The sequence below is a fragment of the Oreochromis niloticus genome, linkage group LG3 (genome assembly GCF_001858045.2).
Source record: "Oreochromis niloticus isolate F11D_XX linkage group LG3, O_niloticus_UMD_NMBU, whole genome shotgun sequence".
NCBI lineage: Eukaryota > Metazoa > Chordata > Actinopteri > Cichliformes > Cichlidae > Oreochromis > Oreochromis niloticus.
In genome coordinates this window covers 17,401,385-17,505,107 of record NC_031967.2, presented here as the reverse complement: position 1 = coordinate 17,505,107, position 103,723 = coordinate 17,401,385, and the positions used below count along the sequence as shown (strand labels likewise).

Below are 103,723 nucleotides of genomic sequence, written 5' to 3'. Positions count from 1 at the left end.
CGGTTTGGTGGGGCCAGGCAGGCGGACATGATGGGTCGTGGCGTGTTGAGCTGCAAGCAATCAAATACCTGAGAGAAATAAGATGGAAAGAAAGAACAGCTGTGTGTCGCTCCAAAAACATGAAACCTTTTTGCAGTGTCTGACTGTGTGGGGATGTGTATTTTTAAAACATGTATACGCTGATGTGTTTGACTCATTTTCACTCCAGTCCTTGTACCTGACCTACAAATCATTCAAGCATGAAAAAAACGACCCAACTCAAAGGATGAACCAGTGTTGTGTTTACACATAACAGACAACTTAGCAGAGTACCAATTTTCAAGTGTATCTTTTGCACTTTGGTACTAGCAGCCTGTCACAAAAACACATCATTTCTTCTGCACCTTTCACTGAATCAAGTAGCGATAACTCAGACAGGCATCAAATAGTATTTTGGCACCAGGGTGTCCTTAAAAGACATTAAGGAAAATGAGCAAGTGGAGGACAAAATAGCAAGAGTCAGGCCCGAAAAAACTATCTACAGCAGATGAACAATATCTGAACCTCATATCTTTAAGAATCGGGCGAAAAACATCCAACAAAGACCTAACATAGATCTACTGTTCACTGAAGCCTCATCAGAAATGGCCTCAGTGGACAGCTGGCTGTCAAGAAGCCATTCATACTCAAGGGAAACGGGGACCATCGTGAAGCGTTTGATGTGTGCGTTTTTCTATGTGGCCTAAATTTACACTGTTATTAAAACGCTGACACACTGGACTCTGCGCCTCCACCTCTGTTTACCCTTCATCCTCTACTCAATACACCCATAAACTGAAGTACCATCCTGTGGAAATGAACTTGTCATATACATCAGATTTAATAATCGCTGTGGCTGCACAAAAATATAGTTTACAAAAGACCAACAATATTATTTAAAGTTATTTGAAAGTGAAGTCTTGATGTCAGACTCTGGCACAGCATTTAGTTATACTGATGCTGTGTACTGTGTGGGACTCTGTCTTCTAAACGGCTCCTGGAAAGCCATATAACTGTTTATTTGGGCATGCAGGAACTAATCCTTAGAAAATGAGTATGAAAGATGGAGCTTCTCCACAACAGTGAGTTTTGTTGGTGGAGTTATGAAATCTCTCTCGCTCACCTTTAACCCACTGAGTCTATTAGGGATTCTCCTGCCACAGCACATGGTGGGGTCAGTGTAGAAGAACTCTGCAGGCGTGGTGGGGTGAGCTGGGGAGAAATCAGGGAGTCCTCACAGAGGTTGAACAGCTGGATGAAGCTCCCCTTGACCCCGGTTTAGGTAAAAGTGACTCACCTCCTGTTTGAGCGTTTTCTTGACTGTGGCGTGGGAGACCTGCGGCCCTGTACAGGGGCAGGAAGGAGGGGTGGTACAGGGTCCTGTTGGAGAGAGGGGGCAGGACCGTCTTCCTGGGCCTCTGATGGAGGACAGATGATGAAATTACCACCGCTGACCCGCAGGACCTGCGCATGCAGTCCGAGTGAGCTAAAGAGTGACGTCACAGAACACTCACCGATAAATGCTCCTCGCTGTTCATGGTGGTTCAGCTGTGTTGCTCGAGAAGTAAGGTAGTATCTAACTACTAACTACTCAAACTGAACTTGTTAATGTGGCGTTAAAGAAGAAAAAACCAAACTTAAACACGCGCTCACGCTTCCGCTCGCAGCGGTGTAAACAGCGACACCTGCTGACTGACTTATGAAACGCCGTGTGACTGCATGTATTATATTTATTTCCAGTCATGCTCTATTTTAAAAATATTTTTAAAAATAAATAAAATAAAGGATCGGGGGGGGGGGGCGGGGGCGGTTGAATGTGTCTAATAAAATGTTTAAATTCACATTTTTAATCAAATGGTATAAGAAACTGCAGTACATGACTTAATCAGACCAGCATCCTCCGAATATTTTACAGAGTACCAAAGAATTTCGTTATCTTTTTCAATATAAACGTATGAGTCACTTTATTAGGTTCACAAATGAACTGCCCCATGTTGTGTAGCTTCCTGGATTTCATACCTATTGGGCTACATACTCATTATATAGGCTATACAGTACATAAAATCAAAATTCACTTGTTTTATGTAATGGAAATGTTTAATTATCTGGGCTAAAGAAAAAGTTAGACTATATTTAAATGAAACGTGTATACTTACTGCATTTTAACCATATATAATGCATATTACAGGATGTAATGTGCAGCCCATCTGCTCCCAGGATGGACTTGTGCATTTAGAGATGCTCCTCTACATACCATGCTTGTAACTTAGTTACGAGTTATTGATGCTTCTTAACTTGAAGCAGTCTGGCCTTCTCCTTTGACATTTTCAGCCAGAGAACTGCTTCTCAGTGGATTGCTTTCAGGCCAGTCTCTAAACCCTACAGATAGTCGTGTGTGACAATCCCAATAGATCAGCAGTTTCTGAAACAGACCAGCATGGCATGGTTCAAATGAACTTAAATCACCTCACTCATTCTGTTGCTCAGTTCGTACTTCAGCAGGTCATGCTGGCTTGTCAACATGTCCAAATGCTTTCATGTGACTGGCTGATTGAGGTACACTCTTGCTGTAGTGCGCTACTCTGTATTCACTGCCTGTGCATTCCACTCCTCCCCACTTAGTAAGCTTCTCACTCTTTAAAGTAATATATTTAGACCAAGACTGAAGTTTCCTGAATATTTAGAAAAAAAAATTAACGTTGCAGTTGGTGAGCCATAATTTTTTATTTTTTTATGTTTTTATTTTATTTATTTATTTTTTAAACTAGCCAATGCAAATTTCGGTGGAGTAGAAATACACGAGTTCCTTACAATGAAGTCTCCAACATCCTGTGTCAGAAACAGTCAAAATGATGCCAACACACAGTAGTGTAAGGCTCTACAAGACAAATTAGTTTCAAAGACAGCTTTAATACAGTTTTGTCCCATTTAAAATATAACTTTATTGTGACTTTTCAGCTCCTGCAAGGGGATCACAAAAAAGTGACATTTTATCACAGTTAGCCACCTGCAAGATTGTGAACCTAGAAACTCTGAAGTATCGAGTAGATGGACGAACACCAGGTACAAACGCAATAGGTTGTGCGTGTCTTGCTATAGCAGGGGTGCTTTGAAGTCCTGCAGTGGGCTTTCTGCTGGGATGTTGCAGCCTAGAAAAAGATTAATTTTTTTTAGATTTTGAACAAGCAGCATAATTTCCATCAGGTGAATAAGTTACTGTACCTGCTGTGGGCTGCACTGTGCGGATGATTTTACCAACACCAACCGTGTCAGACACAAATCTGTACATTGTGAAGAGCTGACGGAGACTAGATAGAGGATATGTACACTGCACGATCACCCTGTGAAATAGGACAACCTTCATGTCATGTATCAATGCAGGTGGAAAAATATATTAAGGAAGTTTGGAGATTCATACCTCTCAGTCACATCATTAGAAACCATATTCTGGTAATTCTTGTTGTAGAAGATCTCATTTTGGTAAGTCACATAATCCTTTCCAAGCTGAAGAAAAAATACACAGTGAGGACAAGGCAGCACAGGGAGGGGATGCCACAACTCCGTAAACTCAGCTTTTACCTCAATATGAATCCACAGCTGTTGACTGGAAAAGAAAAGAGGGCCCTGGTGCCATTCATATCTTTAGGCCCACAGGAGTTGTCCATGAGGCTCATTCTTAATGTTCTCCCTCCACTTGAGACTACCAGAGGCAGGTTTGCCACCACAGTCATCATCCCATCAGTCGAACACACTGCATAGACAGAAGGGTTTTAGCATGAGTGGCGACTCTGAAACCGTCTGCAATAATAAAGCTTGGATTCACTTACTAATGAATTCTGGGGGATTGAACAGACAGGTCTTAACTGTGGACGTCTGGACTTCTGATGTTTCACGAACTCTCACAAGAATCTCAAAAGTTCCTGAGAATCCCTTCAAAGTGACGTCCTGCCAAACACATGCAGTAGTTCTACATTTAAACACAATTCAAGCCTATTAAGAACAAACTGATGATGCCAATAGCATTTCCCTCATCTACCTGGTATTTATACCCATGAGTGGCAAGTGGCACATCAAGCCTCAGACTCTGGCTGTCGTTACTCAAGATGTAGCCGCGCCGGTCTGCCAGGTCTGAGGTTAGCACGTCTAAGCCGATGGTAAACTCCCACAAGTAGTCAAAAGGCTGATGGTCCAGCTTGAAGCGTATCCCAGACTCAGAGCAGACAGCATCAAAGGCTGGAGGTGCTGTCGGATACAGGCTCGTTAACGACTCTTAAAGCTGTTACCAATATAGAGTACATAATCAAATAACTTACAGACATCTGTGAGCAGTGCCACAATAGATGCTGAGTGGTAATAAGACTCGTTTCCAGGTAGCACAGCCAGCGTGTAGTTAATATCCAGCATAAACGAAGAACTGCATCTTCTATAAAGAACTAAGAAAGAAAAACTCCCTAAGACGAGCAGGATTAAGCCAACGTGTTGTGAATAAGCTTCATTTTGAACATAGGTAACAAGTGTTTCTATCAAAACAAAATCACTGAGAGTCATCTATTCACAAGGGCGTGGTGGTGGTAGACCTACCTTCTGTTTGACAACAGGGTCGTGGAACGGCACCTTCAGTGTGTAGCCATGGGTGCCGTTGGGGTAAAGAACTTCAGCGATGTTGTAGGTGCTTGTATTTGCAAATGGCAATGTAAAGTCTTGTTCATTCAGCTGGATAGAAACTAACACCACATCTTCAGGAACATCGCCGAGATAGATTGTGAACATCTGTTCTTTAAGGACTGTTTGATTATGAGTGAAAATCGTGCAGGGCAACAGGGGAGTAACCAGAGTCCTGCGAAACTGGAGCATGGTCTCCACATAGTCACGATCTAATGAGATCTGCTCCACGGAGAGGTCGAAGACATAAAACTCATAGAGACTCCCAATGACAAAGCTCTGAAAGACAAACATGCAGTTTGTATGACTTCAATCTTTATCATTAGATAAACTGCTAGTCTGACTAAAATGTTTCACAAAGGACGTAATACAAGATTAAATTAGTCACATGGACACAAAGACAAACATCTCAATCACTCTAGAGTTTAAAAAAAAAGGATGACAATCTCCTTGCAACTAAGAGGGAAGGGGAAAAGAAAAAAAAAGTTGCCTGATGATTGACTGCAAAAAAATTCGACTAAGACAGAGTGCAAGTAGTTGCAGCAACCTCCAGGCGACCACTTTCAAATTGCAAGGCAATTCCACAGGTCACCTGAAGGCAACGTGTCTAAACAACTGTGCTCTGGCTTGGATTGCAGTCACTCTCAGAAACGTTGCAATGAATCTGATTCAGTCTCCACCGATGAGTGCAGCTAATCTGATGAAATGGGGAACACTATTCAGGAATATACCCTGTTGGCAATCTGCTTTCTAAAGCGAGAGTCATCGCTGGCCTACTTCCTGTCTTTCAAAAGGCAACAAGATTACAGAATGCACACAGTTACAACAAATGTGGTTGTGCCGAGCTCTCCAGTTTTCCCCAGTTTGGAGAATTATTTAAGCCATTAAAAGCTTAAACAAGCCATCCATGTGCATCATCCAATTCAACATTTTAACAAGCAGCCTCAGAGCAATCCAAAAGCTACACTTAACACACACTGCAAAGAAATTTTCAAGTTTGTAGGATCCTCAGCTGACCTTCCTGTGTCCTCCTTCAGCATTATAAGGGATGCCTATATGGACTGTGCCTTTGTGCTTCTCAACAATGTAACCCCTCTTCTCTGCAATAAGCTGCTCCATGGGATCCCCGTTGAGTCCAATCCTGATCTGTGTGCCACCAACACTCGGGTACAGCGCCTCTGGAGTCTTCCACATCATATAGCCTGCGTCATCAAAGTATCCTTCATCTGTTAAGAAGAGGAACAACATTACAAGTCCACCTGATCATAAGCAGAAAGTCACTAAAATGACATCAAGGCTGATACTGACACATGGAGCAAGCTGCCAAGAGGTCAACCATGAGGACAACCCAGTTTTGTCTGGAGAACACAGTTGCATAGACTGCCTCCACTGGAACATTCTCCACCTGCAGCGAAATGCAGCGTAAGCCTCGCTTTGCATCAATGGTTCAAATGCAGATTCTGAATCTGCGGTTTACCTCAGTGCTCAGTGAGTCAGGTTGTCCATAGGGCGTTCGAACAGAAGTCTTCCATCCCTCGAGTCAAACGTATAGCCCCGCTTCCGTGCTTGAGAGACGTTCATGGACGGCATCTGCTCCTCCGGTCTTTGAAAAGTCACCTGCCAGTCTGAAGTGGTGGCGCTGCGTACCTGAAGGAAATGTATAAGTCCTAAGACTGTTTACTTCCTGAGTGAGAAATGTACCTGAGTGTAAGACTTACAGCTTTGGATGCATTCCTGTTGTGTCCGTTTGTCCCAAAAGGACAGGTAACATCACTCCTCACAGACACCTGCAGAGAATTCACCAAATTACAGGGTGTAAAATTTTCACCACTAGATTATGAGTAGATTGCAGACTGCAGTCAACAAAATTCTGTTTCTTACCCTTCCTATTCAAGTGTATAATCCTAGCTACGGTGGCTGCTATAGAACAAACATGTTTTTGATCTCTTGGCTGACTAAAACATTACATGGACCGTAATCCATAAAGGCCACTGTCAGCCGGGATGCAGATCCAGCTCCACACATCCAGTTTTCCACTTTCTCTGGAACGCCATTAGTCCACCGTTTACCTCAACAATCAATGCCAAGTGAGAAGCATCCAACATTACTCACAGACTGCAAAACTAAACTAGTCTGATACAAGTCAACGAGTCACTGAAGCGCTTCTCTTGCAGGCGGCTGAAGTTCTGACTTCAGTTCAGAAGGTGAGGAAGATGATGACATGGTGTGGTTCATTTTTATTTCTTTAGTGACTGCAACCCATTCTCAGAGGAACAAAATATGTACAAACACACACGGCCAAGTCTGAAGGTGCAGATGTGAATTTAAATGTGTTTTTACAACAGCTCCGACTTCTCTTCGAGCTTTGATGTGCGACTGGTCTCTAGCCACATACATAAAATGCAATTAGTTAGAAGAGAGGTCCTTGGTGGCCCCACAAATGCAAACCTGCTCCTGTGTATTTTTAATGCATTAATTATAATACTACACACGTTTTTTGGAGACATGCAACTATAGATTAATGTATAGTAACAGTACAGTATTCATTTTTTCTTCTATTAAAACAGCCTAGAAAAATTACTGTTTGCACATTTTAAAAAAAAAAGAAAAATCTGCTTCTTAAGCAAATAAAAAAAAAAAAATTTAAAAAAAATTCCAAATTTACCTCCATGTAGTTCATCTCACAGGTAACCTCTCTGTGAGACCATTGGAGAGATAATGTGCAGGTCTTGTTCAGTGCATAGCTGGCTTCCTTTCCCTTATGTGTAGCAATCAAGTTAAAATTAAAGGAGAACATGTCATCCTGAAATACCCAGAAGAGAAAATTTATCAAAGCCTTGTCTCTTTAGGCAGCAGCAAGCATGTTTGTGCTTATTTGACTGCTTGCACATACTTTGTTGTCAGTGTGGCAGCTGAAATAAGAAGCTCTGAGCTCCACGTGGCCCAGGAGAGAGAGAGCACTCACGGTATAGCCGCACTTTGCAGCATACTGTTCAGTGATGGCATACGCTCCTGTCCTGTCTTTACAAAAAGAACAATACCTCAGCAGTCATGCAGCTCAGTACTGGACAGAATTATCAGACGAAAGAAGCATTTAAATAAAAAAATAAAAAATGCTCCAATGCAGAGGAGAAGCTTTGCAGGAGGCCTTACCCACAGCCTCAAAGCGAGGTTCCTTTCCAGTGAAGGAGAGATCAACAGCTATCATGAAGTAACGCTCGCGACACTCCATATGAACTCCTGCATGAACAAGCAAGTTTTAAGTACAGATTACCAGTATTTTGAAATCACAACTACTAATCACATGCATTTTACCATCCGTAATGAGATCACAAATTGCAGCTGAGCACACGGACAGGAGAAAGGCCACACTGGAACACAAAGGCACATGTGACAGAAAACTAACTGGAAATTAACTTCATAAATAAACTTGATGATTTCCCACTAAGGCAGCTTACCTAAACAAAAATGCCATACCCACTGATGTTGGCAGGGTCTAAAGCTAGCCTGGGTGCTAGCAAACTACACTTCTAACCAACACAAGCTCAAGCAAATCACATCAGCAGTACTCTGTGTGAGCTCAGCTGCTTTTGTTAGTTCGTTTCTTGACCCCTGAAGTTATAAGCAGCGTTTACTTTCAGCATCAGCTGCAAGTGATTTAAAGATGAGTTGATTACCCAAAGGCTGCACCTGTGAGTGTAACTCTGAGAGCCTCTGATTGGCCAGTGAATACATGACACTGATAGAATATAAGAACTAATCTGATGGCTTCAGGCTTCTTCCCGAGCCTGATGGAGGGTTTTCAGTGCACTTTAGGTGCTACTGATAAAGTTGCAAAGTTTCTTGAGCTTAATGTTTGGCCCTTCTGTCTATGTGTGCAATTTCAAATTGTGATATTCCCATTGATAAACTTTTTAAAGTGCACTGAAGCATAAATCTGCAGTCATTTGTGCATGTATTTGGATCTTATATTTCTTTTTTGGGATTTCATTTTCAAATCTTGTTGAAATCCTCAGTGGATCACAAGTTGAAGTTCAATCACAGGTTTGGAGTAAGGCTCTTGCAGCACCCTCTGGTGGACATTTTTCACACTGTAATGTAATTAATATCCAACGAAGTGTTTCAGAACTAGATCATATGGTTGTTTGGTTCCACGCCACTCTCAATGACAGTCTAGTCTACTAAATATGTGCATTAAAAATAACATGGATGGTATATATGCAAAAATTGGAATTTCTTTATGATCCGTGAAAGAGCAAAAACCTGATGAATCATCAAAATTAACAGCAGCACCTGTAATATACATGACAGCTGCTTTTTTTTTTTTTCCATCAATGAAGAAAAAAACTTTTTACCATCCATCAACTCAAATTTTCAGGTCACCTCAAATTTTCTACTTAGCAACTCGAAATGCTGAAAATGTTCTCCAGATTTTCAGATAACCTGAAATTTTGCCTTATGAATGGCATTTTTTTTTTTTTGAACACATGGCAGAAACAAGCTTCTGTGGATATAACATTACAAACATTTGAATTGAAGGTTGATTTTGGAGCTAAAATTCAGTTAAGTAAAGTTTAACATGCTCTGCCAACATATAGAATCGCCACAGTTCATGATCCAATATAATTAAATGTAATATATTTATTTTGCCCCAAATCACAACAAGTCACCTCAAGCTTGTTTATATTGGAAGATAGAGACCCTACAATAATACAGAGAAAAGCCCAACAATTAAACAACCCCATGTGAGAAGCACTTGGCTATAGTGGTAAGGAAAAACTCCCTTTTAACAGGAAGAACCCTCAGGTAGAACCAGATACAGGGAGGGCGGCCATTTGTCGCAACCAATGGAATTTTTAAAAAAGAAAAAAAAAAGTGAAGAACAAACATTTAGTGCATCATGGGAAACCCTCAGCAGCCTAGGCCTATTGCAGTGTAACTAAGGGGGGGGGGGGGGGGGGGGGGGGGGGGGGGGAGATTCTGAGTCACCTGATCCAGCCCTAAGTATAAGCTTTACAGAAAAGAAAGTTTCAGTCTGCAAATACCAGGAGCCATATGTAAAGCAGCAGTCAGAGCAAAGTGCTTTATTGGGGTGAAATGCTACGATGAGGTGTTTAAGATGTGATGGGCCTGATCTTTAGATTTTAAATTAAATTCTGGATTCAACAAGGTAATACAGAAACCTTTTATCTGAATTTAGATGCAGGAAATTTAGGTCATCCAAGTCTGTCTTAAAAGACATTCCTCCAGTTTAATTGGTGTGTGTCATCTGGCTTCAATGCCCTTTCTTGTTGCAGTTACTTTAATAAAACTGGTCATAAATAAGAGTACCTCAACTTGTCAACTGAGTGGATCATTAAAACCAGAGTTTGCATTTCCAGTACTGGTTTTGGTTAATATCCCAGCTGGCCATCAGTTCAGTGAACTTCTAGATAAGCAGCATTTGTGACCTAAAGATGACAACACCAAGCTACCGTGTTTAAGCAAAAGTCCAATATATATTTTGTCATGATTACAGTAAACTGATGTCATTGATATGGAACTAGTTAAAGCCAATGATGTCTGGTCAGCAAACCAAGTGTGAAGTGTTTCAGGGAGCAAGACAAGTTCCAGTTTGTTCCAGCTTTGCAAGGAGCCATTTGAACACCGCTTTAAAGTTCACAGAATGAAATGCTGTAAGGTTGGATGTTAGTAGCAAAGAACCTTAAATAGTCAGCAAGACCAGGAAACTGCTACATAGATACCAGGCCATTTCCTATGAATTTCACCAGTCATACAAAGACTTCATAAAATCCTGAGGACCACGTTACAGTAATTCAGGCAGCGACCCCCAGTCTTGTGTCAAGGCAAATCCTACCGACTTAAGTTACTGTGGTCTTGAAAGAGCCTTTACCATTTATGAAAGCCATTCCATCTGATGAGACAAAGCACCGTCTGCACATGTGACACACTAAGTGACAAACTGACAAGAATGGATCACATGATTCATTTAAGTCTTTATTACATAAAAAAACCCATTGAAATCTGTTCTTTAAATGACAGTAAATACATTAACTTGTGAAGTTTCCTTTAATCCTGTGGAGAGAAATACAATTTAGACACTTCTAACGCTGGCAAATTCTACCTGGTTTAAAAGTAGTGCAGACCTTTGTTTGAGAGATTCTTTAGGAAACTCGATACTTTGATGTACTTTGCAGAAGGCTGATAACGAGGTCGTATTGTCACCGATCTTGCAGTATGCCCGGGGATGCACTAGTGGGCTCCACTGCAGGACCTAGAGTAACAGAATTTAACTTAACATTTTCAGTGACACCAACAAGCTGTTTAATTGTTAACCCACCCACCTTCAATGATGCGGTTAGAACGCACGATACGACCAACGCCGACTGTTTCAGACTCAAACTTGTATGCCGAGAAGAGGGCATGTAATCCAGCCACAGTATATGTGCACTGCAGCATGACCCTGGAATACAAGTTACACATTTTAGTAGCTGAAGGGTGAAAACCCAAATAGTGAGGGATGCATACCTGTTCCTACTGCTCAGATTTTCTGGATTTCTCACAGAGCTGAAGATGATCTCATTTCTATAGGTCACAGAGTCCCTGCCCAGCTGGAGAAAAATATAAAGTCTTAATATATGGTAAAAATGATATATCAAAGAAAACATTTGTTCACTACCATGATTATAGCTCCACAGTCATTAACAGCAAAAGAAAAAAGAGCCCTGGTGCCAGCTGCATCTTTAGGCCGACAGGATTTGTCCTTGAGGCTGGTTTCAGCTGGACTCCCTCCACTTGGGATTGGCAGAGACAAGTTAGCCACCACGGTCACCCTCCCATCAGTCGAACACACTGCATAAACACAAGGGTTTTAGCATGAGTGGCAACGCTGAGACCTTTAATAATAAAGCTTGGATGCACTTACTAATGAATTCTGGGGGACTGAACAGACAGGTCTTAACTGTGGACGTTTGGACTTCTGACGTTTCACGAACTCTCACAAGGATCTCAAAAGTTCCTGAGAATCCCTTCAAAGTGACGTTCTACCAAAACACATGCAGTTGTACATTTAAAGAGAATTCGAGTTTAAGGACAAACGGATGATGCCAATAGCATTTCCCTCATCTACCTGGTATTTATACCCATTAGTGAATAGCGGCACATCAAGCTGCAGACTCTGGCTGTCATTACTCATGATGTAGCCACGCCGGTTTGCCAGGTCTGAGGTTAGCACGTCCGAGCCGATGGCAATCTCCCAGAAGTAATCAAAAGGGCGATGGTCCAGCTTAAAGTGTATGCTGGACTCCGAACAGTTGGCATCAAAGGCTGGAGGCGCTGTGGGATACAGGATTATTTAATACCACTTCATGCTTGAGCCGAAGACTAAACACAGGTTCGAGACTTACAGACACGAGTTAGAGCCGTGACTGCTGTTTGATGGTAATAAGGCTCATTTCCAGGCTGAACAGCTAGTGTATAGTTGACATTCAGGATGTGCTGCAGTGCCAAGGCTTTTCTGGAGAACTAGGAGGAAACATTTTAAGAACCCGCATGAAATATGAAGATGCCACGGGGTGGTGGTGAGGGGATCCCGGAGATTACCTGCAGTTTGACAACAGGATCATCAAAAAGCACCGTCAGTGTGTATCCATGGGTGCCGTTGGGGTGGAGAACTTCAGTGAGGTTGTAGGTGCTCATATTTGAGAGTGGCAATGTAAATTCTTGTCCATTCAGCTGAATAGAAACTAACACCACATCTTCAGGGACACCACCGAGATAGATGGTGAATGCGCGCTCTCTTAGAAGAGTTTCTGAAACAAAAAGCCCGTCAGAATCTGACCAAAGCGATCTGATGCAGTGCTTTAGATACACTTACGGTTTTCAGTGAAAATGTGGCATGGCAGCAGGGGAGTGACTATAATCCTGTGAAAACGAAGCCTGGCAGCAATCTCAGCCTCGTCAACTGAGATCTGCTCCAAGTAGAGACGAAAAACGTAGTATTCGTAGAGGTCTCGAGACACAAAGCTCTGCAAAGAGAGTCAGGCTACGTCACTAATATTTCATCTTAACCTGATAGCAATGCTGTGATTTGAAGACCTGCTGATTCCAAGTCTACAGCTCTACTGTCTTCTCACCTTCCTGTATCCTCCTTCAGCTTTGTAAGGGATACTGACTTGCAATGTGGTGTTAATCTTCTCCACGGTGTAGCCCTCTCCTCTGCAACTTTTTTCTCCACAAGTTTCCCATTGACTCCAATACTGACCTCAGTCTCATTTAAGGGAGACACCAGACTGTGGAGCAGCTCAGAAGTCTCCCACATCATATAGCCGCCGTCATATGACCCATTATCTGTGGACACACCATTTGTGTTTCCTTATGAGTATTTGGGTAAAAAAAAAAAAAAAAAAAAAAAACCCACACACACCCACACACACACACCCACACACACACCCACACCCACACCCACACCCACACCCACACACACACCCACACCCACACCCACACCCACACCCACACCCACCCCAAAACACCAGGATTAATACTGACGCATGGAGCAAGCAGCCAACAGATCGACCACGAGGACAACCCAGCTTTGCCTCGAGAACAAGACTGCATGGACCACCTCTACTGGAACGCCATTCACCTGGAAAAGGAAACTTTTTTGTTTGTTTTTTTTTAAACATAAGCCGTGAATAAGATTAATAACCTTTACAGTTTCTCATCCCTTTACCTCAGTGCTGAAAGAATGGGGTTGCTCATACGGTGTCCGAAACACAAGCCTCTCATCTGTGAGAGCAAACACATAACCCAGCTTCCGAGCTTCAGAGAGGTTCATGGGCAGAAACTGATCCTCTGCTCTTTGAAACATCACCTTCCAATCTGAGTAAAGGACCTAAGGGGAACAATATTTCAATTCTGTCATTTTAGCTATGCATAAAAATTTAGTTTGGCAGCTGTATTTAAGGCGAAACATACAGGTTTGAAAGCAGAATCTCCATTTTCCTCATACGGACATGTTGCTTCACTCCTCACCGACACCTGCAGAAAATCCAGGATTAATCTCAATGAAATCCCTGGATAAACTGCTACAGGGTGAATCCAAGCTTACTTCCATGTAGTTGACCTCACAGGTAACCTCTCGGGGAGACCACGGGAGCGACAGAGTGCAGGTCTTGTTCAGCGCATATGTGGCCTGCTTCCCGCCACGTGTTACAATCAGGTTGAAGTTGAACGTGAACACTTCATCATCCTATGTAAGTGCATGGGAACACCAGGTTGCCATCATAGAGAACAGACAACACTTAACGTGCAGTAATTAAGTCTGGATAAATTGTGTTGGGGCATACCGCATCATTAGTGTGGCAGCTGAAGTAAGAGGCTCTGAGCTCCACGTGGCCGAGAACTGGGAGAAGACTGATGGTGTATCCACACTCTGCCGCGTACTCCTCGGTGATGGCGTGTACGCCTGTGCTGTCTGGGCGACAATCCAGAGATTAGTGAGATTTAACATGCACCAGGAAGGAGTTACAGCCAGTCAGAGACTCACCGACAGCCTCAAAGCGAGGTTTATCCCCAGCAAAGGAGAGACCAACAGCTATCATGAAGTAACGCTCACGACACTCCATTTGAAGAACTCCTGCATGATTAAAGATTTTAGAGATTGCTTTTGTAACACAGCTGCTCTTATAAGAAGCAAACATTTAAAGCTCACCAGTGGGAACATCAAGTGTTGAAGCTGTCCGCAGAGACAGGAGAAAGAGCACTCTGTAAGATAAAAGAGATTTAAGTCTCAGGGAAGGAAGCTGCTTCAGGAGCAACCCATAAACTGGTGTGGAAAACAGCTTACCCAAAGCGAAAACAAAAGGCCATAGCCACTGATGTGTTGGTAGTGTCTAAAACTAGCCCGGCTGCTAGCAAACTACACCTGCTAACCAACACAAGCTCAACTGTTGCTTTGCATACCCTGGCCACACTGGCACCATGCAGCACTGAAACCTAAACCAGCTTTTATTACCACGCCAGCAGGGCAGCCGCTACACCACCATGTGTAGCCTGTTAGAAATCAAGCCATCTTTCAATCAGCGGACCAGTTTCATGGCAGCACAGGTGTTGCCAATAACAATACCAACAGTCCTCCACTTGTGACCATAGTGATGCAAAGCTACATGGTATGGGAGCTTTTTTTTTTTATCATCCATAAATCAGCGTTTCAGGTTGTCATCTTATTTTCTCAGATGTTTGAGTTAGTAAGTCAAATTTTTGATTCATGGTTGATTTTTAGTGGGAGAAACATTCATGTGTCATTTATGCTTAAAAAGAAGAATTAAACTACGTTTTCATTTCACCACTTCATTTTATTTTAAGAACAGACTTTAGGAACATATTGATATTGATATGATTGATGTAAGTGAGAACTGATATCCTTGGATGGTCATCTTAACCACATAGGTCTGGCTGTGAGTACTGAAGCTCCACCCACAAACATTCTGTTTGTGAGTTGGAGCCAATCCAAAGAACGCTGGCTTGAGGGGGGAGGAGTTAAATGGGTTGTTTCAAACAGAAGATGAACAACAGCTTTTATTTTAATGCTTTATGAATAAACTGACACTGCCCTTCTTCAATAAAATGTAAGCTTCCATCAACAAAGTTTATTCATTTAGTCTTTAATATTTGGATTTTTCATGGTTTGCAAAGAAAAAAAAAGTAGTAGTAGTAGAATGTAGTAGATATGTCTCTGCCAGACACATACATTGTATTTATACACAGTGGTATAAAGGATTTTGTGTATCTGTCCTTTTAGCAGTTGAGCTCAATCAGTCTGTTAGAGAAGACGCTCTGCTGCCTGACCAGTAAGTGGTTTGATCAGTTACTTCCTCTCCACAATAACTTCAAAAGTCTTCAGCTTGCAGCCAATCACAGAGCCAGCCTTCCTGATCAGTCCGTTGGTGTCATCAGCTCTGATGCTGCATCCCTCCTCAGACCACAGCAAAGTACACAGCACCCACCACAGCTAACAGACAGAAAACTCAATAAACACTGAAGGATCTCAGCTTTCTCAGCTCTGTATACAGCCCGGTCTATACAGGTCTACCAGTTCAGCCTGTGATCAATGTGGACGCCCCGATGCTTGTACTCCTCCACCACCAGGATAAACACAGGTCGTGTAGCCGTCCTCACAATCGTCTCTGGTCGTATTCTCATTCAGAGAGCAGATATCCCACTCCCAGACCACTCCACAAAATCATTCAGTCATCAAATTCTGCAGAATCACAGTATTTCTGTTGGTGGCATGCGCTGGAGATGTACTCAAAATCTTCCCTGTATGAGGTGAACATGAATGGAGACAGTGTAGTCCACGCTTGAGCTCCTACTGCACATAATTGAGATGTTTTAGCCTATATAATCAACATATAGTGCTAAAAGTGACAATTAACAGCAGTCTATTGGATAAAAACAGTTTCTAGGGAAGAACTGACAGAAATACAATTAATTAGTTGGCACAACATAATGTAACCTAATTGGTCTTACCTGTTGACACTCAAATGTGATAAGGCAAAGAGCAGCAGCACACTGGAACAAATTCATGGCACTAGTAAGTGCATTAAGCCACCCAACACTGCGGACTTGTAGTGTGACTCTCACCCACGCAAAGTATGCTAACGTGACGCTATGAAGAGTACAGTCAGACCGAGTCGACCTGAAAGGTGTCAGTCGTGTTCAGACTCACCTGTCCAGCAAGAAGCCGTGTGGCGCCCACATTGGCGTGGACGTCTGCGTTGAAAACACGCGTGATGATTCACTTCAAAGTAAATTTTAAAAAGAGAAAAAGAGGCAAAAGACAAATTTTAGGCCTTAATGTAAACTTCGAACCGTGTTTGACGTGAAAACTCGCTGAAGTGAGAAGCTGTATGAAAACACGATGCTACAGCGACACCTAGTGCTGAAAGCGGGGCGTGTCACTGACTGCCAGCTTTGATGAAGACGTGAAAACATGGCACACAGGAAGCGCTTGGATAAACAGATTCCTCTACATATTAACGAAATTTATCATAAATGTCACAAAGCGTAATAACTGAAGGTTTTCTGGAGGCTCTGTGAGTGCATGTAAAAATGGATCTGCATGCAGAGTAGCAAGAAAGAGGATGAAAACTGCCAACTCAAGCAGCTAAATAGTAAATGTGCATCAGTATTAGATCATTTAATGTCAGCTGGTTGAGTGTCACTTTAAAAACTGACATCAGTGAGTTAAAAATATCAGAATTTCCAGCATGAGTGGTGATTCTGTCTGCACCTGTATTACTATTATTATTATTATTATTATTATTATTATAGGTGATGTTATGTCACGAATCTCTCTGACAGTCATTTAGGTTAAAACACCTGCTGTGGTAAGACTCTCAGTAAATATGACTCTAGGTAACGATGGATATTTGGCTCTAATGTCATACATGTCTAGATTTTTGTGAGCCACGTTAGTATTCACTGTGGTGTTGACCCAGGGTGAGTCAATGTTTTATAAATCGCCAAATCACAAAAACAGTCACCTCAAGATGCTTTATATTGTAAGGTAAAGACCCTACAATAATACAGAGAAATCCCAAAAAATCAGTGGAGCCCATTTAAACAAGCACTAGGCAAAAGTAGGAAGGAAAAACTCCCTTTTAACAGGAAGAAACCTCCAGCAGAACAAGTGGCAGCCATGTGCTGTGACCAGTTGGGGGTGAGAGGAAGGAGACGAGACAAAAGACACACTGTGGAAGAAAGCCAGAGATTAATAATATGTAATGATTAAATGCATAATGGTGTATAAACATATGGTGAGTGACAAAGAAGAACTCAGTGCATCATGGGAAGGCCCCAGCAGCCTAAAAATATCGTGGCGTAACTAAGGGAGGATTCAGGGTCACCTGATGAGAACAGGTCCAGATGTGACATTTGGGTCAGATGTCTCACAAAGGCATCCTTATTCATTATCTCAGACTTCTCTATTTAATCCCAGGCAGCACAGCTGGATGCCCGCTCTGACTCAACACCTTCCAGAAAATGTTACTTTAAGTCAAGTCCCGTCATGATTAGAGACTGAGTAATCAGACAGAGTCCCGTGGAGAGGACAGTCACAGAAAAGGTCACTCTCTTTTTACAAAATGAGATGTGAAAATGATTTTTTCTTCATTAGTTGGCACGGTGTTTGAGCACTCCTTGACTCCAGCTGGTTGCTGAGAAGTTCTTTAAGAAATGTGATGGCTTCTTTTAAATGGCAGGAACAGTGAATCAAGAGAACATGTCAGTCACAGTCAATAAAGCTGATTTGATAGTTGGTTCGCTGTGAATCAGTATTTAAGCATTTTTGTTAAACGTTTCTTAAAAGCATATCTTGACCAAGGTCTTGATGTTTTTCTGACTTCCTGTCCTGCTGAAAGAGTAGAAAACTGAATGAGCGCAGTATTTATACCTCCACGCAGGCGTCAGAATCGATCCAGCAGTACCAGAAATATTGCCTTTTGCATTTTTCACACTCCGCTTCCTTTTCAAAATCATTTGCCTACATTACCCACAATGCAACCACTGACTATTCTTTCAAAGAGTGAGGATGTCAAGCCTGAGATCGTCATAGCCCTGGGTCAGCTGGCCCAGTGTTTAGTGGTTTTCAGACTTTTTAGTTTTGTTTATTTAATTCTGTGAATTCCCAGGGTTGTGTTATGTTTACATGATTTCTTGTATTCATTCTCTTAGTGTATTTAATCGATGTTCGTGCCAGAATGACCAGCAAAACTTCACTGGCTGACTGGTGACAAATATTGGGTGAAGAATGGGACACCATCCCACAGCAGTGTGTGACCAAGCAGGTGGCCAGCAGGAGGAGGTGGTGCTGCTCAACCCACAAGTGGATTTTCATTACAAATGTGGCACCATTTAAGGTGGAATAAACAGGCTTTTCAACAGTGTAAGATTTATTGCCAAGAAGAACTGTTAGAACAAAGAAATAGTTAACCAGACACAAATTTCCTTAGTTTATTCATGAAATTAGGTAACCTATTATGAATCAATCACCAGTTTGCAACACGAGCTTCACATAAACATTACTCGACAGCATTTACATCCTCAGTGATTGTACTCCATCCGTCCTTCGAGCAAGCAAAGCAAAGCAGCCTAAATCATGACGCTCCCTCCGCCGTGCCTTTCCTCCTTCATTGTGGAGCATCATGGGGACTTTCCAACGTTGAACATTTCACTGTGTTTTTGCAGCACTGGTTTCCTCTGTGGCGTCCTTTCACTGACACCATCTTAATTCAGTCTTTTTCTGACAGTGGGTTAAAAAATGATGAGCAGCATTTGTTTAAACAAAGATCGAGATCTCAAACTGTGGGCGGATCCCTGCTGCTACTGAGAAGAGGAGGTGAAAAAATGAGTAAGCAGGATGGAAACTCAATCACAGAGGGCACGAAAGCATTTGAAGACACACAAAACAGAGGAGGAGTGCATTTCTTTTAGGGGCAACCCTGAAATTTCTCTTTGAGTTAGTCTTCAATGTTACTTAAATAGCAACTTTCTACTCAGTTGAGAGCTCAAAGCACTTTCTACTGTAAGTGCCATTCACCAGACACTCCAGTGGATGTGTCAGGCTCAGCATCTTCCCGATTTAACCCGCTCTACCACCCGACCCACCTGTCTAAGTCTTGAAATAACTTTTTGTGGCCTTTTCCAGCTTTGTGCGCCTCTATAATGTTGTGATTGCACTAAACGTCTGGACTTTCTACAACCTTCACATCTAATCTCCTTCACCGGACCACCTGACTCTGAGTAAGTTCTGTAGAAGTCATCTCAGAGGTTAATTTACTTTTTCCTGCCTGCACTGTGAAGGATCGCCCAGTATCTTCAGTTTAGACACAAAACCGTTTGAGTGTTATCAGTTTAGCCCGTTGTGTTTTGTTACTGTGATGTCAGTGACGACCGGGTCACATTTCATGAGTAATGGATGCAAATTCCCGCTGTTTGGAAACGCTTCTCTTGCAGCCGTAAATGCCGGCTAATCCCTTCCCAGACTAAAGGCGACAGCACGCAAACGAGGAAAACTCACTTTGTCTCCTTGTTGAACGAAGCACTTATGTTCTTATTTATGCGCAAAACAAAACACTTACATCAAGTGTTTTGCTTGCGAGTTGACATTTAGATGCAACTCCTTTCCTTTATTTCCCCATTGACTCAAAGTGACGATGGCGTGAAGGGTGGGGGAGTGTTGGACGGGTTAGCTGTGTCCAGGCAGCCTCGTTAACATTTGAGTCACACTGTGTTATTAGCAGCACTGAACGGTGTCCGGACCTCATGTTGCGCTCCAGATCCCTGCAAAGCTGCTGTGGTTAATTACAAGTGGCAGAAGTTACCTCAAAAATCACAGTTTTTTGGATTTAACGTATCTCATTTAAAGTTAATGCGGCATGAGTGCAGATCGGCCTGAAAACCACCTCTGTGACTGCCCAGTGATGACCTTATCCTGTCCGGTGACACGTCTGTTCACAGCCTCTGCCACACACACACACACACACCTCCTCACTGCCTCACAGCCAATCCTCTCCACCAATCACATCCTTTTGTTGGCTTGAGGATGAGGAGGATTTGAAGATGAAGGTGACTATTTATCAGCCCAGCTCATCATGATACCCTTCAGCTCCTGCACCTCCTACATCCCGATTGGTTAGGGTTTCTTATAGTTTGGGGACTTTTGCAGCACTGCACATCTCCAGCGTTGAAAGCAGAGTCAGGGAACGTAAGAGCGGAGTTGTTTTGTCTGCAGTTTGAGGCGGAGATGCTTCGCTCTCAGGTGCTTCTCGTGGCTCTGGGTTTGTCTGTGCTGCTGGTGCGGGTGAGCACGGCTCCATACAGCGACATGCTGACAGAAACACTGAGAGCAGACCTCACAAATGACAAGGTGAGTAAATACTGCATCAGGAGCTAAAATATATAAACAATTTTGTACTGGAGCAGGTGTTTGAACTTCCACGCAGTGCCTGAGGAACCCCCCACTCCCTCTATTTCTGTCCTCCTTTAGGATCTGACTCACTGGCTCTTGCTGAAGTTCATGGCTGAACTGATGGCGGCGAGAGGAGACGAGACGCGGCGAGGCAGGGAGGAGGTGACGAGGCGACACCTCTCTCTGTCCCAAAGAGAGCGCAAAGCAGGCTGTCGCAACTTCTTCTGGAAGACTTTCACCTCCTGTTAACAGCAGGAGTATCTTTTGTTTTTAAAAACGGATCAGCCAACGCATGTTTGCTTACTTTGTAGTAACCAGATTATTTACAGTAAGATAACAAATGTACAGATACTTTAAAAGTTGTAAAGACTAATAAGATTATATGTTTCATGACCGGCAGGTACAAACTTCTGAAATAAATTTTCTGATTTTAAATCCTGAATTCTCGCTTTTCTGTGAGGCTGGTACCGATGAGATATCCTGATTCTGTCTACATCAAACCCCAGCTTTCCTGGATCCTACATTTCCCACAATGCAAGTCGACATCATCTTTTGGTAATGTGTTTTTTTTTTCTTACTTTTGAACACAGTGCAGCAGACAGCATTAGAGGGAAATCGTTCACAGATAGATACAAGTTTTGTTTTGTTTTTAAAAGCCATTTAAAAACTTGAGTGACCGCCTCAGCTTGCAATGTAAAAAGCATTATATAAATCACAGATAACACTGATTAACCTGGGGAATATAACAAATACCCGGGCAGCACCGTGATGCATTAGTCTCCCCACAGGAAGAAAAAGATTCTGGGTCTGAAACCTGTGCAGAGACTTTCAGGGTAACATGTGATTTAAATACATGAATTTCACTGAACTGCACGTTAAATGTGCAGCCCTAGTTGTATATAGCTAGAAAAAAAAAAAAAACAACCACCAAAAAGGCACTGCCTGCACATGCAGAGCCCTGTGCAGTTGCATTAGGAGCAACGTGTAATACTACGATTATTTAGTTTTACCTGAAATGAAGACGTTTTAAATTTGACTTCCATATATGCAAAAGCACATAAATCCAGAGTAAAATCTCTATAATTTATTCAGCGACTGAAAATCTGCTGCAGCCGTCTCCTCAAATGCAAATGATAACCAAATCAGGTAACTCTGAAAATTCAAGTTCCTATTTGCTTGGAACAAATACACAAATTTTGTTGCCTGTGCCCACTTTTTAGTCCTCAGCCAAGTTTGTGAATGCGATAATTGGAGAATTAGGAGATGGGGGTGCTTCAAACTGATACCAAAGGTGCGTCTACTGGAAATTTCAGATGAGTCTGAATCTCTGTGACCTCAAACTCAAGGTCAAGGTCAAAGGTCAAGTTGTCTGAAAATTTTCTGAATGTGATAACTTGAGAAGTCACTGAGGCTGAGGTGTAGTACTGATGGTGTTTGTTAAAAAGCCAGAATCACCTCTTTGCTAATGTTTTAACCACTGAGCTCCAACTCAGCACTTTAAACTGAATCCACAACAAGGATCGTAATCTGCGACTGAAAAGGAGAGAAAACTCCAAGATCCGAGGAGCGTGACGCATGTTGGCGTGATTCAGTGTGTTGAGTGAATTGCGAGCACTGTGAAATGTTTAAAAAAAAGCAGATTAGCGCATCAGGAGATAAATGAAGAGATGGCGACGACTGGAGCGTTTTAAAGTGATCGTGTTGTGTCACCGAAACAAAAGCAGAATTCACAGAAACACAAAAACAAAAACAGTTTCAAATCAGGACAGTTATGGAGCTGAATGACATCCTTGAGGTAAGGCTTTCACATTTCTAGCCCTTTAAGTTAAACACGTACAAAATGCGGACGGAGAGACAAGAGGTTAAACACAATTATAACAAATACTGTAGCTCCAAAGGCTCAGAGTATGACTACTTTGCCTCCATAAGTGAAGACTTGTAATCGAAAACAAAAAAACTCCATTTAAGGGGGCTAAACAAAGTCATCACCTTAAAAGGAAGGTGAACCTATCATACCTTTCTTTACTTCTTTGTTTCCACTTACTGTGCTAAACTGTAGGTGATGTCATAGAGAAGGCTTAATCATAGGCACATAAGCCACCTGCTGGTCTAACCATTTGTTTGTGAGGGGCAGCCAATCAGAACAGAGCTGGTTTTAAAAGAAGGGGAGGAGCAAAAACAGCTCAGACAGAGAAAGTAACTTTTTGATTATTTCAGACTGAATCATGCAAAGCTGCTCAACTTGAGTTCAAAATTACAGCACAATAGGTCCCCTTTAAATTCACCACTCATTACCCCCTAACGGTGCCTTCACACCAAACAAGAAACACAAGTTTTGCTTCATATCGCTTGCGTGAATGTAGCCGCATTAAAAACCTGTGAATCAACAAGACGAGGAGGAGCAGAGTTTCATGAAAAACCACCAAGTCCTACGATATCGCTCCCTTTTCTGTGTGAAGCAAAGATCTCTGTAAGATTGTCCTGACTGTAGGCCGGACTGTGAGAGAACATGCAGTCACCAGGAGAGCGTGGCTTGATTTGCTTCTGCAGCACAGCGTGAAAGCTCAAATATTTTACCTCATTTAAGTCTTTTCACGCCGTCCGGTACAAATCCGCCTCATTTTGTAGACTCTGTTTGCAAGCGTGCTGAGCGAAACCTCTGCTTGGCGTCTGGTGTGAACGCACCGTCGCAACGATAGTCCATAAGTCATCTGCTCCTTTAAACAGATTATCACTTTGAAATGCTTTTTTCCTTTTTAACGTTTCCCCAAATGGCACATTAAACAAACTCTTTACAAGAGGCTTCGAGCTTTTGCACACCAGGATGCCTCGTAAGTGAGCCACACCCTGTTTTCCATTAGACAAAGTGAGTTTGACTTCATTGCACCGTCATTTTAAATGTAACATGTCAAGTATCAAACAAACAAGCATCAAACAAAGATTGTGTTTCGTAGACATTCACAAATAGCAAAAAAAAAAAAAGAGAGAAAAGAGTCCTATTACAAGTTATGAGTAAGCGACTAGTAACATGATGCCGTAATGCTGAGAAGCGTGACAAAGAACCCGTCCTAACAAATCTCGTTCTAAAGAAAAATAAGCTATTGGCTGTCAAACTGCTACACATTCTTTTCGTCTACATTTCCTGCTCTATCAGGCTACGCCACCGCACTGCACTACAGGCTACACGCGTTCCAAAACAACCCGCAGCAGATTCACTCAAACCCACCTGTTATGTACAGTCACAGTTGTTTTTGTGTGCTTTTAATATGCATTTCGATGTAAAACGCTGCCTACTCTCTAGCCTGGTTCATTCAAACCACAATCCTGATTATCACGTGTGTCCCTTATGTGGAAAAAAATCATTATTTTCAGATTGAAATCTGTAACATCCATGTGTGCTTTCATTGTCTTTGAAAGTGTTAAAAATAAAATAAAATGACATGTGCAAGGAATATGTGGGCAGTACCAGAGTGGATGATTGATAAAGTGGAGCCCAAGCTGCCTGCAGGTCAGGCCACTGTCGTACAAACGCTGAGCTAAACATTACAAACGATGTACCCAAATAGTAAAGGAAATGAAGCGGGAGAAGCCGAACACTAGTGAGGAGGAAATTAAAGTAACGATTTTCTACTGACACTGTGAGTGAACAAGCTGCTATCAATAATGCGCCGGCTGTCTGTGGATCTGTGAGGCCGGGAGCGAGGAGGTTCAGGTAGAGATTCGTTAGCAGTCGGTGGAGATTTTGGCCGAGAGGTCCTGGATGCGGCGTGCGCTGCAGCTCTTGCACAGGATGTGGCCGTCCAGCGGGTAACAGCCTCGACCGTCGCCTTCAGACGACAGCAGGAGACCACATTCCTGACGAAAAGAGGCACTTTGGTCACTTCAGATAAACGCTCACAAGGACCTCCTAGTTTTGTGTTTTGAACTCTTCGTCGACTATGCTGCACTTCACACTTTGATCAGCAAGTCCACATTTAAATACAAATTTAGATTCCCTAGATTACTGTGATTGATTTAAGTCAACACACTGAACTGTTTCCACCTAAACCTGCAGTTTAGAGATTAGAAACGCCGTGCTGATGTTTATTAACTACTTTATTCTCACAAGAGAGTTCATTGTGTTAATTATATGTAATGTTTAATGTAACCAGGCTTTCTTCTGCCTTGGAAAGGCGCAGGCATTGAGTCTGTTACTCTATTTCCCTGAAACTGATGCCTTTTCCTGTTATTTTTAAATATTTGCTAAACAAATATGCCTGTTATTCTCAGAAAAAAGAGAAACCCTAATTCATAAAGCTTTTCCTCGATATATGCCAAGAGATCTGCTTGATTGGGAAAGCTCACCTCACAAATGTAACAATTAACATGGAAGCTGCGGTCCAGGGCTACAATCCTGACGGTCTCCTCCTGCCCCGGCTCGGGCATGATGGGCTCCCCACACACCGAGCAGCGCGGCGCGTACTTCCTGTCAGAAACAACAAGCATCAAACCTCAAGTTAGTTTAAGCACTTCTGTCTCGGCCTCAGTGCAGAGTCGCAGCCTGCAAACATCGTTTAGCTCGCACAGTTCAGCGATTACCTGTGAAAGTCCTCTATGCAGTGTATCTGAGACGTGGCGTCCACTGTGAAGGGCACGCCGTCCAAACAGCAGTTACAAATGACACACGTGAAGCAGCGAGGGTGGTAGGCTTTCCCCATGGCTCGCAGGATGCGGTCCAGAATGGGTTTGGAGCACTTTGAGCAGCGCTCTAGTGTGCTCTTAAGAAAAACAGATGGAAATAAGAGCAGGCGTGAGAGTGGACCACTGAAAGACGAGGGAGAGCAAATCTCTCTGGTTTCAGGAAATACGAAAACATACGATGTAACAGCTCTCGCAGTAACTCTTCTTGTCGAGAGCGTAGAAGGGTTGCCCTCGCAGACGTGCGTGGCAGGTGATACACGTGAAACACTCCACGTGGAAAACCTGCTCCATGGCGATGCAGCCGCTGCCATCGCCGACCACGTTGTCGCCGCAGCGGGCGCAGCGACCTGAAGGTCGGCACGGAAACAGACAAGAAAAAAGGCATTAAGATGAGCTTTCCTCTTAAACTATTTTTAGATTTATTCCTGTGATGTGCCACTAGTAACAACTGGTACCAAAATAGTCCTCAGCAGGCGGGTGGTTCATATCATACACCAGCTTCTTGGTGAGCCGATCCAGCTCTTCCTCAGGCCTGGTCGTTGCTGCCCCCTGCTGGAGGAAAGAGGACACATAAATTAAACAAAGTTTATTTGATTTTTCAGAAAACCTGGACTACAAATCAATTTGTGTTTGTTGTATGAAAAAAATAGAAGTTTTATTTTATCTGAGTGTGTAAGACAAAGTCAGTTTTCCACAACTTCTCCATTTCCAAAGCTCACTTTTAAGTCTTAAAACGGCTTATTTGCGTTCCTACCTTGCTCGACTGATAACCTGGACCCTGTGCGGCTCCCGACCCACTCTGATTATTTTCCATCGCTCTCTTAGATACTGGAAGCTGGTTAACTCTTCCTCCAAACCCTGAGCCGTTCCCCTTATACCCCCCCTCAGAGTGCATCTCCTGAACCTGTGAGCCGGGATGTGGAGGGTACCAGCCCTGGGGAGCGGTTTGAGTCTGGGGCAGGGGTCGTGACACGTGCTGGCGAGGAGGAGGCGGAGTGTATGCCTGTTCAGCCTGCCTCCCCGTCTGAGAGTAGGTGACTGGCTGCGCTGTCTTGACCTGGACGCTGAACCTGGGCCCCGTAGGAGTGGACGCTGTGGTGTAGGAGGCTGGGACGGGCTGAGGGTAAGGTTTAGGGGTAGAAGTGGTGTAGTAGTCCTGCTGGTGGGAGGTGGAGTACTGAGGTGTCTGATGCTCATTGGGGTAGGGAGGTGCTGGGTGGTATTGGCTCTGGGGATGAGGGTTGTAGCTCATGGATGGGCGACCCTGAGGAGGGGCAGCGCTCTGGTGTGCAGGCTTGTAGTGATCCGCTGAGAGGTATTTGTTGTAAGGCACGTTGTCATAGAGCTGTGGGGAGGCAGAGAATTAATAAACAGGCAAATCAAGAGAGATATCAACATTATTCATTGTTTAATTGATCAATTAAGCACACGTAAATCATTTTGAGCTAATCAAGCTTGCCATACTTGAGTGCTGGAGTCCTGCGGGTGGCTGTCCAGATCAGCCAACATACTGGTGAGGGAGTCAATTTCGGCATCGATTTTGGAGTGATAGTTTGCTGGCTTCTCTGGGCCACGATGCTAACACCAGAACAGCATAAGAAACATGTCAGCTGGTTCTGAAACCCTTCAAATCTTTAGTTTCTTGTAAGAAAAGCTACTGATATGTCCACTCACCATCATCTCATAGCTGTCCATGTGAGGGCTCCAACTGCGGTCTTCTTTAGGACCGTGCGGAGAAGGGTAATAGTGATCACCAGATGAATGATGCATGGGTCCACCTAATGTTTTAGAGAACAGATATTGGAAATTAATCCAAAACCGTCTTTGACAACAATTTTTTTTAAAGCACAACAACACAAAGCAGATCTTCACTAAAAAGATTCGCTCTGACATTCATGCAATGCATTGCTGGTTTCTTAAACACTCGTTCTACCCACATTAACCACGAGAGATCTTTCAGTCATGATTCTAATATGAGTAAGAAACGCTACAGTCCTGAATCTGTTTCCAATTAAACAAAAAACAAAGAAGTGAAGCGTCAGCATTCCAGCATAGCCACATCAGATTTGTTTCTATCAGACTTTTAGTCACTTACTTCTAAATATTCTCATTGTTTTACCCCTGACATACACCAGTGTTTCAGGAGTGTCCCCAAAGTGGATCTCTGATCTGTGTCACTTACAAATACCACTTCCTTTTTTACAGGGAGGAGTCACCTCAAGGCACTTCATTCTTTAAGGTAGAGACCCTACAATGTTAGAGGCAAAACCCCAACAATGAAACCCCTAATGAGCAAGCAACCGTTGACCTTTGGAAGGGAAAAACTCCCTTTTAACAGGAAGAAACCTCCATCAGAACCAGGCTCAGGGAGGGACAGCCATCAAATTTAAAAAGCAAGCTTTTGACATTTAATACTAAAAAGAGTTCGGCAAACACAGACTTTATTTGTGAATCTCAGACTGCTAGAGGCTTCCTAAATATAACTGCTACAGGAAGGGATCATTATTCAGCCTAACATCTTCACATCAGTAGCAGAGGATGGATATCATGCAGTTTATAGTGTTTTATGATTTTACAGCTCCTTTCTTTTGGTTGTAACATAAAAACATCAGTGAGTTGAGTTTCAGATGCTCACAGCGATGTTTTCAGGACGATACAGCGTGTGCGGAGTAGCCTTCTTACCTGTGGGCCCAGTTGCCATGTACCTGTTGGCCATCCCTCCTCCTCCTCCTCCTCCTCCATTCTGATCGTGAGAACCATATTTTGGTCTGAAATCGGGCGTGCCCTTCTTCATAGGGGCTCGATAGATTGCTCCACCAGCAGAGTGGGACATCTGGGGGGCGGCTCGCTCTGGGCTGTCCAGAGTCCTCGGTGGCAGCCAGGTGGGACCGGACATGGCAGGTGTCTGAGGTGATGCAAACATTTATGTCACATTTTTCTGTACATAAAAGTTCATTAATACAATATAACTGATACATGCTTTTAATCTGTAACAATAATTAGAAAATTGACTTTAACCTCCTGATATATTTTTTATGCTTTTAGGCTTAATTTGTGTATTTGAGCTCAGCTGTGGCCGTTTTGCGCATTTATGCCGGAGGTAACCAATGGAAACTAAGGGATGCTTCAGACTTTGTTTCCTATGGCAACGGGCACACACGGATTGAACAATGGGCTTCTGGTTGAAGAGCAGGAAGAGAGAAGCTGGACTGCAGGGCTCGGGAATTTCCAGCAGGATCGCACACGCCTGAAAACATGTGCGAGTGTGTTTTTGTGCGTTTCACGACACAAACGGTGACGGAAAAGATCACCAGCACACCCGTTCACACACACAGATGTACAGTGACATAAACAGGTGCAAATCTGCAGCTACCCCTCGTCTGTTTATCCGCCACAATAGTTATTGTCTTTTCATGTTTACACACCAGTATCATTTATTTCCAAATGAAGCCGGGACAAAAACGTGGCAGGAAATGTTGTACCGTGATATGTATCTGTATACACATAAACACCTGGCTCATAACAATATACTATGTATTCTCAGGACAAGCTCACAGCTGAGCTGAAAAAGTGCTGACTTGCACGTGAGGGGCGTAAAGCTGCTCCTGTTACATAAGGAAAAAAACATCGGACATGTTTTACTGTTATCGGTATTGTGTATTTTTGAGCAAATATGACTGTAATAACACTGAGGTCAGACAGATTTCAGGCCATCACTTTGGTGTGTGCGCTGTCATCATTTTACAGAATACAAATATAGCTGACTCATCAAACTCCACAGACAACATAAACCAAGAGCCAGCACATATGAATGCAAGCTATAGACACAAAGCTAAAATGGACTGAGAGGCACAGAGTCTCTACGTACTGTCAGAGTGGAGAAATTAATAGCCCACTCAGACTGATTGTATGTGGGTCGTGTGGCCATCATAAGAGGATTATACTGACGGATGAGAAGATGAGGTAGTCACACAGAAAAACAATTCCCAAACACTAGATTTAAGCTTTTTTCCCCTCCCTTTCACCTTCATTAATTAAGATTTGGAGTCATTTATCAATAAACCACACAATGTCAGGATGGACTTTATATGATAATACACACTGACCACGTGGAAGAAAGAGTGACCCAACACCTCCACTGACGACCCGTTTTAACACCCCCTGTCTGAATCCGGATGAGCACACACTCAAATCCCAGGATCCAGAACAGGAAATTAATCTCATCTGTTATATCACTCTGAGTTTAGACCCTCGTTACCTCTTGATGTGGAGTGAAACACAAAGCTAAGTGTGTGAGCTGAGCTGGACTGTACGGGAGGCGCAGCAACCCGTGAAATGTCAAAGTTGATGCTGACTGCAGCAAGAAGCGTGAAGGAAACGGGAACAGAGGCACAGGACATCCGGGATTTTTGGAAAATCGAAATGAAAAGCACTGGAAGCACTTCAGTAACACACAATATTAAAAGAATAACAGACTAAATTATAGAAAAGACAGCTTATTTGTATATTCAGCTTTTATTCCCAGTCTAATTTTAATCACAGGTCGTTATTTTGTAACATTTACGCTTTTATTCTGAAGCTCGCTGCTCTGTTTGCGTTAACTCATCTGACACAGTGTCGCCTGAAAAGGTGGCGATCTGTGCTGCTTAAACGGAGTAAGAGGAAGACAAAATGACTGAAGTCATACCGGGAAACATTTTTTTTATATATATATATATGTATATATTTTATTTTTTAAAAACACAACCCATACCGTGCTATATAACACGAACAGCATCAGATCGTCTCCTACCTTTCACAGTACCGTTACAGAGAGCCTCCTCTCTCCCTCGTTGTCATCTAAAAATCCAGAAACACAGCAGGTTAGTGAGGAAACAAGCAGGCACATCACAGACACACGAGCGACATGTTTGTTCTGCTTTTTTGCCCTCACTAACATTTTTCTTTTCTCGTGAAAGACAAACTGCTTAGCTGCTCGTTCAAACCTGTCCTCCGTACCCCACACATGTAAAAACACACACCATTTTAAGTGCTCCAAACCGGGGCTAACCGGCCGTGATTAACTTTAGTAACAGCCTTGTTTACTTGTTTGCTAGCCTGTTTTGAACTCGAGCAAAGCTCGTGCCTCTCCCTCGGGCTAACTTCAGCCGAACAGGAAACAAAGCAGCCAGCCAAAACGCACCACGACACATACCGTGTGAAATGAGCCACACCAACACGACCTACGCCTCCATCCAAACGCTCCCAGGCCGGGGAAAGTTGTCCCGGAGAAACTTTCTTTCTGCTTCGACGTCGCTAACCTACTTTATCCCGGATCCAGAGGCCTTTAGCAGCAGCAGCGGCGGCCGCAGATCCTCACTGCATTCCCACCGTGTGACGTCGTTGCTGCGCGCGTGTACGTGCGCGCGCACGGAGACGTGGGGGGTCCGTCACATCTACAGGCTGCCCCCCCCCCCGCTCCAACTCCAACATAACATAGATACCAGACTGCTGAGTTTTAACAGAATAACCCCACATGTGTAATTACACCAGTATATAGATTCTATTAAGTCTGAGACCGCCGCTGAGCTCTGCTTCCCTTTGGACTTCATACAGTATCATACAAGGTGGGAAAGTCATGTGTTTCAGCACCCGAAACATTACCACCAGCTATAACAGGCCAGCTTTAGTAAAACAGAGAAGCTCAGTGGATTACAATAACATAATATGACCAGAACTCCCCAAAAAGGTGACTATGGTAAAAAATTATACAAATGAAAATGTCTTGAGGCATGCTCAATCATCCAGCTAAAGAAAACCAGAAAGTTGGGGAAAGTGGGTTCAAAAATGGCACAATTAAGCAGATATTGTATTATCATTTAGGGTAGTTTTTCCTGTGCACAACAAAGTTTCTTTGTCCCTCATAAACATGAAACAAGCACTTTGAGTAGAATTGAGACAAATTATATAAAATTAGAGGTTTATTAGATCATATAATTAGCCATTAAGGAAAACATGCTTCTTATATTGTTATAAATTGAATGTTTACCAATCAAAGTTCATCTGACCAGATTCCATTCCATTTTAAATTTTAATTCTGTACTTATGTGACAGTTAGTTAAAGTCAGAATTTGGAGCTTTCAGTGCATCTACCCATTTCATACCCATCTTTTTTCTCTTGCTTTTATGGTTTAATAACAGCGCTTGTGCTGACAGGTTTGGGCAAAACCTGATACCCGATGTTGTTATCTCAACATGATCGTGTGTGTGGACCACAGACCATGACGTTCAGCACTCATTTGCCTTTGTGTTGCGTGTGGGCTCGTTATCGTGCTGCAGCACGAGAACTGTCAACATAGAGTTGGGTGAAGAGAGTAGGGCAGGGTGAAGGTGATTCAGTACTGGTGTCCAGCTCCAGACTTGAGTAGTGCCAGCGCTATGTTTCATTTTGGGTTTAATACATTACAGTTTCATTCTGTCTCGTGTTTATCTGCACACTTCTGTCACTGTCACAAATGACAAACCTGGATTAATCAGTAAACAGGAACTTTTTTCCCAGGTGGCTGCTGTAAATCATAGCTACTGCATGACCTTGTTCGACAACTCTTGCTTTTCCTCATTTGATTTCACTCGTAGGCAACCTCCTTCTAGAGCAACTTTTTCTGGCTTGAACCTTGCACTTTTTAAAAATCTTTTTTGAAAAAATCACTTGCACCGAGCCTGCTTCTTCATCTCTCACTGAAAAAACCTTGATCTTGTTATCGATCTTCTGATGGTGGTGTGCACAATAACACTTTGGAAACAAATGATCCAGCCTCAAAGTGTTTTAGAGTGTCAGTCTAGCCAATAGTTCACTCTGAGGAAGCACCTCTTTGACTTATGACCCTTTCACTTAGCTCTGATTACATATTTGCCAACTTACCACTGATACTAAGCCCTTGGATTGGTTCCATCTGGAGCAGGGGTCCCCAATCCCAGTCCACGAGGGCCGGTGGCCTGCAGGATTTAGATGTGTCCTTGATCCATCACAGCTGATTTAAATGGATAAATGACCTCCTCAACATGTCTTGAAGTTCTCCAGGGGCCTGGTAATGAACTAATCATGTGATTCAGGTGTGTTGACCCAGGGTGAGAGCTAAAACCTGCAGGGACACCGGCCCTCGTGGACTGGGATTGGGGACCCCTGATCTAGAGGATACCACTCATGCAGATTGGACCTTGAAAATTGAACTGAATTGAAAAGACAATTACACTATTTATTCCAATGTATTCTATTTATTCTACATATTCACTTGCTTTAATCATAACTGTATTTACGTTTCTTAGATGGATATTTGAGGATATTCCAGGTTTCTATGTATACTCAGTGTTTTCCACTACACACGCACACAGCTTTTAATAAGGAGGTCAAGTACTAGCTCTATCAAGCTTCATCAAATCATGAGATTTGGGTCAGCTGCCCTTCTCCCTTCGCTCCCCCTCTTCCTCCTCACACTCCACCCAGCACAGTGTTGGAGGCACATGGCTCTTTCCTTAAGGCACTGCTTCAAAGGAAGGGTTTCATATCATCTATTTTTCATTTCCCACTCTATCTCTGCCAATAAGCGGACAAACAACCAGAGCTGCTCCCTGGGATCTCCCTGCTTCCTCGTCCTGCTCCTCCTCCTCCAGCTCTGTGCTGTTTGCCCTTATATGGCCATAGAGCTCAGTAATCACAGGAAGAGGCAGTTTGGGTTGATCTGTGTTATTGTTACAGGAGCTATCAACACTTTGGCACCAACAAGTGGATTTGAAGTCAAAGCATGGCTTCAGTCCATACATTATCAGATAAACAATATGGTGCTGTCCAGGCAACCAGGAAGTCACAAAACAAGGGGAAGCTGTTCATTTGAGAAGCGCAGAAGGTCCATTAGGGACTTTATTTTGATGTTAAATATTAACAACTCTGCATTTTATCAAAACAGGGCAAGTGGGTCGCTGATGGGCATTGACAGATGGGGCAAGATGCAGGAAGTCACAATGAGCTTTGCCCAGTCTTGCCAGCGGGACAGACTCAATGGCTTCCGGCCATTGGTGAACCCGTTTAGTAATGTTCTCACTTTTCCTCAACCGCCCCCCTCATCCGTTCTTCTCACAATGCCTGGAAGTAGCCTAGACCTACATCTCCCTCTCTGTTTTCTTAACCGTTGTTTTCCTTTATGGTTTTTCCTTTTTTTTTTTTCAAAGCACACAATTGATCTGAGCTCCATCCAAACAAATAAAAGCACAAGGGCACACACAAACACTCAATGTCCCATGCAAACATCTTACTTCCGATTCACCTTTTCAAAGGATTCATATGAAAATGCATTTGCGTTTGATTTTGAAATCATTTTTAGACACTGAATTGTGGGGAAAATATTTTATTAAAGGCTTATCAAACCTGAAAAAGCTAATTATTTGAACTATATCATTTGAAATACTAATGCATTTGTTCAGTCGTTCTCACAGTGGGAATCCCAGTGATTTCAGACTTATATCCAAAAGATTTGCAAAGTGACTTGTAATAAATTGTAAAACAGCATGCCAAAAAAGTACAAAATAAAATGTCAATACTTATCTGTGTCCTTTTATTGCCATCTACATTATCACTGGGACAATAGAAACTCTCACATAATATGCAGTAAAGTCATCTCTGGAAATACAAAACTAAATTTTTACTTAATGTAAATTTGTGCATTCGACTTAATCTTCTTTAGTTGGCTTACTTATATTGAGTTAAACGGGTATTGAGGATCACAGCTGTATAAATTTGTTTTATTTAATAATTTGCACTTCAGTAAGGAAAACGTCTGCAATTTCTATCACAAGGAGTGTGGTCATTTCAGTGCAGTGCATGGGCCATAGTGTGTTATATGGGGCACAATGCGGTGTATGGGACACATTACAACATATAGGGCATTAAGTGGTCTGTGTGGTACAGTGTGACATATATGTATGCAATATATAGAGCATGTGGTGTTTAGAGTACACTGTGGTGTATCAAACTGTGTAACAGTGTAACAAAAACTCTATAAACTCTATGCCTAATAATCTTTATTACTATTAAATAAATTCTTGTTAAATGTTTTCCCCTTTAAGGCATATCAAGCCCGCAAAACTCTGAGAACATGTAGTCTGGTTAACCGTTAGTCCCTTTAAATTCATCAAAAGTAATCATTTAAGTTCGAGCAGTACTTTGTTTCTCTTGCAGATCTCATCCTGCACTGAATCCTGCATCTGTTTTTCATTCCCAAGCATCACCTCAACATTTCACAGTATAGCTGAATTAGAGCACTTCTAAGAAGTGAACCTTGATTATTTTTTTCTTGACCTTCCTCATGGTCTCCTGTAAAATGCTCTGATGTGGAGGAAACACAGTTCATAGTTCACGTTTGCTGTGACTCAGTTAACTGTACTGTGTGTGATTCTCTGTGAACCTGAGGCTGTGCTAAAGATGGGGCAGCTTTCTGCTAATCTTTTTTTTTTTTTTTTTTTTTAAATATATTCATAACCTCTAAAGCCTTTGTCCCCTCACTTCATTAACACCTCCCAGCCCCCAACCCAGGTCTCCATATCTCTTCCCTTATCTCCTGCTTGCTTTATTATTGACGGATGTCCTGCACGGGCGTTTTTTTTATCCACGTCTCTGAGCAGCTTTGCAGGATGCATAATAAGTTTGTGCATGTTTGTGTGTGTATTTGTGTGTATGTGTAGGGAAGTTCCTGCACATCTGTCGGCTGCATTTCTCTCAGTCAGGGTTGGGTAGGGGTTGTTTTTCAGTGTGGAGAACGTGTCTCCCATTTATAATGATCAATTTTGTCTCGCTTCCTTCCTTTGGTCCTCATAACATGTAGCCTTTGCTCTGAGGCATCAAGCCAGAAGCTTCCGGATAGTGTTGTGAAGTACTTAGAAATGCCCATTATACTGACCTGGTTGACTCAACAATGACAGTTTGTATTTGAATGGGAGTAATTATTATAAATGATGGATATGATCATAGGTTATGAGAGCTTGCACATAAAAAAATCAGCAAAATTTGTAAAAATGCTTAAAAAAATCATCTTTTAAAAAGGTGAAAGCATAACTTGTTTATCCAACAATAAGTTGGTGCTCCAGCTTCCTGTCAAGCAGTTTCCTCTGTCCAGGAGAGAGATGAAGGGCAGGAAAGCGTTGGTGGGGGATGTTCTCTGGCTTACCCCTGGATAGCCAGACACGTACCGCATGTCCCCAAAGGTCCTTACATATATTTTTTCAACGTGGCACAAAAACACACGATGCTTTTCCTGCTATTAGTTTGTACAGACCTAGGGGGGAGTTTAGAAAAACTAATAGACCACTAAAAATACTTAGAGCCTGGAGTCTGAGCCATGCAGGGCTTTTTCCTGCGTTGCTTCCAGTGTGCGCGTGGGCCCATTGAGGAAAGAGGAAATGAGCTGCTCTGGTTGTAAGGGGGCTTCCTGAATGATATTATAAAGAGCACCCTCCCTTCAACCTCTCCTCACAGTGTTGCTCAGAGCAAGCGGAGGCTGTGGGTGATCCCTTTGCACCACATCTTTGACCGTGGACTGAACACTGAGCCAAAGGGGTTTGACGTCAGTGCAGTGCACGCTAATTCTCGTCCCTGCTGGTCGGGGTAAGGTGGAAATACTGATTGTTTCGCTTTAAAAAAAATGATTTGCTTAACTGTCACTTTCTTAGATTAACTTCTTTATTTTTATGTAGAACTGTTAATAATCTTAATCTTCTTTAAACAACCCTTGAAGTACACTAAATAGGTGGTTAATCTACAGAATAATCGGGTAAACTCTTAGTTTGTTACAGATAAATTAAATTTTTCCCCTAAAAGTACACACTGCTGCTGTTTGATTCATACTGATGTCGATTTAAAAACTTAACACTGTAAAGTTGAATATGCAAATGGGATTAAATTAGTATTTCTTTTTCCCCCACTCAAAGGTACGAGTAGGGAGCTGGTCTCACCTAACGGATGTGTCTGGGACACTCCAGTATATTTATTCTTTCAGTTACACACAGGTAAGTGTCCGTTATCCAGCTTACATAGAAAGGATATTGGTGCAATCATTAAAAAAAATTCATGAAAATTATGTACAGTTCCTCATTGTTTTACTTATAATGCCTTTCCTAAAGATTCAGATGAGCACGATGGAAGCTCTGGAGGGATACAGGGCCAACAGAGGGCAGAGTATGAGGGCTGCGGCCCCAGCTGAAGGATATGTGAAGGAGTTCACTCGCCACTCCAATGATGTGCTGCTGAACCTGAATGAACTCCGGCATCGGGGCATCCTGACTGACACCACCCTGATCGTTGGCAACGTGCACCTGCAGGCACACTGTGCTGTGCTCGTGGCCTGCAGGTTGGTGGACAAACTAGTCCTTTTGTGGTCAGAATTTAGGAGCAATATCTTCTTTAATCTTCTTCTACAGCAAAATAATCTGAGTGGTACATCTTGCACATCCTTCTCCTTCTGTGCCTGACTCATAGTTGTTTTTGTCTTTCTAATTTCGTTGTGTTCATCATAAGCTCCTGTTTCCTTCCACTTAGTACATCCATTGTTTTCTTCTTCCCACCCCCTCTCTCCCCATTTCTTCCCTTAAAAGCACTGCAGATATTTTTTTATACGAGAACTGCATGTCTTACTTTAAGATTTTTTGCTTTCTCCTCTCTTCTCAGTGGTTTCTTCTACTCGCTGTATTCACGCCGTGCATTGCTACAGGGGCGTGGTGGGAGCGGGGAGCAGCTCATGACCGTGTCTCTCCCCACCACGCTGGACCCCTCCAGTGTCTCCCTGCTGCTAGACTTCATGTACACCTCCCGCCTCCCTCTGACACCGAGCATTGTCTCCGGGGTGTTGGCTGTGGCTGTCTACCTGCAGATGGACCACGTGGCTGAGACCTGCCGGGATTTCATGCAGCTGCACTGGTAAGGGCCATAAAAGAACACGTGCTGTTCACAGCTTGGAAGAGATAGTGTATTAAACTGGATCGAATTGCATGTGCAATCTTTTGCAGCATGGAGAATAGGACAGTCAGACACCTCCACTTGGAGCTGGACTCCAGGGTTTCCGTACCCTCTGTATCTCCCAAAGGAGGGGACTTGCCTACTCCAGGACCCCTGCGATTACTGCCAACAGCAGCAGCAACCCGGTAAGAAAGTCTAGTGGGAAACTGAATAATTAAATGTATAGTTGATGTGCAGGATGACATTTTTTTTGTGCGGCATCTACTTTTCAAACTTGTTTATCACTTTGAGCCGTTGTTTGCACAATGCCAGACGTGCTTTGGTGTGTGCGCCTTTGTCCTTTGACGGGTTTAGCTCATTACAGCACTTCCTTTGTTTTTCCTGCAGGGTCCCTGTGGTGACTGGGGGCTCTCTCAAGCCAGGGGCTTTCCCCAGCTGTCAGCCCAGGTCAACAGAGCTGAAAGGAGACCCTGAGTCACCTCTCATGGCCAGCCCGACTTTGTCTCCAAGCAGCCCCACCCGCTCCAGCTGCCAACCGAGCTCTCCTGCTGCATCTGAGACCTGCAACAAAAACCTTGTGGTATGTCACGGGGAAAGTATTTGATTTGTAGGATTTGGGGGAGCTGGTGCAGCATTTGTATAACTGATGTTCTGTCTGTTCTTCCAGAGTGATGCCAAAGCCACACCAGACCCGAAGGCCTGTAACTGGAAGAAGTACAAGTACATTGTCCTCAATCCTCTCTGTGCTGCCAGTGCAGTGAAAGTCGAGGAGATGGAGGAACCCCAAAATCGAGCATCACCCATTGATGACTCGACACCAAAAGCACCAACAGAGGCGTGGTCTGGAGAAGTGCCCGGTCAGATTGATAGGTAAACTGGAGAGATAGCAATAATGAAAAGACAGAGAAAACAGAAAGTTTGTAAGGGTTTCTAAAATCTTTGACCCTTTCTTCCTCAGACAGGGGCAGGCCTCCTGCTACGAGGGTTCTGGCCGAGCCCCTCCCCTCGGGCCATCACCCTCTGTGGACCACCCAACTGTGTCCACCTCTAACAAGGAGGGACATGGTAGGTATAAACAGCACTTGTAAAACCTTCTTCCTCTGGTGCTATTATACAATTATATTTTTAACCATTTTCCTGAAATCGCACTCTTCTCACCCAGAAGCCGCCCATCACAACCATCACCAAGTTAAGCGTGAAAGCTACTACACGCCCTATTCCTACTCTGGCAGCCTTCAAGGACCCAAACCTGCCTGCTCAGGTGAGACTTAAAAAAAGTTTAAATTTACTTTCCTGTTCTGCATGCAGTTCAGAAGTGAACAACAAACATGTAACAATGACCTTTGGGTCTGCAGGTGACAAGCCATACCGCTGTAATGTGTGTGGAGCTCAGTTCAACCGACCGGCCAACCTTAAGACTCACTCCCGGATTCACTCCGGAGAGAAGCCTTACCGCTGTGACACCTGTGGGGCGCGGTTTGTTCAGGTGAGGGTCAAATGACTGCGTGAAAAGACTTCAATGAGTTCGCAGTAATAACACAGATGTTAGCCACGCTACATACTGGTGTGTCTTCTTTATCTCCAGCACTATCAGACTGGTTCATGTTGACTAGTTGAGTTCCAGTTTCTTGTTAACTCTTCTAGATGGTCGCACAATTTGAAAATGTGGAGTGAGTGTAGACAGCTACAGCTCTTTCCTCAAGGCCTGCCTTGTTTGATGTTTGCATGCTTTATTTTGCACCTCTCAACCTGTTTGTGTGGTCTGCCCCGGTGTTAGGTTGCCCACCTCAGGGCCCACGTGTTGATTCACACTGGGGAGAAACCCTACCCCTGCAACACCTGCGGCACCCGCTTCCGCCACCTGCAGACGCTGAAGAGTCACCTGCGCATCCACACAGGAGAGAAGCCTTACAGCGTAAGCTACCTGCAGCACATGTAATCGCAGCACAAAGAGCATCGTCCCGTCATGTTCATGACGGCTAATGAATGAACGCCCTGTTTTTTTCTAGTGCGAGAAGTGTGACCTGCACTTCCGACACAAGAGCCAGCTGCGCCTGCACCTGCGCCAGAAGCACGGGGCCGTCACCAACACCAAGATCCGCTACAAAGTGCTGACTGAGCCCTACCAGCCTATCCTGCAGGCCTGCTGAGGAGGATCACTAATCACGGATGTTACCTAATAATCTGAATCTGTCAGAATGTGAAATTTGGCTCATTAACTCGTCAGTTGCAAAACTGTTAGCATCTAGTCTTGAGTAGAGGCAACAACAAACAATAAATGAATGAAAAAATACAAATAGGTTACACTTGGAATAAGAGACAGTCATTTCTACAAAGCTGTTGGTTGAGGTTTGGTGAGGTTGTGCTTTAATAATACACGATTGAGATGATTAAAGAATGTTTTGCTTGAGGGTTTGCGAAGAAGTGTAAAGAAGGGGACAGAGTATGGAGCGAAAGGTAAAGTCGTGCAAGTGTTGTGCATTTGTGTGCATATTGAATTGTAAAGAAATGTGTGTGTGTGAGCAGATTGAAGGAAAGATGAAGCAAGTTTTGTGAAGGAGACGTGATCAGATTTGGTGTAAATTAGAACAGACATGGGTTTTATGATCAGTGAAGCACTTAGTCAATGTTAAGTTACCGAAGCTTCTTTGTCTGATGTGTATTTAACTTTGATTTATCTTAACCCGATGGCCCGGCGCCTGTGTAATTTTAAAGAAAAAAGTTAAACTATGTGCTTTTCCAGTCCAAGCAGGCAAAGGACTTTTGTATTGTACTGAACAAAAAGTGAAGAAATCAAATGATGTTTGCTAAGCTTTTGAACAAGACAGCTGAACTCAAATAAAAATGTAATATTATTAAATCTGTATTTGTGAGAGGTAACTTGCTGGACAAAGATGGTTTTGTACAATTTAAATTAAATCATTTTTATATTAATTGGAAACGTGGTCTTTGGTGTGTCATTTGTGTATCACAGTATAGTGTATATATTGTATTTTAAAGAACTCAAGGTCAAGTGACTTTATTGTCATTCCAACCATGTGCAGTGGTGCAGTACACAGTGAAACGAGACAACGTTCCTCCAAGACCATGTTGCTACATATGACTCATCCCCAGAATGACTAAAACTACTTTTGTCATAATGGCTCGCCCAGGGGGCAGCGCCACATGTTTGATGTGGTAGCGTTTATATTCTGAGTGCCCTTCCTGACACAATCCCAGAGGGATCTATATCTCATCCCGGGATCAAACTGGGAATCTTTTGCTTGTTAGGCGAATGTGTAAACAACTAGATAACTAAAACGACTTATTTTCAGGCTCTCTCCGCCTTCAGCCTTTCACCTCCTTTGATTTCCTTCCTCCCATTAGGAAACTCTTTTTACCCATGAATCACATCTTCTACTCAGTAAAATTATCCCGCCATTTTTATTTTTTTTTTAGTATTTGTTTAGTTTTTTCTTGGTTGCTGGTGAGGAAACAATGAAGCCGAGGGCACCTGTTTCCTCCTGGGTCTTAATAGTCCACTCTACCAGCCAATAACACGTGTGCGAGCCCGCTGGTGCTTCCTGGAGGGGCTGCAGATTCCTGCTGAACTCTCCCACCCTCTGTCATCCCTGCTTCCTGCTCCCTGATGAGTTGTGGCTAGCTGGCCTTATTGTCCACGCTCAACAGACAAACGTTGGAAGCTTGAAGGGACTTTCCAACCTTCAACCCTCTCCTCCCCTATGACATGCAGCTTTTTCCCTTCATTCATACCTTTGCAGGGTTCTCCTTCTCATATGACTTCATCTGAAGGCTGTCAGATAAAGAGGATTGAACAAATGTGAGGAAGTGAATATGAAATAGGAAATATGTGAAGATTATTTCATGAAGTGTGCATTACTGCATACATTATAGTGACTTGGCAGTTCGAAAATTTAAGGAAGCTACCGCAGTCATGAGTATGATGCTGCCCCAATTTGGAGAAGCATTTCCTTCCCCGAGGAACATGAAGCGCAAACCAACTACGATCGACACCAAAGGTTTCTACTGTGTTTGGAAAGAAATTTACTCCTGCAAGCAGTAGATGGAGATAGATAGAATGAGAATGCCTCATTAATCCCTGAGGAAATTATGTGAGCTCTAATTGTAAATACATTTAAATATATAAAAAGTGTACATTTATTCAACAAAATAAAAACTTCAGCTATGACTAATTCCCAGATATCTTGACAAATTATAGACGTATGAGGTTGCAGGGAAAACTGGTGTATCAGTAAGAGTCAGAGAGTGTTTATCATAGTCAATGTTACACAACTTGTCCTGCTATTGTGAAATACAATCCTGCAAAAGGCCTGTTGAGCAAGTTTGTGACGAACCGCATAGATTTATTGGGAAATACATCAGCGTTACTAACAGAGACAATAAACGATGTAGAGCTCAGAAAGTTCACTGTACTCAAGACACTGGAGCAAAGACCATGGGAGATTAGTAGAAACTGTAACGTTTGGGTGCTACTTCTCATTTCTGTTGTAACTCCTTAGAGATTAAGTAAAAACTAAACTCTCCTGTTTGGGTTTCTATAATGCACAGTTTTTCTGACTTACACAAAACTGACAATAATTGAAGTAGCTTAAATTCTTTATTATCATTTTATTAACCTGTGATGCTTTAAATATCTTATGCACCCCAACCCCAGATATCAAATCACATGGCAGCAACTAAGTGCATGTAGACTTGATCAGAATGACCTGCTGAAGCTGAAACTGTGGATCAGAATGAGGAAGAAAGATGATTTAAGCTGCTTTGAATGGGGCGTGGTTTTTGGTGCCAGACAGGTTGGTATTTCAGTAACTGCCGAGCTGCTGGGATTTTCCCACAGAGAATGGTCTGAAAAAGAGAAAATATCAGGTTAGCAGCAGGGTTGTGGTGAAGAATGTGTGAAGATATGCAGAATGGCTCTGAATGCACAACATTGCTGTCATATCAACATGGACCAAAATCTCTGAGGAATGTTTCCAGCACCTTGTTGAATCTGTGGGTTCAGCCCAGGATTAACACGGTGTAGTTATTAGAGTGAATATTGTGTTTTATTTTGAATTTTATAGTTTCTGTTGTGTGTTGCTCTATAAATTTATGCTTCATAAATCAAGATTGACTGATTATTGATCTGTATTAATCAGATAGACCAAAACATGTGTAAAACATAACATCCACCAACACTTTAAAATAAATTTGGTAAAGAACAAAAGTCCCCTTAAAGACATAATACGTAAATCAGTTCTGACAACATCATAATAGTTTCTATTCTGGCTACATTTGGCACAGTTATAATGTTAATGATGACTACTCAGCTGTTCCAGGAAAATGCAACAGACATAAATATATTTTGTGACCCAGAATTTAAACCCAGCATTAATCATTGTCATTAATCATCATAGACTGGTGTCTGGTGCATTTACACAGGAAAAGACTGATCAGGAATAATATTGGTACCCAGAACTGGATGTTTACTGGTAGAGCTGGTCAGTGACTTGAAGCCTTTTCTGAGCCCTTGATTTTTAAACTTGGCTTTACCTCCCTCTACTGTCTGCACACCTGAACACTCACAGGGCAGACACTACACTAACATTTTAATGCAAATCAAACTGGAAATATTGAGTACACAAGGCACATTGTATTTTTTTTCCTTTCATATTCTGCACACTGGTCCTCAGGATCTTTACCCGAGGATTGCTCTACAAAGGCGCAGTCTCTATTTTTCTGTCATTTTTTTTATGAATTTTCATCTTTATTTTAATCTTTATTTCTGATAATAAAGAAAAAAGATTAAACATTCATTCTCATCTCTCCTTTTTACTTTCTCATATTACCACCTTCATTATATTTATAATGAGTTAATGAAAAAACCCTAATTTATTTAATCGAGCCAAAAAAATATCAAAATTATCACTCATCGTGGCAGCTGACACCCACAATAATAGATATTTTAAAGCAAATAATATATAAATGCTCATGATGACATTTTTAAAAAGAAACCAAAGAACAAAGAAAACAAACAAACAAGGTCAGAATATTTTGGGAATCAAATAAGATTCAAATATGATCCACAGCGGGATGATTTACAATGTGTTCATGTGTCCTGGTATGACTCTGGTTACATTCAGTGTGCTGCAACCTTAAAATTAACATAATCTATTAATTCAGATAGTTACTGAAAAACAATTATATTCTTCAACATCTGTGGGAAATTTCCAAGACATTGGACTGTAGGTGAGGATATCCAATAATAACAGAAGTCGTTTTAAATGAAAAACAGGTAATAAAAACAAATTATTATTATTATATTCATAATGAGGAGTCCGTTCAAAAACAATAGACAACAATTTAATAATAGAGTCTTACAATTATTGGGGAAAATTATTATATTTTATATGTTTGTGAGTGAAGAAAGGGCGAGACAGAATGATCATAACAGCCATCAGTGATGATCTGTTATGATACTTCCTCTGATTTGATTAGGACTACACTATTTTAATATTTAAATCCAGACCTCTCCATAAAGCCTTCTCTTTGTTTGTTAGTACTTCCCGATTTACTTGAACACTTCCACGACAGACATCAACCAAGGATAGAACCACTAACCAGATGTAAGTTTAAAATTTGTAATTCATTACATTGAATGGGGTGTGCTTATTATTTGGTGACCAATGGATTTTCCAGTTTAGCTTGGTTTTAGTCAAAGTCCGAGTCTCCTTTTGCCTTTGTTATGTATTTTTTATGATTGCAGCCTTAATAAACAGCTTGCTTTTGTTAAGTTTAGTCTCCCAGTGTCTGCATTTGGGTCCTCTCTTCAAAATGTGATCTGTGTCCCACAGAACAGCCAGGTCTTTTGGTGTTTTTTATTTTTTATTTTTTTTATAGGAACAGATGCATTCTGTAGAAAACACACAAATGTGTCAGCATACAACACACACACACACACACACACACCTATCCTTGTCTTTGTGACACTGATAATCAGACAAATTTAAAGTAGAGCATCCAGACCACACTAGGAACGGCCTTTTGGGGACTTGTCAGGTATTTAGTAATAATTGGGTCATTTTTTACATACTGTCTGGTTTTTTGTGCTTCCTGGGTACCACTTAATACACTTCTAGGTTAAACTTTATACAGTATAGGCTCAACTGATGAGGGTTTCATTCATGATTAGATTTTGCTATTTCTTAAAAACCTTGTATTTGTTGGATAAATGTGACAAGCTAGTGGCAAAAGCAACAACAGACTGATAAAAGCTTCATGAATTAACAATGTGAGACCAGCATCACTCAATATTATAATCTTAATAATTATAATCTCAATATTTCCACTACGTTGCTCTTTCATGATTGTCCTTTTGATGATCTCTGTTGCTGGGGTTTTTTGGTGTGTTTTTTCTCTCCTCTTATTCATTTTCTGTAGTATCTCGTTAATTTTGCCTGTCGTAGATTTCACTCCTCTCTTCCTGGTGTGTATTTTATTACAAACTTATGATTCTTTTTTTGACAATATGTTTTTTAATCTCTGTTTCTGTATTATCTTTGCATTTTCATTTGATCTCCATCCATTCAATCGTTTCTTTTTGTTTTGAATTATCCTTTTTATTTCAATCTCATGTCTTTGTTGTTCTGTTTACTGTGAACATTATCTTTATTGTATCCAAACATTATAGTCTTATAGTCGCACACATTTGTCTTTCATTGAGAAGATCACTGATCTCAGAGTAATACCTGTGCATATTTTATACATCTTTGTTATCTTTTATCTTTGATGTACAGAGCTCTGTCATGGTGCTGGGTCAGCTGACTCCATATTTGGATTTTCTGTAATTTAATTGTTGGTTTTGTGAAGTGGGTTTGGCTTTTAGACTCTGTAAATTATGCTTTTGTTTCCTTGTGTTCATGAGTTTTTCTGATCCCTTCTAATTCCCTACTGATTTAGTTTTACATCTCCAGTTTAACTAAATGACTAAACTGGTAAATGACTTTAGGTTTGTTAGTTCCCTCTCTGCTCCTTTAGTCATCGCTCTGTATCTCCGTATAGTCTATAACGTCTCTGTGTGTGTTTATGCTTCCTGTTTTATTTTGGTGAGCCCGTGTTCCTTGTGCGCCGTCTTGAGTGTTGCTTTCTTTGTCTCGTCCGTTGTGATTCAGCCGTCTCTGCTTCTCCTAATATATATTGTGCCAGTGTGTCTTTGTCAGAGTATCCAATGTAGTTCTTCTTTCCTGTGTCATTAGTGTTTCTAAGTTCCCGTGTGGTTCCTGGAGGTTTACAGTTTGATTTCACCCTTTGGATGTTTGCTGCATTTGTTCTTTTGTTGCCATCAGTTGAATAAACGGTTCACTTCCTGTTAAACTCTGCTGCCTGCTCGTGTCTGCATTTGGGTCCAACTGAACTTCCAGTCTGTACACCCAGATTATAATGATGATTATAACCAGACCATCTATGAAATGAAACATGATTTCATTATCTAATAAAATATTTATTTAATCCGGCAGATTAAAGATGCAGTGGAGTCTCTTTCTGCTGATTCTGATGGGTAAGTGGAAAATCTCCCCACCACGTCTTCAGTTCTGTTTTATTCATTTCTTAATATATTTTATTTTAGTTTATTGCTGTAATTCTTTCCTGTTGATATTTCCATTATGTTCCTTTTTGATGATGTGTTTTATTTTAGTCTCTCCTGATTGATTTTACCTATAGAGATGATATTTGTCTTCCTGGTGTGTATTTTGTTGATTCCTACAAACTTACCTTGTGTTTTTTGTAATGTCTTGTCTCCTTGCTTCTGTATTATCTGTGTTTTTCCATTTGATTTTCATCTATTTGTTTTATCTGCACACATTTGTCTTTCTCTCATTGACAAGATCACTGAGCTCAGAGTCACACTTCTGTTGTAGACTGTGTATTTGTGAACCAGGGAGTTTGATTTGATAATGCAGCTTTTACTGCTTTTAGGGCAGTGTTTCTTCTCCACCTGTTACCTGTATGAGTACCACTTCATTAGAGAAAACAAAACCTGGGAAGAAGCACAGAAATACTGCAGAGAGAATTATGCAGACCTGGCCAGCGTGTTTGACAAGGCAGACATGGCGAGACTGCGTGAATCCACAGAGTATGAAGGTAAAGCCTGGATTGGACTGTTCAGCAACCCAGGAAAAGAAAACAGGATGTGGCATTGGTCTCTGCCAGGGGTGGAATACACTGAACGTGAAACCAGATGGGGAGGTTCTGAACCAGATGACAGAATTCAAAATGAGAACTGTGTGAAGACAAGAGAAAACTGGGCAGATGTCACATGTGGCCAAACTATGTGGTTCATCTGCTACGATGGTGAGAATATGTGGATAATAGTCTGACTTTATAATATAACTGAACTGAAAGCGAAATGGAGAGAAAGCATGTTTGTGGACTCGTATAAATTATGTGTCTTTGTCTATTTCTTCAAAATGTTTGTGGCGATGGAAATTTTGTTTTGTTTTGATGTTTTGCTTAACAGGAAAGAAGAGAGAAGGTAAATGGATCCATTTGATGAAAGACCCCAAGAACTGGACACAGGCTCAGAACTACTGCAGAGATCACTACACTGACCTGGCCAGTGGACTCGATCAGGCGGATGGGGAAGAGTTTAAGACCCTGAAGCAGTCTCAGGGCTCTCCGATGGATGTGTGGATCGGCCTGTTCAGAGACACCTGGAGGTGGTCAGATGGAAGTAATTTCTCTTTCAGGCACTGGAATATGGAGTCATTTTATGACGGACAAAACAACAAGAAATGTGCTGTGACTCTGTTAAACACATCAGGAAAATGGAGCTCTGATGAATGCAACAAGAAAAATCCTTTCTTCTGTTATGATGGTGAGTTTCTACTAAGATTAATCTGATTTATTTTTCCCTGTAATAGGACCATCACTAGACTTAGAAGATCCAAGGAATTGTCTGTAGAGCTCTGAGACAGGCTTGTGTTGAGGCACAGAAACATTTCTACAGCATTGAAGGTCCCAATAAGCACAGGGTTCTGTAAATGGAAGACATTTGAAACCACCAGGACTTTCCTACAGGTGGCCACCTGACCAGTTAGAGAGTTTGAGGTAGAAAAGCCTTAGTCAAGGAGGTGATGGTCACTCTGACAGAGCTCCAGCATTGCTCTGTGGAGAGAAGAGAATCTTCCAGAAGGACAAGCATTTCTGAAGCACTCCAACAATCAGGCCTGTTTACTAGCGTGAGCAGACTGAAGCCACTCCTCAGTAACAGACATGTGACACCATGATTGGAGTTTACCAAAAGACACCCAAGGATGCTCAGACCATGAGAAATAAAATTCTCTGGTCTGATGAAACAAAGATTGAACTCTTAACTCTGAATGCCAAGCATCACGTCTGGAGGAAACCAGGTACCACTCATCACCGGACCAATACCATCCCTACAGTGAAGCATGGTGGTGGCAGCATCACGCTCTGGGGATGTTTATCAGCAGCAGTGACCAGGAGACAAGTCAGAGTCGAGGGAAAGATGAATGCAATGTACAGAGACATCCTTGATGATAAGCTGCTCCAGAGTGCACCGGACATTAGATTCACATTAGGTTCATTTTATACAGGACAAGCCCCCAAGCACACGGCCAAGATAAAAACAAGTGGCTGCAGAACCACTGTAAAGGTCCTCAAGTGACCAGATCTCTGCAGAGATCTGAAAATGGCTGTGCACCATCCAACCTGATGGAGTTTCAGAGGTTGTGCAAAGATGAATGGGAGAAACTGCCCTAAAATAGATATGCCAAGCTTGTAGCATCATACTCAGGAAGGCTTGAAGCTTCAAGTGTTGACAAAGATACTTCAACAAATTGTAAATACTTACATACTGTACATGCCATATTTTTGTTTTTGATTTGCAGGAATTTCAAACAATCTTTTTTCCCCCCACTTTTTCATTTTGGGGTATTGTGTGCAGAACTTTGAAGTGAACAAGCAATTTAATCTATTTAGGAATAAGACTGTAACAGGACAAAATGTGGAACTGTGAATGCTTTCCAAATGCACTGTATACACTTAAACTAATTAAGTATACAGCAAAAGGAAGTGAAAAACTACAATGTTTTATTGTGTACTGTCTGTATTTAAGGTAAAGTGGAACATAAGCTGCTGTTAACCAGACTTAACTGAAGTTTGATTGTTTCTGACAGATAAATTGATTCTGATCAATGAAAACAAGACCTGGGAGGAAGCCTTAGATTACTGCAGACTGAACCACACTGACCTGGTCTCCATCACTAACCCTCACCAACAGAGATGGGTGGAGAAGAGAGCCAAGAATGCCAGCAGTCCCTACGTATGGGTGGGACTGCGCTACGCCTGCGTGATGGATCTGTGGTTCTGGATCAATGACAAACTAGTCTGTTACGAGAACTGGGCTGATAACGGAAAGATTGAGGAGTGTCATAGGTGTGCAGCTGTGGAAAGAGGAGGACGGTATCAGTGGGTCAGTAAAAGTGAATATGAGAAATATAATTTTATTTGTTCTAAACAATAAGCTTTAAACCTCTCTGACTCACTGCAGGTTAATTATTGCAGCAGAAATAATTGATTTTTATCAAGCACTGAATGTAGAAAGATGAAAAAACAATAATAATATTGCAGTGAGTCACCTCTATGTTTTATATTAAGAACCAAAATATGGATTAAGGTAGAAGAAAGAGAGACTGTATCCAAGATTATAAAAGCTATATGAAAAGAGTGATTACAGTTTTTGTTTTAGGGTCTCGTATGTGTTATTTACACAAAACATTATAGCATGTTGTGTTAGCATATTAGCAATGAAAGCAAAGAGGAGGAACTGACATCATATCCAGTTTCAACCAACATGATTAACATCTATGAAAAATGTTTAACCAGCTGTTTAATACCGTTTAATTTAAGTTATATCCAAGTGTGTTTGTATGATGATTAAAAGACGCTTTTTAGAGATAAGTGGTCCTCGTAGCCATATTATAATCATGTGTTTAAAGTAAACCTCAGTCTTAACCATCTGCAGCAGTAATATTGATCCATATAACACTGATGGGGAACATGTTAATGCAGAATAAATACTTTTACTTTTAAGCATTTTTTGTATACCTTGCCAATAATAAAGTTTTATGTGTATTGAGCTGTTTTCATTGGGTTTTATTGCTTCTATTGCTAAAGGAATGGTTGTTAAAATAAATTCTCCAACATGTGTCATTGTCAGCTAATAATAAATATTTAACTAGACGTGTAATACAGTTTTATTATTCTTTAACCCTGGAAGGAGTTAGTCAGTACACTGTGTTTTAATGCGGTCCAGTTTGTCTCATTAAAGAGTGCAGGAAGAGTTTTTTTCCTTGCTGAAAAGTCACGTCACACCCCTGAAGTAAAGCATAATATTCATATAAATTGGGTAAAGAACAAAGAAATGTCTCTCAAAGAGATGATGTCATTCAGTTTCAATAACAGCTAAATAACTTCTATAACCTCATGGCTACATTCAGCGTTTCAGAGCAATGTTTTTAATGCTTTTACTTTTCATTGGAGGAAAAGCACAGCCAGACTGATGCATTCATGCAAGAATAGACTGCTCAGGAATAACATTGATGCCAAAAACAGGATGTTAAGGCCATTACTGGCAGAGCTGGTGGGTGAGCAAAATAAGAAACAAACCTGAAGTCTTTTTCTGAGCCCTGATAAGTTTTCACTTGGCTTTGCCTCCCTCTACTGTCTGCACACCTGAACACTCACAGGACTTTCACTGTTTGTTTTTTTTAACCGCAAACAGAAAGAGACATTTTTAAAATCAAATGACTGACAAAGTGCTGATAGCAGTGGAATTACATTAAATAAGAGAAACAACAAAATTTATGACACCCTTGATGCTAAAAAACACTGTAGGACACTGTTAGATAACCTCTTCCCTTTATAGATGAAACCATAATTTTAAAAATCAGGTTATCTTTGTCTAATATTAACATTTGGTTGATGATCTGAAACATGTAACAAATATGCACAAAACTAAGAAATCATTAAAGGAGAAAACACTTTTTAACAGCACTGTATTTCCTCCAGTAACAGTCTGAGAGAGCAGCATGCACAGCATACAGCTCCTCTTCTTATGTGACTACATGCTTTAAAATCCAATTCACTTCACAACATGTCGTAACAAGTTACGTTGTATCTTTTCCCTTTCATATACTGCACCTTGATCCTCAGGATGTTTACCTGAGGATTGCACTACAAATGGGCAGTCTGTATTTCTGTATTTCTGTCATTTTAGATATTTTAGTCTGTGTTTCTGAATATAAAGCAAAAAGACTAAAAATACATTCTCTTTTATCCTTTTACTGTCTCATATTTCCACCTTCATAACATTTATTGTCAGTTTATTACAAACCTCTAATGGTTTTTATCCTTAATTCTTTCATTTAATGACAAAAATGACCACTCATATGTGAGCTGACAGAGATGTTTAAGGCATAGCTCCCCTAGATACGTTACAACCTGCTGAACAAGTATTATTAAAGAACAGGATGAAATAATAAGAAAATGCTTGTGATCACATTTAAAAAAATATATATTCGAGGTCATTTTGCAGACGACTGGAGTTTGTGGGAAGTTTTCTGAGCTTATGGCTCATTTGCTCACATGTTTGTCTTGTAATCATTTCAGAGAAATTTGCATTAAAAATTTAAATATGATCCACACTGGGAGGATTTATAACTTTACACGTACAGTGAAAAATGTGTTCATGTGAAAATTAAGATAATCTCTTAATGATGATAGTTACTGAAAAACAGTCATATTCTCCAACATGTGTGGGAAGGTTCAGAGACATTAGACTGTAAGTGACGACATCCAATAATAACAAAAGTCATTTAAAATGAAAAATAAGAAATAAAACGCAAATTATCCACAGATTCAGGTCTTATTTTATCAGCAGTGTTTCAGTGTTTACATGCAAAAGTAAGAAGATTGTAAAGTGGTACAAAGTGACATCAAGATAAAACACTCAGGTAAAGAACAAGCTCACAATAAAAATATACTTATTTTCATAATTTCTAATATTTCTGCATGTAAACGATCTAAACCATCATCAGATTTTTCATTCGTGAAAGTATATGATGAGAAGTCAGTTCAAAAACAAGAAACAACAATAAAATTATACAGTCTTACAATTATTGAGGAAAAAGCTATTTTCCTGTTTCCTGTTTGCTCTAAAATAAATAATATGCAACAGAATACAGCTTTCATATGTGTAAAAAACTCCCTCCGTCTTGATCTTTCTGAAAGCAGCAGCAGTATTTTAATAGTTAAATCCCAATCTTTGCATAATGAGCTCTCTGTGTTTGCTTTTATTTCAGTATTTACTTGAACACTTCGAGGAAAGAGGCCAAATTAGACGAAGGACCGAACGACTAACCAGATGTAAGTTTGAAATCTGTAATTCATTACATGTTTTGGGCTATGCAGACAGAGCTGCTGTGTTTACTGCTCTTTATTTCTTTCATGCTTCTGTTTGTTTATGTTTATATATATTTATATATTTTCAAAATCCATTTCTAAGATGTGCAGCAGACTGGATTTAAAAGAAAAGCACCTTTAAACCGAAGAATCAGCCTTAATATAATATCAGTTATGTTAAGCAGAGACTCTTTCATGCATGCAGACTAGCAGAGAACACAAATGTAGCAGCTCCTGACCTCAACAACAAGACACCTCTGTGTTAGTACAGCGTGGAGTATTTTTACAACAGTGGTAACAGTGACAAAGGCTAATTCTATGTTTTGATGTATACATGAGTGATGTAAAACATTTACAATATTTACTTCTACACACACACACACACACACACACACACACACTCTATCTGTGGATGGATATGCAAACTTCCTGGACTTCCTGTGACACAAGTTACATAAACAGGTTGTTTTATTGCTCTATTTTGAGTATGCTTTTGCATATTTTATACATCTTGCATTCATCTTTGTTATCTTTTATCTTTGATATACAGAGCTCTGTCATGGTGTTGGGTCAGCTGACTCCATATTTGGATTTTCTGTAATTCAATTGTTGGTTTTGAGAAGTGAGTTTGGTTCTTAGACTCTGTAAATTATGCTTTTATTCCCTCTCTGCTCCTTTAGTCATCGCTCTGTATCTCCTTATAGTCTATAACGTCTCTGTCTGTGTTTATGCTTCCTGTTTTATTGAGTGTCGCTTTCTTTGTCTCGTCCGTTGTGATTCAGCCGTCTCTGCTTCTCCTAATATATATTGTGCCAGTGTGTCTTTGTCAGAGTATCCAGTGTAGTTCTTCTTTCCTGTGTCGTTAGTGTTTCTAAGTTCCCGTGTGGTTCCTGGAGGTTTACAGTTTGATTTCACCCTTTGGATGTTTGCTGCGTTTGTTCTTCTGTTGCCATCAGTTGAATAAATGGTTCACTTCCTGTTAAACTCTGCTGCCTGCTCGTGTCTGCATTTGGGTCCAACTGAACTTCCAGTCTGTACACCCAGATTATAATGATGATTATAACCAGACCATCTATGAAATGAAACATGATTTCATTATCTAATGAAATATTTATTTAATCCGGCAGATTAAACATGCAGTGGAGTCTCTTTCTTCTGATTCTGATGGGTAAGTGGAAAATCTCCCCACCATGTCTTCAGTTCTATTTTATTCATTTCTTAATATATTTTATTTTAGTTTATTGCTGTAATTCTTTCCTGTTGATATTTCCATTATGTTCCTTTTTGATGATGTCTTTCATTTTAGTCTCTCCTGATTGAGTTTCCCTATAGAGATGATGTTTGTCTTCCTGGTGTGTATTTTGTTGATTCCTACAAACTTACCTTGTGTTTTTTGTAATGTCTTGTCTCCTTGCTTCTGTATTATCTTTGTTTTTCCAGTTGATTTTCATCTATTTGTTTTATCTGCACACATTTGTCTTTCTCTCATTGACAAGATCACTGAGCTCAGAGTCACACTTGTGTTGTAGACTGTTTATCTGTGAACCAGTGAGTTTGATTTGATAATGCAGCATTATTGCTAATATTTTACTGCTTTTAGGGCAGTGTTTCTTCGCCACCTGTTACCCGTATAAGTACCACTTTATTAGAGAAAACAAAACCTGGGAAGAAGCACAGAAATACTGCAGAGAGAATTATGCAGACCTGGCCAGCGTGTTCGACATGGCAGACATGGTGAGACTGCGTGAATCTACAGAGTATGAAGGTAAAGCCTGGATTGGACTGTTCAGCAACCCAGGAAAAGAAAACAGGATGTGGCATTGGTCTCTGCCAGGGGTGAAATACACTGAACGTGAAACCGGATGGGGACGTTCTGAACCAGGTGATCTACATGAGAACTGTGTGAAGACAAGAGGAAACTGGACACATGCCATATGTGAGAACACTTTGTGGTTCATCTGCTACGATGGTGAGAATATGTGGATAATAGTCTGACTTTCTAATATAACTGATCTGAAAGAGAAATTGAGAAAAAGTATGTTTGAGGACTCGTACAAATTATGTTTCTTTGTGTATTTCTTCAGATGTTTGTGGTGATGCAAATTTTGTTTTGTTTTGATGTTTTTGCTTAACAGGAAAGAAGAGAGACGGTAAATCGATCCATTTGATTAAGAAGATGATGACCTGGACAAAGGCTCAGAACTACTGCAGAGATCACTACACTGACCTGGCCAGTGGACTCGATCAGGCGGATGGGGAAGAATTTAAGATCCTCAATAAGTCTCAGGGCTCTCTGATGAATGTGTGGATCGGCCTGTTCAGAGACACCTGGAGGTGGTCAGATGGAAGTAATTTCTCTTTCAGGCACTGGAATATGGAGTCATTTTATGACGGACAAAACAACAAGAAATGTGCTGTGACTCTGTTAAACAGATCAGGAAAATGGAGCTCTGATGAATGCAACAAGAAAAATCCTTTCTTCTGTTATGATGGTGAGTTTCTACTAAGATTAATCTGATTTATTTTTCCCTGTAATAGGAGCATCACTAGACTTAGAAGATCCAAGGAATTGTCTGTAGAGCTCTGAGACAGGCTTGTGTTGAGGCACAGAAACATTTCTGCAGCATTGAAGGTCCCAATAAGCACAGGGTTCTGTAAATGGAAGAAGTTTGAAACCACCAAGACTTTCCTACAGGTGGCCACCTGACCAATTAGAGAGTTTGAGGTAGAAAGGCCTTAGTCAAGGAGGTGATGGTCTCTCTGACAGAGCTCCAGCATTGCTCTGTGGAGAGAGGAGGATCTTCCAGAAGGACAAGCATTTCTGAAGCACTCCAACAATCAGGCCTGTTTAGTAGAGTGAGCAGACTGAAGCCACTCCTCAGTTTACCAAAATGCACCTGAAGGATGCTCAGACCACGAGAAATAAAATTCTCTGGTCTGATGAAACACAGATTGAACTCTTCACTCTGAATGCCAAGCATCACGTCTGGAAGAAACCAGGTACCACTCATCACCTGACCAATACCATCCCTACAGTGAAGCATGGTGGTGGCAGCATCATGCTCTGGGGATGTTTATCAGCAGCAGTGACCGGGAGACAAGTCAGAGTCGAGGGAAAGATGAATGCAATGTACAGAGACATCCTTGATGATAAGCTGCTCCAGAGTGCACCGGACATTAGATTCACATTAGGTTCATTTTATACAGGACAAGCCCCCAAGCACACGGCCAAGATAAAAACAAGTGGCTGCAGAACCACTGTAAAGGTCCTCAAGTGACCAGATCTCTGCAGAGATCTGAAAATGGCTGTGCACCATCCAACCTGATGGAGTTTCAGAGGTTGTGCAAAGATGAATGGGAGAAACTGCCCTAAAATAGATATGCCAAGCATGTAGCATCATACTCAGGAAGGCCTGAAGCTTCAAGTATTGACAAAGATGCTTCAACAAATTGTAAATACTTACATACTGTACATGCCATATTTTTGTTTTTGATTTGCAGGAATTTCAAACAAATTTTCCCCCCACTTTTTCATTTTGGGGTATTGTGTGCAGAACTTTGAAGTGAACAAGCAATTTAATCTATTTAGGAATAAGACTGTAACAGGACAAAATGTGGAACTGTGAATGCTTTCCAAATGCACTGTATACACTTAAACTAATTAAGTATACAGCAAAAGGAAGTGAAAAACTACAATGTTTTATTGTGTACTGTCTGTATTTAAGGTAAAGTGGAACATAAGCTGCTGTTAACAAGACTTAACTGAAGTTTGATGGTTTCTGACAGATAAATTGATTCTGATCAATGAAAACAAGACCTGGGAGGAAGCCTTAGATTACTGCAGACTGAACCACACTGACCTGGTCTCCATCACTAACCCTCACCAACAGAGAGTGGTTGAGAGGAGAACCAAGAATGCCAGCAGTCCCTACGTATGGGTGGGACTGCGCTACACCTGCGTGATGAATCTGTGGTTGTGGATCAGTGACAGAGTAGTCTGCTACGAGAACTGGGCTGATAAAGGAAAGATTGATGAGTGTCATAGGTGTGCAGCTATGGAAAGAGGAGGACGGTATCAGTGGGTCAGTAAAAGTGAATATGAGAAATATAATTTTATTTGTTCTAAACAATAAGCTTTAAACCTCTCTGACTCACTGCAGGTTAATTATTGCAGCAGAAATAATTGATTTTTATCAAGCACTGAATGTAGAAAGATGAAAAAACAATAATAATATTGCAGTGAGTCACCTCTATGTTTTATATTAAGAACCAAAATATGGATTAAGGGAGAAGAAAGAGAGACTGTATCCAAGATTATAAAAGCTATATGAAAAGAGTGGCTACACAGTTTTTGTTTTAGGGTCTTGTATGTGTTATTTACACAAAACATTATAGCATGTTGTGTTAGCATATTAGCAATGAAAGCAAAGAGGAGGAACTGACATCATGTCCAGTTTCAACCAACACGATTAACATCTATGAAAAATGTTTAACCAGCTGTTTAATACTGTTTAATTTAAGTTATATCCAAGTGTGTTTGTATGATGATTAAAAGACGCTTTTTAGAGATAAGTGGTCCTCGTAGCCATATTATAATCATGTGTTTAAAGTAAACCTCAGTCTTAACCATCTGCAGCAGTAATATTGATCCATATAACACTGATGGGGAACATGTTAATGCAGAATAAATACTTTTACTTTTAATCATTTTTTGTATACCTTGCCAATAATAAAGTTTTATGTGTATTGAGCTGTTTTCATTGGGTTTTATTGCTTCTATTGCTAAAGGAATGGTTGTTAAAATAAATTCTCCAACATGTGTCATTGTCAGCTAATAATAAATATTTAACTACACATGTAATACAGTTTTATTATTCTTTAACCCTGGAAGGAGTTAGTCAGTACACTGTGTTTTAATGCGGTCCAGTTTGTCTCGTTAAAGAGTGCAGGAAGAGTTTTTTTCCTTGCTGAAAAGTCACGTCACACCCCTGAAGTAAAGCATAATATTCATATAAATTGGGTAAAGAACAAAGAAATGTCTCTCAAAGAGATGATGTCATTCAGTTTCAATAACAGCTAAATAACTTCTATAACCTCATGGCTACATTCAGCGTTTCAGAGCAATGTTTTTAATGCTTTTACTTTTCATTGGAGGAAAAGCACAGCCAGACTGATGCATTCATGCAAGAATAGACTGCTCAGGAATAACATTGATGCCAAAAACAGGATGTTAAGGCCATTACTGGCAGAGCTGGTGGGTGAGCAAAATAAGAAACAAACCTGAAGTCTTTTTCTGAGCCCTGATAAGTTTTCACTTGGCTTTGCCTCCCTCTACTGTCTGCACACCTGAACACTCACAGGGCTCTTACTGTTTGTTTTTTTTTAACCGCAAACAGAAAGAGAAATATTTTTTAAATCAAATGACTGACAAAGTGCTGATAGCAGTGGAGTTACGTTAAATAAGAGAAACAACAAACTTTATGACACCCTTGATGCTAAAAAACACTGTAGGACACTGTTAGATAACCTCTTCCCTTTATAGATGAAACCATAATTTTAAAAATCAGGTTATCTTTGTCTAATATTAACATTTGGTTGATGATCTGAAACATGTAACAAATATGCACAAAATTAAGAAATCATTAAAGGAGAAAACACTTTTTAACAGCACTGTATTTCCTCCAGTAACAGTCTGAGAGAGCAGCATGCACAGCATACAGCTCCTGTTCTTATGTGACTACATGCTTTAAAATCTAATTCACTTCACAACATGTCGTAACAAGTTACACTGTATCTTTTCCCTTTCATATACTGCACCTTGATCCTCAGGATGTTTACCTGAGGATTGCACTACAAATGGGCAGTCTGTATTTCTGTATTTCTGTCATTTTAGATATTTTAGTCTGTGTTTCTGAATATAAAGCAAAAAGACTAAAAATACATTCTCTTTTATCCTTTTACTGTCTCATATTTCCACCTTCATTACATTTATTGTCAGTTTATTACGAACCTCTAATGGTTTTTATCCTTAATTCATTCATTTAATGACAAAAATGACCACTCATATGTGAGCTGACAGAGATGTTTAAGGCATAGCTCCCCTAGATACGTTACAACCTGCTGAACAAGTATTATTAAAGAACAGGATGAAATAATAAGAAAATGCTCGTGATCACATTTAAAAAAATATATATTCGAGGTCATTTTGCAGACGACTGGAGTTTGTGGGAAGTTTTCTGAGCTTATGGCTCATTTGCTCACATGTTTGTCTTGTAATCATTTCAGAGAAATTTGCATTAAAAATTTAAATATGATCCACACTGGGAGGATTTATAACTTTACACGTACAGTGAAAAATGTGTTCATGTGAAAATTAAGATAATCTCTTAATGATGATAGTTACTGAAAAACAGTCATATTCTCCAACATGTGTGGGAAGGTTCAGAGACATTAGACTGTAAGTGACGACATCCAATAATAACAAAAGTCATTTAAAATGAAAAATAAGAAATAAAACGCAAATTATCCACAGATTCAGGTCTTATTTTATCAGCAGTGTTTCAGTGTTTACATGCAAAAGTAAGAAGATTGTAAAGTGGTACAAAGTGACATCAAGATAAAACACTCAGGTAAAGAACAAGCTCACAATAAAAATATACTTATTTTCATAATTTCTAATATTTCTGCATGTAAACGATCTAAACCATCATCAGATTTTTCATTCGTGAAAGTATATGATGAGAAGTCAGTTCAAAAACAAGAAACAACAATAAAATTATACAGTCTTACAATTATTGAGGAAAAAGCTATTTTCCTGTTTCCTGTTTGCTCTAAAATAAATAATATGCAACAGAATACAGCTTTCATACTTGTAAAAAACTCCCTCCGTCTTGATCTTTCTGAAAGCAGCAGCAGTATTTTAATAGTTAAATCCCAATCTTTGCATAATGAGCTCTCTGTGTTTGCTTTTATTTCAGTATTTACTTGAACACTTCGAGGAAAGAGGCCAAATTAGACGAAGGACCGAACGACTAACCAGATGTAAGTTTGAAATCTGTAATTCATTACATGTTTTGGGCTATGCAGACAGAGCTGCTGTGTTTACTGCTCTTTATTTCTTTCATGCTTCTGTTTGTTTATGTTTATATATATTTATATATTTTCAAAATCCATTTCTAAGATGTGCAGCAGACTGGATTTAAAAGAAAAGCACCTTTAAACCGAAGAATCAGCCTTAATATAATATCAGTTATGTTAAGCAGAGACTCTTTCATGCATGCAGACTAGCAGAGAACACAAATGTAGCAGCTCCTGACCTCAACAACAAGACACCTCTGTGTTAGTACAGCGTGGAGTATTTTTACAACAGTGGTAACAGTGACAAAGGCTAATTCTATGTTTTGATGTATACATGAGTGATGTAAAACATTTACAATATTTACTTCTACACACACACACACACACACACACACACACACACTCTATCTGTGGATGGATATGCAAACTTCCTGGACTTCCTGTGACACAAGTTACATAAACAGGTTGTTTTATTGCTCTATTTTGAGTATGCTTTTGCATATTTTATACATCTTGCATTCATCTTTGTTATCTTTTATCTTTGATATACAGAGCTCTGTCATGGTGTTGGGTCAGCTGACTCCATATTTGGATTTTCTGTAATTCAATTGTTGGTTTTGAGAAGTGAGTTTGGTTCTTAGACTCTGTAAATTATGCTTTTATTCCCTCTCTGCTCCTTTAGTCATCGCTCTGTATCTCCTTATAGTCTATAACGTCTCTGTCTGTGTTTATGCTTCCTGTTTTATTGAGTGTCGCTTTCTTTGTCTCGTCCGTTGTGATTCAGCCGTCTCTGCTTCTCCTAATATATATTGTGCCAGTGTGTCTTTGTCAGAGTATCCAGTGTAGTTCTTCTTTCCTGTGTCGTTAGTGTTTCTAAGTTCCCGTGTGGTTCCTGGAGGTTTACAGTTTGATTTCACCCTTTGGATGTTTGCTGCGTTTGTTCTTCTGTTGCCATCAGTTGAATAAACGGTTCACTTCCTGTTAAACTCTGCTGCCTGCTCGTGTCTGCATTTGGGTCCAACTGAACTTCCAGTCTGTACACCCAGATTATAATGATGATTATAACCAGACCATCTATGAAATGAAACATGATTTCATTATCTAATGAAATATTTATTTAATCCGGCAGATTAAAGGTGCAGTGGAGTCTCTTTCTGCTGATTCTGATGGGTAAGTGGAAAATCTCCCCACCACATCTTCAGTTCTATTTTATTCATTTCTTAATATATTTTATTTTAGTTTATTGCTGTAATTCTTTTCTGTTGATATTTCCATTATGTTCCTTTTTGATGATGTCTTTCATTTTAGTCTCTCCTGATTGAGTTTCCCTATAGAGATGATATTTGTCTTCCTGGTGTGTATTTTGTTGATTCCGACAAACTTACCTTGTGTTTTTTGTAATGTCTTGTCTCCTTGCTTGTTCTGTATTATCTTTGTTTTTCCAGTTGATTTTCATCTATTTGTTTTATCTGCACACATTTGTCTTTCTCTCATTGACAAGATCACTGAGCTCAGAGTCACACTTGTGTTGTAGACTGTTTATCTGTAAACCAGTGAGTTTGATTTGATAATGCAGCATTATTGCTAATATTTTACTGCTTTTAGGACAGTGTTTCTTCTCCACCTGTTACCCGTATAAGTACCACTTTATTAGAGAAAACAAAACCTGGGAAGAAGCACAGAAATACTGCAGAGAGAATTATACAGACCTGGCCAGCGTGTTTGACATGGCAGACATGGTGAGACTGCGTGAATCCACAGAGTATGAAGGTAAAGCCTGGATTGGACTGTTCAGCAACCCAGGAAAAGAAAACAGGATGTGGCATTGGTCTCTGCCAGGGGTGGAATACACTGAACGTGAAACCAGATGGGGACGTTCTGAACCAGATGATCTAAAGGAGAACTGTGTGAAGACAAGAGGAAACTGGACACATGCCAACTGTGACAAAACTATGTGGTTCATCTGCTACGATGGTGAGAATATGTGGATAATAGTCTGACTTTATAATATAACTGAACTGAAAGAGAAATTGAGAAAAAGCATGTTTGAGGACTCGTATAAATTATGTGTCTTTGTCTATTTCTTCAAAATGTTTGTGGTGATCCAAATTTTGTTTTGTTTTGATGTTTTGCTTAACAGGAAAGAAGAGAGACGGTAAATCGATCCATTTGATTGAGAAGAAGATGACCTGGACAAAGGCTCAGAAATACTGCAGAGCTCACTACACTGACCTGGCCAGTGGACTCGATCAGGCGGATGGGGAAGAATTTAAGACCCTGAAGCAGCCTAAGGACTCTCCGATGAATGTGTGGATTGGCCTGTTCAGAGACACCTGGAGGTGGTCAGATGGAAGTAATTTCTCTTTCAGGCACTGGAATATGGAGTCATTTTATGACGGACAAAACAACAGGAAATGTGCTGTGACTCTGTTAAACACATCAGGAAAATGGAGCTCTGATGAATGCAACAAGAAAAATCCTTTCTTCTGTTATGATGGTGAGTTTTTACTAAGATTAATCTGATTTATTTTTCCCCGTAATAGGAGCATCACTAGACTTAGAAGATCTAAGGAATTGTCTGTAGAGCTCTGAGACAGGCTTGTGTTGAGGCACAGAAACATTTCTGCAGCATTGAAGGTCCCAATAAGCACAGGGTTCTGTAAATGGAAGAAGTTTGAAACCACCAGGACTTTCCTACAGCTGGCCACCTGACCAATTAGAGAGTTTGAGGTAGAAAAGCCTTAGTCAAGGAGGTGATGGTCACTCTGACAGAGCTCCAGCATTGCTCTGTGGAGAGAGGAGGATCTTCCAGAAGGACAAGCATTTCTGAAGCACTCCAACAATCAGGCCTGTTTACTAGAGTGAGCAGACTGAAGCCACTCCTCAGTTTACCAAAATGCACCTGAAGGATGCTCAGACCATGAGAAATAAAATTCTCTGGTCTGATGAAACAAAGATTGAAGTCTTAACTCTGAATGCCAAGCATCACGTCTGGAGGAAACCAGGTACCACTCATCACCGGACCAATACCATCCCTACAGTGAAGCATGGTGGTGGCAGCATCATGCTCTGGGGATGTTTATCAGCAGCAGTGACCGGGAGACAAGTCAGAGTCGAGGGAAAGATGAATGCAATGTACAGAGACATCCTTGATGATAAGCTGCTCCAGACCGGACATTAGATTCACATTAGGTTCATTTTATACAGGACAAGCCCCCAAGCACACGGCCAAGATAAAAACAAGTGGCTGCAGAACCACTGTAAAGGTCCTCAAGTGACCAGATCTCTGCAGAGATCTGAAAATGGCTGTGCACCATCCAACCTGATGGAGTTTCAGAGGTTGTGCAAAGATGAATGGGAGAAACTGCCCTAAAATAGATATGCCAAGCATGTAGCATCATACTCAGGAAGGCTTGAAGCTTCAAGTATTGACAACAAACTGTAAATACTTACATGCTGTACATGTCATATTTTTGTTTTTGATTTGCAGGAATTTCAAACAATCTTTTTTCCCCCACTTTTTCATTTTGGGGTATTGTGTGCAGAACTTTGAAGTGAACAAGCAATTTAATCTATTTAGGAATAAGACTGTAACAGGACAAAATGTGGAACTGTGAATGCTTTCCAAATGCACTGTATACACTTAAACTAATTAAGTATACAGCAAAAGGAAGTGAAAAACTACAATGTTTTATTGTGTACTGTCTGTGTTCAAGGTAAAGTGGAACATAAGCTGCTGTTAACCAGACTTAACTGAAGTTTGATTGTTTCTGACAGATAAATTGATTCTGATCAATAAAAACAAGACCTGGGAGGAAGCCTTGGATTACTGCAGACTGCACCACACTGACCTGGTCTCCATCACTAACCCTCACCAACAGAGATGGGTGGAGAAGAGAGCCAAGAATGCCAGCAGTCCCTACGTATGGGTGGGACTGCGCTACGCCTGCGTGATGGATCTGTGGTTCTGGATCAATGACAAACTAGTCTGTTACGAGAACTGGGCTGATAACGGAAAGATTGAGGAGTGTCATAGGTGTGCAGCTGTGGAAAGAGGAGGACGGTATCAGTGGGTCAGTAAAAGTGAATATGAGAAATATAATTTTATTTGTTCTAAACAATAAGCTTTAAACCTCTCTGACTCACTGCAGGTTAATTATTGCAGCAGAAATAATTGATTTTTATCAAGCACTGAATGTAGAAAGATGAAAAAACAATAATAATATTGCAGTGAGTCACCTCTATGTTTTATATTAAGAACCAAAATATGGATTAAGGGAGAAGAAAGAGGGACTGTATCCAAGATTATAAAAGCTATATGAAAAGAGTGATTACAGTTTTTGTTTTAGGGTCTCGTATGTGTTATTTACACAAAACATTATAGCATGTTGTGTTAGCATATTAGCAATGAAAGCAAAGAGGAGGAACTGACATCATGTCCAGTTTCAACCAACACGATTAACATCTATGATAAATGTTTAACCTGCTGTTTAATTTAAGTTATATCCAAGTGTGTTTGTATGATGATTAAAAGACGCTTTTTAGAGATAAGTGGTCCTCGTAGCCATATTATAATCATGTGTTTAAAGTAAACCTCAGTCTTAACCATCTGCAGCAGTAATATTGATCCATATAACACTGATGGGGAACATGTTAATGCAGAATAAATACTTTTACTTTTAATCATTTTTTGTATACCTTGCCAATAATAAAGTTTTATGTGTATTGAGCTGTTTTCATTGGGTTTTATTGCTTCTATTGCTAAAGGAATGGTTGTTAAAATAAATTCTCCAACATGTGTCATTGTCAGCTAATAATAAATATTTAACTACACATGTAATACAGTTTTATTATACTTTAACCCTGGAAGGAGTTAGTCAGTACACTGTGTTTTAATGCGGTCCAGTTTGTCTCCTTAAAGAGTGCAGGAAGAGTTTTTTTCCTTGCTGAAAAGTCATGTCACACCCCTGAAGTAAAAGATAATATTCATATAAATTGGGTAAAGAACAAAGAAATGTCTCTCAAAGAGATGATGTCATTCAGTTTCAATAACAGCTAAATAACTTCTATAACCTCATGGCTACATTCAGCGTTTCAGAGCAATGTTTTTAATGCTTTTACTTTTCATTGGAGGAAAAGCACAGCCAGACTGATGCATTCATGCAAGAATAGACTGCTCAGGAATAACATTGATGCCAAAAACAGGATGTTAAGGCCATTACTGGCAGAGCTGGTGGGTGAGCAAAATAAGAAACAAACCTGAAGTCTTTTTCTGAGCCCTGATAAGTTTTCACTTGGCTTTGCCTCCCTCTACTGTCTGCACACCTGAACACTCACAGGACTTTCACTGTTTGTTTTTTTTAACCGCAAACAGAAAGAGACATTTTTAAAATCAAATGGCTGACAAAGTGCTGATAGCAGTGGAATTACATTAAATAAGAGAAACAACAAAATTTATGACACCCTTGATGCTAAAAAACACTGTAGGACACTGTTAGATAACCTCTTCCCTTTATAGATGAAACCATAATTTTAAAAATCAGGTTATCTTTGTCTAATATTAACATTTGGTTGATGATCTGAAACATGTAACAAATATGCACAAAACTAAGAAATCAGCAAAGGAGAAAACACTTTTTAACAGCACTGTATTTCCTCCAGTAACAGTCTGAGAGAGCAGCATGCACAGCATACAGCTCCTGTTCGTGACTACATGCTTTAAAATCCAATTCACTTCACAACATGTTGTAACAAGTTACACTGTATCTTTTCCCTTTCATATACTGCACCTTGATCCTCAGGATGTTTACCTGAGGATTGCACTACAAATGGGCAGTCTGTATTTCTGTATTTCTGTCATTTTAGATATTTTAGTCTGTGTTTCTGAATATAAAGCAAAAAGACTAAAAATACATTCTCTTTTATCCTTTTACTGTCTCATATTTCCACCTTCATTACATTTATTGTCAGTTTATTACGAACCTCTAATGGTTTTTATCCTTAACTCATTCATTTAATGACAAAAATGACCACTCATATGTGAGCTGACAGAGATGTTTAAGGCATAGCTCCCCTAGATACGTTACAACCTGCTGAACAAGTATTATTAAAGAACAGGATGAAATAATAAGAAAATGCTCGTGATCACATTTAAAAAAATATATATTCGAGGTCATTTTGCAGACGACTGGAGTTTGTGGGAAGTTTTCTGAGCTTATGGCTCATTTGCTCACATGTTTGTCTTGTAATCATTTCAGAGAAATTTGCATTGAAAATTTAAATATGATCCACACTGGGAGGATTTATAACTTTACACGTACAGTGAAAAATGTGTTCATGTGAAAATTAAGATAATCTCTTAATGATGATAGTTATTGAACACTTTCCCACACATGTTGGAAAGTTCAGAGACATTAGACTGTAAGTGACGACATCCAATAATAACAAAAGTCATTTAAAATGAAAAATAAGTAATAAAAAGCAAATTATCCACAGATTCAGGTCTTATTTTATCAGCAGTGTTTCAGTGTTTACATGCAAAAGTAAGAAGATTGTAAAGTGGTACAAAGTGACATCAAGATAAAACACTCAGGTAAAGAACAAGCTCACAATAAAAACATACATATTTCCATAATTTCTAATATTTCTGCATGTAAACGATCTAAACCATCATCAGATTTTTCATTCGTGAAAGTATATGATGAGAAGTCAGTTCAAAAACAAGAGACAACAATAAAATTATACAGTCTTACAATTATTGAGGAAAAAGCTATTTTCCTGTTTCCTGTTTGCTCTTAAATAAATAATACGCAACAGAATACAGCTTTCATATGTGTAAAAAACTCCCTCCGTCTTGATCTTTCTGAAAGCAGCAGCAGTATTTTAATATTTAAATCCCAATCTTTGCATAATGAGCTCTCTGTATTTGCTTTTATTTCAGTATTTATTTGAACCCTTCGAGGAAAGAGGCCAAATTAGACGAAGGACCGAACAATTAACCAGATGTAAGTTTGAAATCTGTAATTCATGCTCTATTTTGAGTGTGCGTCCTCTAGACCTGGGAGGAAGCCTTGGATTACTGCAGACTGCACCACACAGTGGAGACCATCACTAACCCTCACCAACAGAGATGGGTGGAGAAGAGAGCCAAGAATGCCAGCAGTCCCTACGTATGGGTGGGACTGTGCTACGCCTGCGTGATGGATCTGTGGTTCTGGATCCATGACAAACGAGTCTGCTACGAGAACTGGGCTGATAACGGAAAGATTGAGGAGTGCGGTGTGCAGCTATGGAAAGAGGAGGACGGTATCAGTGGGTCAGTAAAAGTGAATATGAGAAATATAATTTTATTTGTTCTAAACAATAAGCTTTAAACCTCTCTGACTCACTGCAGGTTAATTATTGCAGCAGAAATAAGTATGATTAAAAATTATTATTTAAAGCTTACCATGTTATAAACATTTTTTTTCTGGATGTGATCTATTATTCTAGACAGCTCAGTCTTAACCATCTGCAGGAGTTAAATTGATCCATATAACAGAAGAAATACTTTCACTTTTAGTCATTTCATGAATTACTTTCTAATAATAAAGTATTATGTGTATTGAGGTGTTTTCATCTTGTTGTTTCTTTTGCTAAAGGGAATGGTTCTCAAATAATGTCCTCCAACACTCATCATTGTCAGGTAATAGTAAATATTTAACGACAGAACTAAATAAATTAAAAAAATTAACAGTTATTTAATCAGGAAGGAATGCGGAAAGGTGAGTGACGAAACGTTTCTCCCACTGAAAAAGCTACATGCAGATGCAGATGAACAGAATCAACATTTTGGATTTAAGGTCATTTTTGTGAGAGTTTGCCTGTGAGTCAGAAATAAATCAAATCTGGTCAGTTGTAATTTTTGAACCTTGTTGTTGCCTCCCTCTAGTGTCTGTATCCTGAACACCTACAGGGCAGATAACCGTTAAACCTGTTTCACTCTCCACTGTCTACATACTTTTAGCGGCTCATCTGATTGGCTGATAACACACTATAGAGAATCTGTGGTCCTTAACAGCCCATGGTTTTAAGTCTAAGCCACCGGATTACCTATTTTGTTTGGGTTTTTTTTTTTTTTTTTGCTTCTTTCTTGAAGTTGGGCATCAGGATCCTTTCTCTTCCAAGTTCTTAAAATCTCATCATCAACAAACACCCCTGAAGGGATATTAATCTATTCATATGAAAATCAATATAATTCAAGCCAAAACAGCTTCTTGTTTTGTTTTGTTTTTTATTCAGTTGTACTGCTCGGTTAAAACTGTGTAAAGACAAAGCAGCCAGCAGATGATTAAAAAAAACAATGTTTGTGGTGGATTGTTCAGCAATAGAACTAGTGGTCAACAACATTTCTGCTCATGATCTTTGACCCTTATCTGTGTGGCGACAACTAAACACCCTTAATGTAACACACACACACAGCAAAATCACATTACCTGTGTGTTCTCTAAATCTTTCATTCTCCAGCAATGCATGGACGAGTGTGATAATGACAGGAGAATAAAATTAGTCTTTAGAGCCCTACTGGGAAGTTTATTTAACTATTGTAGGACATTACTGAAGTCTGATTTCAGCTCAAAAACTTTTTGAGTTTTATAAAATCTGAAGTGGTCTGAAATTCCACTTCACTTAAAAAGAAACAACGCATCTTATATTTATATAAACCTAGTGATAAGACTTATGTTTTTTCAGATAAGATTCATCTTGTTTTCATGGCAGTATGCGCGCCTCGTGAGGACTGCGCACGCGCACCGGTTGTAAGTTTCCTGGGTGTACTCTCGGGTGGACTACAGAGCCTTATTATGTAATTTAGCTGTTTACAAAAGTGAAAATCGGAGACCGTGGACCACGAGGTGCTCCGGGGAAAAGAAGGCACACCGGGGGTGAGTTGTGTCGCCGTGAGCAGCGCAGTGAGGCTTTACTCAGGCAGGAGCTGTTTACAGTTAATCTACTTCAGTATCTGCAGCGGTCAGCCGGCTTTTTCACTCTCACTCCGCTAGAAAAGGTAAAGTTCTCACAGTGAACGCTGTCATACCTCTGCTCACGCGCACACGTTATTAATGACCTCACTTGAGACCTCTGACATGCGCTTGAAACACATTTTCAAATAGTTTAGCTGGAAAACATGAAAAACTAGTATTTTTGTGTCGCCTCGGACAACCAGTGCGCACGCGCCGAATGCGTCGACGTCAAGTGCATGTGATAATGATTGGGGAGAAGGCACGTGCACAGTATCTACCGCGCGGTCGTCCACCTGTTCGAGCGTAGCTGACAAAACATTTAGCTTCATACGTTTGAAGTTTGCGTGAAATTTATTTCCGAGTCTGTGAATCAGCCTTTAAAATAACCAGTTAGTGTTAGTCACCACAGGCAACTCGGACAGACATGGACTTTTTTCTCTTTCCTTATAGGAAATAAAACCAGCTTCATTACAGCGAGCTGGTGGGGTTATCTGCGTTAACAGAACCCTCTTATAAGCTGCTGACAACTTTGTAGGCTGTAGGAAACAAATGGTGGACACAGCAGCTGGTCCTGTTTATGGTCTGCTGTCCTCCTGGTATCTAACCCTGCCGGACTGCTTCTTCTTCTGCAGGTAAATCTCAAAATCTTATTATTATGATACATGGTGAAGCAGATAAACAGTGGGTAAAAGTTGTATTTGTTGAGAATGACACAGTTAGTTTTATGATGGCTTTAAGTCTTTGAGTTCATGTGTGTTAGCAGCAAATTCCTGTGATTCCTTCTGCTGAGCAGTGAGTAACATTAGGTTATGGGTGGATTTGGTGGTGTAACTTTCGGATGCTTTGACTCATTTGCAACTTATTGCTCGGCCGGACAGTCTGCATTATTATTGTCTGACTCCAGTGTGGTGTGTTATAATTGCATGCATGCAAGGAAAACCAAACTGTTAACATCAGTTAAAAATATTTACCTTATGTATAGGCTTATAAGGTAAGATTCGAGCACCTGTGTTATCTGGGGCAGTCAAGGGAAGGTATTCGGTGAGCACCAGCCAAATACTTCAAAGAGATAAGACAGGTGGTGAGAAGCCAGCTCAGTGATATGAATGAGCTCGAAGCCATTGGTACAAATTACAGCACGATAAATCTACGAGCAAGAAGAGGGGATTGCAGTCAAGGATGAAACGCTGGATGAAACTCAAAATCTTCTCTCTAATGTTTTTCTTTCTTTTTCTTTGTCTCTCATTTTCTTTTATTGTTATAGCTTGTTTTTCTTTCTTAATCACATTAAATTGATGGATATACACATCAAAACCTTAAATTTAATTAACATAGACATATTTACTCATCGACATACACCACCAAAAATATTCACAATATAACATATACCCTCTCAAACATTTATGGACCCAACAATGATGACCTATCCTTGTTTCATAGCTTTTTCTCTTTTATAAATGAGTCAAGAATTATTACAATAGATGGAGATCTTAATACACTTTTCACCCCCAAAATATACCGTTCATATTCCAACAGCAACTCAACATATATGATAAACATATATAATAAACCATTATATGAACTCTTACGGACGGATGATAGTTGGAGAATAAATAATCCCACATCTACACAGTACACATTACTCCCCCACCCATCAATCCAGGAACGTGATCATTGTGTGGAAGGTATTATCCACAAAAAAACACAATTTATCATTCAACAACTTAAATACGACAGCTTCCAATATAGCAGTAAGTAGGTCAATACCTAGGAGTCAGCATAAATGTGAAAATTAAACCGGAGAACCAGTTAGAATCCCCAAGACATCAACAATGTTTTCAAATCCTGCTATAATCAGTTATATAAACTAGATCATAATCCAAACCAAAATTATATAGAACACTTCTCAAAAGAAAAGGATCATTCTAATTTCTCCACTGAACAAGCTAATATAACAAGCTTTTATTATGACAACAAAAGAACAGGGCAGACATGTCAGCGATGGCTGATATGGGTGCGTCTGAGTTGGGGGGTGATTTGGATGTCCCCTGGTTTATCTGCACCCTACATGCCTTTTGGTGGCTTGCTCTGGGGCCGACAGTTTAAAATGGTTCAAAAGGAAATCACAATTTAATAAAATTGCCCCTCCCCTTAATTCATTTATTTTTACTACTTATAGTAGTGTCATTACGAGGTATAATTATTATTTTATATTGTTATTATTATTATCATCATCATGATGGACAATATTGCATTTCAGGGCATTTTTTTTGTATTTGTTTATTTTTGTTATTTCTTTAGCATATATAGTTTATATAGTTTTCATGACTATCAAATTATTTCATGTACCTTTTCAATCAACACATACTTTACTGTGCATAGTTAATGGAGTACACTGGACTTAATAATATTTTCACACAGTTTGCTTATCTTTCTGTCTGTTGACCTGTCCTTACTGGTCTTGTTTGTCTTGTTTACCTCACAAAAAAAAGGATGACTGCTCCCCAAGGTTACCTGCTTCAAAAGTGTCTCAGGTGCCTAAAGACAGACCGTGATGAGGAACATAGAAGCTCAAGCTCCCACATGAAGTGCCTGAAATCAAAAAATCCTATGAGTGGAACAAAGGGCTTAAAGGACGGCACAGAGGCTCTTATCGTGTCAGCACAAGTGTCCCTAAACACCAAATCCACAGTGGGAGAAGTCTGCCATAGCCGACAGGGCCCAAGCTGCAGACTGCCACAGTGGGAGAAGCCACTAAAGCTGGTTGAGAACAGCAGGGCTCCTGTGGGACTGCCAGTTCCAGGCAGACGAGCAGCTGCCGGTAAACCATATAACCATAGCGGTGTGTGACAAGGAACAGAAAACCACAGTTGTGATAGCCTGGCAATCCCCAGTGGACGGCAACATCAAGAAGAAAGGGCACATAAAACAAAGAAGTACCAGGGGCTGAAGAAACAGCTGGAGCTGATGTGAAAGCTAAAGTTTAAAGTGGTCCCAGTGATAATGGGAGCATTAGGAGCTGTAACCCAGAGTTGCAGCAGATTCCAGGAACAACATCTCGACGTCAGAGCTCCATGTGGAAGAGTGCAGTCTTGGGGTGAGAGGGAGATTTTGCATATATATGTGTGAGCTGATGAGTCACATGGAAGAGGAAGTAGAGTTTTCAGGAAGATAAATGGCTGACAGCTCAACAGAAACCAGAAAAACGAAAGTGAAAATGTGGGAAATAGCAGATCATAGAAAGTCATTAACAGCATCATGATGGCTGTAGTGGCTCACGAGCTTTACTTCATCAAGTTAAAGAGATACTGATACTTTACACACTTGTATTTACCATTGGTAATACTCTGGAGGCCTGCAATTTACCTTTTTATTCATTGTGTTTGACACTGTGTTCATAGTGTGGTGATTGTTAACAATACTTGTCACTTCTCATGAATAAAAGCCTCTGTTTAACTTGTATGTAAGTCTGGGTCAAAAGACAGTTGTGCAGAATGAGTATTACCCATTTTATGACTTTTTATAGCTGTGAATGTTTTAGGAGTGTGACCCAGATTTAGGTCAGCTGATAAGTCAAAGTCAAACATAACATCGTAATTTATGGTTAGAATAAATAAACAGAGCTGATTCTGGCTTTGTAAATCATTCATAGTTTATAATGAGATGCGACATTGTTAAACTCTGAGTTATCTTGACACACTCAGACTTGCACCATGTTCCCCTCTGGCAGTGAAATATGATTTGTCATTGATCAAAACCAGTGAGCGTGTAAATATTTGATCAGAGCTGATGCATGAACACTTCAGCGGTTACTGTCACCTCTCACCTATATTTTCTTGTCCAATGAAGACCTGCTTGTTAAGCAGCTGAGTAACATGTGCATGGGTCAACCAGAGCATTTATTGGCCTGTGGGAAGTTAATCAATAATGGCTTTTGAGAATCACAGACAGGATTTGAGACTTGTTCTGCACTCATTCATTGTTCTCCTCCCACTGCCTTCACCTGCATTTCAGATAACTCTCCTCTGGAAATGACCAACATAAAGTCCAAATCGCAGAGCCGGAGCGATGACGCCGAGGGCCCGGATGGAGGCTGGGGCTGGGTGCTGGTTGTCGCCATGTTTGTCAGCTCGAGCCTCGTGTTCGGCCTGATGCGGAGCCTGGGGATCTTCTTTGTGGAGTTCGTTCAGTACTTCGAGGAGAGCGCCCAGGCCATCTCCTGGATCTCGTCCACTGGCCTGGCAGCTCAGCAGTTCTTCAGTGAGTCATTGATCTATAAGATCTATAAGACGTCAGTGCGCCCCAGGGTGGCTGTGGCTACAATGTAGCTTGCCATCACCAGTGTGTGAATGTGTGTGTGAAGGGGTGGATGACTGAACGTGTAAAGCGCTATACAAATACAGGCCATTTACCATTTACCATTGATGCTTGTGAAAGTGTGAGTGTGCAGTTTGTAGTATTACAGGTACAGGTAATGTGTTTGCTTGTTCTGCAGGTCCACTGGCCGCTGCACTGTGTAATGCTTACAATCCCAGAGTGGTGGTGATGACGGGAGGCTTTCTGGCCGGGCTCGGCCTCACACTTGCCTCGCAGTCCACCTGTCTCGTACATCTCTACCTCACGATGGGAGTAATTTCAGGTAACGTGTGTTAGTCTTAAACCACCAGTAGGTAAAAATGTTAAAAATACTCAATTCAGTGCCAGCAGTCATAATTAAACTCGCTTTTTAAAGAAAGATGACTTCTGCACATCCTGCAGAAACAAGATTCCATTCCGTTCAGTTCAACTTTATTTATACAGCACCAAATCATGACAACAGTTTCCCCAAGGTGCTTTATTTTGAGTGTAAAGACCCTACAACAGTACAGAGAAAACCCCAACAATCAGATGACCCCCTATGAGCAAGCACTTGGCGACAGTAGCAAGGAAAAAAACCCTTTAAAAAGGAAGACACCTCCCACAGAACGAGGCTCAAGGAGGAACACCCATCTATGTTGCCTGGCTGGGGGTGAGGGGAGGGAGACAGAACAAAACCTCACTGTGGAAGAGAGCCAGAGATTAATAATAATTCACAAAAAGACAAAATGCAAGTCAGAATGACTCAGACACAGGTAAATGTTCAAAATGAACATGCTGCACTGCTGAACTCATTTCAAGCCATGTGACAAAAAGCACAAAACTGCATCTGAGACGTGACGCAACAGACGAGCAGCAGGTGTATTTCAGGCGTGAGTCACTCGCACAGGTGCAGCTACACTGTTGTAACGCTGCAGAGTGTAGCCCTGGAGGCGGGCCAGCTTTTGAGGATTTAATTTATTAATTACTGATTTATTGTTTTCAGTTATTGCTGCTTCTATGCATGCCATAAGCTAACTGCCGCCCTCACTACACCATCACCAACAGGTCTGCTTTAAGTCTGGTGCTTCAAGATGTTTTGTATACACACCGTGTACTGCATACGTCAGTGGTATTTTTTTCTACTACCGCGTGCACTTTGTCAGTGTTCTTCTACTCATTTCATATGATGGTGCATCCACCCAGTTTACCATACTCATCATAGGAAGAGCGCAAAAAATTGATTTTTGTTTTCCAAGTCATGTGATGCGTCAGAGAGACATTTTTATTTCACATTTACAATATGTTAAGTTGTGTCTCCTATCTGTGGAGCCTGAGGTTGTCTTACAGCTTTGTAACATTTACTGACTGAAAGTAGGATTTTCTTTTCTTTCTTTTTTTTAAGGTGGAAATTTTTTTCAAAAAGAGGGTTTTAACAGTTAACCGATTAACTCGTAAAGTAGTGAACTGCTGAACTGCTCGCTTGCCTCTCACGGTGTACTTTGCTCGCTTTGTGCTCCAGGTTTTGGATGGGGGATGGTCTTCACTCCCATGGTGGCCACAGTCATGGCTAATTTCACTCGCCGGCGTGCCCTGGCTCTGGGACTGGGGTTCTCCAGCATCGGCCTCTCCTCCTTCGCTTTCAACCCGCTCTTTCAGCTGCTGGTGGAGACGTACGCCTGGCGAGGGGCCCTGCTGATCCTTGGGGGTCTCAGCCTCAACATTGTACCCTGCGGGGCGCTGATCCGTCCGCAGCGGCGCTCTAAAGCACCGGCAAAGGTAGAACAGAAGGAGGAGCAAGTCAGTGGTCTGGTTTAAGTAAAAACGTCTCTCTCAGAGAGGAATATCATAATGTTCTCTGTGATAACCATCAGGACAGGAGAGTAAAGTTTCTTGCTCACTGACTTTGGAGTGATATGTAAAGATAAAGCTCAGCCTTTCCTTGTTTCCTCTCCTGCAGGTGGATTCAGAGACAAAGTCATGTGCGTCCATACTGCGGCGCATCGCTTCTTACCTGGAGCTGTCCCTGCTCACCGAGAGGCCCTATCTCACCTACACTTTGGGCGTTACTCTGTTTAACGTCGGCTACTTCGTGCCTTACTTCCACCTGGTGGCCCACAGTCGCCAAGTTGGCTTCTCAGAGTACCAAGCTGCCTTCGTTATGTCAGCTGCAGGTGCTTCGGATATTTTGGGGCGCATAGTGTCGGGCTGGTTCTCCGACCTGGGCCACTTTCGGGTTGTTCATTTACTGACCTTGTGGACAGGCCTAGCAGGAGTGTTTATCATGCTGCTGCCGGTGAGCTCCATGTCTGGCTCTTACACTGCTCTGATGGTGATCAGCCTGCTTTATGGCTTCTGCTCTGGGGCTTTGACCTCTGTGGTTTTTGCGGTGTTGCCCATGATTGTGGGCGTGGAGCGCACGATGGGGGCACTCGGACTGCTGCAGCTCATCGAGAGTGGTGCGGGACTTCTGGGGACTCCTTTGTCAGGTAGGTGCGCGTTAAAGCTGCAGTGATAAAGCCAGCTTATAACAAAAATGACTCCATTGTAGCTTTAGTTTGAAAAGAATCTATCTAAAGTGACCTAAATCAGCCCAAAATACAACACACTGAATGTGAAACTAGTCAAACATTGAGCAAAGTAAATGTCCCCAGCCTCATCACACAGCTGCTAGGCTGCATGTGTCGAAGCATCAGAGCACCCCAATAAGAAAAAAAACCATGTACTTTTAGGGTTGCTTGGCTAATGAGGTGCTTGGATACTTGGATAACTGCTCTTATAAAAGGCAGACACCTTGAGTGTACACCTGCTATTTTTAGATCACTTCGTGGCATTTTACTGTTAACCTCAAACCTGTGCAGAGAGCAAAAATCAAGTTTTGTGAGCCCGATCTGACTTTCACTTTTAAAAATCATCACTGGCCGTGCGAGCTGCGTCACGTCAGTTTTTGGTTACTGTCACCAGAATCATTCTTTCTCACATTCAACCCAAAGCAGAAAGCTTCGACGATGAAAAATGAGCTGTCAGAGCATGCAGTTCCTCAGGTGGCCACATGAGGCATTCTGCAAAAGGGAATCAGTCCAAAACAGACTCCTGGGTGTAGCTGCTTTGATTGACAGGTGTTTCAGACAGCTGTAGCCAATAGGTGAGTCTGCTCAGCCTCACCTCTGAGTCACTGAACTACACCTCTTTGTGCTGTTGGTGCCTTATGGAGTATATTACTGCAATTATCTGACTAATATCAGAGCTTGTAGTGTATTAAATAACATCCACGAAGTTGGTGGCACAGCCAGTGAAATTCTGGCATTTTATCAGTGCGTTATCTAGCACTACAAGCAGATATGTGCCCATGTGTTGCACTCGTACAGTTTATGGATGCAGCTTGTGTAACCGAGCCAGCTAACATTAGCTAGTAACTAATGCTATGAGAATCTCCCCTGATTGGCGTGTTTCTGTTTTATGTTAATTTCAAAGCATGTAAAAAAGAGTTTAACACAAAAAATGAACCCTTTTACAGATCAAATGTCTGATCTTAGGTTTCCTGCCACATTTTTTTTCCCTGATATCTCACATCTTGGGTAAATAAAGCTCTGTCTGCACTGTTAGGGGTCAACTGGATTCAAGGTAGAAAAATGAATGAGCTGAAGAAGCTCTTATTTTAGCCTACAAGGCTTCTTTTTTACTAGTATTCAATGATTAAACGTGTGATTTTGCAGAGCTTTATCAGAGCTTCATCTTTTTTAAACACTGCAGTGTTTTCCTTCATCGACATGAGGCCGATATTGTGCACTTCATAAGTTTATCCCTCAGTCTTTCATAATCTCATTCTCAGTTTTACGGTTTCTTACATTTCAAGTAACATCCATGTTTTCTTTCAGGATTCCTGAAGGACGTCACAGGAAACTACATCGCCTCCTTCATGGTGGCCGGCTCCTTCCTCCTCCTCGGTATGCTGACCATGACCACCCTGCCTCGCTTTTTCTCCTGTACTGATCCAGCGCCTCCTCAAAGACGTTCCCTCGATGCCAAAGAGAAAGTTTTGGATTTAGAGCTGGAGCAGATGAATAGTTCGCCCTCTGATAAAAAACACACAGTGGAGTCGAATGATCCAGCAAACTCAAAACTCTGTTAGTAGATAGAGCCTTGCACATTCTGAGCACACAATCAGAATGCATCCTGTTGCACACCTCCGTGAGCAACGATGTATTCATGTCATACCTCAGAGACTCAGTGAAAGCTGAAGCTTCCTGTGAAACTCGTAGCAGCTGTAAGGGAGCGGCAAGCTCCTCGCTCTGTTACAAATATGAGCCTCGGTTTAACGCTGGAGCCAGAACCTTCTGCCTTAAAGGAAACTGGAAATGTTTTTTTAATAATTCACGTGACTGTTTTTACATGCAAAGTGAGGTGCTGTTTTTTAATTAATCAATTTTTATTATTATTTTCTTTTGTTCATGTGAACATGAAATACGAGTCTGATTCTTCTGCCGAAGACTGGCCAGCATCTTTTATATTTGCACACACATTCTTTGAATGTGGCACAGCTCGAAAATTAAGCAAATGCTTAATCATCACAAACTCAGTTAAAATTCAGGAACGTCGGTCTGTGCTGTCAAGAAGCATAAACCACCGAGTCCATTTCACCTGCTTTAATACAAATGAAATCATGCTCTCATTTTCCCTCCTGACCGATTTCTTTGCTAGTGTCATTGTTGGTAGAATGAGTGAGCACCTGCAGCCAGTTCAGCTTCCACAGGAGGTTTGGAGAGTCCCCCAGCACAGTCTGAAGGGAGATACCAGGAGACAGGCTGTTACTTGAGGAGAGCTGAAGGCGACCACTGCCAGAGCTACAAAAATGACCTAATTTATGACAAGGAAACAAGCAAAAGGCAACACTAGAGAAAAGTCAGGAGGGAGAGAGCAGTGGTCCTTTTTGTATGGGATTGTTTCCTCTGCAGTGCATCTGTCATCACTTTGATTTGTATTAGAGCAGGTGAAATGATTCAGTGGTTTCTGCTTCCTCTCTGGACAAATGGATAGAACTGAACTTTACCTGAATTTGTGTTATACACCGATGGTCGAGTGTTTCCCTCATTTATTTTTTTTGTGGCGATACTCTCCAAAAAGTGAGTCACTTTTATTTTAATTTACTTTTACTCCTGCTGTTTGTGCTCTGTGTGTGTGTGTGCGTGTGCGCCATCACTGCATACACACTTTTACTAGCTTGGCATGGCTGGACTAATGTGTGAAACATTAGCTCTCAGACCTGATCTGCACGTGACAGTGTTTTAATTCAGAGAAACCCAGTAAATTGAATTTAACACCAGTGGTACACTGGTTTTGGTCCAGTTGCTGACAGGTCCTGTCCAAGCTTTTTCAAGGTTATTATTCTTAATACTAAACCTATGCATGGCAAAAACTTGCATCACCTCAGTCTGAGAAGCAGCCTCCACATTAAGTGAAGTCTAAAATTATTCTGAAACTGATTAAAAAAAAAACTAAACTAACACTTTTTAAACAAGAAATTAAACAAAATAAATTTCAGTTCATTGAAAACGATATAAAAGAAAATCAAGTAAAACTAATGGTAAGTAAAACTCTACAATACATGTGTGTTTTGGACTTTTCATATTCTTAACTCTGTCATGCCAAGTGTATCACACATGAGCTGATGTATGAGTTTTTATGAGTTTGTAACAATTCTATGTCGTCATCATCATCAAAAGCTGTTGCACAGTACATTTTTAACCTATAAGATGCAAAAAATCCCAAATGTAGCAACTATAGTACAAATTTTGTATTTAATTAATTAAAGCTTTTTGTAAGGTTCAATAAGCTCTCGATTTCCAAAAAATATAATTTTCTAGCAATTATTTCGTGGTTCGAGCATTAAAGGGTCAGATTTTTAAAGTTCTTAGGACGTGCGATATCTCACAATCATATGTGAGCCTCTGCTGGCTCAAAGATGGCATGGATGGAGGTAAACCACAGTGCCAGCTGGTCTGGTTAAAAAAAACGTGTATTTTAGATGTTCACTGGATTATGACGCTTCAAATTTAAAGGCGTGTTAAACACACATACACGCTCCAAAATTAGGAGAACAAATTTAACGACTGCAGTGGCTGTCTTTTCAGGTCGGCGCTGATCATGATTTACTGCTGCCTGCAAATGCCTGATATGTGGTTGTAATCTGTTGAAGCGGATGTTTGGATATAAAAACTGCAGCATGTCCTCGCTGTTAACACTGATTTATTATGAGCTCGGCTAAGTGAGCTGCTGGTGTCGACTCTGAGCCTCAGGAATTCCTCTTCCCACCGCTGCGTTTTGTTGCACAGCAGGAACACAAGACTGTGTTTTCTCAGTTGCATTTTCCTGATGACGCCGTCACTTTTTTTTTTTCCTCGAGCACTTTGTACTTCTGCTGACCGTAAACTAGAGCAGTCTTTGTAAACCAGACATGTTTGGTTTGGAGAGCAGCTGGATGGTTGCCGTGTTTGAAAGAAGAGCATGACTGGATCACTGTGACCTGCTGATCATTAGCACACTTACTTTAAAGGTGTTGCAATCCAAAAAGCAGGTGGTCTGTGCTGAACAGCTTCTTCTTAGTGTGTTCCTCCTTAAGTCTGTGACTCTGGAGTAAATTTACCTTGTCAGTTACCTGCAAACTGTCAGGGATTGTCTTTTTTATAATTATTTTTAAAGCAAACGTGTATTTTCTTTCAGTTTATTTCAGTCTTTTCCTTACCAGACAGATCTTCAGAGATTTTCATCTAAAACGGCTGCAGGATGATGGCGCCCTCTGCTGGGCTTTTGACAGAGATACAAACCGTATTAAACTTCTTTAAAGGGAACCTCTTATGCTTTTCTTTATTTTCTCTCCTATACTGTCACAATGTTGTGTGCTTATATTAAAGATGGCTGCGTACTCGCTGCTAGTGCTGGGTCTGACTCCATTTTTCCTCATTTATTCTTCTGTCCCATCACATGCCAAAGGTGCTCTACTGGATTGAGATCAGGTGAGTGTGGAGGATATTTGAGTAAACGATGTTGAGCTGGTACTAAGGGGCCCAAGAAAATATCCCCCAAACTATTACACCACCAGCTTGACCCATTTTTTTTGGATAGATCCATGCTTTCATGCTGTTTACACCAAATTCTAACCCTGCCATCTGAACAGAGTCATCAGTGCAGACAACGGTTTCCAATCTTTTATTGTCCAGTTTTAGTGAGTCTGTGTGATGATAGCCTCAGCTTCCTGTTCTTACTTGACACGAGTGATATTTAACGTGGTCTTCTGCTGCCTCTGCTTCAACTTTGGAAATGCTTTTCTGCATACTTTGGTTTTAACAAGTGTTTATTTGAGCTACTGTTGCCTTTCTATCAGCTTAAACCAGTCTGGCCATTCTCCTCTGACCTCAAATATCAACAAGACATTTTCCACCAGAGAACTGCTGCTCACTGGATATTTTATCATTTTTTCCAGATCATTCTCTGTAAACCCTACCGATGGTCATGTGGGGAATTCCCAGCAGATCAGCAGTTTCTGAAATGCTCAGACCAACAACCATGCCACATTCAGTCACTTCAATCCTCTTCATTCTGATGCTCAGTTTGAACTTAAGTGGGTCACTTTTACCCTGTTTTACATCCCTAAATGCACTGAGATGCTGCCATGTGATTGGCTGACTAGATATTTGTGCTAATAAGCAGTTGATCAGGTATACTTAAGTGGCTGTTACTGTCTATACACTCTTCAGATTGCTCTATACGCTCTGTTGCAGGCATGTTTTTTCTATTCTTGGTTTAATACAATGTCACAGAAAGCAAACATACCCAGTATTGATGCTCCTAAGCACAGCAGCTCCACCAGTGGAGCTACGTGCTCTTCTGTTTGCCAATCAGAAGAAAGCTGGATGAAACAAAGGTGGAAGTAATGTGGTTTGTTTCAGAGAAAGTGAGACCCAAGACCCAGGACAAGATTAATAAGGATAATTAATGACTATTCGAAAGTTCTGCAAAGCTCCTCTAATAGGATGAGTTCTTTCAAATAAGAACTTATTACCGCTTCAGTTCAAAAAGTTAAAACTGAAACACGAGTCTGAATTTTTCTTTTATTTGATCTGAATACAAATTGAATGTACCTCACATAATTTAGACAAAACATGAACACAAAGTCCCAAATTTAAAAATCTGCAAATACTCCAGTTCCTCGCAAGACGGTAGAAATAAAATGCAACTTTTTACAACAATTTCCTACAAATATTTTTTTTTTCTTAGTTTCATGTAACGAGTCAGTAGAAATCGCAAAACCTAAAAAAAACAGCCCCTTTTCGCTTACAAAAAGAAGGAAAAAAAAAAGAAATAAAAAACAGATTTACTGGTTTTAATTAGAAAACTTTTGGCAGAGTAATGGTGCTACCCTCTGCTACAGACACCTCACGCTGGTCTCATAAAGCTGTTCCAGTGTTTCCACTTGGACACGATTGTTCTGCTCTGACGTGCTCGCACAAAGAATTCACTGTTCGGAGCGTTCGTTCCCTCTGAAGTCAACACCAGCTGAGCTGTGACCGAACACGTGGCAGGTAGCCAGAGAGAGAGAGAGAGAGAGCGAGTGCGTCTGCATGCCTGAAAGATGAATCTTTTCTATATGTGCCTGAAAGTATGTGGTGCTGCACTGTGGAATGAGGAGGTGGAGAGGCAGCTGGTTAAGACTTGGGGTCAGCACTGCGGCGTTTGAGCTTCTCTGGGTTGTTCGAGGCCATGTGGGAAAAGTCTCTGAAAATGTCCTGGTAGGTTTCATCACCTAAAAAAAAGACCAGAGAAGAAGACATGAGCCTCAAAAGCTTTCGGGAATATTCAAAACCTTAAAGAACCCACGTTAGTGCCGTCCTTGCTTTCTGAAAGCACCCGTACTTTAATGTGCCGCAGCCATCGTTTCATCAAAAGCTACACCGTTAATTGCACACCAACTATTTCCTGGACACATTTAGAGCTGTAGCCCTAAAGCAAGACACATGCAACTGAACACATAAACACACGTAATGGCATGCACATGCACTTTACCTCTTAGTTTGCTGTAGGTGGCGCACACTGCACAAGCAGTTGAGACCAGCCGGACGTCTCAGAGGGCAGAAGGCAAAGGCACACGAGTGCATACAACACAGACAACAACAACAGACAAAGCACAGCACGTCAAATACTGACCAGCAGTTCTTTCAAGCAGACAAACACAACTTGTTTTTCTTTTCTTTTTTCCTTTTTTCCCCTATTCCCGCATGACTGAAAACCGGACACAGGAGACTAAAGTATAAAGTTATCAAGAAGCCCTTAAACGGACCCAGAAGACAATCACAAAGGAATGGTCTTTGCAGCTTGAAAAAGAGCCAAATGGCACAAAAAATGCAAACAAAACCCACTGTTAACCTCAAGCTCGAGGGGCTGCGGCAGAGCACTCAGTTAAGTACAAAAGAGGTCAAATCCAACAGTGTCGAAGCTTAAACTGAGTCACCGTTCACAGAACAGTGGGAGAAAATTGTCCTTGAGAACCAAAACCCAACCCTGAATTTAGCTTACATAAACTGGAATGAGAAACACAGTCACAAATACACAAGTCAGCACACTGTACAGACAGAAAATATCCTAAATACACTGAAAATAGGCCTGACCAAGGTCTACTCTATACACAGCTTCTTTAAGCTCGCTTAAAGAACGGTTTAGTATTGAAGACGCCCACATGTAGGTCTGTGTTGACAGAGTGTTCGGATGCTTTGTGGGTTTCAAAGTGCAGCATGATGTGCATTAACAATTCAAAGTGCGTGTGACCACCTCAGGAGAACAGCTTCCACCCGTCGTACCCTCTGTTCCAGCTCTATCTTCTCTCACAGGATTCTTTTAAAAAATCTAAGTTAGAGCTTGTTTTTTTCTTTTTCATCTATAAACTCATGCATGGTAAGGCATGCTTGGTTTTAAAAAAATATTTTTTAGCCCAGTTTGTCATTTTGAATCCCCATAGCCCATCCACTTATATGGTTCTTTATAGCCTGAAGACTCTTTCTAGTATTGGCCAGCCCACCTCCAGTCCCGCCCACTCCACCCCCTGATCCCTGACCCTCTGAATGACCTGGTTGGCCGAATGCTCCATCCATCTCCCGCATCTCCTTGTTCATTTTGGCAATCCGCAACCTGAAAGACAGAAGATCGATTAAGCGAACCCGCCGCTGCTAACGTGGCTCACGTGTTTTCTTTCAGAGTCAAACACTTACAAAGTGACGATGTCTGCATTGGCGTTATCCACGGCGATAGTTATCGGGTCCTTCTGGTTCTTGTCTCGGGCGTTGTAGTCAGCCCCTCGCTTCAAAAACAGACAAACCAACCTGAGAAACGGAGAGAGCACATGAGAGACTATAGCCTGGAAATCAGTACTATGTCCAAGCATTTCCAAGGACCTGAGCATTTAAGGAACTCAAGTGAAGGGACTGACTGGAGTTGAAACTGACTTTCCCAACCAAAGTTTCTGGAGTTTAGTGTAGTTTCTCTTCTCGTTTTCTGTATCTACAGGTCCACTTTCATATCCAATCAACATTAAACACAGTAAAAACCACAGTGTCACAGTAATATTCTCAGGAATATCTTACAGGAAATTGGACAAACTGCATGTACGTTTTTCCAAGCCCTAAGGCGCGTGCAAGAGAACCAATAAAAATAAATAGTTAAAACAATAAAAACAAACAGAATTATCAAACTCTTGTTAATTCTCAAACAATCACTTTCCCCATTCCCCTTGTAGCCTCCCTTTATGCTGGCTTTTTTCTGATTGGCTGCCCCTCTGAGAGATAGCCGCATTGGGGATGTCCGCTCGTGACGTTTGGAGCAGCCTGAAACCTGAACCTCGGGGATTAAACGATAGCTTTCTAATGCACAGAGTCATTAGTTCACGCTTTTGATGGAAAGCACAACGGGGACTATTAGTTCATGGGTTTATTTCTGTATTAGATTCATGTGGGTTCAATTCTTGGAACTATGAGTTCTGAACAATTGTGAAGAAGCGTTGTCATGAATGTAGCTGAATCATGTTATTTCTTGAATTTCAATGTATTATTGCAAACAAATAAACAGATACTTAAAGTTAAGGAAACAATGAATTATATAGTACGGGCCGTATTATAAAGTGTTACTAAAAATGTTGCTGCAAAAAAAAGGAAAAAAGCTACAGTTTTACGTTGAGACCAGTTAATATCAATTATGTCCAACTAACACGTCGCTCTTAAGAATAAACTTTTATGTTTCACTGTGACTCATTTTCCACTTTACTCACCACCGGCAGGTATTGTTGGCATAATGAGTCACACTAGCCTTGTTATTAGTTTAAATAGTTCTGTGTATATCTTCAAGTTTATACACAAAAATGGACATTCCGAATCCTTGACTTTGTTTTTTTGGTCATATTTGACGTCTTGTTGTAGACAGTTGTCTACCTCCTGGTGCTTTTGACCCTTACTCTTGATTTATGGTAGCTCTATTTGAGTAGGTGTCTGCCTACAGAGAGAAGTACTCAACCTACGCAAACTGTTTACTCTTCCATAAACCCGACGACTCGCAGCTTTACTGTGAGTAGGTCAAATGCTGTTTGGTGGAGACGCTGACTAGAAAAGGGAAGGATGCAACAGTGGAGTTCACGGGGAACACGAGAAGTGCGAATTAAGATGAAAGCTAAAAAATCCAGCATAAGGCACAGGTAGTGGCCGCAGTGGGCACTTTTGATTGTTTTTAACACTCGGTTTCACTTCAGCTTATTGTAAAACTTCACTCCTCTTCACGGATGGCTGACAGGTCAACAACAGCACATGCAAGAGCGGCCCGCAGACTGGTTGTGCCACATTATTTGGACGTTAGCTCCATCCGGCAACAGACGCTGTCCACAGGTGGATGGTAGTCTGTAGCTACCAAGTGTCTGCGAATGGAGAACCATGACGAGGCCCTTAAACTGCACCCACAAAGTACAATAAGAGACTACAGAAAGTCACTGACACTTGACGACTTCAAAAAACTATGGAAATAAAAGAACTGCTGGCAGGGTGGTGTGGGAGGTAAACATCCAGAGCTAAACTTTTCTCAATTTCTAGCTAGTCTTAGTTTATGATCTTGCCTCCCCATTGCTGTCTTCCCGGCCCTCGGTGTTAGACCTTTTGTCTCTGTTTAACACTTACATGTAAACCATACCCCCCACTGATTGTTCCCTGCTGTCCTCTGGTTTATTATTATAAATGCTATGCTATGATTTTCCAGTGGTTCAGAGTCATCTTACCGCCTCAGGCCCCCTTTCTGGGTTGGTAATCTCACCATACTTTGGTAAACACACCCTCACAGGAAAACTGGATCTGAAGGCATTTCTTCAACACCAGACATCGAGGAACAGCGCACACTCATATGGTGAAGACTTGTCAGCCACCCACCTTAAATCTACCCCGCTCTACCACCTATTATACTCTAAATGGGACCATCATTTACAGAAGGAACATCATGTTGTGTTAAATAAGACTTGAAACCACCAATTGAGCCCATAAACCCATCAGGAAACTCTTTACTGGAATCATGAGCGGTCGGGACATTTTTTCATTGACTTCTACATAATCAGACTGCAAATGGTGGAGTTGCCCCCTGCTGGCAACTGGAGGGACTGCAGGTTTAAGGTCAGGTTTGTTATCTTGGTATGAGGCTATTTTTTTTCACTGAAACAGGGCAGATGCCATAGTATCTGTGTTTGTCTTACCCGGTGTGGCCCAGGATGGTGGCGTGGTGCAGCGGTCCTCTGCCGTTGCTGTCCGCCTGGTTGACGTTGGCGCCGTTTTGCAGCAGGAACTCACAGGCTGCCAGGGCGTTCTGACCGAAACAGGAGAACGAGTGAGCTCACACACCCTCTAAACCTTTACCAATAGCACCTTGTGTGACACAGCGTGAGTAAAAGGCAGGTTAAGGATAAAAACGGCACAGTATCCTAACGGTTTAACACACATTTGCATGCAAATCCACATGCAAATGTGCTCGTGGCAGTTAAGAGATACTTTATTTTTAGTGGGAAGGACATTTTGACCAGAGAAAGCAGGAACCCATTGACTACCACATGACAGCAAATATTTCGGGACCTGTTTCAAAGGTAAGCTCAGTCTCAGAGATTCCAATCCGGCTGTACCATCCCTCTTTTGTTCTCTACAAGGGTTTAGCTGTACTTAAGCAAAGGCTGCTCAACCAAGACTGGTGTCCACAAACAGGACAACAGAGAGATTTCGTTATCACCTCCATCCATTTCCAGAGGTCACAGAAATCTTAAGATTCAAACTAATGATCGACTGAGCATCCTTCTCACCACGGAGACAGCCTGTATCAGCGGCGTGCTTGACTCATCGTTCATGTTGACCCAGTTGACGTCGGCTCCGTGGGCCAACGCGTCGGCCATGACGGGGAAGTTCTGCAGGGCTGCCGAGCGGTACAGCAGCGCCCCGGGGTGGAGGTGGCTGAGATCCTCCTCCTCTTCCTCTTCATTATCTGAAAGATTAAACAGATGTAATGTTGTGTGATTCTTCTCTAAAGCTGTACAAGCAGTTTTTTGGTGGATCTGTGTTTTGTTGGGGTTTTATCTCACCTCCGTGGAAGCCTGAATTGTTCCTCTGGACAAGGTCACTGGGGCTTAACCCTAAAGAGAGAACGACAGTCGTGATTACTGATTCAGCCCACCAGGCCCTTAGCGTTATCGAAGTACGCCTTCCTGTTTGACATCAGCAGGGGCGACTCGCTGCTTTACCTGTGACCCGAGGCAGAGTGGCTCTGTTCGGTTTGGGTTTGAGCGGCGGTCTCTGTGCGATCTGTGTGGTCGCTCGGTTTCTCCTGCCGCTGGATCGCCTCAGCGGGGGATTCCTGCCAGTCTCAGGCAGCTTATGGATAAACTTCTTTTCAACATACTTTGATCGAATCCACGACTCCTTGTCTCCTCTGAGGATCAGAAAGTATCAGGAAATGAGAAAGAATAAGAGCGAGCGATGGAGGATACGCTTCTCTCACACCTACGGAGAGTTAAAACAGAAGAAGGCCACATGCAGGGCCGTGTCCACCAGTGTGTTTCTGGCTTTTCTTAAGCTCAGTTTCACTTCTCTACTTGAAGCTGTGAGAAAATAATTTAACAAGTTTCTGAGGCACTGAATGAAATAATGCATTCATTTAAATTTGGGGATGTTTGTGTGCCTACTTTCTGAAGTAAAGTTAGTTTTTAGGCATTTACAGACTCACAGTTGACCATTGATTGGTATAACGTAAGTATGGACACAACTACCATTGTTACAGTTACAGGACAAGACACATCAGCAATAATCTTACAGAAGCAACTGTTGCTGTCCATCAGTCTGAGGCTATAAGACCATTTACAAATAATTTGAACTCCATCCTTTTAAGGTGAGTAAGACAATACACAAGTGTAAGTGTAGGCCCCAAATAGGATGTTTGACTAAGACTAACCAAATCAGAGTAGATCAGACTTTCACAATCCAGAGCAACTACACAGCATGCTGGCACAAACACCTCAAACCAACTCCACAGTGGAGGAGGGGTGACAATTTGGGCTTATTTTGCAGCCACAGGTCCTGGGAACCTCGCGGTCACTGAGTCAACTATGAACACATCTGCACACCAAAGTATGCTAGTTTTTGAAGTATTCTACAGTTAAATGGCATCTGTCTGACAGCTAAAACTAAACTGGTTCGTGCAACATGACAATGATCTGAAGCACAGCAGAAAATCTGCAACAGAATGAAGGGAAAAAAAAAAGATTAAAGATGCTGCAAAGGCCCTGTCAGACTCCAGACCTCAACCTGACTCAAAAGCTGAGGTAGGACCTTTAGAGAGCTGTGAATAAATAAATGCCCGCAAACCTCAAAGAACTAAAGCAACGCTGTGAAGAGCTGGTCAAAATTCCTCTATAGTGATGTGAGAGACTGATAAAGCCACACACGAAACGATAACTTCAAGTTATTGCTGCTAAAGGTGAATCTACAAGCTGCTGAATCATGGGGTGTAATTAGTTTAACACGGTGTAATATTTCATGGGTTTCATTTTATAACTTGGTAAAGCCTGGATCACTGTTATTACGTCCTGATACCCAAACCTTAAGAGTTAAAAGAGGCTGTACTTCCCTTTGACCGTATCTGAAGCTTGCAGCCTCACTACAAGTTTCCGGACAACACTTTAGTTAGAGAGTTAACCATCTGTTTCATGTACCTGCGGCAGTTCCTGCCTGTCGTGACAAAACGCAGACGAGAGGAAGCAAAAAAAAAGAAAGAAAAAAAAATCTGAGATGGGTCGTAGGCTGCTGATAAAGTTATCCATAAACTATGAAGATCTCAATGGAGAGCACCTTTTTATAATTCAGCATATAAATAAAAATGCTCGGTGAAGCAGTGGCGTCAGTCCACTCCCACTCAGATCTGTAGCGAGTTAGTGATCAGTCAATGTAAAAATAAAGCGTGCGCAAGCAGAATTGTTAGTAATGTTAATGTGGCAGCTGAAGGAGACGAAGAGCGTGTTCCTGTTTATTTTTCTTTGCAGCTGCATCACTACTGATGTTGCATGAACCAATTAACGAATGACGCTTGAACAGAGAGAGGATTGCAATAGATGTATGCAATATTCTCCCATCTGGAGGAGTCGTCTGAATTGCAAACAGGCAAACGCATAAAATAAAACACCAACACGATACATGAAAGAATATATTTAATTCAGTTGCAGCTGATTTGTTTTGCCTTTGGTATCAACCAACTATCATTAGCTCCTGACATCTATGCTAATATTTACCTCTACTCCTCTACTGCTAATATTTACCCAATCATCAGTCTTGTTTTGGCAATATAATCATCGCCTAGCTGCAAACTTAAAGGAGGAACACCAGTAATTTTCTACTGGTCCACAGAGTTAAGAAACACAAAGTAGCTACTTTCAGCTGCTCCCTTGTCACAAGTGTTCGCCACAGCAGGTAGGTCCACATGTTTGATTCGGGCACATTCGTGTGCCGGCCTGGATCCTAATCAGGGACCTTTTGTTTGATAAGCTAATGTGTAAACCATTCCACTGTGCTCAAAACTAAAGCATGAAAAGGCAGAAATAACTTGATTTTGACAGAAACCTTAGACATTTCAACATTTCCTGCTATATGCTCACACTTTTCATACTCGGTAGCATCCCCGTCCAATCAAGCAGAAACTCAGAGGCTTGAAACTGAAGCCAAAGGACCCAAAAACTTGGCCGACCAAAATTCTAAGTTTTACAGCAGACATAAATATGTCACTTAAAACTGTTTAAAGTGCATTTCGAAGTTGATGCCAACTGTACAGGGTGATTATTTCACAATTCTCCTGTTTACACTAAATTAATTCTTTGAGTTGTATGGGTACAGGTGCGTGCCACTAATTCAGCTTCAGCTAATCTGAGCCACTGAACTGGACGTCTCAACTATGTTTGTGGTATTTGTGGCTTTAAGACCCTTTTTAAATCAATAATCTGTCAAAAGTCTGTCCAAAGGAATGTTCTGTAGTTTTTGAATGAAATTTTAATATTTTGTTTTCATGCCAGCGCTAATTTGCATAAATCTGTCTCTGTGCATGCTTCTGAGATGAACCGGCCTCTTGTCATAAGAAAAGTGGAACAGGTACTCTATCGATGCACTGCATTAAGCTAGTTAGCAGTAGCGGATAACATAGCACTCTAATTTCTCTTCCAAATCTGGTCACTCTGGGCTCCAAAAAAACAAGATAGCAACAGGCAGTGATGCTAAAATGAAACCTTTAAAGCAGACATTTGTAAACCTGGTTTTTCATGCCATCTTTTATATACAGTCTATGGTTCTGATGCATTTTCTCTTGCACGCATCATGAAGCCTTGAGTCCCAAAGCAAGATAGCCAACAAGAATAACTGTCTGACTACACAGCGCTCCCTCAGGACTACAGAGGATATTAAATATTAATTTTTAATATCTCAGGAGACTTCCTGTGACACATCTGCACCTGGAAAAATCAGCTGAATGCACCAGAATGTCTGCACGTTGGACTGGATTGATTAGGCGTACCTGGGACTGGAGGGATTGGGCTTCTTGATGGTGATCTCATCAATCCGAGCTTCATAGATCCTGTTGATAACTGTGTTCCCCAACTCACACATCAACTAAAACAAGAACAAATAAACCAGATTAAGTACTAATTTCTTTCGAATTTCGATTTTTTTAAAATTTTGTTTTGGCTTATATAAAGAAAACGGTTGCATAATCCATTGCGCAATCATAATTTTCTCAGGAACTTTTTCACAATAGGCCACAGGGAGGTGGAGCCGCTGCAGCTTTAAAATTTTAAATTACCTTAATAAGCTCGGGCTCCCAGGAGTCGAGGGTGAGGGAGCGTACTTTGGAGAAATGGACTCCCAGGCTCCTGCCAGGGAAGGAAACCATTAAAGCACACAGTGGAAGCCAAATGTGTGTGTGTGTGTGTGTGTGTGTGTGTGTGTGTGTGTGTGTGTGTGTGTACCTGTGTATTCCCGAGCAGACGATACAAAGTGTGATGCCCAGGTTAATGGAGGCCCAGTCAGGACCCGGCTCTCCGCAGTCGCAGCACTGTCTGTTCCCCGGGATTGCCTGAACCTCCTCCAGTGCTTTGCAGCCCTCGTTCTCCTGATCCACACCTCCTCCACCTCCTCCTCCTCCCAGGCTGCTTGTAGACACCGAGCTGCAGCGCTGTCTCTGATAACAGAGACACATGGGAATGGCGAGCATTTAACTCCCACTGGAAAGTGCACGTTGAAGATAATGTGTGTGTGTGTGGTGTGTGTGTTCTCACTGGGCTGAGTGTGTCCTCTCGGCGCTCCTGAAAGGCTGAGGCGATGCTGTTTTGGACGGCGCTGATCCATGCTTGCTGCTGCCTTTCTGAGTCTGCCTGCAGCAAACAGCACCTACGCAAACACACGCACACATGCACCCAAAGTCACACAACAGTGACCATTTAACACTCGAGAAGCAAGAAACTAACACCTCGGCGGTGTGCAGGACGCTTTAACACACATGTGATGCTAATGTGACTTCAACACCATTACTGGAACAGACACGCAGGTGTGCATGAAGTGCACTCACTTTGATGGGGAAACCACTTCAAAGCAAAACCGCCTCTCATTATCAAAGCTGGGTTTGACTGTGCAAAGACGCAAGTCCTCCACCACGACTGTAGGCTGGTCCTAAAAGATGGACAAACCGTGATGATCAGGTTGCATACGTGCAAATTCGTGTTTCCAATGTGCTCGTGACCCTAAGCGAACAGCTGCGACGGTTATTTGAAACTTACCTTGAATTTCTTCTGATACACCAGCTGATTCTTCTGAATTGAAAACCAGCGCCTGAGGTGGAGAAAGAGTTTGGCTTTTTAGCTGTTTTCATTCACTGCTGGACAAGCAAACGCACGGTGGACATCGGATTTCTCAAAGTGAGGTTCATGAGAGGAAAAGGACACAGTAAAGTTGTACCTGCTCCAGGTTTTGAAGGCGTTGCTGGCCCTCTTGTAAAGATAGCCCTCCATCGCGATCCCATTAGCTGCGTCACCATTAAAGTCCATAATGGAGTCATCATAAGACATGTCCTTGAAATATTTAAGAAATTAAAATCACATTGTGTCATCTGGTTCAAGGTCTTTTTTTTCTCCCCACAGCTTTAATTGTATTTACAAAAAGTAATGTAATATAGAAGTAATTGGTGCGGTACAGATCTGACGTACCATGTTGAATGATTATTCTCTGGGTGGTCCCCCCGTTTGCAACATCTTGGCCAAAAGTTATCAATAGCAGTGCTGCATTTCATCCGGGAATGACGCAAATAAAGCAACCATGCTATAATCGATGCCATTCAAATGTGGGCCACTTTTAGGCTGACATCCAGGCCTAACCTGATCCGGTAGGTTGCATCTTTGCCCATGTTAGATTTGTTATATTTGCATCAATATGCTTTAGTCTCATAGTACATCAGTTTGTTGGGGCCAGAAAAAGGCCATCAGCACTGAATCCTTCACAGAAGATGCCAAAGCCCTGCTGGCCTCCAGTGAGCAGAGCATATTTTACTGAAATACACATCTGTCTGCACAATCAGGAGCTTAGCAACCAAACCTAGCATACAGGTACATCTTAGTTCCCTTGAGCTTTTTATCTTTTTATCTATATTACATTTATAATGTTATTATGTTGCCTAGCAACCACCTACCAACTGCCTAAAATGACTAATTTGTTGTATTTAAGCATCTTTATTAAAGCATTGCGTCATTTTAACTTCACAACACTAACATTTAAATTTTATTTTTGCAACTTTCATTATGCATCATATACTGTTATGTCATCGTGTTGTCTAGCAACCACCTAACAAGAGATTAAAATAACAGATGAAAACGCAGCTACATCGTGTAAAAACAAATGTGACAGCACCAGAAATGCCGTTTTCGTTATTCCACTGTCTCCGTCTTGTTAAAACCTAGTGCCTACAATACCCATGATGCCCCTTTTGGTTGTGAACGTTTGTAATTGTATTACCTTTTTCTTGACTGCTGCGTGTCTTTGCTCCATGTCCCTCTTTTCTCTGGCACAGTCGAGGACAAACTGTTTGTGCTGTCAAAACACAACACGACACAGCGGTTATTAAACCTGGATTCATATTTTTATACTTTCAGCTCACTGTCCAGCTCTACCAGGTTAAACACAAACTGAAAGGAGAGTGGTTCGATCACCGTCCCCTCCTGTCACTGTGCCGAAATACCCTTGGGCAACACACTGAAGCAAACACTTTCTAACTGAATGTCAGAAATTGTTTATGCATAGAAAGTGAGTAGCAAGGTGCTATGAAAGCACCAGCCTATTTACCAGTGAAACTGAGATTATTCAGAACATCAACATTTTTACCAGCCTTCAGATTTGCACCACTTTTATTCAGGTCGCTAAACTAGTACAAAAACCCCCACAAGAACTGTTTTTCAGCATCTCTCACCGATCACTTTATTTTTTCCTTTATTTACAGAACATCGCAAAGCCCAAAACAGTTTGTGAGAACCGTTTAAAACTGTAAAACCTGCATGGTCTTTTCATTAAATGTAATGAAGAAGAGCTTTCTCCTTTAATTTTCATCTCCGACACATTTAGTTCTTTCAGAAACTCAGACAGATCGGCAGCTTCGCGGTGGGTTATCACTCCTGCGCACTCTTGTGCAAACAGGAACTAGGAAGTGCTGAACTTCTGCCGTGTATCCTGCGCCAAACCAAAAAACAACATGGGTGGTCTCTCCTGCACAGAGCCTACTTAGAGCATCATCCTCTCCCTATTTCACTCTCTCCTCTGCTCTTGCTCATTCTCATCATTTCCTGTTCAAACAGGAAGCGCTTTTCTGTGGTTTGATCCGGTCAGTGAACGTGTTCACAATTTACTTCCTGTTTGAAACTCTTTTTATTGTACCAAAAACACTTAGCAGCAATGCTGCCTCTGCTCAAGGTTGACGGTGCAGAAAAGATTTTACGGTTTCCTCTGCAAATGAGCAGGAAGGCGCGCGCACACACACACAGACATGTGAAATATTTCCTGTTGTTGCTCACTTTTTCCTGTCACGATGAAAGTGTGATGTCACCTTGTGACTCCACTGCCCCACCCCCAAAAAATGCCAGTTCCTAGCTGGACAGAGTTAATCCAAACAGCATTTTGGCCAAAAGCATCATACCATGACGCCTGTGGTCCACAAACACGATTGTTTCATTCAAAATGTCTTAGCAACATCTTGTGTATCCCTAAGCCAGAACAAACATTTGTAATCCATTTCCTGCCTCATAAATCATCTGCAAGGCTTTTCTGGGTGTTTCAGGCCTGCGTTGTTCACCAGCTTTTGGTTGGCTTCTCTCTTTTTAGCATGCAGACAATGTACACTGCACCAGTTTATCACCACTGACTAATCAACTCGGCAGCAACACTTTGTCTATACATGTGGCCCAATCATGCTTACTGTGAGTCCCTAGAAAAAGCCCATTCTAATGCAAGAAAAACACTCTGTGCAATGAGTTTACAGCAATTAGTCTTTGACTTAGGATAAAGACTCAAACTGAGAAACTGCTAATGTGGCTAAGGAAAACAGTTTTTAGAGATGAAATTAGCACGTTGACAGCCTAGCCCAAAAGCACTTTTTGTCTATAAAACTGATTTCCTCCTTCAACAACTGTAGAGTAGGTTAAGATTTAATACAATAATGAAGATTAATCCTTAAAATTGTGTAATTTTACTAGACCAAATATGGACACTTCTGGTCTAAAAAGACCAACTAGTGCAGGATATCAGGAGTGACTATTTCCGTCTTTTACATACAGTCTATGGAGGCCTCTGTGTGTGTGTGTGTGTGTGTGTGTGTGTGTGTGTGTGTGTGTGTGTGTGTGTGTGTGTTGCTCGCTCTTGGCAGCTGACTCCAGTTTAGCCAGAGAGAGGCGTGCTCCAGGAGCTCAGTGGAGAGGAGGCTGTTTTGTTTGGCTCCTTTAACCCTTCTATGCTTACTCTTTTGTTTAGTTACCAGCTTCTAGTTTTGTTGTGTTCGCCTTCCTTTGATGCTATGCCAGTGTGTCCATCTCTTTTAATTATTCATAAAAACCTCGACTTTCCTGCCAGCTTTGCCTCCTTGTCTAATTTTTTTAACTTATCATTTGTTGTTATTCCCTTGAACGTATAAAGGAACAAACACACACACACAGCAGGATCACAAGTAAGGTTTCTATTCTACACAATCACAAGTATGAACACATTTTTCTCACATTGAGCATATCTTTTTCCTGTCCTGCTGCTAGTTATTTATGACTCATGCACAGATGGTTTCAGTCACAAAATTTTATTTTAACCGAAACAGAGATGTAACAAAACAGAAAGAGTTACCTCTTCATTCAGCTTTTGTCGATACTCGTCCAGTTCTGACAGAGACTGGTGACCCTGCAGGAAGAACTGGGCTTGGGCATCCATCAGCGACAACATCTGACAGGAAACAACACAAAGCCAGTGAGAAACATCTGAAGATAGAGTATGCATTTAAAAATGGACACAAACACGTAAAAAAAATAACTCACTGCCAGCAAAATATCTGTCTTCTTCTTGGCCTCAATGACATTAATCTGAAAAAAAAAGAAAAAGAAAAAGCAGGAAGCAATGGTTAGAGAGACTTCCATATTTTCATGACCAAAACAGATACTGTCCAGCCAGAAGCCACAACCACAAGTCTGGACAGAAGCCCAGAGGCAGGCCTGTTATCGTCCACTGTGCTGCTGCTCCAGGCCGTTGTTCCAACCTAGCAGTCTGAGTTAAAGTGAAGCCTGTGTGAGCCTCTCTGCACTCATCTTTCCTCACCTCCAGCACGTAGTCCAAAGCCTCAGACCTGAAGGCCTTGCGCGCGTTGAGCAGGGCGTTACTCGCCTCCTCCACTTCGTGCTGCTTCCCGCGTGGAGCCTGAGCATTCCTTGACAGCGCCCCCTCCAGGGCTTCGCTGCTCTTTTCAAACTCTTTTCGTCTGTCCTTAAAACGGCGAACATCTCTGCAGAACAGGAGACGAAGGTAAGAAGGGAAAAAAGCACTGTGCTGTGCAAAAATCTTGAGCCATCCTTTTTTCCGTACATATTTCCTGCAAATGTTCTAGTAGTTTTGTATTATAGTGCTCTTGAGCAACAGTTCTCCGGGCTTTCTGAAGGTCTTTCAAAAATTCTTCTGGGGGCTTTTCCACTCCTTTTCAGCCCAGTCCCTGTATCTGACATTTCCTCATTCATTAAGCCCCTTGACACTAACCTATGAGTCATTCAAGCAATAAAAATGCACCTAACTCAAGGGATGAACCAGTGTTAGACAAATTGGCAAAGAAACAACTTTATATGGTATCTTTAGACACTTTGTTGTTAGCAGCCTGTCACAAAAACACAACTTTGTTCCCATTTATTTAATTGATTCTATCTAACACTATTTGTAAAACACAGTGAAAACTGTCATGGTTTGCCACTGCATTAAGTTGTGTTGCATCAAAATTGATGCACTAAGTACACAGAAAAGTCCCATCAGATTTTTATCCACCATGCAATAACATCTGGAAAGCATCTGCTTGAAAACAGCTTCATTTTTCAGCATGGCAATGATCCCAAACACTCTGCCAATGCAATAAATGCACACCTGGATAGAAAACACACACGATGGAACACTATCAGTCATGGATTGGCCTCCCCAGAGCCCTGACCTCAACACTACTGAAGCAGTGTGGGGTCTTCTAAAGGCAGAAACATCCAAAGAAGAGCTTTGAAAGTCCTTCAACATGTCTGGAGAACTATTCCTGAAGACTTCTTATAAAAATGTAAAGAAAGCTGCCTCAGAGTTCAGGCTGTGCTGAAGAATAAAGGTGGTCACACCAAAGATTGACTTGCAAACTCTGGTTTTTGCCTTATATACTGAATTTCATGTATGTTTGCAATAAATCGCTGCACCTATTCCCCATATTCCAAGCAAAATATAAAGAAATGAGAGGTGGCTTAAGACCTTTGACAGCACTGTAGTTTGACCTTTCATAAGTGTTCGGTGTTTGCACATTGAGACTGCTGTGGAAGGTAAAATAAGTCATATCCGTACTACCACATCAGTTTTAATGCAAAAGCAGCAAGCAAGTTATTGGATGCTGCTAAGTCCCATGCACGTGATATAAAACATTTTTTAATCACCGGCACATTTATTGTTCTTTCTTTCCTTCTTTTTCACCATAGCTTTTGTGCGTAACTGTTTACCATGTGACGCTATGGCAAATACCTCTCTTATCTAATCTACCAAGTTATTTCCACTAATGGGAGCAGACCACAAGACAAACTATGAGGAGAAGCAGAACGATTATGACAGGCACACATGCAGGGGAATGACTGTATCTAAGGAAAATGTACGTATGTATGAAGTGTATGCTGGTGCTGGTGGGACAGAAACTTAAAGCCTTAGATTAAACACACAGGTGGGGCCACCGAAGCGGCTCACTCACTCTTTCACAAAGCTTTGCAGCTTCGCCCTCACTGACTTCTGCGTGGTCTCAATCACTTCCTAAAAGGAGACAAAGACAAATATCGTCTAGTGAGTGCACATAACATATTAAATGTCAAATGTACTATGTTCAGCGGCGTGCTGCAGCCGTACTTGACCACATACTGCAGCTGATAAGCATCGGCACTGAAAAAGAGAAGTCAGAGACTGTGAATAACAAACTCACCCCCTGTGCCTCAAAAATGACATTCAGCTTTTTGGAAAATTTCTCCAAGCAGTCCTGCAGGGCACAAATCTTAGATTAGACTCTGAAAGCCATCAAGTCATTAATGCATTTTAATGTTTTCATTCATCGATTCATAACCGCCATCTTTATTTACAGCTTCCGGCCACTTTGAGAACCTAAACTCTGGTTTGTTTAGTCTCAGAAAAAGCGCACAGATCTTCAAAATGTGACAGTCAGATGGTGCATTTATCAAATGACGAAGTAAATCTGACACAATCTGAACAGAAACATTACATGAGACAACACTAGTGCACAAATAACCCTCTGATGATTGGCATGCCAGCGTGCTCTGCTCACCGCCATCATCTTGTCCCCGGAGCATTGGTGTCCGAGCTCCCGGAGGCCGTTGACGAAGCTCTTGCTGGTCTGACAGTAGGCTTTGCCGGCCTCCAGCATGGCCTGGCACTGTTTCACTAGCTGGATGACACAAATAAGCAACACGAAGATTAAATGATCTCCTGAACAATGTAACAGCAGGCAACAAACGTTAGTTTAACATAATCTGCATTCATGCTGAGTATAACCTTGTTCAAAGATTTTAAGTCTGGTTGCTCAGTAGCTGTACTGGAGACCTGAGAGAATAAGTATAAAACATGCCGGAAGTGTCTCAAACCTTCATATCGCCACCAGATGGCGATAGCTGTAGTTGCAGTTACAAAAAGACTTGTGGTCCTATAAAATTGTACTCAGAAAGCAGCTTGACTTCTGTAAATACTTTCCTGCCAAGCGTATGAGCTCAGTCGCATATTTTGAGTCATACTGAACAAAGAGCGGTCGACCACTTCGTGTAAGCACTATGTTTGTTTCTCTTTTAACTCCATTTTGGTCTCCACCACCATACGAGGACTATATGAGGCTCTTTTAGCTGTTAAAGTTAGCTTTTTTTCTTCTTCTCTTTTTGCTAGCGTATAGCTAATTTGGCTAGCTGGCTAAATAATAAAAAGCAGTGTTGTTTTTGTCTTATTTTTGCTGAAACAGCTTCTTGATAGTCTGCTCCTGGAAAATATGAGAGGCTGTTTCTGCCACTGGAAAAAGAAATTTTCCATCTATGAGTCAAAAATTCAGGTTATTATCTAAATTTTGACTTACAGACTAAAACTTCCGAGGATGTTGAAATTTTAAGATAGTTTCAAGTTTTTGCTAACTTGAAACTCAAAATCAGCTCTTTCTGGTAAAAAATAAAAATAAAAAAGATAAAAATTTCATTGGTGGAAACAAACAGCAGGATTGAGACTGACACAGCACAAACTGTGTCATGCCAGGAAAACTTGCTTTAAAGCTACTTAGAGGCCAGGAAAGTGGAGGATCTCTATGTGTTGTGAATTGTGCTTTTTAAATAAAAGCAAATTACATGAATTTTGTTTTTAATTAAAGGTCAGATATAAACTGAGCTTCTGCCTTGAAAAGATAAGGCCTGTACCCAACGTCCACCCTCACAGTCAGTTCCACTGTTTTGTTGATTAGACCTTTCCTCTGGCCTCTGTGAGCACCCTTTGAAGTTCAAAAACAAGAAATTGCATACAAATTTTATTTTCTTACCCATTAAAAGCTCCATTTATCAAACAATAAAACCCACCGCTTCACCACTTCAGCATGCTCCGCTCACTTACAGCTTGAAGCTTTAGGTGGTTTTCAAGCCAATTCAGTGACTTTATGGCTTTCCTCTTTTTTAGCTGCCTGTCTCGTAAGTGCTGCTCGTGACCACAAGCGTTCAGCAAAAAGGACTTAAACCCTGTGGGGAGCTCCTCCCTTCCCCAGCATGTTCAACAGCTCATGACCTTTATTACATCTGCAAATATCTAATTCAATACAATAATTTAAAAGACGTGTTGGGAGAAATCTTTAGTTTCATTTGCGTCACATTTAAACCACCAGTGACATCTGAGGAGTCTCAGAAAACATTTTGGCACGTCGCAAAACCTCACCTGTAATGGATTTTCAGGGCTGAAACATTAATATTAAATCCCTGTGACTTTATGTTACATGTCAGTGACTCATTATGTAAGCACACACACCACCTGAGTTTAGATATTACTGCAGTGGCATTATAGGACACGCTGTCCGACTTTTTTGTGCAAATCTCAGTTAATTTATCTGCATTTCTCTGAGCAAAAGCACCTCTGAACACAGCGAAGACGTGAAGCTGAATCCACACGCTTCAGTCCTGAACTCAATGAACTTCTAAAATTGTTGAAAAAAAATGCACAGTGGCTAATTTGCATACAAAACACACAGATTACACATCACTCTACACTGCTACAGATTACAAATGAGCTCCATGCAGCATTAAATCCATACTTCACTTACATAATGAATACTTACAATCAGACCTTTATATAGAATATTAAGTTTGATTTGTACTCCAGCAACGTTTATCTCTAAACACCCTCTTTTTTGAGACTGTGGTATTACTCGTACAGTGGATTATCTGATGACTTCTTCTGGTGTAGTCAGATAACTGAAAAATATAGCGTGCAGTGTCTGTCAAAGAAGAAGAAGAACTTTGTCCCAAAATCCTTTTTTATCGTTATGTGGCTCAGACCTGTAGCAGCATGTGAAATGGCACCGGGACAGAAAAAAACAAACATGTGATACTTCCTTAAACCTAATCTCATGGAAAACATCTCACGTATGCTGGGAAAGGTTTCTTTCTGTTTCTTACTTAAACAGTAATGTCAGAAACGTCTGTGGCCGCTGTGACTTAAAAACAGCACGAACGCAGTTAGCCCACCTTACTGAAGTCTCTCCACCCCCTCACCTGCTCAACTGAAATCAGTCACCTTCATGACACTTTACAGGCAAAGTGAGTGTGTTTGTTTTTGTATTTAAAAATGGTAAAATGTAACATGTGGGAACCTGAGCTTGCAGAATAACTAACAACATAGTAGTAAGTCACTTTGATTTGTGCTTATTCGGTATCATCGGGGAACAGAAACGCAGCATGTGACTGATGTCTATCAGATGAATAGATCTGAAACTGTAGATTTTTACAGCGTGAGCACGCAACAGGGAATATAGGTCGGCACGGCGAAGCAGAACAAAGTGCAGTTCTCTCTGAAGCAGGACAATATGATGGGGAAGCAGCACCTGCAGGCACTTCCTGCTCGCCGGCAGGTGAAAAACGCTCCAACCACCAACACCCACCACTGACTTCGCTGCCACTGTCCACCGCCACGTGACGCCTCTTCTCCGTTTGTGCGCTTGTGTGTTTGTGTGTGCGCGTCTAAGGGAACATTTTAACTTTTTGAAGTAGAGCGGTGACTCACAGCTACAGCGGTGCTATTTCAAAAGCATCTGGAGGTGTCTTACCTTCTCCAACCGTGTCTCGAGTTCGCTCACGTCATTCTGGACGTCTTCGATCTCAGCTCTGGAAAAGAGAAAATTCCAGGGTTCATGGATTTTTCAATATACGGGGCGAAAACCCTTCATTTTAAAGTCATTTATCAGCTCTATCCTCTCAAAAACTATTCTTTTTTTTTTTTTTGCACATTATAAACTAGAATAAAACATCTTTCTGATGTTTTACAGATTAAATGTTTCATTTCTTTACACATTTCTGCAAACATCAATCCACCTGCCCCGTGATTGGCTGGGATAGCCACCACCACCCCTCCCCCTCCTGCAAACCCTGATCTGAATAAGCAGTTAAGAAAATGAATGGATGGATTCTTGCACATTTTATTGCTTAACATTAAAACATAACCACTGCAACACGATGCGCTTCTGTGGTGCAAGCTTGATACCTTCATGGACAGCTTTATTTCTCCATTTCTCATTTGCTCTGCATGCTTATAAACCAAATAATTCATACTTAACATTTTTATTCATGTGCTTTATTTCCACTGAGATGATGCATATGACTCCCCAGCATTTCCATGCCTTTAAAAGCAGTGGATGTCAACGTGTCACCGTCACAGTGTGCAGGGACAGTCGGAATCGCAAACAGGAAAGAGTATTTTTTTTGTTGTCTTAATATTGTGCAGCTAGAGCCTCGTTACGCTGACAGAATTACTCCACATATTTCACGGCCGCCGCTATTTCAAGCCCCGGGCATCTTGTTTTACACTCATTTAGCTGTAATTAAGCATGAAGCTTTGGGTATTTTTAGAATCTCTGTGACCTTCGGCAGAGTTTGAAGTGCATTCCTGTGGGTTTGAATGGAGCTTAGGGGACGCTCCAGCCATCAGAAGTTTATGTAGGTCCACATGACTGCAAAGAAAACCTCCAGTGTGCGTGTAATTGATTACATTTTGTTTTCTGGGTTCAGGATGCGGACTCGAACATCTCTGAGACAAAAGCTCCTCAGAAATCCTCTTCAGGGCTGGTCTTTTTTTTAAGGCCTTCTTCTTTTTCTTGTTTTTTTTGTCGTGACACTTTCTTTCGATCTCTTTCTGCCTGTCGTGTCTTCTCATACCAAAAGCTAAACCATGTGGTTTCCGCTGCCTTCCACCAACAGTACAGAGATACAGAGAGAAACAGAGAGACAGAGAAAGAAAAAAAAAGAGGCGCGTCTGAGTGGGGAGAGGAGAGGAGGCCCGGGACAGACAGTAACTGTTTGTGTTTGTTAGTGCGGCGAGGTTTGAATCAAAGTCTGAGGTCATGTGCTCTTGAAACACGACCAAATGACATGTCAAGCCAGGAGAGAAGGGAAGAAAAGGGTTGTTTTTTTTAAAAAAAGAAAGAAAAAGGTCTAAAGGAGAGAGGCCACTGTGGAGGAGAGTGAAGGAGCCCTCGATTAAAAAGAAGCACATCCTTTTTATCTTCTTCATGTCTCCTTGCAAGAGAGACGGAGGCTAAGAAAGCAAATTAAGACAGAGCTTAAGCTGTGTTTCCGCCGTGGTTCTCCCCACAGAAAACATGCTTCCTGTCTCCTGTTGATCACCTCAGCACATCTCGCTTCACTTCCTGTCACCCTCCCACCCCGCTGTTACCTAGTAACCAGAAGGTACCACATTTGATATGTGTCCCAAGCTGTCAGAGCACTTTATTTCCCCTCATTTTTTTTTGCCCTCTGTATTGTCCATCCATCTTTCCGTGTATATGTGTGCGATTAACCCTGTCTGTGTATTTGGCGGCTGCAGCACCTCCTCCTCCCTCCTTCACCCTGCTCGCAGCCTGACACGAGACCTCACCACGTCTGCTGCCACAAGTCAAACTTTCCACTGCTGTGTGAGCACCATAAATTCAAGATGGGCGAGAGAGAAAGACTGAGGTATGCCAAATCAGCTGGCTGAGGCAGCCACTGTGACTCAGGCGAGGTGCCAGAAACTGTCAAGGCACACCCAAAGTTGTGCCAAGCTCTCTCTTGAGCCACTTGCAAAAGCAACTCAGAAACACTTCCCTTTCGATTGCACCAGATGTGCTGATGTTGAAAGGAAACCGATTGCGCTCCGCTTTGCTGACACGCAGCAGGGGCTGCAGTGACCCGGCCTGAATTAAAATTTCGATTCTTTAAAAAATTAGTGTGATCTCTCTGAGAGTGGAGGTGGGTTGATCTCGGCAACTATCAGGAAGAGGAAGCATCAAAGCTGCAACTGAAGTTTGGAAAACCAAGCCATCAGTGATAGCACTGCTGATATTTTCCACTGGAAGGAGTTTCGTGGCAATGTTTGAATGTCCGTGGCTAGTACAGGTTTTCTGTGGTCTCGGTGAGACGTGGGAAAGCACCTCAGAGCAGCAGATCAGCCCCCCACAGCCCTGCAGGCCTGCACAATGTCCTCGTAGCTTTCAGTGACTTTTGACCCGAGCAGCTCAAACTCTCTGACAGAAGAGTGAACAGCAACACCGGCAGATGCATAAATGTGTTATTAGGGAAACACGAATCAGCCTTTAATCCATAATCTCCTGCTGGAGCTGGAGCAAAGCCAGCTTTTCACTGGTGACATCAGCATGACTAACAAAGGTACAGGTGAAACTCTTACCTGAAGCGTGGGGAGTCCTTCAAACCCTCCTCAAAGTCCAGTTTCACCGTCATCCTTCGCGTTGACACCAACCCTCGTGACACTTCGTGTATGTATGTGACTCCTGGCTTTCAGCTGGAGGTGCCCGGCAGCCTGGCAAAGACAAAAACTAACTCTCTTTTTTCCCCCACTCGTTTTAACGCTCCACATCGGCAGCCCGGATCATTGTTCTCGCTGCTGGGTGTTTTCGCTCTCGTGTAGGACTTGTTTTCCTCTCCGGGTTTCTTTCTTTTTCGCCCGATCTGTCGCACATTCGCGTCGGAAGAGAACTTGTCAGCACTGAATGAACTGAGGGGATGTTAGTCGCGTCATTACCATCTTATGCGGCAGATTTAAAAAAAAAGGAAAAACGCACAGTCCGGCGCAGAAGATGCGCAAAGCCACGGGAGGAGTTCCAGCAGAGGGCCAGAGTGTCTTTATGGATCCCAGAGGATTTCAAATAAAATCCGATGGCAGTCTGTGAATCAGGACTCCCCGGGGGTGCCGAGTCTAGTACTCTGCCTGTCTCTCTGCCTCTCTCTCTGTCTCACAAGAGGTCCACCCCCCATGTCACGTCCCACTATTTCCGGGTTTGTTACTCATGGCAAATTATGGTTTTGAAGTAGGAAGCTGCACATAATAAGAGACATACACTGCCAGGTTGCATCATATGAAAAAACGCCGAGCTGAAGGACTTATAATCTGACACTAACGTTTAACATCCACACCGGCTACAGCAGGCCGCGCCGTGTAGTTTCACCCCCCTCAGTTTCTCCCTTAGTTGTTTGTGTTCTACTTTTCAGTTACAGTGAAGCAGTGAGCTTCACATGCAGTTAGACTGGGTGTGTATACTTGTCTGACAACCTTGTCTGTTATGATTTTTGCCGAGGTGTAAAGAAACTCCCCTATAACCACCCGCTGCCAACAGATCCCTTCTATGGAAGTTCATTCATGCCAAGAAAAATAATGAACCTATTAATAGCAATGAAAAAGTGGTTCCACGAGCGGAAGAACAAGAGGTTTGACATTCTGTGTTTAAATATGTAGGGGTTGTTTTGATTTTTAATGTGTCTAAATGGCTGTAATAAAACTATTTTAAAAAAATTTGCACACAGTTTCTACATAAATCCAAAGTCCCTTTCTTTTTTTACCCTGCACCCACAGCCGATAGAGTGTAACTACAGGTAATATTAGGTTAGAAATGTAGTCCACTACTCACTATACAACA

The 103,723-nt window shown here is 41.4% G+C and overlaps 8 protein-coding genes, 1 long non-coding RNA gene, 1 other non-coding gene and 1 pseudogene across 19 annotated transcripts; 6 read left to right on the top strand and 5 right to left on the bottom strand.

The window, feature by feature from the left end:
• Nucleotides 1-3,272: 3,272 nt before the first annotated feature.
• Nucleotides 3,273-3,589, bottom strand: LOC109199843 (uncharacterized). The gene is made up of 2 exons (XR_002060140.2): nt 3,437-3,589; nt 3,273-3,359 (listed from the first exon to the last, which is right to left on the bottom strand). It is a non-coding gene; the product is annotated as an uncharacterized LOC109199843 (long non-coding RNA).
• Nucleotides 3,590-4,060: 471 nt separating this feature from the next.
• Nucleotides 4,061-8,323, bottom strand: LOC102079688 (uncharacterized). The gene is made up of 12 exons (XR_002060139.2): nt 8,139-8,323; nt 7,996-8,051; nt 7,834-7,920; nt 7,574-7,701; nt 7,346-7,483; nt 6,399-6,467; nt 6,158-6,327; nt 5,989-6,085; nt 5,698-5,906; nt 4,600-4,959; nt 4,332-4,451; nt 4,061-4,260 (listed from the first exon to the last, which is right to left on the bottom strand). It is a non-coding gene; the product is annotated as an uncharacterized LOC102079688 (transcript).
• Nucleotides 8,324-10,656: 2,333 nt separating this feature from the next.
• Nucleotides 10,657-14,708, bottom strand: LOC109194588 (uncharacterized; annotated as a pseudogene).
• A 3,650-nt stretch (nt 14,709-18,358) lies between these two features.
• Nucleotides 18,359-21,085, top strand: sst5 (somatostatin 5). Its single transcript, XM_005464106.3, has 2 exons — nt 18,359-20,608; nt 20,729-21,085. Exons 1-2 carry the CDS (start codon nt 20,486-20,488, stop codon nt 20,897-20,899), a joined length of 294 nt encoding a protein of 97 aa, XP_005464163.1. The 5' UTR covers nt 18,359-20,485; the 3' UTR covers nt 20,900-21,085.
• Nucleotides 21,086-22,332: 1,247 nt separating this feature from the next.
• On the bottom strand, nt 22,333-30,767 carry trip6 (thyroid hormone receptor interactor 6). Of its 3 annotated transcripts, none has more exons than XM_003458873.5 (11): nt 30,525-30,767; nt 30,123-30,169; nt 28,013-28,235; nt 27,005-27,108; nt 26,795-26,908; nt 26,085-26,675; nt 25,786-25,879; nt 25,508-25,677; nt 25,229-25,407; nt 24,995-25,115; nt 22,333-24,505 (listed from the first exon to the last, which is right to left on the bottom strand). In XM_003458873.5, exons 3-11 carry the CDS (start codon nt 28,224-28,226, stop codon nt 24,374-24,376), a joined length of 1,719 nt encoding a protein of 572 aa, XP_003458921.1. In that variant the 5' UTR covers nt 28,227-28,235; nt 30,123-30,169; nt 30,525-30,767; the 3' UTR covers nt 22,333-24,373. The 3 variants fall into 3 exon arrangements, with proteins under 3 accessions (XP_003458921.1, XP_005464161.1, XP_013122038.1); XM_005464104.4 differs by having other exon boundaries at nt 25,786-25,882; nt 30,525-30,766; XM_013266584.3 differs by lacking the exon at nt 30,525-30,767 and adding an exon at nt 30,268-30,425 and having other exon boundaries at nt 25,786-25,882.
• Nucleotides 30,768-35,805: 5,038 nt separating this feature from the next.
• bcl6b (BCL6B transcription repressor) lies at nt 35,806-40,251 on the top strand. The gene is made up of 12 exons (XM_003458874.5): nt 35,806-35,963; nt 36,287-36,364; nt 36,479-36,705; nt 37,023-37,271; nt 37,361-37,495; nt 37,698-37,890; nt 37,978-38,180; nt 38,269-38,375; nt 38,473-38,571; nt 38,666-38,796; nt 39,088-39,225; nt 39,320-40,251. Exons 3-12 carry the CDS (start codon nt 36,485-36,487, stop codon nt 39,458-39,460), a joined length of 1,617 nt encoding a protein of 538 aa, XP_003458922.2. The 5' UTR covers nt 35,806-35,963; nt 36,287-36,364; nt 36,479-36,484; the 3' UTR covers nt 39,461-40,251.
• A 3,639-nt stretch (nt 40,252-43,890) lies between these two features.
• Nucleotides 43,891-49,441, top strand: LOC109199833 (macrophage mannose receptor 1-like). Its single transcript, XM_019355162.2, has 5 exons — nt 43,891-43,936; nt 45,827-45,867; nt 46,287-46,661; nt 46,828-47,184; nt 48,509-49,441. The coding sequence occupies exons 2-5, from the start codon at nt 45,834-45,836 to the stop codon at nt 48,853-48,855; spliced, it is 1,113 nt and encodes a 370-aa protein (XP_019210707.1). The 5' UTR covers nt 43,891-43,936; nt 45,827-45,833; the 3' UTR covers nt 48,856-49,441.
• A 3,874-nt stretch (nt 49,442-53,315) lies between these two features.
• Nucleotides 53,316-56,471, top strand: LOC109199835 (macrophage mannose receptor 1-like). Its single transcript, XM_025905573.1, has 3 exons — nt 53,316-53,763; nt 53,930-54,286; nt 55,581-56,471. The coding sequence occupies exons 1-3, from the start codon at nt 53,517-53,519 to the stop codon at nt 55,925-55,927; spliced, it is 951 nt and encodes a 316-aa protein (XP_025761358.1). The 5' UTR covers nt 53,316-53,516; the 3' UTR covers nt 55,928-56,471.
• A 4,017-nt stretch (nt 56,472-60,488) lies between these two features.
• On the top strand, nt 60,489-63,527 carry LOC109199834 (macrophage mannose receptor 1-like). The gene is made up of 3 exons (XM_019355163.1): nt 60,489-60,845; nt 61,012-61,368; nt 62,649-63,527. Exons 1-3 carry the CDS (start codon nt 60,599-60,601, stop codon nt 62,993-62,995), a joined length of 951 nt encoding a protein of 316 aa, XP_019210708.1. The 5' UTR covers nt 60,489-60,598; the 3' UTR covers nt 62,996-63,527.
• Nucleotides 63,528-67,640: 4,113 nt separating this feature from the next.
• slc16a13 (solute carrier family 16 member 13) lies at nt 67,641-79,143 on the top strand. 8 transcript variants are annotated; one of them, XM_005464107.4, is made up of 8 exons: nt 67,641-67,792; nt 68,321-68,502; nt 70,363-70,967; nt 71,885-72,130; nt 72,366-72,509; nt 73,728-73,984; nt 74,166-74,694; nt 76,084-79,143. In XM_005464107.4, exons 3-8 carry the CDS (start codon nt 70,874-70,876, stop codon nt 76,335-76,337), a joined length of 1,524 nt encoding a protein of 507 aa, XP_005464164.1. In that variant the 5' UTR covers nt 67,641-67,792; nt 68,321-68,502; nt 70,363-70,873; the 3' UTR covers nt 76,338-79,143. The 8 variants fall into 8 exon arrangements, 7 of the variants coding, with proteins under 7 accessions (XP_005464164.1, XP_013122041.1, XP_005464167.1 ...); XM_005464108.4 differs by having other exon boundaries at nt 67,786-67,914; XR_267905.4 differs by lacking the exon at nt 67,641-67,792 and adding an exon at nt 75,202-75,350 and having other exon boundaries at nt 67,968-68,502; nt 76,084-76,219.
• Nucleotides 79,144-80,294: 1,151 nt separating this feature from the next.
• acap1 (ArfGAP with coiled-coil, ankyrin repeat and PH domains 1) lies at nt 80,295-103,266 on the bottom strand. The gene is made up of 23 exons (XM_003458866.5): nt 102,478-103,266; nt 99,866-99,923; nt 96,854-96,973; nt 96,497-96,550; nt 96,272-96,330; nt 94,621-94,804; nt 94,344-94,388; nt 94,156-94,251; nt 91,795-91,869; nt 90,745-90,857; nt 90,567-90,618; nt 90,359-90,459; nt 90,069-90,180; nt 89,760-89,971; nt 89,594-89,663; nt 89,309-89,403; nt 86,001-86,188; nt 85,842-85,892; nt 85,566-85,744; nt 84,972-85,081; nt 82,465-82,575; nt 82,323-82,384; nt 80,295-81,005 (listed from the first exon to the last, which is right to left on the bottom strand). The coding sequence occupies exons 1-23, from the start codon at nt 102,528-102,530 to the stop codon at nt 80,908-80,910; spliced, it is 2,298 nt and encodes a 765-aa protein (XP_003458914.1). The 5' UTR covers nt 102,531-103,266; the 3' UTR covers nt 80,295-80,907.
• Between the last annotated feature and the right edge of the window lie 457 nt (nt 103,267-103,723).

What these genes read in the sequence shown, in the direction of transcription:
- acap1 (XM_003458866.5), bottom strand. Translation starts at nt 102,530, where the DNA reads ATGACGGTGAAACTGGACTTTGAGGAGGGTTTGAAGGACTCCCCACGC. An exon ending in TCGAGACACGGTTGGAGAAG is followed by an intron (nt 96,974 to 99,865) that starts GTAAGACACCTC and finishes TGTGTCATCCAG; the next exon opens with CTAGTGAAACAGTGCCAGGC. An exon ending in CAATTCAGGCTTCCACGGAG is followed by an intron (nt 85,745 to 85,841) that starts GTGAGATAAAAC and finishes TTAATCTTTCAG; the next exon opens with ATAATGAAGAGGAAGAGGAG.
- sst5 (XM_005464106.3), top strand. Translation starts at nt 20,486, where the DNA reads ATGCTTCGCTCTCAGGTGCTTCTCGTGGCTCTGGGTTTGTCTGTGCTG. An exon ending in CAGACCTCACAAATGACAAG is followed by an intron (nt 20,609 to 20,728) that starts GTGAGTAAATAC and finishes GTCCTCCTTTAG; the next exon opens with GATCTGACTCACTGGCTCTT.
- LOC109199833 (XM_019355162.2), top strand. Translation starts at nt 45,834, where the DNA reads ATGCAGTGGAGTCTCTTTCTGCTGATTCTGATGG. An exon ending in CTTTCTGCTGATTCTGATGG is followed by an intron (nt 45,868 to 46,286) that starts GTAAGTGGAAAA and finishes TACTGCTTTTAG; the next exon opens with GGCAGTGTTTCTTCTCCACC. An exon ending in TCCTTTCTTCTGTTATGATG is followed by an intron (nt 47,185 to 48,508) that starts GTGAGTTTCTAC and finishes TGTTTCTGACAG; the next exon opens with ATAAATTGATTCTGATCAAT.
- LOC109199834 (XM_019355163.1), top strand. Translation starts at nt 60,599, where the DNA reads ATGGCAGACATGGTGAGACTGCGTGAATCCACAGAGTATGAAGGTAAA. An exon ending in GTGGTTCATCTGCTACGATG is followed by an intron (nt 60,846 to 61,011) that starts GTGAGAATATGT and finishes TTTGCTTAACAG; the next exon opens with GAAAGAAGAGAGACGGTAAA. An exon ending in TCCTTTCTTCTGTTATGATG is followed by an intron (nt 61,369 to 62,648) that starts GTGAGTTTTTAC and finishes TGTTTCTGACAG; the next exon opens with ATAAATTGATTCTGATCAAT.
- bcl6b (XM_003458874.5), top strand. Translation starts at nt 36,485, where the DNA reads ATGAGCACGATGGAAGCTCTGGAGGGATACAGGGCCAACAGAGGGCAG. An exon ending in GATTTCATGCAGCTGCACTG is followed by an intron (nt 37,272 to 37,360) that starts GTAAGGGCCATA and finishes AATCTTTTGCAG; the next exon opens with CATGGAGAATAGGACAGTCA. An exon ending in ACCCAAACCTGCCTGCTCAG is followed by an intron (nt 38,572 to 38,665) that starts GTGAGACTTAAA and finishes TTGGGTCTGCAG; the next exon opens with GTGACAAGCCATACCGCTGT.
- slc16a13 (XM_013266587.3), top strand. Translation starts at nt 70,874, where the DNA reads ATGGGAGCATTAGGAGCTGTAACCCAGAGTTGCAGCAGATTCCAGGAA. An exon ending in TGGAAGAGTGCAGTCTTGGG is followed by an intron (nt 70,968 to 71,884) that starts GTGAGAGGGAGA and finishes CCTGCATTTCAG; the next exon opens with ATAACTCTCCTCTGGAAATG. An exon ending in GGCAGCTCAGCAGTTCTTCA is followed by an intron (nt 72,131 to 72,365) that starts GTGAGTCATTGA and finishes CTTGTTCTGCAG; the next exon opens with GTCCACTGGCCGCTGCACTG.
- LOC109199835 (XM_025905573.1), top strand. Translation starts at nt 53,517, where the DNA reads ATGGCAGACATGGTGAGACTGCGTGAATCTACAGAGTATGAAGGTAAA. An exon ending in GTGGTTCATCTGCTACGATG is followed by an intron (nt 53,764 to 53,929) that starts GTGAGAATATGT and finishes TTTGCTTAACAG; the next exon opens with GAAAGAAGAGAGACGGTAAA. An exon ending in TCCTTTCTTCTGTTATGATG is followed by an intron (nt 54,287 to 55,580) that starts GTGAGTTTCTAC and finishes GGTTTCTGACAG; the next exon opens with ATAAATTGATTCTGATCAAT.
- trip6 (XM_005464104.4), bottom strand. Translation starts at nt 28,226, where the DNA reads ATGTCCGGTCCCACCTGGCTGCCACCGAGGACTCTGGACAGCCCAGAG. An exon ending in CGCAGGACTCCAGCACTCAA is followed by an intron (nt 26,676 to 26,794) that starts GTATGGCAAGCT and finishes GCCTCCCCACAG; the next exon opens with CTCTATGACAACGTGCCTTA. An exon ending in TTAATTGTTACATTTGTGAG is followed by an intron (nt 24,506 to 24,994) that starts GTGAGCTTTCCC and finishes TCTTTTCGTCAG; the next exon opens with GAATGTGGTCTCCTGCTGTC.